This window comes from Manis javanica, chromosome 14, assembly GCF_040802235.1.
Source record: "Manis javanica isolate MJ-LG chromosome 14, MJ_LKY, whole genome shotgun sequence".
Lineage (NCBI taxonomy): Eukaryota > Metazoa > Chordata > Mammalia > Pholidota > Manidae > Manis > Manis javanica.
Genome location: NC_133169.1, coordinates 8,848,556 through 8,982,797, shown reverse-complemented (window position 1 = coordinate 8,982,797; position 134,242 = coordinate 8,848,556). Strand labels below are relative to the sequence as shown.

At 43.1% G+C, this 134,242-nt stretch overlaps 4 protein-coding genes and 1 pseudogene across 13 annotated transcripts; all 5 read right to left on the bottom strand.

The window, feature by feature from the left end:
- Nucleotides 1–36,808: 36,808 nt before the first annotated feature.
- Nucleotides 36,809–60,417, bottom strand: FCRL3 (Fc receptor like 3). 3 transcript variants are annotated; one of them, XM_073221491.1, is made up of 14 exons: nt 59,819–60,417; nt 58,436–58,456; nt 57,158–57,400; nt 56,432–56,689; nt 55,892–56,044; nt 54,798–55,085; nt 54,201–54,479; nt 47,018–47,296; nt 46,537–46,656; nt 42,388–42,415; nt 41,421–41,533; nt 41,157–41,225; nt 39,645–39,679; nt 36,809–39,565 (listed from the first exon to the last, which is right to left on the bottom strand). In XM_073221491.1, the coding sequence occupies exons 1-14, from the start codon at nt 59,847–59,849 to the stop codon at nt 39,446–39,448; spliced, it is 2,037 nt and encodes a 678-aa protein (XP_073077592.1). In that variant the 5' UTR covers nt 59,850–60,417; the 3' UTR covers nt 36,809–39,445. The 3 variants fall into 3 exon arrangements, with proteins under 3 accessions (XP_073077592.1, XP_036872645.2, XP_036872646.2); XM_037016750.2 differs by having other exon boundaries at nt 55,892–56,176; nt 59,819–60,416; XM_037016751.2 differs by lacking the exon at nt 56,432–56,689 and having other exon boundaries at nt 55,892–56,176.
- A 7,148-nt stretch (nt 60,418–67,565) lies between these two features.
- LOC140846269 (non-selective voltage-gated ion channel VDAC1-like) lies at nt 67,566–70,321 on the bottom strand (annotated as a pseudogene).
- Nucleotides 70,322–74,750: 4,429 nt separating this feature from the next.
- Nucleotides 74,751–89,565, bottom strand: FCRL2 (Fc receptor like 2). 4 transcript variants are annotated; one of them, XM_037016752.2, is made up of 12 exons: nt 89,476–89,565; nt 88,155–88,175; nt 84,524–84,784; nt 83,981–84,265; nt 82,492–82,779; nt 81,775–82,053; nt 81,346–81,459; nt 78,103–78,130; nt 77,313–77,398; nt 77,011–77,076; nt 75,682–75,713; nt 74,751–75,585 (listed from the first exon to the last, which is right to left on the bottom strand). In XM_037016752.2, the coding sequence occupies exons 1-12, from the start codon at nt 89,504–89,506 to the stop codon at nt 75,478–75,480; spliced, it is 1,599 nt and encodes a 532-aa protein (XP_036872647.2). In that variant the 5' UTR covers nt 89,507–89,565; the 3' UTR covers nt 74,751–75,477. The 4 variants fall into 4 exon arrangements, with proteins under 4 accessions (XP_036872647.2, XP_036872650.2, XP_036872649.2 ...); XM_037016755.2 differs by having other exon boundaries at nt 82,492–82,652; nt 83,981–84,170; XM_037016754.2 differs by lacking the exon at nt 81,346–81,459.
- Nucleotides 89,566–94,949: 5,384 nt separating this feature from the next.
- Nucleotides 94,950–109,834, bottom strand: FCRL1 (Fc receptor like 1). 5 transcript variants are annotated; one of them, XR_012124987.1, is made up of 11 exons: nt 109,180–109,834; nt 105,687–105,707; nt 103,099–103,380; nt 101,819–102,136; nt 101,377–101,655; nt 100,946–101,059; nt 99,847–99,899; nt 98,727–98,809; nt 98,459–98,530; nt 97,889–97,920; nt 94,950–96,976 (listed from the first exon to the last, which is right to left on the bottom strand). XR_012124987.1 is itself a non-coding variant. In XM_037016756.2 (11 exons), exons 1-11 carry the CDS (start codon nt 109,208–109,210, stop codon nt 96,905–96,907), a joined length of 1,332 nt encoding a protein of 443 aa, XP_036872651.2. In that variant the 5' UTR covers nt 109,211–109,834; the 3' UTR covers nt 94,950–96,904. The 5 variants fall into 5 exon arrangements, 4 of the variants coding, with proteins under 4 accessions (XP_036872651.2, XP_036872652.1, XP_073077625.1 ...); XM_037016756.2 differs by having other exon boundaries at nt 99,847–99,874; XM_037016757.2 differs by having other exon boundaries at nt 99,847–99,874; nt 101,819–102,106.
- A 7,793-nt stretch (nt 109,835–117,627) lies between these two features.
- CD5L (CD5 molecule like) lies at nt 117,628–127,559 on the bottom strand. Its single transcript, XM_017650151.3, has 6 exons — nt 127,389–127,559; nt 125,112–125,138; nt 121,969–122,292; nt 120,664–120,981; nt 119,804–120,124; nt 117,628–118,616 (listed from the first exon to the last, which is right to left on the bottom strand). The coding sequence occupies exons 1-6, from the start codon at nt 127,414–127,416 to the stop codon at nt 118,609–118,611; spliced, it is 1,026 nt and encodes a 341-aa protein (XP_017505640.1). The 5' UTR covers nt 127,417–127,559; the 3' UTR covers nt 117,628–118,608.
- Between the last annotated feature and the right edge of the window lie 6,683 nt (nt 127,560–134,242).

Genomic DNA, 134,242 nt, shown 5'->3' with positions numbered 1-134,242 from the left:
TTATATTCCAGGCAATGTCCACGACCTTAGAAATGTAATATGAACAAAATACATCTCCTTTGAAGAAAAAATGTGTTACGGGGCACAGTAGACATAAACACAAGGCACTATGGGAACATAAAGAATGTCAAGGTGGCACTCAGGTCATTTGTCACCTATCCCTGTGACCTTTCTGCACCTTTCAGCCACTTTCATTTGTCTTCGGAGGAGTGAGATGTGATGAACTTGAATTCAGATCTTGGCTCTGCTCCTTATTAGTTGTGTGTCTTTGGCCAAATACTTAGTTTTTTTAGCCCTTGGTTTGAACACTGGTGAAAAGGAGAGAAAAATAGTATCTCTCTACAAAAAGCAAAATAATTTAAGGGGATGTTGATATTGATGTATGTATGAATGCAATGGTGACGTAGAACGTGTGGCCCCATGCCTGGCACAATGCAAACACTTAATAAGTCACTATTATTATTTTAGGACTATGAACTGGAAAGCACTTTATGACTGATACAATATTCAACCCCCTCAAGAGTATTTTACTTAAGAACTCAAAGATCATTGACTGAGTATGGATTGAAGGGACTAAATGTAAGAAGTCACCTCTATTTTCTTGTTTCTGGTATTCATTTTGTTGAATGAATGAATTTCAATCAGCAACAAAACCTTACATTTGTGACATCATGTAAAATGTGCAAACATAAAAATCGTTGTTTATAACCACCGTGTAAAAGTTCAAATAGTTTAAGTCAGGTGCTGTTTTTGTTATTGTGCTTAATTAACTGACCTAAATGCTTCTGTTGTTAGTGCCAAAACTGTGGTTTCATTTCAAAACATCAGCTGCAGAAGGCGCATACCATAATTTATTAGTTGACTAATTAGGGGCAACTTTTAGACTGCACATTAGTGAGGGACAGTAATACTTCTATTTAGCGGCAGTGTAAGAAGCTGAAAGCACTGACCTTTTCATCCCTAAAAAAGGGCATTTAAAACTCCATATTTTTAAAAAACCTTAAAATGTTTGAGTATACAGAGAGTTGCAGAGGCAGTACAGAGCCCCCACATATCCCTCACCAGCGCCTTTTATCCTGAATGCTTACATCTCCCCTTACAGAGGTATGTTTGTCGAAACCAAGAAACTAAGATTGGGGCATTGCATTCACGTCACGTGTATTCAGGCTTCAGCATTCATTTTTCCATTAATATCCTTTTTCTCTTCCAGTATCCCATCCAAAAATACCACGCTACATTTAGTTTTATCTTCTTAGTTTCCCCTGCACTGACAGTTGCTCCGTCTCCCCCACTTTTTTTTCCCACGACCTTAGCAGTTTTAAGGAGCCCAGATCAGGTATTTCTTAACGTCTTTCAGTCTGGATCTGTCTGATGTTGTTTGCATGAAAGCATGAGACTAGGATTATGCATTTTCAGAAAGACTTCCACAGAGATGGGGTGTACTTCTCACTGCATCCTATCAGGGGGTACATGACATCACCATGACTGACCGTAAGCGCTCTTCATTTCATCACGAGGTTTCCATTGCCAGGTCACTACGTGTGCCTTTCCATATTCCTTGATTTGGAGGCAGATCACTAAATCCAGCTCACACTTACCTGGTGAGCCCGGGAGAGGATTCAGTTTCACCTCTGTGAGGAAGGATTTTCTCTCCTCCCTTACTTATTTGTTTGTCTGTGGATTCATTGATTCGCTCAGTCATCTCTTCATATCACTTTGGACTCCTGTATATTTATTTTGTACTTTGGATAACGATCTCATGCTACTTTATTTATTTCATTGCTCAAAGTGCCCCTGCTTTGACCATTGGGGGCTCTTCCAGGTGCTCATCTCTTTACTTTAACAAGCATTTCTTGACTTTCTGGTACTACAAGACGTCCTAGACTCATCTTATATTTTCCAGCCCAGCTCTAGAATTAACCAAGAATTTTTTCCAAGGAGCCCTGCTTCCTTCCAATGGAGAATGTATTTGGAAACCATGATCTGGGTGCTGGGTATGTTCATATTAATGGGGGGAAAATTATGCACTTTTAAAATAAAGGAAATGAAGTCTGTGGTCTTGAGAGTGCTTTACATGAGTGGAAAAATACCAGACAGAGAAATGTGTTGTTCTTGTTTTAATAGCCCCTGCACCAAAAGCAGCAGCTATGATTTCTGTAGCCGTTGTCTGGAGCCGGATTTGCTCGTGATGGAGGAATAATTTCTTGGAAGAATCAACTTTAAAGAAAAGGCAGTGAGCCAGTTCAGGGAGACCTCATTGGAGGCTAATGCTATCTGGAAGCCCTATTTCACTCTCTCTACATATAGACTGGAATATTTATAACCTCTGCCAGCAAAAGACAATCTTCTTTGGTACCAGACACTTTTTTGAGATGGTGCTACCTCCTGGTTCTAAGGAGAGAGTCCTCCATGTTCATGAACATACAGATCTTTTTGCTCAATGACTGGACCAAGTGAGAACAGAACCACAGCTCTTACTGCGTCTGTTCCAGATTCACAGATCCACATTGACACGGCAGAGGTTATGGGGCAGACACTAGACTGAAGTCTAAATCTCGGCTATGAATTTGTTCCATCACTTACAAGCTATACAGGTTCAAGGCAAATCCACTTTGCTACTTGGAGATTTTCTTTTTTTATAGCAAAACCTTCAGTTTTCTCTACATTTTAATTTTGAAAAATTTAAAACCTTTTGGTGAACACCTGTATGCTCTTCACCTAGATTCATCTGATTATTCACATTTGGCTACATTTGCTTGTCTTTTCCCGAGGGATAGCCGAGAACTGACATTGTTTGCAGGAAGTATGAGAGCTTGTATGTGCAGGCTGGCTTGTCCACATGTATTGAGCTGTGGACGGGGAGAGAGGGTGGAAGCTCCAGGCTTGGGGCCAGTGACCAGCAGCTTACTGTCCCTACAGTGCCATGTTCCAGTATGGAATTTCAAGGGTCCAAGAATTTTGTATTTGAACCTAGACTACCAGATTGTAATAAAGGTATATTTGTCAGGGTAGCAGTACACGATGAAGGCCACCATTTGTACTTTTGTCTCAGGTCCTGCAAATGTTAGAGGGGCTGCACCTCATGCTTCCCGGGGAGGGAAAAGGAGATAATACTTTTCAGTTGATTTCATTTATATGTAGAAACTGTTTTCTCACTACTTTATTGCCATTGGTCAAAACAATTTGAAGAAGAATCAGCAAGATAACAACTTTTAAACCATAATGTTTAGTTAGGCTTTGTGATTTTCCAAATCAAGCAATTCATCAGGAGTCTGTATATTAAAGAATTCAAAATGTAGATCCCAAAGACAAATCACCCATCCACTGGTGAACAGCATTAAACTATGCATCTGGCTTCCAAATTTCATTTGTGATGACCTGCTTTTAACTGGAATTGCACATCACAAAATGCCTCTGCAGAGAGAAGGCTGCTATAGAAAGGCATTAAAAAAAATTATACTTAAAGGTGTTCTCTACTTTATAGGAGTAGGGTGAGTTTACATTTTACCGATTTACTCTGGTTAAATTGCATTTTGTAGATTGGTGCCCTTGGCATCTGCTTTAATCTGACTCAGCCTATTTCAAGGGCTGTGAATGAAAAGCCTTAGGGATCCAGGCAAGCAATGTAGAGTGGAACGAGTGAGAGAATTATCAACTGTCAGAATGCAATACAAGTTTACTTGTTTTTGGATGTGTGTTTAGCATAATACAAATGTGAGAAATTGAGATTCTATTTTAAATCCACATTCAAGAAAAACAAACTAGAATGAAGACATAGTTACTAACTTTACTTTCATTATGCTTTATTTTTAATTTGTAACTGGAAAACTAACATCTTTTCTTCTGCACCAAGAAGCTGGTACCAGAATTTATATTTCACATTGTACGTGCAACGTAAAATTCAGTTGGTGAACTTTAAATGGTCACAATATTTGGTTTTATTGTTTGGTAAGGGCAAACAGCTATTTGCAAATGTAAGCACTTCTGATCATGGGTAGAAACTTTATACAATGTAAACTTTTCATATTTAGGGGAACTGCTGCTGAGATATTTAGAATTCTGGCATTCCTACATGGCCTTATTTGTTTTTCAGTATTATATCACCTTACTGTGCAATTATTTCTATTTATAATTCTTGAGCTCCACTGTCATATGAGTTGGAAAAGGCCAATTTAACCATGGTAGTTTATTTTCAGATTTTTATTTTCCAAATTCACTTTTCAATTCATAATTGGTATATGTGGTTCAATCCATCTTTTTTGTTTCTAGAAACTGATTTCAGTGAAAAGGACCATAATTCTGGGTAATTAATAATGAACGCTTCTCTGAGAAATGCTTAGTGTTTAAATGAATTGCATTGTCCACTAAATAGGCCAAGTATTTGATTTAATTTTTGGTGGGGAATGAAAGCCAAGATTGTTCACTGGGTGACATGAACGAGTTATTTCCTCTCAGTTCTCTTTGGTACCATGTTACAAGTAAGTCACCTAAAATTCATGTATAGATGATTAACGTAATTACATCTAATTCACCAAGTAAAGGGCTAATTTCTTGAGCTTTGAATCTCAGGAACACAGCTAGTTCTTGGGTCTGATCACTGAGTTTGAGATGTGTTCCATTTCTAACTTTTTCACAAAGACTGATTTCTGGTGAATGATGCAATGATGGATTTAAGGTCCCTGTCATTGCAAAACATTGCCATCTTGAGTATAAACTAACAAGTTCAGTGTCAGCACCGACCACTGTAGGAGCATATCTATATCCTCTTTACTAAGTTTGTTTAGGCTATATTCAACTTTGGAAGACTTGTGGTCAGTTGTAAAACATGGCCACAAATTCTTCCTTTCCTTGAAGCCATGACTTTCTAATGTGGCTTTGTGGCTCCTCCCATAAAGAGGTGGGATCTTTCTCTGTACCTCCTAAGTAACGTCTGGCCTTGTGACTTGTTTTGGCTAATGGAAGTGACAGAAGCAATATGGTGCAAGTTCTGAGCATTTATCTCAAGAGGCTATGCATGCTCATGCCTTCACTGCATGGAAGACAGTAACTGCCAAGTGAATGGACAAACCGAGACCAGCTTGCTGAAGGATAGAAGACCATGGGTGAGGACCCAGTCACCCCGGCCATCGCAAAGGAGCCCACTACAAACCAGACAGCCCACACCCAACTTTCAGCTGACAGCACAAACATGCAAGGGAATCCAGCCAATATCAGACAAGCACCGTACAGGCTGGAAGAGCTGTTTCACCGAATCCAGCCGAAGTTGTTGAACTGCAGATTAATAAAAAAATGGTTGATGATTTCAGCCATTAAGTTTAAAAGCAGTTTGCTATACAACATTAATAGCTGATGTGACTGATCTCAATGCACTATGGACGTCGTGATCAAAGTGTTTAGTACCATCTTAATTTTTAGTGATATTGGAATGAGTATAGTTTTTCCAGGTGGTATTGCTTATATTTATCATCTTATAAACTGCCATAGAAAAATGTCATGAACTGGCTTAAATTTTCACATACTTAGCCTTTCAGTTCTAAGCCATTTTCGCAACTTTCTGGACATCAGCCAAGACTTGATTCTCTTTAGGAATCATAATTTGCCCTCAATAGACATTCTTTTATAGATTTACCCTCTATGGAAGTTTTTGAGCTTGAAAAATGTTTTGGTTTTTACTAAACCCATAACTACAGTTTATAGTGTCAGTATTTAATCTTTGAACACTAAAAAGAAGCCCTGTTTATAATTCAGTTCTTTATTTTTTAGTTCATTAAGTTCTTCAGCATATATCTTTCCCTAGCCTGTCATAATTCTTACTATAATTAATTTCATAATGGTAATTTCATTCATATTTAATGAACAAAGACACACTTTATTTGCATATATATTTAGGAGTACTTTTTTTCTTTCATAAAGAAATTCTCTCCTTTTTCTTGAAACCAAAACTTATTCTATCTTTTGTTTTTCCACTTTGGGTAGAGATTATAAGTAAAAAGTCCCTCTTTTCTTAAACCTATTGTAAACAAAACAGTTGGGCATCAGAGACCATAAATGGCAGCTGTCTCTTGGCTTCAGATTCAGGGACACAATAGGGAGTGGTAGAGACTGCGATCAATTGGAGAACTCATGCTGTCTTTGAAAGCAGCAGCTGATATTCAGCTCCAGAGGCTGAAGGCCTGTTATTATCTGATTTTCCCAAATTTTTAAGGGAAGCCCAAAACATGGGTTTTTATGTGAAATGTCCTGATTTCTAAATTGTAACTAACTTAAATAATAACTTTAAGTGCTGTGTGAGGTGACAACGTGCACCAAATGAACATGTGTGCAGTAGGATTCTTGTATTTTCCCTAGGGTCAGTGCGCAAGATTAAGCCAGGTGGCCTCAACACAGACTAGAGAAGTGAATGCATGAATAAATGATAGAACAGTCTTTTTCACAAAGGCACAAAACAGGGAGGGAAAAAACCCTTTCACTAAGCCGCCCTTGGCTCTGCTTCCAAGTAAGTCAGGGAGGAAAAGAGAAGACAAAAGTGGCGGGAGGCCAGTGAGAGCGGCTTTCTGAAGGAGAGTATCTCAAGAAAGAAGAAAAAACCCTCTCCTGTGGCCTCCTCACACTCAGCATGATAAACATTTCTCCTCTTTGACAAAGAAGCTCTTCCTTTACAAAAACCTATAAACCTAGTCTTTTTTTTTGGTTACCACTCTTGCATCCTCTCCAGATTATGGAATGGACTGTGACTGGGAAAAAAAACCATCAGATACATCAAAGAGATGAAGAACACTGACCCATCAATTTTCCACGACAGAGTTCTGTTGAGGGGGCAGAACAGGATCCAAAGACTCTTTCTTCTCTCCCTTTTCCATCCACCTAGTTACTTCTGAATATAGACCTGTCTCAAGCCCAGGCAGATATTTCTCATGTTCAGACACTTGGAGGATTTCCTAAGCTTGTTTCCTGGTCCAATTCTTGGCAACTGGGGGGAGTTCCTACCTTGAATGACTCCAGAATTAAAAAAATCATCCACAGCTCAGCATTTGTGTTGAATCAGAGCTGGATCGGTGTAATTGTTGGTTTGTGGGAGTTAATGATGCTACAATAAAGTAAGAGAGAAGCAAGAAGAAATTGATTGTTTGTATTGGGGAAAATCACACCAGCAAGTGTATTGTGTTTATAAGGACCACAATCTAACAACACCAACAAAAAACCCTCCCATTTCAGAGTACGGAGTTGAGAGTCAAGAAAATACTTTAACTGGTTCAGCAGATAAATCTTTAATTGCAACAGACAGAATCCAGAGCCTATGAGACTCAAGTTCCTTCAATGTCCAAGTTTTCCAGGCGGGGGTAAAGCTGAGTGTGTGGGGTTGTCATGCATGATTGCAGGGAGTGAGGTGTAGGGTGCTAGAGCAGTCCTTAGACAAATAGTTTGAATTATCTCCGGGGCTGGGACTCGCTGGAATTTGGCACTCCCATGCAGATGGCCAGGGATAGGGACTGGAATAGAAATGGTACTGCTGATGGAAAATCTTGATGCCCGGAAGCTGAGTCAGAGTTGTGGTAACTGAGGTGCACATGAGGTTAGGGTGAAGAAATTTATATTAAGTAGAAGTTCAAAGAATAATTCCCCATGGGTGTTCCCTGAAATTTAAGAAGGGAAGTTGGGGTATAGCCCAATTAGTCAGCTTCTTAGATGCCCAAGTTACTATCTTTAGCAAGTTCTTGTTATTTACTTCTTTATTTGATGTCTTGAGTACAACACACACTTCCTATCAATGCTTTGATTTCCAAGATGGTCTTGGTGGGGAGCAGTGCAGCCTCTCATTAACAAGAGCTGTCAAGGATGAGCATGGGACCCAGGCTCCGCCAGGCGGGTCTCTAACCCAGGGCTTGGCGACCTGAGCTGCTGTGGGGCCACTGCAGGGAAGTCTGGGTGTGAGTCACATTTCTGTAGCGTGAGGTTTTCCAGATACTTGGGCCTCCAGCTCTCATTCGTTCCCACTCATTTCCTAAAACTAGTCCTCTTGTTTTTGGAGTCCCTGTTCCCGTGAAGCATCCCCATTCTGAAGAGAGCCTGAGTTGGTATCTGTTGCTAGAACCAAGAATTCTGACTAAATTATTCTCTAAAGACTGAAGAAGAGACCAGGACTTTCTGCAAAATCCACTCCATTGATTAGGATAGGATTCTATGTATGCGCCTGTGTTTGGACACCCAGTGTGGGAATAGATGGTGGCAGAAACGTGGGTAAAACCCACTAAAGACCTTCACATTGTCTTTGGAATGTCTTAAAGGACAATACCTCCCATAATGCTGATGGTAACAGTGATCCAAATACTGATCCATGTATGATATGCCTTCTTTGAAACAGGCATTTCTTAAAGGGTCTCATTCAATCTTTCAACAGCTTCAGTAAATAGGAGCAGTTTCTCCCATTTACAGATGAGATAACTGAGGCGCAGAGAGGATAATGATCTCGCCAGGTCAGCCAGCCAGTAAATAACAGTGAGCACCCCATCCAGTCCAAATCTTGTTCTCTTTTTATTCTGCCATCTTACCTGTCTTCCAGAAACAGAGGGGGGAAGAGTCTATTCCCAAATACACCCTGTGAACCTCTTGCTTCTATTCTCAGGCCTCTACAGTTATCTTTCCTAACTATTGGGTCAACCAGATATTCTCAGACCCTCGTCTCATTTTCAGATCTTACCGGTTTGCAACTTACTAAAGGATGCGTGGCGGGATGGCTAGCTCCAAAGCCCAGAGGCTGGGTGGAGTCGAGCTGCTCTTATTCCAAATGTGTCCTCTTTTTTTTGTTGTCCCAGATCGTGTCTCGTGCCTTCTATTAGTCAGGGTTCTCCAGAGAAGCAGAGCCAATAGCATAGACATAGATACACAGAAAGAGATTTATGATGCGGGGTTTGGCTCACATGACAGGGGAGGCCGGGAAGTCCCACAACCTGCTGTCTGCAAGCTGGAGAACCAGAAAAGCCAGCGGTGTAGGTCTGGTCCAAACCTGAAGACCTGAGAACCGTGGGGAAGTCCGTGGTGTGAGCACCAGTGGGAGTGTGAAGGCCCGAGATCCAGGAACACTGATGTCCCAGGACAGGGATGGACGTCCCAGCTTGTGGTGGCCTCGGATCCTCTCTACTCCGTCTGCTGATTCCAATGCTAATCTCTCCCAGAGACGGCCTCACGGACACACCCAGGATCAATGCTTTTCCAGCCAGGTAGGGAGCCCTTAGCCCAGTCCTGCGGACACAAGATTCACCGTCACACGTCCCCACTTCACCTGAGGGGCTTGAGCAGGGTTTCCTTTCCTCTTTCATTCTTTTGTTCCAGTGGACTTTTGTCTATGACATTTTTATTATTTCAGCAGCAACGAAGAACTGTTTTTACCCACCATTCCCCTTCCTTAGGATTTATCCCCCTGCCCTTTTGTTTCAGCATTACATGTCTTGTCTGCTTTATATACTTCTGGAAACATTTCAAGGATTTAAATATTTCCTACAGCTCAGAGCAAAGAGGCGGATGGTAGTGTGTGGCAGGAAGTGCAAGTGGGGTGAGCAGGAGAGGAGAGAAAGTCTGTGGCTTTGGGGGGGCACCGGGGACTGTGTACAATTTTGCATAGAAGAAGGAGACAGGCAGGTCTCTGCTTTCATGAACAATTACAGTGAACGGTCCTGTAAAGGCAGATTCATATTTGCCTCAATTATTTCATCTATCTTGGTAAGAGAGCTTTATTTTATAACTGTAGGGACAAGAATGAGGGATCGAATGGATGTGAAATTAAGGCTGACAATAAATTTTAAAAATCTGGAAAGAATATTCATGTTCAAATTGCCTAAGAAAGTCGAGTCACTTTTTTTTCCTTATAAATTGATATCAAGTCAAAAGTTAATCTAGACACACTGTATTACGAATTAATTTGTTTTTTTTTTTTAGGGATGGGAACCAGGGGGTGCAGAGAGAGGAAGGGAACCCTTTAGCTAGAAACTTAATGGCTTGGAGGTAGTTTTTCATATAATTGAACTGTGTTAATGTGGTATAATGCCGTCTGATTCCATTCCTGCAGTGGAAGCAGAGGGATATAAAATTTTACCACTGATGCAGAGAGATCTCACGAGTTTGTTTTTCACAATTAGTTTTCTTATTCCAATTACAACTATTTGCACTACATTACTGTGTTTAATTTACTTATTTATCCTGGCCTTACGAGGCGGGTGATAAAAATATGTGGCAATCAAGATTTAAACGTATGTGGGAAGATTAAATGTGAAGAAATAGGGTAAGTAAAACAAAACCAGAAACAGGGCCAGAACACGACACACACACCAGAAGGTCCTGCGCTGTTGTTAATGTGGTTGAGAGTCCAGGTCTTGGTGCTCTGGAGGCCACGGCACAGGGGGAAAGATAACCAGCTGGCGCTGCCCAGGAATGTGCTTCCGGCAAAAGGAACCGTGTTCTGGCACGAGGAGTCGCCGGGCAGTAGAGTTACCGTTTCTGAAGGAACCTGGGCCTTGCTGTGTGTGTGAATCCACATCTCCTCACACTGCTTGCAGGTGGAAAGCCCGCTGTCACGACTGATCACGGCACAGTCTCCCCCAAGGGCTTGCTAACCGGCCAAGCCCACGGCTCCCACCCACTGTGGGCAGGCCCCGGCTCTGCACGGCTGGCCCTCGGGGGCCTTGGGCGCGGCTCCTGCTCACGGGGGTGGGGGGTGAGGGGGGTGGGGTGCCACGGTGGCCTAGCTTTCAGGGCCGAGGGCCCCTGGGGCTGTGCTGGCTTCACCTCAGACGAGAATAAGGATAATCCTGGGCGAGGGGGATGCAAAGACCTGGAAAGATGCTTCCACCAGGCAACCCCCTGGTCCCTGAAGGAAATGCAGGGCTGGGGTCACGGGCAGCCACGGGGACTGAACAGTCTCAGCATCTTCTCTAGCATCCTCACGAGGCACTTCCTAGCGACTGGCTTTCCTCGCTGTGTCCCTGGCAAATAATTCTCCTTTTCCTGGAATCAACGGCTGAAGCCTCCCGGGAGAGAAGCCCGCAGGCGTGTGTTCCAGTTCCTGAAAACCCTGACAATCTGAGTCAAGGTCAAGACGCGCCTGCAGGACGTTTTCTTCCTGACTCTGGCTCCCCGCGGGCTCCTTTAGGGCTCAGGCCTGCTCAGCTGAGGCTGCTGGGGGTGCCCTTCCTCCACCGCAGAACAGGCTGCGGAGGAATCCTGAGAAGGCAAATGATCACGAGGAGAAAGGAAGCTGGTGTTTGCTGAGGGGCCGCTGTGCCTTGTACGTACTAGTTACGCGCTTATTTAAGAAGAGGAAGTCCCTGGAAGACAGATGCTAGGAACTGGGGTCCGCTTTGTCTTCCAGAGGGGCTCCGGGTTTCTCTGCTGGGGAAGAAGTTAGAAAATCATGAGCAGGAAAAAGCAGCGAGCCTCTTACCGCCCAGTCCTAAACTTCACCCCCCAGGGTTTCAGTGTCTCCCAAGACAGAAAAGAGACCCAAGAGTCACAGGCTCTGAACGAGACAACACCCTTCCTGTCCCCCTGTGCAGACTGATGGTCACAGGTCACAGAAAAATGCTCACCTGGTTGGAAATTGTTATCAATAGCATTGCTCATTATAGGTTCCTTCAAAGATAGAGTTTATATAATTACCTTTCAATCATATTGGGCAAATGTCCCAGAAAAGATGCTTAACTTTCAGTAACACATGGTTTAATCAAGGAAAAATGAAACTAGGACTTTACAGAAGGCTTTGTACTCTCTGGTAGACGTTTCAAAATTACATTGTCAAATATAAAGGTACCTATGCTGTCGGCTAGTGTGATTCAAACTCCGGAGAGGAAGTCTTGGACACGAAGTTGAACATAATATCCACAAAGAATATGGGCTGTAATTTGGTGAATGCAGATCGTCTCTCATCACCACGGGGTTTCAGTATACGTTTAATGAGGCGCTTCCTTCTTTGTATCCCACAACATGTCCTAAAATATTGTCATACATCTATGGCATCTTTGTATAGATTCTTGAGCCAGACTTCTGGATTAGAAAGTAGGTTTTGTCACTTACTGGCTCTCCCTTGATGAACTTACTCATCCCCACTTGGCCTAGTTCTCTCATATGTAAATCATTTCTGATATTCAGTCAGTTAACATATGACAAGCCCTTGGAAAAGTGCCTGGCACATGTAAGTGCTATGTTAAGGATTAGCTATTCTTATTATAAGAAAGGACAGTATTTCATTATTATTTCCCCAAAGTGGAGTTGGGAGGACAGTGGGACATCTCAGAGACAGTGACAGGGATAGTGGGTGGCGATGGCAGAAGGGGTTGTTCCAGAACGAAAGAGCAGAAAAGGAAAAGGAAAGTGATGCAAAACTTGGCCTGTTTAAATTTCTATTTTTGAGTCATTTTCCAAGCTCTCTGTTTTGAGAGCTGAATAAATCAGAAGGAGAATTCCAACAGCCTTGGCACATGGCACATGCCCAATAAATGTTGAGTAAATGAGCCGGCACATACATGCGGACTAGACACAGCGGCCTCCCTAGCGGGGGCTGGCACCAGCCCCTGTTCCTGCAGAGCAGAGAACTAGTGCCAGCCAAGGGCAGCTGTCTCCAGGATGGATTTGGCATAAAGGAGTCCACTCATTTCAGGTGTCAGCGGTGATGGTCTGGAAGGGCCCTTGCTGAGAGATTTACAGCCAGGATCACCACGCCACATTTCGTGTGCCTGCCTGCACATGTTCACCTTGGCAGTCAGTTCCCGAGTCTGTCCCATTGTGTTTTTCACTCCTGGCACAGGGCTTGGCATACTGTTAGCACTTAATATATGTTAGTGGAATGAATTAAAACTGTGAAGTGCCTGTCTTCCCGAGGGCAGAGAGCAGGTGCTTTACACCTGGAAAATTCAGAGTTCGCTAATGACTGTGTAACCTAAGTGGGTCACTTAGCTTCTGCAGCACTTGGGGTACTCTTTATGAGTACAGTGTGTATTTAGAGCCAGAGCTCTGGGCCAGCTACTAGCTGGGTCACTTAAGGTCAGTTACTCAACCCTCCTGTGCCTCTGTTTCTATATCTATGAAATAATGCAGCAATAATAATGATAATACTGTTAATAATAATACTATTAATACCAATACTAAGAATGATATCTATCTAATTACTATAATTACATGCAAATATATTACTAATACTACTATTATTACTATACTATTAATAGTATTGGTATTAATGATAGTAGTAATAGTCACAGAACTAACAGTAATAATGGTATTAATATCCTTCATGAGAAGATTAAATTAATTAATACATTCTAGGCAATGTTAACAGTATTTGGCACATGGTAAGCACTGAATATTTTCTATTACTATTTTATTATTATTATTATTATTATTATTATTATTATTATTATTATTATTATTATTATTGTTGTCAGTTTTATTGGCCCAATAATACTAATCCAAATTAGCCCAAACCTTGCTGTGCATTTGAGTTACTCAGGGAACTTAAATAAATACATTTTCTTGGACCTTATTTCCAGAGATTCAGATTACGTCTGGGGTGAGATGGGATTTTTTTACATCTATGGTTTAAACGTATAACGCATGGTTTTATCTACTTTTTTTAAATGTATGGTTTCACCCGTTGTATTCTAACTGTGTTTCTGTTGTGCAACTGGGTTTACTGAATCCAGGGCCGGGCCGCTCAGCTCCGTGGAGTGCTATCTAGGTCACTGTATGACCGACATCCCTGGAGGTGCACCGTGTCTGGCCTGGTTTCTTCCCGTTTTAAGAGTCCATGATCTGTCCTGCATTCCCAACAGGGCCAGTTCGCTGCAATCGCATAGTTATAAATTTAGAACATACTTGCTCCTGTCAAATTAAAGGTGCCGCCTCGAGGCTATTAATGATTTGATTATCGCTGGCTTGCTTTGCACAGGTAATATATACTCCCACCCAGAGGGTTTAAGAGGTGACTAGTCAAATGAAGTGAGCATGCACCGCAGCGAGGACCCTCCTCAGGGACGGTAGCCTTCACCCTGCTGGAGCCCGTACTTCTTCCTCTGTCCTCCTGGGAGGAGCCTGTGAAGCCCTGAAAGCCCTTAGGGCCCTGGAGACCCAGAGCCTGCCTCACGTGTTCGGTGTGCCCTTCTGCCCCGTCTTGTCCCCTGGGTTAGTGTTTTCACGGAGGCCCTCTGCAGTCTTTTTGGACACAGGACAGTTTAATAGGCGCCTTTTGTGACGCCTTTAGGAAGGCTGAGATCCTTTTTCTTCCCCTGCATGTTATGGAGGATTGACCTAATGTTGGCACTTGCCCTGATGGTAGCCTGCTGCACATCGGGAGGTTACAAGTGCTGCCCACGGCATCTGTATGCCAGAGACCCCTAACCCATCCAGAGTGGACACTGCCCACACTGCCCTTCCTGTGTCAGCTGCGCCCTCCTCCCGTGGCAGAAGTGTCAGAAATCAAACTCTTGAGCAGAGCAGGTGTCAGGAGCAGAGGGGAAGACAGGACTAGAGTGACAAGCCTGGGGGAAAGGGGTACGCTTTCCTGCAGCCCTTGGGAAAAGGGTTGCTAAGGGCTTCCCCAGGCCACTCCTAACTCCAAGGCCACAAAAAAGAAACAGAGGGACTTACAGGTCTCTGCACTGCCAGGAACCGCAAGAGAGGCATGGGAACCTAGCGGCGGGCCGGGATTCCTTCCCCAGCTGCATGCTCACGCCCGGTCCTCCTTCCTGTGCCCGTCTGGGTCCCCCTGTCCCTCCCCAAACTGCTGGCGGGCACTTCTTCAGCTCATCATCAGGGCCTGTGGGCTCCTCAGCAGGTCTCCTGCTTGGCCCTGGCCCCGATGTGGGACAGCACCGACGTAGTAAGGACAGTGGGGGAGACCTCCGGGCCTTTCCCTCTCACTGCTCTGGTGCCCCGTAACTGCCCTCTGGTTTGACTTTCGTGTCCCGAAGGGGGGTTAGGGGAAGTGTGCCCTCATCAAGCCTGTATGTGGGGGACTGTCCCTTTGCAAGGGCACTTGCAGAGGCGACGTCCTTGTGCCTTCATTCATTCATCAAGCGTTTGTGAAGACCTATCGTGCCAGAGTGGGTCTAATATACCAGAGTTACCAAGAAGGATCACACACTTCTCCGACCCTCAAGAAACTTACAGTCTAATGGAGGAAATAATAAGTTAATAAGCCACTACACTCCACTGAGTGGGGTAAGAGCCCAGGAGGCTATCAAACTTCTTTCTCCCTTCTAGGGAATAAGAAAAGACCATTCATGTAGCTGGTGCCAATACAGGGCTAACTCACAGGCAAAAATGCTAAGCCAATTACCATTAAAGTTTGAAAGTCTTGTTTTCTTTGATCCTTTTTCAAATATCTTAAATATTATATTGTGAAAAATAGAAGTTGGTCCATGAACATGCTCATCTGTAGTTGGCCAGATTTCACTCTTCCCTTCCAGATATTTTTGTTGTATGTACGTGATCTTAACCAAATTTTAGTGTGTGTTAAGATACAGCTTAGGATTCTGTTCTCATTTCTTCAATATTATTGTGTCAGAACAACTACAATGAATATCATAATGTGTATGATCTTCTCCATGCTTATGCCTTTATTTCAGATTCCTGGAACTGGGATCACTGAGTCAAAACACATGCCATTTTTTGCTTACTGGCTTTCCAAATGTGCTTTACCATTTCTGATGCCAGGAAAATTGTGTGGCCAGGATAGTACCACTCAGTTTCCCCACACTGGGTAATTAACATTTAGCCTTTTTGGGTTGTTGCTACAGATTTAATAACTGTAAACTACCTCTGTTTCTTAATCTGCATTTCTTGAATGGATTTACTCATTCATGTAAGAAATATTAATTGGGTGCTAGCTTTGGGCCAGGCACACTGCTAGGTTTTGGAGATAAACAATGTTTTTTTTTTGTGAGGCTTGTGGCCAAGTGAACAGCTGCTAGAGTGTTTTTGTATTAGATAATTATGATCTTTATCCATTTACCCAATAACTCTTTCAATTTTTCTTGCCAATTCATATGAATTCTTTACACCGTATCTCAACTCTTTGCCTCATTTGCAGCAAATTTTTTTCTAATGTAACATCCATTTTTATTATAGTTGTATTATTATTATAATACAGAACTTTCAAATTTTTATTTTGTTAAATCTCTGATTTTTCTACCACTTCAATGTTAAGGAATACATAATCTCTATGAAAAGCCAATATACCTGTAATTTCATTTTCCATCATGTTTTTGAGAGTTAAAAAATATATGTACTTATCTTATGATTATCTGGTTTATTTTTAAATTTACACTGGAATGTGTACATATCTATTGTTTAATGATGTCTATGTATCACACGTTAAGCCAATATGTAATTAAATACATTTCTAGATTTCAGTTATTTTCCAGATCTGTATTTATATCTTACACCCATAATACCGTGTTTTTTTATATTGCTGTGGAATCTATTTTTTGATTTATGAATTAGATTTTCGATGCTACTGTTTAAAAAAAACCCTATTCTTTGATAGTCTCAACAATATATTTTTCAAGATACATTTTTGAGCATTTTATGAGTTCCAAGGAAAATTCTACATTTAATTTTATTGAAATTATGTAGCATCTACAAATCAGCTTGGGAGAACTGACATCTTTATAACATTACTACTCTAGTGGCCCAATCCAGACTAATGATATGTCTTCATTCACAGAAGTTTTCCTTGTGTAGTTTTAGAGGTTTCCTTTTATAGATTTAAAAAAAAAAAGTCTCTCCAGCCATCCTGCTCTTTTTTCACTTTTATTGCTATTTTGGATGGAATTTCTTCACCGTAATGTCAAAAAGGTGATTGATAATATTTAAAGATTTCTCTCTTTTGAATATTTATCTTGACACTTTCTAATTAATTCATAGTGAGGCATTTCTGGGTGTACCACATAGATCTCAAGAGCCGAGAATCTATAGTTCATAACAACAAAAACAAACAGACTGGTGCCACATAAGTGTGGTAGGGATGAAAAAGAATGACTGATTTTTTAATCTTGCCTTCCAATATGTATGCCTCACTTTTGCTACTAAGGTTAGTGTATTGGCAGATTTTTTAAACTATCACAAATGGTAATGATAACAAACACCGTGGTTCTAGCTCCAATCTGAATGGCAATTTTGTGCTGTTAAGTGTAATATTGGCTGTCAATCTAGAACAAATATTCTCTGTCATATTAAGCATTCTTCCGTTCTGAAAAGCAATACTGAATCTAGGAATAGATAATGATTTTTAATTTCTAGTCTAATACCTTTGGCACCTGTTCTCACCACCAGATTTCTCACATAGCATTTGTGATGCGTTTTATGACCTAATAATAGTGGATTTCCATATAGTTTTCAATCCCAACACAAATCCTCCTTGGTAGTGGTTATGTAAAGATGCAAATACTCAACACATGTAAATCACTAGTGAGCACTCAGTGAATATTAGCATTTCTATATCCATTGCTTTCATTTCTATGTGCAGCTAAAGTGGTTATTTAAGAACTAAGGGGCTTGTATTCCAGGAAGAGCTTGCCCGTGGGCTCTAAGCTTAGAGGGCCCGAGGGAAACTCTCATGGGCATCTGAGACTGCCGCCCTGGGGAAGGCTCTGTCCCATCCAGGTCCTCCTCTGAGGGGTCCACTCACCGTGGCCAGCAGCAAGGCCCAGCTCCAGGAGACCCAAAGAAGTTTCTCTTGGTAATTGACAGTACAACTCAGATCTGAGGGCAGAGGCTGTCCCCAGACGCACCCCTAAGCATGGCCAAAACGATTTTGAAAAGGGGAAGGCAAGGCCACTGCCATTTGCTAACTGCCACTTCCTCTGCTGCGGATCCTAAGAAAATGGAATCACTCTCTTGTTTACAGATCTGCTGAAACCCAGGTCAACATTGAGGCTCAACTAGACAAAGAACCCTCTAGGGACTCTAAGACTTGATATCCCGGTAGAATAATTCAAGTCTCCCTAGTGCCTGTATGTGGGGGGCTTCGTTCATTCATCCATTTAACAATTACCTATTGATTATTTACTGGTCTCATGTGCTGCGTCATGCAGTGAGCTGTATATCTCACTGGCTGTACCATGCTGAACAAAGCTGATGTGATCCCTGCTTTCCTGTACTTTCTAGACTAATGAGGGGAGAAAGACTTACAGAGAAGGAGATATCCTCTATAGTCAAGTTAGGATCCAAAACTGTACATGGTGTCATTCAGCAAAGTGCTTGTGTACCACTTACCTTTAGTCGATGTGGTTCCCCATAGTTTCTACTCTGTCCATACCCTGCAAACACTCACACGTTTTCAGGCCTATTGGAGTTCATCGTGAGCAGAAACCTTAACCTTTACATCAGGATTAAATGAGTTAATATGTGAATGCACTTAAAATAATACCTGGTACATATAAGAAATAAAAAGTAAATAAACTAAAAGGGGATGCCCGTCTGTCCCAAACTCGGTGTGCACCAGATGTTCCCATCCACTTCCAGAGTATATGCATGCCAGCGCCTCCACCCAGTGGGTCCTAGTGACTCTGACAACTGCCCGAGGATGCAGTTCCACAGGCCAGTGGATGGTCACTGCTCTGAAGCCCACAGATGACAAATGGTATCCTCGTGTGGTATGGAAGCTTCTGTAGAAAAAGCACCTCTGTGGTGGGTCCTCCATGTTAGCCAGCACTGCTCCACACTATCAAATGCCCTCCCAGCAGGAGAGTCTATGGTTGATTGGCCCCAAGGCTTCCTGGGACCCATCTGTGCCCTGGAAACAGTGTGAGTGAGACAGTCAGGAGTCCTCTGTTTGGGGCACTACCTCCCTTCTTGACCCAGAGCCTCTCTTTCTTTTCCTTCCCCTATTCTCATTCAGGTCCGGGTATCACCGTCTGCCTTCTGAATGCAAAGCAGGCGTTCCCTTCTCTGAAACAGAGAGTATCTCTATTAGGAATTAGACCACAGAAACCCATACAGGCCTAATTCTTTCTAGGATTAGGGAGGGGTCAGCAATTAGGAACACCAAGGCCTGTTTACCCTCTTGGGAGTGGAGGTCACTGTTCCCTTAACCTTTCCCACACTCCCGTCTCTCCCCCCATTTGCAGATACACAGCACGTAAAGATTGAGGACACTTTCTGTCGTATTCTTGCTACAAACCATAAAACAAACTGTCTGGGACATCACTGGAACATATTGCCACATATAAAATGATTCAGACACACAACAACTGTTTGCACAGGTATAAGCTGGCTTCTTGACTTTGAGAGCTGCATTTTATGAAGAGATAAGGATATAGCTATCCCGACCTCATATGTTATCTCTATTTCTTTCTGACTCTACTGATTGTGATGTACAGTGGTTAGGAAAGAAGAAGGGAGGTTTTTAGAAGTCTGAAAAGGCCTCCTTTATGTAATCTTGTTCAAATTTCAAATATAGTAACAATAGACATAATCATCATCGCCATCGGCATGGCCATAGCTAACACTTATCAAGCATTTACTAAATGCCATGTGTTGGGCCAAGGAACTCATTCTGTCCTCACAAAATCCCTACAAGTTGTATGATATTGTTATCCCTATTTCAGGAGATCTTCAAAGTTAGAGCCGGTTGTGGCAGTTGCGCCCCTTTATGATGAAAGAACAGGCACAATACTTGGTGGATCTCTTTGGATTTTGGAGGCAACATATTCCTTATTTAAGCATGTTGCTCTCACTCAGGTATGAGTAGCGCATAAGGGGTTGAGTGAGGCCCAGGGCAGGAGGGGGCTCTGCAAATCCAGGTTGCCATGGGAGCTACTCAACCACTTGAGACACGATACAGCAGGAGGGGAGAATCTAGGGGATTTTAGAGCAAAACCATATTCTCTTCTGGAGATAAATGTTCTTCTTTCGAGAAACAGCATCAGTTTGCTACTGGGTCTTAGCAGAAATTTAATGTTTAAACACAGGGAATCAACTGGCTACGACTCTGCAATCTGAGCTGCTTATCGTGAGCTAGGTCTTTTCTAACCATAAAGTTGTGCATGCAAGCAGCCATGCATCCTTAGGAGAAAATAATATATTTAATGAAGATTGGGCTCAAGCAGGTGTAAGTAAGCGGTTTGGGCAGGTAGCTGACTGCAAGGTACCAACTTTTTGCTGCATGCCCTCTTCTCCCTCAGGCCAGACCTACGGCCTCATGTAGAAGTCTTACAACTTGTTAGCTAGAGAAGAAAAACTGGGGCTTGTTGCACAGATGACTTTGCACAATGAGTAGGAATTCATTGGAAGTGGACTTCTAGAACATTAAAACCCCAGCTAGGATTGTTCCTAAAGGAAAGCCATGAAGGAAATCTTTCCAGGGGAAAGGACTTAAAGCGTTACATGTGGTCTTCGGCTCAGTTAGTATGACTTCAAACCAAACGAATTCTGATTCATTTGTTCTTAGAGTTGAGGTTCACTGACCTCCCCTCCATAGGCCAGAAAGTCCAGCTGTTAGTGAAGGAAATACAAAGACAGGGGATGAAAGACAGTTAGTTTCCAGAGTTGAAGTGTGTGGAGGGCTGGGTGAGAGACAGACTAAGGGTTCTCAGCACCAGCAAAGAGGACACAGCGCAACACCCAGCATCCTCCCTTTATGAGGCTGTGAAGAACTTACACACTAGTGGAGAAGACCTATGTTATGCAAATAAACAATTAAGTGAACAAGGTAATTCCAGGAAGTTCTCTGAAAGAACTAGAACAGAAATCAAGATGTGTGAGCAGAGAAAACAACCAATAACAAATAACATTTGAGTGTTTAGTAAATTCCAGACATAGTTCTAAGACCTTCGCATATGTTCATTTAGTCCTCATAAAATTTTTTATGAGGTACACATTATTTCTCTTATTTTAAGATGAGGAAACTGAGGCATAGAGAGGTTGAGTAGCTTGTCCCAGGGTGCAGATGACCATGGAGGGGTCAACGGCTGTAGGGGCAGGTTAATGCCATTCCCACACCATTCCACTTTCCAATTCCAGTTTGTTCCTGACCTTTCTGATCAGTATTCTAAAACCCATCCTACTTGAAAATAGTGAGTTTCCATTTCTATTTAAGGCCACGTAAGTTGGTTCATGTTCTCTAATATCAGAAGAATCCTGTCAATATTTTATAAATAAAAGAGCAGTTCTTATTTCCAGTAGGTTTAAACCTAGTGGAGAGCAAGTCTCTTCTCTCTTCCCTGTTAGGGTGGGGGCCGCTCCTTCCATCAGGTGCTGAGGGATGAAAGGAGCTTGTGTGAAGAAATACTTGAAGCACCTGATTGGTTAATCTGAAGCTGACACCAAACAGCAGGACTGGATATTGAAAACAGATGATGACCACAATACTACTACTTTGCTTCTGGGTGTACACATCTATCTGTCAGAGTCCCTGGGTGCATTTATTTGCTTTCAGGATCCACCTCACTGGAGTCTGCCAACCGCTGAACTCTGAGGATATTTGGAGCATGCTCTTCTGTCCATCCACCCATAAAAGCAGCCATTCTCTCTGAAGATCTCTTATCCCTCCCTCATTAGTGTTCCTCAGCAATGCGGGTTATGTAGTTCTAGGACAGGCCCTGCTCGCACGGAATGCCAGTCAGGTGACTGGAGTGCAGATGGGGGTTGTCGCAGAGCTCCCTTGCCCTCTAGGGATAGGAAATCACACTTTAGCAGTTGTTAGACAGAGAGCTTAGATGTACACGTATGAGGCTCCTGGACACTGACCGGGGAGCCAACCTTGCTTGGAGACCAGGGAGGAAGAACAGAAGAAGTTGCAAGGTTTTTTAAAATTTTGCCTGGAACTGCCAAAGAGAAGACACCAGAGACTCGCACAGAATTGTTCATTTTCCAATATTTTCAATTTGCAACTTTCTGAGAACTTTCTTAGCAACCCACTAACCACTACTTCTTCCTTTCGTGCCTACTTCCCCCTGTTCCTTTCTCACCCCTCATACCATATGTAAAGCAGCCCAGCCCTGTCCTAGCTCAGGGGCTGAAGAAATAGCAGTTGTTGAAGCAAAATCACGTTAATCATTCCCCAATGGGGAAGAGCGGAGAGACTGATTTTAAGAGTGGCTTTTGTACATAAGCCTGCTCAACTTCCCTCAGTCCAAGGAAGGGAGAGAGAAGAATCGACAAGGATGAGGAGAGAATAGATTGTGAATGTGAGAAAGTACAGTACTGTGAGAAAACTGAGAGGTCAAAGGGACCCCACGGAGAGGCTACTGCATTGTCCGTTATAATTTTTTATATAAATGTCTCTCTATTCATCAACAAGGCGTTGCTTTTGGCTTGCATATTAAGAGTTTCCTCCTGTAAGTATGTAGTGCAGACAAAAAGGATTCTTCAATCTAAATTCCATCATGAAGCTGCTCTCTAGACTGAGCAACCCAAGGATTACAGTTCTCCTAATCCTTGGTCCATGATTCTGCAGTGGTCCTTCCTTATTATGTCATTTGCTTTTAGCGATTCCCGTCTTTAATTCTTTTTCTCTGACCCAGTTTTCAGAGTTCTAACCATCAAGACACTCTGCTTTGGAGAACACAATTGGAGAAGTGGCTTGTTCTCCACATTACACATGGGTATTTCCTCTCTTCAGATCAAGTTTTGGTTTCATAGTTAAAGAAATTTAGAGAAGTCTCAGCAGATGTCTTTATGTCCCATATCCCCTGACTAGATGAGGGCACCTTAATAAATGAATGTATCTTCATAATCTATTGATAACTTTGGCATATTAATATACCATAAATGAAAATATAAGGTGACATATCATGAATATCTACATCACATAATGGATAAATGATTGGTATCCTTAGCTCATAAAGTATTCATATTACCCACTGGAAAAAGAGTATTCCAGTTTCTAGAAAGAGAGTAAAATTGTTATCCTCAACTATTGATTTTTTAAAAAAGAGCACTGCCCAAAACACATAAAAATTATATTCAACTTCACTAATAACCAAATAAATCAAAATTTAAACATGAAGATGTCTATTATTTTTGTAAAAACAAAAAAAAATTTAAACTACCCAGTGTTGGAATTCATGCATAATGTTTCTGTGACTATAAAATATAAAGTTTTTTTGGATTAAGAGCCATAAAGTTCTTTACACTCTTTTTCCTAATAAGAATTTGTCATGAGGAAATGAGAGGTGAAGACAAAAGTTTCATCACAAAGTTTTTATAAAAATAGAAAAAAAACTGAGGGTGAAGCCAAGATGGTGGCATGAGTAGAGCAGTGTAAATCTCCTCCCAAAAACCACATATATTTTTGAATATACAACAAAGACAACTCTTCCTAAAAGAGAGACCAGAAGACACAGGACAACATCCAGACCACATCCACACCTGCGAGAACCCAGCGCCTCGCGAAGGGGGTAAGATACAAGCCCAGCCCGGCGGGATCAGAGGGCCCCTCCCCCCAGCTCCCGGCAGGAGGAGAGGAGTCAGAGCGGGGAGGGGGAGGGAGCCCAGGACTGCTGAACACCCAGCCCCAGCCATCCGCACCAGAGCACAGACACAGTGCATGCATGGGGTCCTGGATACTAGGGAAACAGGGCAGCAAGACCAGTGAGCAGGTCCTGCATCCAGTGCCCCGGGGACAAAGAAAAGTGAGTGCTTTTTGGAAGTCTTAAAGGGACAGGGACCCCACCGCCAGATGGAAGCATCCTGGGACACTTAGTCTAAGAGCAGGGAATCTGGGGAACTCTGGGCACTCTAATCCCCTAGGCAGCAGGGAGCACGGAGGCCCTTCACAGAGATAAACAGCCTCCCAGCTGTTCCCCCTCCAATGTGGCTCCACCATATCAGAGCAGCACCCGGAGGCAGGCCACCCCCACGGCAACAGTGGAGATAAACTCCATAGCAGCCGGGTAAGAATCAGAATCCCTGTCTGCACGCAGCTGCCCAGCACAAGCCACTAGAGGTCGCTGTTCTCCCAGGAGAGGAAGGCCACAAACCAAGAAGAAGGGAAGTTCTTCCAGCTGACACTCGTGCCAGCTCTGCAAACTATCTCCATTGCCGTGAAAAGGCAAAATTTCAGGCAGATCAAGATAACAGAGACAACACCTGAGAAGGAGACAGACTTAACCAGTCTTCCTGAAAAAGAATTCAAAATAAAAATCATAAACATGCTGACGGAGATGCAGAGAAATATACAAAAGCTAAGGGATGAAGTCCGGAGGGAGAGTACAGACATCTGGAGGGAGATTACAGAAGTGAAACAAACTCTGGACGGATTTATATGCAGAATGGATAAGATGCAAGAGGCCATTGATGAAATAGAAACCAGAGAACAGGAATGCATAGAAGCTGACACACAGAGAGATAAAAGTATCTCCAGGAATGAAACAATATTAAGAGAACTGTGTGACCAATCCAAAAAGAACAATATCCGTATTATAGGGGTACCAGAAGAAGAAGAGAGAGAAAAAGGGATAGAAAGTGTCTTTGAAGAAATAATTGCTGAAAACTTCCCCAAACTGGTGGAGAAAATAATCAAACAGACCATGGAAATACACAGAACTCCCAACAGAAAGGACCTAAGGAGGACAACACCAAGACACATAATAATTAAAATGGCAAAGATCAAGGACAAGGAAAGAGTTTTAAAGGCAGCTAGAGAGAAAAACGTCACCTATAAAGGAAAACCCATCAGGCTATCATTAGGCTTCTCAACAGAAACCTTACAGGCCAGAAGAGAATGGCATGATATATTTAATGCAATGAAACAGAAGGGCCTTGAACCAAGGATACTGTATCCAGCACGATTATCATTTAAATATGATGGCAGGATTAAACAATTCCCAGATAAGCAAAAGTTGAGGGAATTTGCCTCCCACAAACCACAAACCAGTATTTTAGAGGTACTGTTCTAGACAGGAGCACTCCTAAGACTAAACAGATGTCACCAGAGAAAATAAAATCACAGCAAAGAAAGCAGACCAACCAAATACTAACTAAAGGCAAAAAATAAAATCAACTACCCACTAAAAGCAGTTAAAGGAAACAAGAAAGAGCACAGAATAAAACAACCAACATATAAAGAATGGAGGAGGAGGAATAAGAAGGGAGAGAAGAAAAGAATCTCCAGACAGTGCATATAACAGCTCAATAAGCGAGCTAAGTTAGGCAGTAAGATACTAAAGAAGCTGACCTTGAACCTTTGGTAACCATGAATCTAAAGCCTACAATGGCAATAAGTACATATCTTTCAATAGTCACCCTAAATGTAAATGGACTGAATGCACCAATCAAAAGACACAGAGTAATAGAATGGATAAAAAAGCAAGACCCATGTCTATGCTGCTTACAAGAAACTCACCTCAAACCCAAAGACATGCACAGACTAAAAGTCAAGGGATGGAAAAACATATTTCAGGCAAACAACAGAGAGAAGAAAACAGGGGTTGCAGTACTAGTATCAGACAAAATAGACTTCAAAACAAAGAAAGTAACAAGAGAGAAAGAAGGACACTACATAATGATAAAGGGCTCAGTCCAACAAGAGGATATAACCATTCTAAATATATATGCACCCAACACAGGAGCACCAGCATTTGTGAAACAAATACTAACAGAACTAAAGGGGGAAATAGAATACAATGCATTCATTTTAGGAGACTTCAACACACCACTCACCCCAGAGGATAGATCCATGGGGCAGAAAATAAGTAAGGACACAGAGGCACTGAACAACACACTAGAACAGATGGACCTAATAGACATCTATAGAACTCTGCATCCAAAAGCAACAGGATATACATTCTTCTCAAGTGCACATGGAACATTCTCCAGAATAGACCACATACTAGGCCACAAAAAGAGCCTCAGTAAATTCCAAAAGATTGAAATTCTACGAACCAACTTTTCAGACTACAAAGGTATAAAACAAGAAATAAATTCTACAAAGAAAACAAAAAGGCTCACAAACACATGGAGGCTTAATAACATGCTCCTAAATAATCAATGGATCAATGAACAAATTAAAATAGAGATCAAGGAATATATGGAAACAAATGACAAGAACAACACAAAGCTCCAACTTCTGTGGGACACAGCGAAAGCAGTCTTAAGAGGAATGTATATAGTGACCCAGGCACACTTAAAGAAGGAAGAACAATCCCAAATGAATAGTCTAACATCACAGTTATCGAAACTGGAAAAAGAAGAACAAATGAGGCCTAAAGTCAGCAGAAGGAGGGACATAGTAAAGATCAGAGAAGAAATAAACAGAATTGAGAAGAATAAAACAATAGAAAAAATCAATGAAACCAAGAGCTGGTACTTTGAGAAAATAAACAAAATAGTTAAGCCTCTAGCCAAACTTATAAAGAGAAAAAGAGAATCAACACACATCAACAGAATCAGAAATGAGAATGGAAAAATCACGACAGACTCCACAGAAATACAAAGAATTATTGAAGATTACTATGAAAACCTATATGCTAACAAGCTGGAAAAACTAGAAGAAATGGACAACTTCCTAGAAAAATACAACCTTCCAAGACTGACCAAAGAAGAAACACAAAAAAACAAACCAATTAGGAGCAAAGAAATTGAAACGGTAATAAAAAAACTACCCAAGAACAAAACCCCCGGGCCAGACGGATTTATCTCGGAATTTTATCAGACATACAAAGAAGACATAATACCCATTCTCCTTAAAGTTTTCCAAAAAATAGAAGAGGAGGCAATATGCCCAAATTCATTTTATGAAGCCAACATCACCCTAATACCAAAACCAGGCAAAGACCCCACCAAAAAAGAAAATTACAGACCAATATCCCTGATGAATGTAGATGCAAAAATACTCAATAGAATATTAGCAAACTGAATTCAAAAATATATCAAAAGGATCATACACCATGACCAAGTGGGATTCATCCCAGGGATGCAAGGATGGTAGAATATTCGAAAATCCATCAATATCATCCACCACATCAACAAAAAGAAGGACAAAAACCACATGATCATCTCCATAGATGCTGGAAAAGCATTTGACAAAATTCAACATCCATTCATGATAAAAACTCTCATCAAAATGGGTATAAAGGGCAAGTACCTCAACATAATAAAGGCCATATATGATAAACCCACAGCCAACATTATACTGAACAGTGAGAAGCTGAAAGCTTTTCCTCTGAGATCAGGAACTAGACAGGGATGCCCACTCTCCCCACTGTTATTTAACATAGTACTGGAGGTCCTAGCCACGGCAATCAGACAAAACAAAGAAATACAAGGAATCCAGATTGGTAAAGAAGAAGTTAAACTGTCACTATTTGCAGATGATATGATATTGTACATAAAAAACCCTGAAGACTCCACTCCAAAACTACTAGAACTGATATCGGAATACAGCAAAGTTGCAGGTTACAAAATTAACACACAGAAATCTGTGGCTTTCCAATACACTAACAATGAACCAATAGAAAGAGAAATCAGGAAAACAACTCCATTCACACTTGCATCAAAAGAATAAAATACCTAGATATAAACCTAACCAAAGAAGTGAAAGACCTATACCCTGAAAACTACATGACACTCTTAAGAAAAATTAAAGGGGACACTAACAAATGGAAACTCATCCCATGCTCGTGGCTAGGAAGAATTAATATGGTCAAAATGGCCATCCGGCCCCAAGCAATATACAGATTTGATGCAATTCCTATCAAATTACCAGCAACATTCTTTAATGAACTGGAATAAATAGTTCAAAAATTCATATGGAAACACCAAAGACCCTGAATAGCCAAAGCAATCCTGAGAAAGAAGAATAAAGTAGGGGGTATCTCACTCCCCAACTTCAAGCTCTACTACAAAGCCATAGTAATCAAGACAATTTGGTACTGGCACAAGAACAGAGCCACAGACCAGTGGAACAGGTTAGAGACTCCAGACATTAACTCAAACATATATGGTCAATTAATATTTGATAAAGGAGCCATGGACATACAATGGGGAAATGACAGTCTCTTCAACAAATGGTGTTGGCAAAACTGGACAGCTACATGTAAGAGAATGAAACTGGACCATTGTCTAACCCCATACACAAAAGTAAATTCAAAATGGATCAAAGACCTGAATGTAAGTCATGAAACCATAAAACTCTTAGAAAAAAACATAGGCAAAAATCTCTTAGACATAAACATGAGTGACCTCTTCTTGATCACATCTCCCCAGGCAAGGAACACAAAAGCAAAAATGAACAAGTGGGACTAAATTAAGCTGAAAAGCTTCTGTACAACAAAAGACACCATCAATAGAACAAAAAGCTACCCTACAGTATGGGAGAATATATTTATAAATGACAGATCCGATAAAGGCTTGACATCCAAAATATATAACGAGCTCACCCACCTCAACAAAAAAAACCCAAATAATCCAATTAAAAAATGGGCAGAGGAACTGAACAGACAGTTCTTCAAAAAAGAAATTCAGGTGGCCAACAGACACATGAAAATATGCTCCACATCGCTAATTATCAGAGAAATGCAAATTAAAACCACAATGCGATATCACCTCACACCAGTAAGGATGGCTACCATCCAAAAGACAAACAACAATAAATGTTGGCGAGGTTGTGGAGAAAGGGGAACCCTCCTACACTGCTGGTGGGAACGTAAATTAGTTCAACCACTGTGGAAAGCAGTATGGAGGTTCCTCAAAATGCTCAAAATAGACTTACCATTTGACCCAGGAATTCCACTCCTAGGAATTTACCCTAAGAATGTAGCACTCCAGTTTGAAAAAGACAGATGCACCCCTATGTTTATCACAGCACTATTTACAATAGCCAAGAATTGGAAGCAACCTAAGTGTCCATCAGTAGATGAATGGATAAAGAAGATGTTGTACATATACACAATGATATATTATTCAGCCATAGGAAGAAAACAAATCCTACCATTTGCAACAACATGGATGGAGCTAGAGGATATTATGCTCAGTGAAATAAGCCAAGCGGAGAAAGAGAAATACCAAATGATCTCACTCATCTGTGGAGTATAAGAACAAAGGAAAAAGTGAAGGAACAAAACAGCAGTGGAATCACAGAACCCAAGAATGGACTAACAGGTACCAAAGGGAAAGGGACTGGGGAGGACAGGTGGGTAGGGAGGGATAAGGGGGGTGAAGAAGAAATGGGGTATTATGATTAGCATGCATAATGGAGGGGTGGGAAAAAGGGGAGAGCTGTGCAACACAGAGAAGACAAGTAGTGATTCTACAGCATTTTGCTATGCTGATGGACAGTGACTGTAAAGGGGTTTATAGGGGGGACCTGGTATAGGGGAGAGCCTAGTAAACATAATATTCTTCATGTAATTGTAGATTAATGATAATAAAAAAAAAGAGAAAGAAAAGGGGGATTACTCCCTGATAGGATAAAACTAGCTGTAAATCAATGATTAAAACATGCTTCACATATTCTTAATTTTGATCTTTTAAAGGGTATCAGATGATCAGCTATGGAAGTACATTTTTCTGATAATATTCCTTTCTCTTAAAAAAATAAAAAGCAGTTCCTGTGTGGTGATCTCCAATAGGTTCTTCACAATGGTATAAAGGTCATATCAAAGTGTGGGCAAAGGGTTTGTTTGTATTTATACAGAGGATCAAAGCCTAATTTGGCTACCCAGAAAATGAATTTAAGATAGGATACGAAGAAGAACTTCCAACATCAACATCCTCTGGAAGAGTCATTCCAGAAGATGATCATCAAAAAAACTTCAACAAAGATCCTGGCGTTGTTGCAGTTGTAGCTGCATTCATCCCACCGGTTCCTGGACTTGCCATTGGAATGAAGAAGGAGATATCTAAGCTGGTCTGTGCATACAGTAAAAAAACAAATTTGACTGGATCTATACTGTCAGAACTCAGCCAAGAATTAGGAGAAGTGCAAGTTGCAGTGCTCCAAAATCATGCAACTATAGACTATCTACTGTTAAAAGAACATATGGGATGTAAACAGTTCCCAGGAATGTGTTGTTTTAATTTGTCTGATTTTTCTCAAACTATTCAAATTCAGTTAGACAATATCCATCATATCATTGATAAGTTTTCACAAATGCCTAGGGTACCTAACTGGTTTTCTTGGTTCCACTGGATATGGCTGGTAATTGTAGGTTTGCTTTTGTTATGTGGCTGTATTCCTATTATGTTAATGTGTGTACGCAATTTAATTAGTAGTTTAAAACCTATACATGCTTATGTTACTCTACAGGAAGATGTGTCAAAGAAATAATCAATCTTCCCATGTTTTCTTCCATCTGCTACTTCTATAGCTTTTCTTCTTCCTTCCTAATTACAACACTTTAGTAGAATTCGTGCCTCATATAGAAAATTACCGAGTATCATAATTATTCCAAGTGGTAAAGATACCTCAAGAAAAATGCTGGGCATAGAAGCCACAGGGCATAAATCTGCAAAGAAGTAAAAAGCTAACCTTTTCAAAGAATATTGCTTCTCTCTCACTTACCAACTTTATATTTCCCTGTATGGCCCCGGAAGATGACTGGTTAGCCAGAGACGGGTAAGATTCCTCAAGGGAGGAACAACCTAAGACAGGCACAGTCGCAGGGGGGCCATCAGGTGAGAAATTGGGGATCAACAGAGGTGAGCCTTAGAACCTCACACACACCCCCACCGTTTTGAGAGAAATCTTCTGCATCCGTGGATGTTTTGTTGCCCTTGTCTAGCTTGGATTAATACTTAGTCTATAGGCACAGACCTGATCATCTACATTTGCCCTCTTACAGCACTAAACTATGTTTTCGACCTTTATCTTGCATCTACCTACCACTTCAGCATTTTATTAAAATAATAATAATAATAATAAGGGAGAAATGCGGGATTCACATATAAATCAAGTATAAAAATCAAACAAATATTCATATTTGACCTGATTGTTTATAGTTCATAATGTGTGATCAAAACTGAAAGTTTCTGTGATGACGGCCCTTGTACTGTTCACCATGTAAGAACTTGTTCACCATGTAAGAACTTGTTCGTTATGCTTCAGAAGATTGGAGACTGTTGAGAATTGGGCTTGGGGTTGATTAATGATTGTGCATTGAGCCCCCTATACAGAATTTTATTGTTGTTAACAGCCATTTGATCAATAAATGTGAGAGATGCCCTCTCAAAAAAAAATAGAAAAAAAATTAAATATTCAAAAATGGGGGATTGGTATGTTACAGTACATATGGTGGAATACCACAATACTATTACACTAATGTTTTAGAAGACTATTTAAAAGGATGGGAAATGTCCAGATATATTAAATATGAACAAATACATAATACAGTTGGAGCCCAGGCATATAAAATGCATATACACACATATGTGCATATATCGTGAATGACGTGGATGCATCATCAACCAGGGAGCACAAATGTGTCAGTTTATAGTAAAGCTGGAGTTCATTTCTGGTATGATGCTATGAACTTTCTACAGGCAAGCCTTATGGCTGACGACAATTACATACACTGGTTAAAATACAGAAAACAACTACCTGAAAATTCTGAAGAGTAAAATGGCTGACAGGCTGTGGAGGGGGTTGAAATTTGGAGAGGTGATTGGCATAGGGGTGAGTTTTCTACTCTTTTGGAGATTTCACCTGCAGGAAGGTTGCCTGCTGAGGAAGCACTTTGTAGGTAACTAAAGGTTTGATAGAAAGCTTGCTGTCTTTCTGGCCAGAAGAACTAATAAAAGGTTAATTGCTAAAAGTCAAGGGGAGAGTTCTAGAGAGGAGAGAGCCAAAGAAGGAGATGCCTTGATTTTCTGTATGAATAATGTGCGTCTTCTGCCTACACCTGAATCATGTGTGCACAGGTCAGTCTTAAAGCAGTGCAACAAAAAATTCAAGAACTGAATTAAGATTTGAACCACCACCTATAGAAAGAAAGTTAGAGCTTTGTTAACTGAAATCTACCCAGCCACTGCATTAAGGAAGATAGAGTTTATTCAGCATTTTACTGAGGGCCATGACCCAGGATGACAGTTGATCAAAGAGTTCTGATCAGATTGTTTCATCCCTTTCTGCATGAACACAATTCATATGCAGTTTGTAGCAGGGAATATGTGCAGGGAAGAAGTTACAGTCATTAGTGCATCAAAGACACACTTGGTTTAAGTGTGTCAAAGATTCCTTCGGTTTAGTGTCTTAAAAAGTATAGACTTTGCACATTCTGGTGCTATCTATGTGTGAGGGTTGGCAAGGGTTAGAACTGATGATTTTTTCCTAAAGAATTCTATCAAGGATGTGACATCCTGACTGCAGTTCAGTTTAGTTTTTCCTAGTCATTCAAGACTTTTTTTCTGCCTGGTCCTGGGTGAGGGGCTGTGGCAATCTTTCTGACAGAGGTGAGAATGGCTACATGGCGTCTTCACAGCGCGGCACTGAGTTGTGCCGGCTGACTTAGGGCCTCTGCAGCTCACAAAACTCTGCTCGCTTTGTGGGGCCACTGTGGAGGGCCATAAAATTTCATTTATATCTCACAGCTTACACATGATTCTAATTGGTTAAATGCCTGCTACAATGAAACACTGACATTCTTCTGATGAATGTAACAGAGCACAAAATCTATACACAATAACAGTTCTAACGCCCAAGTTACAAGCCAAAATTACTCACATGCAAGGGACCAGGAAAATGTGATAAATTTTCTAGGAAAAAGACAATGAAGAGGTGGCCCCTTCAAATGCCTCTAGTGTTGGAATTATTAGAAAAGAATTTTAAAACAGCCACTATAACTATCCTCAAGGAAGTAAAGGGAAAAAATGAATGAAAACAGAGTAAATCTCAGCAAAGATATATACGTATTTTAAAAATAAAATTTTAAAAATGTACAAGATTTGAAAAAATTTACTGCATGGACTTTATAGCAGAATAGGTAGGGCAGAGGGAAGAATCAGTGAAATTGAAAATATATTAATAAAAAGGATTCAATCTAAATTATAGATGAAAAAGAAAAAATGAATAGAACCTTGGAAACATGTGGGACAATATCAAAAAATATAATATAATGAATTTGGGATCCTAGCAAGAAAGAAAAGAAATAATTGGAACTTGGAAAAAAGATATTTGAAGAAATTACAGGTGCAATATTCCCAAATTTGATGAAAAACATACCTTTACAGATTTGAGAAGCACAGTGAACCCCAAGCAGGATAAATTCAAAGAAAACTGTGCCTAAGAACATAATCAGACTGCTGGAAATCAAAGGTAGAGAAAATCTTGATAGTAGATAGAGAAAAATGTCACATTATTTATAGGAGAACAATTATTTGAATGAATTACAAACTTCTTTAAGAAACCAAGGACACAATAAGACAGTAGAGCACCTTTAAAATATTAAAAAAATTATAATTTTTCAAACCAGTGTTCTCTATCAGCAAAAATAGCCTTCAAAAGTGAATGCCAAATTAAAAAAAATACTGTAAGAAATTATAAAGCGCTTCAGCCTGAAGGAAGTGTTATCAGACTCTCGGATCCTCAGGAAAAATAAAGAACATTGAAATGGTAAATATCTAGGGAAAAATACAAGATTACATTTTTCTTCTTGTTTTAAATATGTATGACCACCTAAAACATACACTATAATAATTGCTTATGTGATTTTTTAATGTACATAGATATAATACTTATGACAAGTATAAGATAAAGGATTAGAGAAGCAGGGATATAAAGATACCCACACAGTTTCAAGATTTCTACATTTTCTGTGGAAAAGTAGAATATTAATTTCAAGTAGGTCAGGAAAGTTTAAGAATGCATATTGTAATCTCTGGATTAGACTCTAAAAATAATACAATGTCATATCGCTAAAAAGACAACAAATGCATTAAAATGGAATACTAAAAAATATTGAAATAATCCAAAAGAAGGAAAGGAGAAATAGGGGAACAAAAAACAGTGACAACAAATAGGAAGCAAAAAATAAAATAAATCCAATCATGCCAATAGTTGCCTTAAGTGTAATGGCCAAACATTAAAAGAAAGAGATTATCTGAATGAGTTAAAAAGTGAGACTTAACTATATGTTGTTTACAAGAAACACACTTGAAATAAAGACACAAATAGATTGAGAGTCAATGAATGGAGGAGATACATTACTCAAACAGTAAGCATAAGAAATCTGGGGTGGTTACATTAATGCTGGATAAAATAGACTTCAAGACAGGAGATGAAGAGGGAAATTTCATAATGACAAAAGGGACAGTTTCAGGAAGACATAAGTATTCATGTGGATGTATCTAGTATCGGAGCCTCAAAATACATGAAACAAAAATTGATGGTAGAAAGGGAGAAATAGATAATTCCGTATTCTAGGGAATTTTAAATTACTCTTTCAGACATTGAGAGAACACTAGACAAAAAATGCAATAAAGGCACTTGACTTAATTGATATTTAACTACATTCCAAAATTGCAGGATACATTTTATTTTCAAATGTGCTTGGTATAGTCACGAAAATATGTGACATCCCAGGTCATAAAAGAAGTCCCAACAAATCTGAAAGTTTTTAAATAATAGAATGTTTTCCAACTACAATGTAATTAAATTAGAAATCCATATCAATGAGATATTTGGGGAAATCCCAAATACCTGTAAATTAACATCACACTCTTAAATAATTAGTGAATTGAAGAAATCACTGTGACTATTAGGAACTGTGTATAACTGAAAAAAATACTAAAAAATATACATAGAAGAAGGTAGGAGGGTGAATAGAGAAAGAAAAATCACAGAAAGCAAAAAATAAACAATGAAAGGGAAGGCCTAAATCTAGCCATTTTAATAACAATAAAACTTGTAGGATGCTGCTAATCCAGTATTAGTATCAAAACTTTATAAATACTTATATTAGGAAAAGGAGAAAGGTCTAAACTGAATGACCCAAGAAGCAAGAAAAAGCAGAGAAGACAATGTATTCATTTTCTGTTGTGTAACAAATTACTACAAATAGCAGCTTAGAATGGGTAAACATTATCTGCAGTTTCAAAGGGTCAGGAGGCTGGCACATTTCAGCTGGGTCTTTTGCTCACGGCCTCACAAAGCTGAAATCAAGGAATCAGCTGATTACATTCTCCTAAGATCCTACACAATCTTTTTAAGAAAACTGAGGAAAATTACCAAAAAAAACTAGTAATAATTAGAAAATGACATGAACATACAATATAAATTATTAGGAATAAATTGAATGAACAATATGCAAAAAGGAAATTAAGGAAGACCTAAAGAAATAGAAAGTTATATAAAGTTTAGGGGTTGGAAGACTCAATGTTAAGATGGCAATTCTCTTCAAGTTCACCTGTAGATTCAATGCAATCTTAATCAAAATTCTGGCAGACTTTTTACATAAATTTACAAGCAATGTAAAAATTTATAGGGAAAGGCAATAAAAAACAAAAAAAACCCCAAAAAACAAAGTTGATGAGCTGACCCAAGACTTAATATATGCAGAGTCGGTAATCCAGAAAGTGTGGTTTGGGGCATAAGGATGGATGCATAAGATCCATGGAGCAGAATAATCCAGAAGTAGACCTACATTTTACACAGTCGATTATTGACAAGGATAGTTTTTGTTTTTTTTTATGTGAAACGGTGGTGAAGCAACTGGAAAGCTGTATGGGAAAAAAATTAACATCAATTCTCACCTGCCATATACAAAAATTAATTTGAAGTGCATCACGTATCTAAATATAAGAGTAGAAGCTATTAAATTTCTAAAAGAAAATGTAGACAAAATCTTTATGAAATTCAGTTAGGCAAATAGTTTTTAAACAGGGTGCACAAAACATGAACTATCAGATTAAAAAAATGATAATTTCCATCAAATTAAAGATGTTTGCTTTTTGAAAGTCACAGTTAAGAAAATGTAAAGGCAAATTACAAAACATGAGGAAATACGTTCTAAGCATATATTTGACAAGGAGATATAGATCTGAAACATATAAAGAACTCCAGTAATTTGATAATAAGGAGATAAACAACTCAAATTATAAAGAGGCAAATAGCGATGGTACAATTGAATATTCACAACAAAAAATAAACACTTTTCCTTGCACTATACACACACACACACACACACACACACACACACACAAATTCACTTTACATGGCTTATGGGACTAAATGTAAAAGTGAAAACTGTAAAACTCATAGGAAAAAAATAGGAGAGAATCTTTTGACCTTGGGGTATACTTTCTTACGCAGGAAACACAAAGCATACCCACAAAAAATGTTAAAAAATCGATTAACTGGACTTTATCAAAACAAAATCTTTTGTCCTTCAAAAGACACCATTAAGAAAATGAGGGGCAAGCTGCAGACATGGAGAAGATAATTCCAACACATAAATCAAAACCAGAGCATATTTTTTAAAACTCTCACAATCATTAATAGGAAGATGAACAACCCAACAAAGAAAAGGTAAAAGGTGTGAGCAGACACATCACGAAAGAAGGTCTTACGGAGAGCCAATAAGGACTTGAGAAGAGCATCAACATCGGGGTTCATCAGGGAAATCAAAACTGCAATGAGATGCTATCCTACACTACATACTCCTTAGAATAACTGAAATTAAAGACAGAAAATGCCAAGTGTTGGCAAGGATGTGGAGTAACTAGCCATCATACATTACTTACGGGAATGTACAGGGGTCCCGCCCTTCGTAGAGTATTGCAGCCTCTTATAACGTAAACATGAATCTACTATGTGACCTAGCAGTTACATTCCTAGGTGTTTACAAAGGAGCAATGGAAACATATGTACACACAAATACTTACACATGAGTCTTCATAGCAGCTTTATTTTCAATAATAACAAACAAGAATCCAAATGTTCATTAACAGGTAAATGGTTAATCAAAGGTGGTATATCCATACAATAGAATGCTACTCAGCAATGAAAAAAGGTGTTCTGTGGATTCATGAAACAATGTGAATGAATCTCAAAATATTTTTGCTTGGTGAAGAAAGAAGCTAGGCACAAAAGAGTATATACCGTATGATTCTATTTATATATAATTTTAGAAAATACACTCCACCGTGCAGTGACAGAAAGCATATCAGTGATTGCATGAAACAGGCGAAGGGAAAGAAGTATTGCTTAGGGGATGAGGAAACTTTGGTGGGTGATGGGAGATATTTGGGGTCTTGATTGTAGGGGTGGTTCCAGGGAAGTATGTATCTGTCAAAACTCATCGAATTGTACACTTTAAATATGTGCAATTTCTTGTGCATAAGGTATTCTTCAGTAAATGTGAAAATAACTAAAACGTAAAGAAAAAAATTGAAGTAACACCTTAAATCTTGATGCCTCAAATGTTACCTCTTCACCAGTTGGAAATATAATTTCCTCTTTGATCTTCTCCCAAATATCCCTTAGACTCTCCCTGACTGTTTACAGAGATTATTTGCCCTCATTTTGAGGACCTGGATAATGAGGACTTCTGAGAGGAAGGTCCCGCATACCGTACACGCAGAATTATTCTGTGCACTGGAGTCCCTCTGGTGTACCTACCTCCTGGCACTGCTGATTCTCTCAATCCTGGCAGCTGCTGTCCTCTCTGTTCCTGGCATGCACTCCTAGAGAGGGGCACTTGCTGTCCATGGGATGTCGCCTCCATTCTGTCTTCCTCCCTTACAGATATTCTGTCTTTTAAATCAGTAGAGAAACATCTGTGTTTTGTCACCACACTTTCAAATGGGTTTCCCACAGCTGGCACTTGGTGGCATGTCCCTCTCCCCCCATATATGACATTATTCTTCGTGGAGTTCAAAGCGCGGGACATTTGGAGCAAAATCTAAGCATAGACACAGACTATACCCGGATTCCTTGCTGTCTCTACAGGCCAGGCACACCTTTTGGATTGTATTTTGTACCTACTATACAGAAACAAGACATAAAAGTCCCACTTTCATAATAAAAATATGTATTTCCTCCTAAGAAGGAAAATGATTTTTTCCTCAGCAAATTAGCTTGCTAGTTGAATTCATTAGCCTAAGATTGAAAACCTCAAATCAGATCACACGTTGCCATATGTTGTCTAAGTGTCTGATGCCCAAGGGGAAAAGCATAAAATTTGAAATACACTTTACCGGTGTGCTTGAGTTCTTTTCAAGTTTTGCAAAGCATCACTGTGTTATTTTCTTAAAGTCATCAACAATGGCTGGTGTAAAATCAGTGATGTCCACACATTGTATCCGTTGACAGACACAAGTCATCAGTGAGCTCTCTGGCCTCTTTTCCTAAGGTCTGTTTGTCTCCAGCGTTGTATCAAGTTCAGTGTAACACCAGGTGACAGAGGCTGACAGTGTCAGTTACTCCTTTCCTGCCTCAGAAGAATTTATGAATAAATGCAAGTCTGTCATTTTTCCTGAAACTTAAGACATATTGGTATGCTTTAAAAATTATTTTTCCTCCATAGTTGTCGGTCAATTGAAGGAATGACTGGAGTTTTTGAGCAAGGGGAGGGGATGTCCTCCTTCGAGCTTTCTGATGGCCTTGCTCAGGTCCTGAGGGCTCCCGGGAGACACCAAGCTTTGCCACCTTTTCCTGGACACCTGCTGCCAGGGCAGAGGGCTGCCTTCCCGCTGTGTACTCATGTGGCATTTCCTCTGCGTGCACGAAGGGTGACGGAGTAGGTCACTGATGTCTCTTCCTCTTGTGAGGACACCCATCCTATTGGATGAGGATCTGTCCTTATAACCTCAGTTAACCTTAACTACCTCCTTAAAGGCAGTCACATTGGGGGGTTAGGATTGCAACATGAGAATTTTGAGAGACAACAGTCCGGCCCATTAAACTGACCGGATAATTAGGATGCACTCCTATTAAATAGACTGGGTTATTCCATGTTTTTTAAATTTCTTTGTATTGATGTCCAGTTCATGAAAACACAGTATACACAGAGACAGAATGAATCTATTTGGTTGTTTCCAGCTTGTATGTGTAACATATACGAGTAATGCCCTCATTAACCACACGGAAAAGGTAACAAAATGTTGAAAGCAAATCATTTATGCAGAGATAGTACATTAAAAGCTTTTGCGCACTCTCAGATCAAATGGTCGTGGTTGCACCCTTGCAATCCTCACCGGAGTGTTTCTCCCCACTCCTCTATGCCACAGATCCAGGGGCTGAAGGTCCGCCTGCCCTGCCTTCACATGTTTGTCTGCTCTGAAGAAATGCAGCATTTACTCAAATGCTGCCCACTCTGTTCCTAGAAAGTGCACAGACTCGGGCACAGAGGAGGTTGAAAAACCTTTCGTGCAGCCTCATGTCCCCTAGAGCCCAGCCTCCTGGGCAGCAGAGTCCTGGAGGAAAGAAGGGTGCCTGCTTGGACAGAACAGGAAGAACAGCACAGGCCACCCCCAGGGTCTCTGGGCCCCTCTGGGTACAGAGCTAGTGGCTGAAGGTCAGTTGTATTCACGGGACATTCTCATAGTTGTCTGTAGCCTCTTCACGCGCCCTGCTTCTCCTGCCGGCCGGCTCTGCAGGGTCATCAGGATGCGCCTTCTTCAGCTCCGAATAGATGACTACAGGTTCCTGGTGGAAAAGCACAGTCCGTACCTACGTACAGAGAAGGATGAGCAGAGACGAAAGCAAGCCAGAAAATGTGACCCACCTTATCCTCCTGAGGCAGCCTTGGTGACTTTGTTGCTGGATGGGAGGAAGAAAGAAAACTATTACACTGTGGGCGATGTGTCCCAACTTTGAACCTACTCACGATCCGTTTCCCACCAGTCTCTCCTGTGCTCTGACTCATCCCTTACTGCTTTCTCTGCTGAATATTTCTAAGACATGTTTGCAGACAAAGTATCCCATCCGCTTCCCATATACAAAAAAAAAGCCTCTCCCCTGCCCATCAAGTGTCCCAAATGACTCTCCTGAAACTCCTTCTTCCTCCACTGCTCACCACAACCCCAGCAAAGCGGCTGCAATACCCTCCTCCCCACCTCTAGGCCTCTGTGGCTATATTGATCTTTTGGGAGAAAGCAAAGAGGACTCCCTTCACTTTGCACAGGGAAATTGGGAGGGGCAGGAGAGGGCTGGCATGCTGAGATCACACAACACGTTCCCGGTAAGCCAAAGATTCGTGGTGGAGCATTAAGAAATTTCAGCATTTATATTTCTTCTCTCCTCTAATGGGTTCATTGGATCTCTTTCATTTATTTATTCAGCTATGAAGCATTCATAGAAAAATGACGTCTATTAGGCTTTGGTAAGCTACAATGAGGCAGAAATGACACACATTCAGTCCATATGATTAAGGAGCCTGTAATTTTGAAGGGGAGAAATGGACATAGAAACAAATGCAGCAAGTATTATGGATGCCAAGATAGAAATATACATTGAACTATACTGTGGCCACAAAGGGAATTTGTTCCTCCCAGGTTAGGCCCGAGGGCGGGCCGGTGGGAATCACTGTGAGCTTCACAGTGGTGCCTCAAGTGTGTCTTGACATGTGAGCAGGGGTCACCAGGTAAACTAAGGTTGGGGTAAAGACTTTTCAGGTCAAAAAGACTCATAAGCACTGAAGTATGAAACAGCCCAGTATGATCAGTGAAGTGCCAAGAGCTCAGTATGGTTAGAATAAGGACGTAAGCCAGAGCTGCCAGGAGGGGCCGAAGGGCAGAGGGAAACAAAGATCGTGTTTTAGAATCGAGTCATCCAGGTTAGTTAACCTAGACAATAATGTGATCGACTGTGCGTCTCAAAGGGATCATGCTGGAAACAGATTGTTGGAAGGCTGAAGGAGAACCAAGATTAGAAAGAAAGAGAACAGTTAAGAGAATTACAAGTATCTATACATTAGATTATATAGGCTTAATTTAGTAACTACTGTTCATTGATTTATTCAAAAAATATTTGAGGAACCTATAGTTTTCCAGCATTGCACTAGATTTTATTGATACATTCGTGAAAAACTATAGTGTCTGTCCTCAAAGAGTTTGTGGGGTAATGGTGTAGACAGGTAAGAGGGAAAGGATATGATTGTATGATTAGCAGTAGAAGAGGAACAGATAATTTCTTCCATGTTGGACTCATATTTGAGATGAATCTTTGATCAAAGACTCCTCGCTGGATCTGATAACACACTGCCATCTCAGGTCTACTTATCTGTAAGATGTCTCACCTGAATTTTCTTTTGTATGCTGGACACTCCAGATCTGGGAATAAACCAGGTTGCTGTCTTCAGGATTCACTGTGAGAAAATAGATCATAGCTGGCTGTAGCAAAAATCCCACATTCTAGACTTTTTTTTCCCAGCCACCCAGTTCTTTCCTTAACCCAGTGATGCCATTTTAACATTTAATGTGACTGGGCCATGGACTGTACCTCCATCTCTCCTCCCTCCTGGCTCAAACCTACAGCCCACTGGCCCCTAGGAAGTCCTCACCATTGCTGTACACTGGCTGCAGCTCCGTTAGGGCTAGTGGCTCACAGTGGGTGGGCTCTTGGGGGTCTGTGCTGGAAGGGCTGGACAAGGAGGGCTCCTGATACCCACTGGGACTGTAATTGTGATAGAGGCAGAAAGAGGCAAGAGAGAAAAATATTCGTGGATTATACAGAGTCTCAGGGAAATCAATGTCCAGGAAGAGCCTCGCATGGTTTATGTAAAAACATAATTAATGGCTCTTCACCCTAAGAGTCTGCAAGGCTTGTTTGAGAAAATGTCAGACGGGGTGTGATCCAAGGTGAATCCCAGAGAAGCACTGTAGAGAAGACGTCCTGCAGCAAGGCCAGAGCAGAAAGCTACACTACCCCAAGGTCCCTTTGATAAACGCCTGTATTTGCTTAATTTTTTTTTTACTATTTTCAAAATTGTAAATCCTTAAGCATTCATATGCAAAGAATTCTGAGTTCCCACAGGACTTGACCTTTGCTTTTTTTTTAAAAAAAGTCCCTTTCAACTTCCTACCTCATAACAATCACACACCTTCCCTGTAAGATACCATGAAGGTTCTTCATGAAGTATTCTCTTTTCCAATTTCATTTCCTTCTGTAGTTAATATGTGAATTAACTCAATAATCATTTCCTGAATGAATGGAGGAATGGAGGAATGAGCAATAAAGGAAATGAATGCATTGTGGCTCTATGAAGGATGTCAATAAGATATCAGTGGAGTACATTTAAAGGAGTAGATAAATTAGCATCGATAGCAAATAATTATAAGTAGGTATGAGTATTATTCACAAATATAATGGAAATGGAGTTCTTAATCATGTTCGGATTTCATAAGAATTTGAAAATGTTAATAGGAAGTTGAGTCAAACACCTTTCAATGTATATAATTCCATATTCCTATATTGTGTATATAAGTAAATCATGAAAATGTTGGCAGCCCAAGAAGCAGAGACCTCACCTAGGTGTTCCAGAAGCAGAAAGTCCTCCTGAAAAACAAAGGACCAGTGATGGTAAGTGGGCTGTGTAGATAACATGCTCTATGTCAGAATGCCCTTTCCCAGAAATCAGATTCATTCTAGATCTCAGCTATGGCAAATCTTAGAGAACATGCAGCTCCACTCCCCATGTCATGTTATAGATGAGGAAGGTGGGGTCTCAAAACATATTTGCCCAGAATCACACTTTTTCTGAATTGTTATTCAATCAGTAATAGCAACATGAACTCTAGGTAGTTGTGACCAAGTAACAACTTAATACTTAATGTTGGGCCAAGTGCTTATGAGACAGAGGCAAGGGAACTGAGACCTACAGAGGGGGTTAAAATTGATTGACAGTTCTCAAACAAGTATGGATCAATAGGACTAACAATAAGCTCAGACCTCTCTGTATCTGTGATCCTTGCAAATCCATTTCAAGAATATTGGGTACATATTGTTTTCTCCATACCCTTTCTTTCTTTCTGTTTCACATGGTTAATTCCAACTTACCTTTCCTCCTCCAGAGCTTTCTTTGATGCTAACAAGCTTGATTAAGTGACCTATATTCATGCACATAGAACCCTGCAATATTAAAATTACTATATTGTATTGTAATTATCTATTTCTATATTTGCCTCTAACTCTCTCCTTCATGAAAGGATGTGTTGCTTGAGGATAAAAACAGACCCACAGACCAGTGGAACAGACTAGAGAGCCCAGATATAAACCCAAGCATATATGGTCAATTAATATATGAAAAAGGAGCCATGAATATACAATGGGGAAATGACAGCCTCTTCAACAGCTGGTGTTGGGAAAACTGGACAGCTACATGCAAGAGAATGAAACTGAATTATTGTCTAACTACATACACAAAAATAAACTCAAATGATTAAAGACCTGAATGTAAGACACGAAAACATAAAACTCCTAGAAGAAAACATAGGCAATAATCTTTTGAACATAAGCATGAGCAACTTTTTCCTGGACCCATGTCCTCTGGCAAAGGAAACAAAATAAAAAATGAACAAGTGGGACCACATCAAACTAAAAGCTGTATAGCAAAGGACACCACCAGCAGAACAAAAAGGCAACCTATATTATGGGAGAGTATATTTGTAAATAATTCATGTGATAAAGTGTTAACACCCAAATTTTATAAAGAACTCATATGCCTTAACACCCAAATCACAAATAGCTCAATTAAGAAATGGGCAGAGGACCTGAACAGACATTTCTCCAAAGAAAAATGCAGATGGCCAACAGGCACATGAAAAGATGCTCCACATCGCTAATCATGAGGGAAATGCAAATCAAAGCCACAATGAGAGATCACCTCACACCAGTTAGAATGGCCACTATCTAAAAGATAAGAAATGACAAGTGTTGGTGAGGATGTGGAGAAATGGGAACCTTCCTACACCGTTGATGGGAATGTTAATTGATACAACCACTATGGAAAGCAGTATGCAGATTCCTCAAAAAACTAAAAACAGAAATACCATTCAAACCGGTAATTCTAGTTCTAGGAATTTACCCAAGGAAAACAAAATCCCTGATTAGGCAAGATATATGAACCCCTATCTTTATAGCTGCATTAATATAATAGCCAAGATACAGAAGCAACCTAAGTGTCAATCAACAGATGAATGGAAAAGGAGATGGTACATATACACAATGGAATATTATTCAGTCATAATATTGAAATCCTGCCATTTGCAACAACATGGCTGGATCTAGAGGGTATTATGCTCAGTGAAACAAGCCAGGTGGAGGAAGACAAATACCATAAAAACAAAGCAAAATAGAATGTACAAAATAGCAGTAGACTCAAAGACACTGAGAAGTGACTGGTGATTCCCATGGGGGAGGACTTAAACTAGATGTGTGTGAGCATGATTCTAGCCTTTATCTCTCTCCTCAGAGCAATTACAATCCACATCAATCAAGAACAATCACAATCAGTATGTGAGTGAACTCGCTAAGTCCCAGGAATTATCTGAGATTCAGTCAATCTCTTCATCTGTTAAAGAGAAAGCAGACCCAAAGGCTGTTTATAATACAAGCTGATATTCTCTGAAGATATATGGACCAAGCACTGTACAAAGCACTTTACATAGATTATCTCATACCTTAAAGATAGATACTGTTATTATGAACATTCTATAGCTGAAGAAACTAGGGTTTGGAAAACTTAATTAACTTGCCAGACATTAAGTATTTGGCATGTTCCATTACTGGAATTTTAATGCAGGCAATTCAATTATATAGTTAATAGGTTTATTGCTCCCTTTGATAACTTTCAGGATACACTCATGCATAAGGAGCAGAACTCTTTACTTTTAGAAAAAATTGGAAAGGCTGAGAGCCCCCCTGAGAAGACTGGTTAAAAATGAGAAAGAATACTTTGATATGAGGGAAGTATGGTAGGCAAAATTTTGAGATGAAAAAGGCAGAGACCCTCTGATTGATGGACGGTTAGAATTCTTCAGTTGAGTTTTTTATTTAAAACAATATTTCCCCTAGATCTGGAGGACAGACACTTCTGGGCTCCTTGTTCTGATGAATCACATAAAATGATGGTTGTTAATCTTTCTTTCCCTTCCCTGGTGTTATTTGTTGCTATATTGACTGAGCAATCTGTTTTTTTCATATTATCAGCTTCAACACTGAGTTTCTAATGTCTGTGCTTCTAGTATGTTGCTGATTAATACATGACATCCCAGAAAGATGATATGAATGAAGTAATGTAGAAAAGATATAGAAAAGTAATTTTGAAAGTAGGAGGTATGACTCTATAAGTCACTAAGGTGTAATGGAGAGAATACGGATTCAAGGACCAGGGAGATCTCAGTTAAATCTGACTCTTAATAGATTTATGAACTTGGAAAGATTACTTAACTTTCCCAAGTCTCCAGTTCTTTATGTCCAATCAGAAAATGATACCAGATGGAAATACGGATATACAAAAAGAAATGAAGAATACAGGAAGCGGTAACTAAGTGGGTATTGCCTTGACAGCAATTCAAAAAAGGCATCCCAAGAAAAAAAAAGCTACCAAATAATATCCCTCATGAACATAGATGCTAATATTCTTCACACAGTTTTTGCAAATCAGATCCAACAATCATGACCAAGTAAGGCTGACCCCATAAATGGAAGGCTGGTTCAATATTCAAAATTCAAAATCCACATCAATAGACTAGAAAAGAAAATCAGATGATCATCTCAATTATGTAGAAAAAAAATGTGACAAGCATTTTTTCCTATAAAAACTCTCAGCAAATTACAAATAGTAGAGGCTTCCTCAGCCTAATAAAGAGCATCTACAAAAAATCCACAGCTAATATTATACTTACTGGTGTAAGTATAATAAGTACTTTCCCTCTAAGATCAAGAATAAGACAACGTCTGCTCTCATTGTTATTCAATATTGTACAAGAAGTTCTAGCCAATGCATTAAGGCAAGAAAAAACAAAACAAAATAAAACAAAAGGACCCAGACTGGCCAGGAGGCAGAAAAACTATATTCATAGATGACATGATCACCTATGAGACAGTCTGATGAAATCAGACAGATATCAAAACTACTAAATGTGTTTAGCAAAGTTGCAGGATGTAAGATCAATATATGAAAATCAACTTTATTTCTATATACCAGCAACAACCAGAAATTGAAATTTTTATTTCATTCTCAGCATTCTCTATTAATTTTATACAAGTTTCACTATATTTAACTGATATTCAAATACATCTCGGAGTCTATGGTTTGCCCCCGTGACTATTATCTTTTTGTTTTACAAATAGAGGACTTTATTTTTTATTTTTTTTGTTTTCAGTAAGCTTTCTACTAGGGGTAGAGTAGTCAATACTTACATTTCTAATTTTTAATTAGAACCAAAACTTTGCTACCTGATTTAAATCTCCAATTAGATACACGGAGTCATAACTTCGTTAAGAAATTTATTCTATCTTAATGTCACTATTGCCTACAGAGTGGTAGTGAGTAGAAGTGAGGGCCTAGCACTTGGAAAGGAATAATTAACCTTTATGGGATGTACCACACAACTCTAAATTATTACAGCAGTGGCAAAAGTTGCATCATCGGCAGGTAAGATGTGGACACCCACCTGATTTCCTCTGGGTCCTGAAGTGACCCACCAGAACAACAGCAGCTGCAAGGCCAAGGATGCTTAGCAGCCACCCAGTGAACCTCACAGGGATAAGGACTCCTTTGTTCCTGGAAGGCCCTAAGTGGAGAGACATGTACTTGAGTTCCACTGGCAAATATTTTTGATCTAAACGAAAACTATATAGGTGGAGGTTAGAGATATATCAGGACAGGTTGTTGCCAGGCTCTGATTTCTTCATTTGAATTATCTCCAGTATAATTAGTAATTTTCAAAGTAATGGCACATGGAGAGTGATTGCCAGCATCTAAGATTAAAATATATTCCCTTTCCCTCTACCCCATGAACGCAATCTCTAGAAGCCCCAAACCTTGGGGTGCATGCTCAAAAACTCTTTGATATTGGTAAATTTGCACAATCTGTTGGATAAATATTTTATTGGCCGTAACTGTAACCACTGACCCAGATAACGCCAACCTACCTGTGAAGTTGAGTGTCACCACCTCACTGCGCTGGGCCCCCAGGCCGTTGTCAGCTGTGCAGGAGTAGTTCCCAGAATGCTCTTCCATCAGAGAAAGGTTGAAAGATGCTCCTCCTCCAGAGGGGGCTGAGCTGTTCCCCAGGGTGGCATCCTCATGAAAAAACCAGTAGAGGATCGGGGGAGAGCCTCTCTGGGCCTCACAGTGGAGCTCCAGTGTGCCACTCACCATATCCTGGGCCCCAACAGGGTTGAGGGTGAGGATAGGGCGAGACACTGGGACTACGGGAGGAAACAGAGCAGTTTTGATAAGTATGTATATAAGATAACTTCTAAAGGCAGTATCTGGCACAGTTTAGCAGTAGGAACATAGACCTGGGATTCAGGAAAACCTGACTTTGAATTCTGTATCTGTCCTTGGTTTTCAGCTTTGTGATCTTGATGTTTCAAAACTTTTTAGTCCCTCTGAGTCTCAGTTTATTCCTTTGTAAACTGGAGCTAATGATAATTATATCCCAAGCGATGGTAATAAGAATTGGGTACATAAAGTACTTGATCAATGTTAATTATTAATATTGATAGAAAAATTAACTAAAAGCAAGGTTCATTTCTCAATATTACTGACTCCTGGATCTTAGCTTTAAACCTAGATTTCCACACCTATCTCATGTAGGGCCTCATCACTCATTACCCTAAAACCTTGCTTTATTTTTCTACACAGCATTTAACACTATCTATCTATCTATCTATCTATCTATCTATCTATCTATCTATCTATCTGTCTATCATCTATTTATCTATCTTTCTTTGTCAAATATCTGATTCCCCCAATAGAGTGTAAATTTCTTAAGAACGAGGACTTATCATTTGCTCATTGCTGTATTTCTGGCTGCTGGAACTTTCCCTGACATGTAATAATAATTGACAAGTGAATGGATGACTGTGTTGATCCAGATTAGCACAAAAATACACAGATCCAGCCATAGTAACAATGATTTCCATTTAACTGTGGAAACAAGACAGCCAGGAAGAACAGAAAATCATTATGTTTTTACTAGCATATGGAATTATTGATGATTAATGTGGAATGTGAGCTGAAACCTGGATGAATCGATCTTGGTGTTTTAGATATAAGTTGGGTGTTTCATTAGTAAGAGAAGGTTGGTAAGGATCTTAAGCTCTGCTTTACATCAGAAATTGCCCAAAGCAGAGGGAGTTTGGGGATCATTTGTTGAATGAGAATGATCCAACTTGAACATGAGCCATCTGCTGGCAGCAGGACAGGTAGCACCGGCTGCCCCATCGGGGTAGAAGTGACAAGTCCCGCCAAGATGGCTTCAGTTTGACCCTTCTGTACATCCTTTGCAATATAAAGTGACCTGGGCCCGTTGCTAAGGGCCTCGGGGACAAGTCTTTACATATACTTCATGCATCCCAGTGTGCCTTTCACTCATGCCACGACCTCGTATTTCTTTCTTTTTGCAAATTTTTTGGAAATAAAATATACGTAACATAAAATTACCATCACAACCATTTTTAAGTGTACAGTCAGTGATATTAAATACATTCATAATGTTGTGCAACTGTCACCAGCATTCATCTCCATAGCTTTACATCTTGTAAAACTGAAACCCTGTACCCATTAAACAATAACTCCCTTATTTCCCAACTTCTCAGCCCCTTGCAACGACCATTCTTTCTGTCTCTGGTTTTGTCTATTCTAGGTACTTCAGATAAGTGGAATCTTACTTTATTTATCTTTTTGTGCCTCGCTCATTTCACTTAGCATAATGGCCTCTAGACTCATCCATGGGGTAGCATATATCAGAATTTTCAAAGTCTGAATATCCCATTGTATGTATACCACATTTTGCTTATACATTTACTACCAATGGACACTTGGGTTGCTTCCATGTTGTCGTATATGAATAATGCTGCTATGTACATGGGTGTACAAATATCTCTTCAGAACCTGCTGTCAACTTTTAGGGGTGTGTACCCAGAAGTGGAATTTCTGGGTCATATTGTAGTTCTATTTTTTAATTTTGGGGGGACTATCAAGACTGCTCCCCATAACGGCTAGACCATTTTACATTCCTACCAATAATAAACAGGGGTTCCAATTTCTCACTGACACTTGTTAAATTTTTTTTGTAATAGCCATCCTAGTGGGTGTGAGGTGGTATTTCATTGCAGCTTTGATTTACATTTTCTTAATAATCAGTGGTAGTGAGCATATTTTCATGTACTTTTGGCCACTTAATATATTCTTTGGAGAAATGTCTATTTAAATCCTTTACCTATTTTTTAATTGGATTGTTTGTTTCTATGTTGTTGAGTTTTAGGAGTTCTTGATAAATTCTGGGTATTAATCCCTTATCACATATATGATCTACAAATATTTTTTCCCATTCTGTAGGGTACCTTTATATCCTGTTGATATTGCCTTTTGATGCACACTGTTTTAATTTTCACCAATTCTAATTTATCTATTTTTTTTTCTATTTTGCCTGTACTTTTGATGTATATCAAAAAAAACCATGGCCAAATCCAATGTCATGAAGATTTTGCCCTCTATTTTCTTCTAAGAATTTTACAGTTTTAGGTCTTATATTTAAGTTTTTGACTTACATAGTGTTAAGTAAGGATCCAACTGCATTCTTTTGCTTGTGGAGATCCAGTTTTCCCAGCAACATTTGTTGAAAAGACTGTCTTTTCCCCACTGAATGGTCTCGATACACTGCTCAAAAAGTCACCTGACCGCATAGGTGATGGCGTATTTCTGGATGGTCTATTATATTCCATTGGTATGTGTGTCTGTTCTAGTCCCTAATGTCTGACTCCCCAAAGAAGAAAAATAAAGAAAATGATGGGAGAAAGAGGGTGCTGGCTCTTTTAATCCCTGGACATCACTTTAGCTAGAGGGGGAGAAACTTGAAATATTGGAAAGAAATGAGACAACAGTTAGGTACCTGCCTCTTTGTACTTCTGTGATCAGAAGCAGCAATTACGGAGATCTCCAATCTGAGCACAGATCTCCAATATCTGAAGGACAAGGTCCTTCTTGCCCACCCCAGCTCCCCAGCTCCCCACAAGCTGTGTGCACACTGCTCCAAGAACACCTGCACAGCTCCCAGCCATGTGGCTGAGGGTGGGAGTTGGGTAGGTGCTGCTGTGCGAAGAGCTGAAATGTACTGAACTTAACTGCAATTTGCCCAAGCCTTCCCCTTGGAGTTGCAAGCCTTCAGTAGACTCCAGATACCGAAATACTTGCATCAGACAGATTCTGCAATTATTGTCTACATTGAAAGACGGTTTCCTGATGCTTCCTCCCCTGCAGTCTTCCCAGAATCCTCCTTGCCTTCTTTTTCTCCAGGCTTCTGTATACTGGGAGCAGCGATTCTCAGATTCTCCCATTACATTTCTTCCTCCAGGGTTCGCCAAACATTTGGCTCCACATGGCTATTCCCACAAAATCAGAGAAGGTTAGGGCTAAGACCATGGTTAGGATGAAATTCAGTGGTTTCTCAGGTGGGATACAGGACAACCCAGAGCGGTGTGAGAAGAAAAAATAGGAGAATGTTTAAGAGGATTTAGTTTTTAACTTGAAAGTAAAAAAGAAATGCAACTTTACTAACAGTCACATTGGCACGCTTACTGAGGTCATATGTCACTCTCTGTGTTGAGATCTGTAAGGGATTTCCGGGAAGGCACAGGGGTCCCCACATAGCCGTGCCTTCCGTGGCTTGTCCCCTCTCAGCATATGGGAACATATTGCCTTTTATTTGGCTACTTCAGTATTGTTACTTAAATAAAATAACTTCACTTTCTTAAATAATATAATCCTTAAAATCCTTTCTAAGGATATTGAGTTAATTGAAGATTACTCATGTGTTTTTCTATGAAGAAAGATCACTACTTCACTTTTGGTGGGTTTTTTTTCATGTGACTATCAGTAGTATAGTAATTAGACACCAACAAAAAGACTTTTAAACAGTACTCACTCACAGTACTAATGCTTTCTAAATAAACTCAAGCTATCAAGATAATATTTTGCAAAATGGTTGTTTAAAAATACTTACATGTCTACATAGGTTTATTACCAGAAAATGCCAATATGTCAACTCTAAAAATTCGTATCTGCCCATTTAAAAATCCAGAGAAACGGAATGTAGCAGCCAGTCAATACTTGTTCTAGAGCTTGAACTCATTTGTAATACATTCAAATACACAATACTTCCTGCTTATTTTATAAGAACAACTTATCAACATCAGGAAACAGCTGAATTTCAATGAAAATCTTTGCATAGTTGGTGTATAGGATGGAAAAATGGGTATCATTGATGCTTTGCTTCCATCTGGATCTGGGTATCTTGGCAAGACACAAAATAATAACTAGTACAGGTGATGAAAGCCACTGTAACCAATTGATCCCCTACCACTTTATATCAAAACTGTTGAACATGCCCCCCAAATATTTATTAACTATTTATATGCACTACTTTACTAACTTAATATACACACTATAAAACCTCCATGATTTTTGTGCCTGCATGATTTACTTGGGTCAATTATTTTATGAAGAGAATGAGGACAAGACTAGGAAAGAAACTGGCTCAAGTTCATACAAATACTCTCTTGCTCAAAACGGAATCGCCGTTTCAGTGCACTATCCGGTCCTCCCAGGTCCTAATGCCTACATCATAACTCAGTTTGGCCCATAGAAAGATCATTATTAACCAAAATGTGGTAAGTATTTCAATAGTTTGGAATAGTCAGAGAAGAAAAAGCCATGGCAAAACCCAGATAATGTAAGGGTTTGAATCACTTGGAGGCATTACCGTATCTGTTTTTGTCCGGCTATCTTTTCCTGTGTCCTTGTGCCCCATACTGCTCTCCAAATGCCGGACACTTTGGAATGATCGTGGATGGGCATGTAACTAATTGCTAACATGGGCTGGAAGTGGGAAATACAAGATGCCTTGGTGCCCCTCGTGAAGAAAAATTTTGTCTGGTGCTACTGAGAACATCAGATTAAACTATATCCTAGCATGCAAAGAGTCAGAAGGTATTTAGACAAAAGTGAGAAGGCCAGAGAGGTGGTTAGAATCTGAGGGTCAGGAGAAAACTCTGCTGTTCTAATGGCTGGGGGTGTCCACACAGAGAAACATTTAATCTTTTAATCCAGAGAACTGAGTAGTGATTTAGATTGGATAGGAGTAGGGGCAGAGAACCTTGGCAAGGAATGGTCTTATCATTTGTTCTTGGACAAAGGAATTCAGAAATAAAGTTTTCTAAAAGCTTCTCCTTTGTCAGAAGTTGCTGAACCATCACTTACCTGGTACTATGGAAAGTCTTTCTGTGTCTATGGGAAGACTGAATGGAATATATGGCTGTTGATGACAATGACAGTAAAAATAAAGGAGTGTAGAATAAAGCAAGGGGGATTATGCTCCCCAACTTCAAGCTCTACTACAAAGCCACAGTAATCAAGGCAATTTGGTACTGGCACAAGAACAGACCCACAGACCACTGGAACACTAGAGAGCCCAGATATAAACCCAAGCATATATGATCAATTAACATACAATAAAGGGGCCATGGATATACAATGGGAAAATGACAGCCTCTTCAACAACTGGTGTTGGCAAAACTGGACAGCTACATGCAAGAAAATGAAACTGGAGTATTGTTTAACCCCATACACAAAAGTAAACTCAAAATGGATCAAAGACCTGAATGAAAATCATGAAACCATAAAACTCTTAGAAGAAAACATAGGCAAAAATCTCTTGAATATAAACATGAGCAGCTTTTCCTGAATGCATCTCCTCGGGTAAGGGAAACAAAATAAAAAATGAACAAATGGGACTACATCATGCTAAAGCTTCTGTATAGCAAAGGACACCATCAGCAGAACAGAAAGGCATCCTATAGTATGGGAGAATATATTCATAAATGACAGATCCAATAAGGGGGTAACATCCAAAATATATAAAGAACTCACATGCCTCAACACCCAAAAAGCAACTAACCCTATTAAAAAATGGGCAGAAGATCTGAAGAGACACTTCTCCAAAGAAGAAATTCAGATGGCCAACAGGCACATGAGAAGATGCCCCACATCGCTAGTTATCAGAGAAATGCAAATTAAAACCACAATGAGATATCACCTCACACCAGTAAGGATGGCCAACATAGAAAAGATTAGGAACAGCAAATGCTGGCAAGGATGCAGAGAATGGGGAACCCTCCTACACTGCTGGTGGGAATGTAAACTAGTTCAACCATTGTGGAAAGCAGTATGGAGGTTCCTCAAAAAACTAAAAATACAAATATCATTTGACCCAGGAATTCCACTCCTAGGAATTTATTCTAAGAATGCAGGATCCCAGTTTCAAAAAGACATATGTACCCCTATGTTTATCACAGCGCTTTTTACAATAACTAAGAAATGAAAGCAACCTAAGTGATGAATGGATAAAGAAGAGGTGGTACATATACACAATGGAATCTTATTCATCCATATGAAGAAAACAAATCCTACCATTTGAACAACATGGATGGAGCTAGAGGGTATTATGCTCAGTGAAATAAGCCAGGTGTAGAAAGACAAGTACCAAATGATTTCACTCATCTGTGGAGTATAAGAACAAAGAAAACCTGAAGGAACAAAAACAGCAGCAGAATCACAGAACCCAAGAATGGACTAACAGTTGCCAAAGGGAAAGGGACTAGGCAGGGTGGGTGGGAAGGGAGGGATAAGGGAAATAAGGGGCATTACGGTTAGCACACATAATGTAGGGGGGGCACAGGAAAGCAGTATAGCACAGAGAAGACAAGTAGTGACTCTACAGCATCTTACTATGTTGATGACAGTGACTGTAACGGGGTATGTGCGGGGGACTTGATAATGGGGGGAATCTAGTAACCACAATGTTGCTCATGTGATTGTATATTAATGATAACAAAATTTAAAATTTATTTAATGAAAAAAAATAAATAAAGGAGTGATCCAAGTTACTGATTGTAGAGTCACAAGAACTAAGTCATCCAGAACTCCCAGTTGGAGGCAGATACAGTGGGGAGCATGCTGGGATGTCACACCAGCAAACAGCCTAGAGGAGCTGTTTGTGAGAAAGCAGCCTGTTCTTAGCTGTTACTGCTCTGGGCATATCCTGCTTACCGGTAATCTTAAGAGTCACGCTGTCACTGCGCTGGGCCCCCAGGCTATTGTCGGCCTCGCAGGAGTAGTTTCCAGAATGTTCTGCAGTCAGAGAGAGGTTGAAGGATGCTCCTCCTCCGGATGGGGCTGAGCTGTTCCCCAGGGCGACATCCTCATGATAAAACCGGTACAGGATCGGGGGAGAGCCTCTCTGGGCCTCACAGTGGAGCTCCATCACGTCCCCCACCACAGCCTGGGCCCTGGGGACCCTGAGGATGAGGACGGGGAGGGACACTGGAACTGAGAGAGATGGTGGGATGTCAGAGAGCGTCTCTGCTGCTGTGACAGATCCATAATCCCGCTAAAGCAACCTAAATATAGACATATTCTTTGAACCATGTGAAGTAATCCTGGATAATATTGTTTTCATCACTATTCATTCCTCTCCACAAGAAATTAGTCATCTTCAATTTATTTTGCCTTCTATGCCCCTCCTTGGTTAACTTTAAATCTTTATACCTCTGTCCCTTCTCTTCCCTAAGAAGATCCTCACGGGTGGCAGAGAAATGCAACCCTGCCTTGCGAACCAAGGCTGAACAAGAGGAATCAGGAACTTACTTCCCAGTGCCACTCTGATCCTCTGACTGAGCATGGGGCCGCGGCTGTTGTCTGCTGCACAGTAGTATCTCCCGGCGTCGTGCTCCTTCACAGAGGAGATTTGCAGCTCTGCGGACAGGGAACGCTGGGTCTTTCTCCCCAGACTTCTTTCTATGCCCTCTCTGTGCCAGGAGAATGTGATAGTCCCTGTCCCTTTGGCAACTGAGCAGATAAGGACCAGATTTCCTCCTGCAACTATCCGCCCTTCACGGGGTTGAGTCTCTAGAGTCACATCAGACACAGGGACTCCTGGGAAGACACAAGATGATACATGAAGGCTTAGGTGGCGGGACTTCAGGGCCAAGGAGGAGCCTGACGCTGCCAACAGCAGCAGGTGCGACTGGCAGGGAAGGCAAGGAATCGGCTGTGAATTTTATTACAGAGGGAGCAGCCCCTCTCCTTCTATAACACAGCAATTTTCCACACAGCCCCCAGAACACAGCAATTCCCACCTTTGGAGAATATAGGCTTATGAATTTCTTTTAAACCTAATGTTGACCAGAGTCGCAGTTTATGAACATTTATGTCTAAAGAATCTCTGATGTGTCAATGGACCACAGAATAAGACAGCCACTGGGAATGTGTTGTATCTCAAAGAGACTTGACTCAGAATCCAAATCCTTTAAGATTCCTCCAGTCTCATCTCTGTGTCCCTACATTCTTTTTTGACTATTTCAGTTAGTGTTTATTTTCCTATTATTTTGGAAAATGTTAGGCCAACAAATGGAAGCACCGTAGGGACCTCCAAAGACTGCCCGTGGTTATCTGTGCTTCTAGTTACTTGCTGACTCATGAAAAAACATGTCTTGTATGTCTCTGTCGCCCCCACAGGGTCGGGCACCCGGTAACCGATCAATATGTGCTATTATCTGACTTGGACGGAGGAGCTTGGTGCTCTAGGGAGGGGAGGCCACTGCTGACCCTAGAGAGGGAAGCCAGGAGAGCTGGAAGCTCCCGTCTGTTATGTCCACTGCCCCACAGGGCAGGAGGTGGCCTTGTGCTGTCCCCCTCTCCCCAGCTCTGAGTTTGAAAATGAAGCCCCCACAGACACTCACTCTGAACTTGTATCTGGGATCTCCGGCTTCTTTTTATGATGTTGTGAGTCATGGTCTCCGCCTGACACCAGTAAGACCATGAATCTTCAGCCCACAAGGCAGGAATCCGGAGCTCTGGGGCGTTGCTCCAGCCTGATCCCAGGACCTGCTTTTCTTTGAAGAAACGAAATTGAAGCTGCGTGTCTGACTTCTGTGGAGAGAGCGAGGTCTCACATTTCAGGGTCACCGGGTTCCCCTCTATGGAGTGGGAAGGGCTGGCTCTCAGAACAGGAGGTGAAAACAGCTCTAGAGAGAAGAACAAACAAGCACAGTTGCCGGGGCAGTGAGGCTCAGAGCTCCTGGAGAGATGCCGCCATGCCCTCAGCACCAGCCATCCGGAGGTAGGGACCCAGACCCGTGCAGCTGGAACCACCGCCCATCTCGCCCCATGGCTGAGTCATCAGAAGCTTTCATGAGGTCCCCCGCGAGGAGCACCCTCCCTCAATCCCCACACACTGTTTCCTCGACGAGCCCTATTACCCACAGGAATAGAGCCGTTACCTTGAACTTGAATCATTAGAGGTTTTGAAATCTCCTGTGTCATGAAAAAAAAAGCTTCCTTAGAAGCTGTACAGTGATATTTGCCATTGTCCCTAGAGACTGAGTTCAGCATGAACTCTGAGCTGTAACTATCACTAAGTCTTTTTTTATTTTTGTAGTATATCTTTTCACTGGCTTTCTCTTCTTTTTGTGCCCGGCATCTCAGAACTACATCATCTCCTTCAAAGACAGGGTATGAAGCCTGGAGGATCAGCCAGTCTGCAAAGAGTACAGGACACTGTCAGCTTATCCTCTGATGCCTCTTTTTCAAACTCTCATTTCTCCCTGTGAGGAGAGAACTACAGACTTACAGACACCTGCCAATGCCCTTCACCAGCATTTCCACACGGTCCCAGTACCCAGTTCTCCCTTGTCCTAGGATAGTGAACTACTTCCCAGAAAATGTCCTTAAGAAATCCCTATGCATATCACTAAAAGAGGAATTTTATACTTTCCCTTTCTTCTGACCTGGGTTCCCTTTTGCCTGGTGATTTCTGGGTTACCGACACTTCTCTAGATGGAGAAGACAGACAATGCAGCAATCAGCTTTTGCCCACTGGGATCAACACACTGAATATCCTCATGCCTGTTCATAAGTCTGCCTGGGCTCCCTGCACTGACCTAACCCTCAGGCAGGCTGCCCAGTGGCTTACTTTCAGAGATCCACCCCCCTCTTTCTTTCCTCACCAGATAAAAATTCCACAAGCACAGCGTCACTGAGGGAAGATCCTCGGGTCTTGCAATTGTAGTATCCAGGTGTGTTTATCTGGATCTCTTCAGATTCTCTTTCCAATCGCTTTCTGTCCCAATACCAGGTTATGCCTCCCTGGACTGAAGAATGGACGTCCTTGCATGTGAGAGTCACTATATCTTCTTTAAAGAATCTGGACCATGGAGGTTGGAGGAGAATAAAAGCTTTTGGAGCTATTCCTAAATAGGACATAGAAAGATGAAGGCAGGTGAAGGAAAATGCGAGGTGGGTAGAAAACCGGAAGGTCCAGTCTGCCCCTGGACATCTTCCTGGGCTAATTCTGACCAGGACCAGGGTTGGAAATGGAACAGCTACAACCCAGGGAAATGCCTGGGACGGAATCTGCTCTTCCTCATCCTTCCCTAGCCTAGAGGTGGGCAGGCAGGTGCCGTCGGGGTTAGGTCTCAGGTTCCTAGTGTGCGTTTGGCAAAGCTCAGATGAGATTTATAGTTGGGCAAACACAGAGGATCTCTGAGGGTGGGATTATTCTGAACAGTTCTTATCTCATACATTCCTGGCAAGGTCAAGGTGAGCTTGGGAGGCATATACCTCAGAAGCAGATTCTAGACTGAAAAAACTCTTCCTATTTGGTTGTCAATGCTTATTGAACACATTTTTTTTTCACTTTCATTACTTTTCAACCTTGCTTCATTTGAAGTTCTCTGGGGAAGACAACTTTCTTCTAACCTCCCTCTAAGTGGAACACAATTAAGAGATACAAAGACTTTGAATGAAGGGGTGTGGGCTGCTTGAGAAGTCATACTGATGAATACAATTACAACTGACCGAGGTGCCCGGGAATGGGAACACGACTGTCACATGAGCTCCTTTTGGAGATGTGTAAAGATTTGGCTGTAGCATCTTCCTCTGTGAGTGCCAACTATTTCTGTGTTCTCTGATAGTGGCACTAGCTTGGACTTGCATGGAGGTGGGTCTTAGGGACTGGAGGAGATTGCGTATTTCTTTCACCATCAGCGTCCTGACGCTGTCCTTCCCTCTGCGCTGAGGCATCCCAGTAATGGGGCAAGAATCGAAGACTGGAGGAATCGGAGGAGGATCTGTTCACCCACCAGAGCAACAGTTGTGACTTCAAAATAGCAACACCACTACTTGGGGTGGCACATTCCTGCAGCCCTCAGTTTGAGGACAGGCTGTGCTGGATGAGAGGATCAATGCCCAGGTACCAGGAGGAACAGGGAGATGGGAAAACTGACCTGATTGTTCTCTTCCAGGAGCTGTGAGGGAACCAAGATTTAAAGATTAGCACAGGGCACTGTTTTTCCAACACTTTCATCTAGATACTCTCTGAGAAATTTTCTAACAACCCATTTTTTAGTTTCTCCTCCCCATTTCTTTGCCCTCAGTCTATGCCACTCATAGCCCCCAAACAAAACAAAAGAGCTTACAATTTTTTTTTTTGAGAGGGCATCTCTCATATTTATTGATCAAATGGTGTTAACAACAATAAAACTCTGTATGGGGGGGTCAATGCTCAATGCACAATCATTAATCCATCTCAAGCCTAATTCACGTCAATCTCCAATCTTCTGAAGCATAACGAACAAGTTCTTAGATGGTGAACGAATTCTTACATAGTGAATAAGTTCTTACATGGTGAACAGTACAAGGGCAGTCATCACAGAAACTTTCAGTTTTGATCACGCATTATGACCTATAAACAATCAGGTCAAATATGAATATTCGTTTGATTTTTATACTTGATTTATATGTGGATCCCACATTTCTCCCTTTATTATTATTATTATTTTTACTTTTAATAAAATGCTGAAGTGGTAAGTAGATGCAAGATAAAGGTAGAAAACATAGTTTAGTGTTGTAAGAGAGCAATTGTAGATGATCAGGTGTGTGCCTGTAGACTATGTGCTAATCCAAGCTAGACACGGGCAATAAAACATCCACGGATGTAGAAGCTTTCTCTCAAAACAGGGGGGGGGGGGTGAGGTTCTAAGCCTCACCACTGTTGTTCCCCAATTTCTCACCTGATGGCCCCCCTGCGACTGTGCCTGTCTTAGGTTGTTCCTCCCTTGAGGAATCTTACCCGTCTCTGGCTAACCAGTCATCTTCCGGGGCCATACAGGGAAATGTAAAGTTGGTAAGTGAGAGAGAAGCCATATTGTTTGAAAAGGTTAGCTTTTTACTTCTTTGCAGATTTATGCCCTGTGGCTTCCGTGCCCAGCACTTGTCTCGAGGTATCCTTACCACCTGGAGGAATCGTGATGCTCGGTAAATTCGATATGAGGCATGAATTCCATTTAAGGGTTGTAATTAGGAAGGAATACAATTTATTTTTATAAACAGAAATGACCTGTATCCACAAGCCTGGCTCATCTCTTTCCTAATGCTACTTAACAGCTTCACACTTCATTGCCTCCCTCTCTTCTCTGGCCTGAAATGGGTGACAGACCAAAGGTAACAGACCAGCTCTGATGGGACCCAGAGCCTTTGGTTTTCTTGGGAGCCCAGCCCTACTTACTTTCCGTCTCTTACTCTGTCTCTGAGCCCCAAGTGGAAGTGGATACAGAAGCCCCCGATTCTTCCCCTGGCTGACCTCAAGGAACCGAGACCCATCTACTCACCCAGGAGCAGAAACAGCAGCCACAGAAGCATGGGGGCCTCATCTGCCTTAGGCAGGGCAAGTCTGTCTCCCTAGAAGCCAGGCTTATCTCCCATCCACGAAGGAGGACAGGAGAGTGGCACTCAAATGAGATCTGCAAGACTTAGGAAAGGGGAAGTAAAAAAACGTTATCATGGCTTCTGAAGACATGAATGCGGTTACCTTGCTTAACGCTGTTTGCATGTTCAGCTTGGTTGCTGTGCCTTTTCAGATGTTGGTGGTCATCCCCTGGGAGTTCAAGGCTCCCAGGAGAACTGTCTCCCAGGCTGTGCCTGGCTTTTCTGAAAAGGCCACGCTGTGGATTTTCCAGTACTCAAATCATGTTTCTCTTCATTTTTCAAATGGGAAATCCCTCGGTTTCACGTGAGGCTTCTCGTACAGATGTGCCTAGTAAGTGTGGTGTCCTGCCGTGTTTCACGGTGTGAGTCACACACAAAGGGCCAAAGCCAGTAGGAAAGACTTTTTCCCCTTTGCATAAGTGGGCATGAAGCTGCTGAAGAAGAAAATAATAGAAATTTGCAGACTAACAAAGGGGCTGCCCCTTGGTCCTACCAGACATGTGCAAATGCATAAGCATGAACTATTGTGTGCCAGTCTCGGCCTCTCAATAACCAGCACTGTGACTGCAACACCGCCGCGTTCATTACTATAAAGGCAAGAGACCCTCAGCAATAAACGCCTGGAAACTTTGGGAAAAGTAAAAGGTTCGCTACTCACAGGTCCTGGAAAACACACAGCCCACGTGGGGCCACACTGTGAGGTGGTGGGCCAGGGGCTTGGCTTTCACTGGAGTCAGTGGTGGGGACCTAAGCTTTCATGGGCTCATTTTTTTATTATTGAATTTGAAACAAGAGCAAGAATTTAAAGCACAGGAAGAAGAAGAAGAAGAAAAAAAAAATCCCAGCTCAAATGGTCAGTTATGGAAATCAACCAAGATCTCTAAGCCGAAGGTGCTGGGGAGGGAGGCGCATGATGGGTCTTCATGGAGCGGCTGCAGTGTTTGTTCTAGAAAGTCGTCTTTTGAAGTGGATGCCTCTGCAGCCATGAAAGCTACTTAGTCAGGCACTGGCACTACAAAAAGAATCCAACGGCAGGGTTTATAAACTACAGAACCCCTGGTTTTAAAGCCAGACCTCTTCTCCCAGAGGGCTTCTAGGCCTTGGAGTTGAAGAGATCTCACCTGATTGTGTCCCGTTTCACACCCTGGAGGGCTTTTTTTTTTTTTTTCAGCATTTATCATCATTTGTCTATTTCCCTCCCCAGATCTGGAAGATTTTTATCTATTATTTCTTTGAATTACCTTTCTGGTTCTCTCTCTCTCTCTCCTGGGACTCTTGTGAATTTTTTAGGTCTATTACTGCATTCTTCAACTCCGTGATTTCTGTTTGGTTCTTTTTCATGGTTTCTATGTTTGTTGTACTTCTTACCTGTGGTGCATTGCTCTCTGGACCCCAGTGAGCATGTTTATGAGAATTATTGTTGATTCTATGTCAGATAACTCATGGAACTCCGTTACATTAGGACTGGTTCCTGGAAATGTATCTTGCTACATCTCTGCCTGGTTCTTCATTTTCCTTGGCTCTCTGTGTCAGCGTATGATCATTAGACAGAGCGGCCACCTTTCCAAGTCTTCACAGACTAGCCCCATACAGAAGATGCCCCCTGCCAATCAGCCCATCCAGAGACTCTGGGGTCCCTACAATTCTTCCCCTCCTCAAGGAGAAAGAGTTAGCTGTGATTTTTGTCCATGCACTTAGTGCATTAGTGCTTAGCTGGGGTGGGGAGTAGCTATGGTGCCCATCAGCCCACAAAGCACCTCTGTTTTCCTTAGGCAGCTAGTGTGCGCAGACTCACCAGAGCTTTGAGACTGCTGAAACAGACGCTAGTTCTTTGAGCAGCCTCAGAGAAGATGGGGTGCTAGATCCATGGATCAACTCTTTCCCTCCCCAGAGGAGGCTGAAAACTAGGATTTTTTTTTTGGTCTTCTAACTCTGTACTGAGCAAGGGGAGGAGCAATGGCATCTGCCAGCTCAATCCACTGACCCACCACACTTCCCTGGGTGGCTAAAGGATACTGGACCTGCCGGAGCTCCAAAATGGGAAAAGAAGAAGCCAGTGCTCTGGGAAGCTGCCTCGGAGTCCTTGGGGCTCTAGATGCAGGAACCAAGCCCTCCCTTCTGCTGGGTGATGCTGGCTGCTAGGAAGTCATTTCCCGATCTTGTGGTGCTGCACCAGAAGCAGGGTCTCTAGTGAAAGCTTGTCCCAAATCTCCCTTCGGGCTTTGGTGGGTCTCATTGCACTTTCTCATGGGATGTAGGAGCCTTTCATTAGCTTCCGATTTCTCGTGAAAGGAATTTTTCTGTGAGTTGTTGCTGAATTGGTGTGTTTGTGGGAAGAAGGAGGGTCTAGGGCTACCTACTCCACCATCTCGCTGATATCCCAAAATTCCCCTGCATTTTCAATGCTCAGCAGAGCGCCATCCTATACTAATTCACCAGTAACTACTTGCTGAATGAGTGAGAGATCAGTAAACAACAGCATAGAATGATAATAGAAGATCAGATGTGTTTAAGGTATTTCCTTAGTCACTTCTGGTTAATGATTTCTGCAGTAGAGATGAGATGTTTCTTATAGCTATTTACCTAAATTAAATTAAATTGTTGGTTAAAATGGTACTCAATCCATTGTGTAGTATGGGGTTATGACAAACTAATAATTATAGAGCATGGTTGCCACTTCTGAGAGGTCTTCTTTGACCTTGCAAATCTGGGCTAAGCATCCCTCTGTGTGCTTCAACAATGCTTTAATAGAAACCAAGGTTCATCCCGTGCAGCCTGATTTCCTGGTCCTTTGGTCATATTTCTCAGTAGTGTATCTTCAGGGAAGGAAATGGCTCCTGCTCACTTTTGATTTCTCTGTTTCCAGCACAGCTGTCAACAAAAGGAAAGATCAAGATCAATTGAGAGGTAGTGCATGTTAAGTCAGATTAATTCTACAACATGAAAAAATACACTTGATTTCATGGTCAAAAGTAAAGATGTTCATGGTTCCTGCTAACATTTGTTTCCTGTGGTTGGAAAGAGATAGTCAGAAAAGCAGTCTTTTGAATACTACCGCCTCTCTGGTACCCAAAAGATTGTTTTTTTTAATCTTCCCCTCTGTAAAGCAGGAAATAAATAATTTTTACTGTAACTATGCCCTGTGCAATATCTGGGATATACTTGCACCAAAAGAGGAGTCATTGTTTATTTGAAATTCAAATGTAATTATGTAAGTCCTGAATTTTTATTTGCTAAATTCATCACATCTAACTGAACAGCATCACATTTAATTTGCATGAATAAATGACGAAGGGATTGTGTTGGGGGACATTTATTTTTCTTCCAGGTGTATGCAACTCCTCTGCTACCTAACACACCCCACCCCAGAAGACATGAAATGATGTAAGGAATTGGTACATTTGGGGGAATAATAAGTGAGGCATGCTGAACCCCATCTCATACTTTTCATCTTGGATGTAAGTCAGCTAGTGGAGAGACCTATATACAGACATAGACATTCCTCTGTACTGGCGGGATTCTAGAATTTTAAGAGCAAATTCTCAGGGAAACAAATAAGGGCTATGGGCTTAAATATAACAAAAATTAAAACAAGGGAACAAACATTTGGGAGCCATGTATTGCCTTGGGCTTTAATGAGAGAGCAGAGCATTTTGTTGATTGAAGAGGCTCATACTGGGCGACATTTTAACTTTACTGAGCTTAAGCAAGATGCTTGCAGCCGTAAGGCTGATGGTTTATCCACAAACAGTAGGTACGTGGATGACCATGAGGGCTGCCCAGCAACAGAGCTTTGGGAGCCACAAGGGTGGCTCAACAAAGGCCCAGGGTAACTTGAACGGCTTTTCTAGAAAGGCAGTCATAACTGAAGCAGATAGTCTTTTTTAGTGAAAGTAGAAACATGAAAATCAAAATAACTTCAGCCGTTTAGTGAAAGTAGAAACATGAAAACAAAAATAACTTAAGTAACCATGCTCTATAAATCAAATTATCTTCTGTCAGTTAAGAGTCTGCAGAAATTACTCTAACCCTTTGCCCTTGAATTCTTATTCTGCTCAATCTCAGCTAAGTGGGGGTTCTCAAATTCTGGGTAGAGCTGAGATTGCTTTTGTTAGGCACTAGTGACTTGAATATTTGTTAGCTGTAAGGTTCCTCGTGTGCAACAAAACACCAATAAGTATCTAACTTCAAATTGCTAGTGTCAGCCCTAGAAAGGCTCTCTTATCAGTTACCTTAAATGCCACTTGGCTTTAGGGCCCAAGGAGCAAACAACAGGGGTCACTCTTGAATTCGTGGTATTCCCTAGCCTCAAGAATGGAAAATATTTGAAGAATTACTGGGTAAGTTTCAAGACTGTATGGTTATTGTAAATGGGCATGCAGATATTGCCTGTGTCCTGTGGGACTGTGCCTGATAACATTTATGCAATTTGAAAGGGGAAGATCAGGTCCTTGGGGTACACACTGGGAAAGGATTGCTTTGCACTGGGCCCTTTGAGGAACAATCTTCAGAAACATAGAAGTTTCATTTCCAGAATCTGTTGAGATGTGTTTTCCAACTGAAATAAATGCAGGAGCAATGAGAGGATGGCTCCCAGGTCTCAGGTTTCGTAAGCCACTCAGTTCTACCAAGTTGTCAGAAGCACTTCACTCAAAGGGGAAGTGAGAACTAGGAAGCTCTGAATGAATTTAATGGGGAAGAAAGTCACAAAATATGTTGTGCCCACCCACCCCCAAAATAGTAAATGCTTAGTGTCAACATTAACCTTGCGCTGGGTGGTTTGTCACAATTAAGTTTAAGTCCAGAGAGTCTGGTTTAACTGGCATCAACTGGCACCAACAGCCTGGCATCCGACTGAAGCTAAACAAAGAATTTCTTTATCTACTCTCCTTCCTTATGTGAGTGGATCTCTGTTATCTGTTTGAAGACATTAGATACGGGTTCAAGGAGCATAAGCCTCCTTGGTATAATGTTCTAGGGTTGAGGATTAGCTTTTTAAAATCCAGGGGGTATGAGACTTGTGCTGTTAATTTTTTATGCCCTATTAATTCTTTGAACTCATTAAAATTGTGGCTTATGAGAGTCTTTGCATTGAACCAATACAACCTCCAAGGTTCTGAAACAAATTATTCAATTCTACTGTGAGATGGCCCAGACAGTAATTACTCAAACAATCTCAGCTCCACGCAGAATTTGAGAACCTCCTGTTAGCTGAGATTGAGCAAAATAAGAAATCAGGGGCAAGGGATTACTTTCATTTCTTTAGACTCTTAACTCATCAAAGACGATTTAAGAGTTTATTTTGATTTTAATGTGCCTAGAATCTTTCTTACAAGGGTATTTAATCTCTGAGCTTCAGTTTCTTCCTAGAGAGATTAAAAAGTGAAGGAGCTTACAGTAAAGTTTATGGCATCTCCATGTCATTGCAATGTTACTTTTGGAGAATCTTACATTATTGTTAAATCTCATTGCAGAATATCTGAGCAGCTTATTGGACTTAATTTAGGATGGAAAATGTAATCAGAAGCAGATTTTCAATCTGGGACTCCAAGTAATGTTGGTGTTATTTAATTAACATTTTTGTTTGCTGAGTCTTCTGGGAAAATTGTACATCGCTGCCCACCAGTGGTACCCTGAGGACACCCAGGAGAGCAGAACTGGTCCTGGAGAAGCAGGTTCATGACCCTGGGCAACAGCTTCTGGGAACTCCAATAGCTACTATCATCAATACAAAGAGAAATGAGAAAGATTCCTAAATTTCTGCAAAAAAATACACAAGTTCTTACAGCCACAAGCAATAAATGTAATAAAATTATGCTTGCCTCATAAAATGACTTGCAAAGCATATTACCTTTTTCAAATATTTGCAACTGTTTGTGTAAATTTGGCATTATTTCTTTCAAATTATTTGATAGAAGTACCAGTCAGGCTATCTGGGCCTGGAGTTTTCTTTATGGGGAGTTTTAAAACATTGGTTCAATGTCTGTAATAGTTATAGGATTATTTAGATCTTCTATTTCTTCTGATGTCCTTTTCAGTTTATTTTTCAATTTTTCTTCCTGGAAAAAAAATTGTCAATTCTTCTAAGAATTTGTCCATTTTATCTCATTTTCATTTTTTAATAAAATCATATATTATTCTCTTATGTTACTTCTTAGGAACTTCAGACTGTATAATCGTGATCTGCTTTTCATACCAGATGTTGGTTATCTGTGCCTTTTCCCCTTTTCTGTCTTAATCAGCCTTATCAAAGGTCTGATTTGTCTCTTGTTATCTCTCCTGATTGTTATTCATGGTGTCTTATTTCCTGTGTGCCTATCTCTGCATGCATATTGCACTTGACAACTTGTTGATAGAAATAACTGGAAACCTAACTTCATTTTATTTTATTTTCCAAGCATATTTAGATTGCTAGAATCCATTTTTGGAAAAATCAGTATTCCGGAGTCACTAACAATGCAGCACTGCCTAAACCAAAGTCTAAGCACTGGTTTTGTAGGTCACCCAGATGACTTGAAGCCAGGCATCCATCTGCAGGAGAGCAGGTTACTTTGAGTTCCCTCTTTTCATCTGCAGTGGAGCTGTTTGAGGTTCTAACCCTAAAGGAAGAATGGTTTACTGGTTCCTAGACTTTTGCAGATCCTAGACTTTGATTTTTTTTTGTTGACAGCCTTGGAAGGCTGCTTCAATCTTAGCTGAGGTCCTTACCAGCATTTTTACACTGGCTTCCCCCCTCCACCAATTGCATATTGTCACAGGGCATGAACATCCCCAGATGCTCTTTGCTTTCTATCCTTCCTAGATCTCTGCCTAGTAATTCCTCTTCATTTCGTTAACATGTTTTTGTTTTCAGCTTACATAACTTTGCTTTTTCAGTTGTCTTTTACAGGATGATTGGTGAACATCGCCTAGCCTTCCACTGTGGGAAGAGAAGTCCTCAACTTGTTCTTCACACTATAAGCAAAGCGATCTTCCCTTAGTGTAATAATAGCTTGCTCTTCATGTAGAGAAGAGCAGACTATTTTAATGGATAACTCAGGACTTTTGGCTTTCCTTTTGGCTCCTTTATAGAAGCTCCAATTTGATCAAGTTTCCCAACCCCAAATATTTCCACCTGTGCATGGGAAATACTGTCTTTCTCCACAAAGCCATCTTTAGTTTCACTCCACCTCAGTCGGGCATCTAGCTCTGGATACTGCCAGCTCTTCCCACGTAGCTCTGATTTTGGTGCTCCAGAGTACCTCCAGCTGCCTGAAGCTGCTACTATCTTTTCCTATACCAGTTACTTAAAGCCTCAGCTCAGACTTCTAATCCCCCATGAATGACTTAAACCTTCCATGTAATACAATGCCAATGTATAGTAGATTGGGGGTAACAGAATGAACATAAGCACAGATAACTTCAAGCTGGATACCAGATGCGGTCCTTCCCAATCTCTTTCAAAGGGTCATTTTCTCATCAAGGCCTGCTTCCTGTTAGTTTTGCCCCCTCCTGGATTTTCAGATTCCGTATCATAGACCATTGCTGTTAAGGAGCCGGGACTAGAGGCTTTTCACCCAGCCCTCGACTCTGCTACTTGGGGAAGATCGCAGAACCAGATCTTATCAATCCCGTGGACTTGGGAGTGAACCTCATTGACACCTGCAAGACTCAGTGGTTCAGAAGACAAGGGTTCACAGGTGTGTCCAGGACTACCTACCGGGTTAGGAGGCATTTTTTATGCGGAAAGACTAAGCTGCTGCAGAGTCTGGTGGCTATGATCCCTCTCCAAGTCCCTCCTTCTTGCCCCAACCCAGAGCCCCTCCTACACAGTAAGGTCTCCCCAGTTCTGTACACTGGCTCTAGCTCCCCCAGCCTCAGCAAGTGGACTCTAGGGGATCAGGTCTGGAAGCACCACTGTGAGACACAGGAATGCATGTAAATCTCAGGGACAGCGTGTGATACTAAGAAAGAATCTGAGGGGGGAGATGCATCTCTCCTCAGTATCAAGAACGAGCCAGGAAGCACAGAATCTGTATGATTCACAGAGTGACATTTTGACCTTATAGACAGACTAGCTGTGTAGGGTCTTCAGGAGAAACCCGAGATGCGGAGGGCCCCAGATGAGGTAGACCAGCATGATGCTGCAGGCAGAGCCAGAGAGTATTAATGAATGCTAGCCACTCAGATCGTCTCAACAGGGAAAAGCAGCCGCTTTAAATACCTGCACACCTAGATGATCTGAAGCCTGCCATTTTCTAATCTTGCCTTCCCATGTGCTAGCCCTAAAATAGTTGTTGCCCCCTGGGGAGGCAAAATGAAACGACGCACGTGTCGCACTATTTTTCACTGAAGGCTTTCAGTGTGAAATAGACCCATGGGGAGAGAAAGGGGTGATTTGATGCTAACCCAAGTTTTAAATTTTCATTAATGTCTGGGACTTGACATCCTAATTAATACATGGAGAATTAACTATGCAACTAACTTACTACCTAAGAGTGAGAAGGAAAACCATGGGACTCACCTGAATTTTCTCCTAGGAGAAGGAGAATTTTATCACCACAGAACTCATTTTAATGGTAGAATGAGAGACAAAAATCGTTTTATTTTGAATTAGCAATTCAAAAGTGTTATTTGAATCAAATTATGTTGAATGGAAATAAAATTTCAATTGAAATTATTTGAATATAATTCAAATATATTGAATTGGAATTGAATTTTATGAAACTGAAATTATTTGTGCTTGTTTTGTGTTGTAAAAATATTGTGGCATGCATTTTTTAAATCCAGTCTAATATTTCCTGCTTTTTGAGGAAGTTTAACTCATTTAAAATTATTGTTAAGTACTGTGTGAGTGGAGCCTAATTTCTGTTGTTTTATTTTTTCATTTCTGTTTACCCTTATTTTCTTTTTATGCCTTTTTTGCCCCATTGATTGCCAGTTTTCATTTCATAGATTGAATTTTCTTTTCTTAGGTTTTGTTTTAATATTTTACTACAGTTTTATTTAAATAATGTTAATTACAGAATTTGAAGGGGAGGATCTAATTCCACACAGCATTGAAGACTCAAAAATATACTCATTAAACTGCTAAAAAAACAGATCAAGTGATAAGACTATACCCGAAGTCCAATTTAGATCTGAGTGCTGTCACCATGTGATTTTTAGCTATAGAGACTATTTCCAGCTTAAGCTAGAGTCTTGGAAGCTTCTGGAATAAGGCAAAAGACCACATGAGAGGGAATTAAGTCCTGAATTATTGGCTTAATTGCACCTTCCCTTTCCACCTCAAAAAGGCACAAAAGAAACAGCTGCCACACTTTGTGGACTATTTTTGGTGTAAAAGAGGTGATGGACTAGGGTGAAAACAGATCATGAAAATCTGTCTTAAAAAATCCCCTTTCAGATGAATTTGTACACATCATAAAGTAATGAGCAGCTCCTCAATTAGGTAGGAAATCAAAGTTTAATTCTTCTGGAAGTCACGATTTCATTCATTTACTCAGTATGAATTTACATAGTACCTACACGTTGTCAGATTCCACTTCGAGCCATTTGTAAATTTTAAAAAAGAAGCCTGATATTTCTATGGCCAGTGGAAAGGATCTTTTATTTTTGGAATTGGGTTTCCTCTGAAAGAATAACACCTTTGAGGTCAATCATCTTTAACCAGGAAGTCTAACATGATACTTAGCAATACTGATATTCCAGACATATATTAAAAGTGACACAAAATCCTGAAGATTGTTATACTGAAAAATAGTTTAAAATTAAATGATTGAAATGTGCTTGCAATTCCCATCCTAGACCAAACTGTGACAACCAGCATCGGCATTCTTGCCATTGAACAGATCTGGTAAGTCGGCTTGATCCTTGGCTTTAGGCTCTGCAAGTATTCTAAACCCATCAGGCTGGAGTTTTTCACTTTAGTGGAGAGGCGTTAGGGTTGATCTGATACTTGGCTGCTATTCCTAAACTGCTGTATTCTTTCCTGCTGTCCAGGGGAGATTGACAGTACACTCCAAGTTCACTTTCACTTTCTGGTAAATGGAGCATCAAAATTCACATCACAGTCCAGGTTGATGGGCCCCCCACCACCTGACCCCGTGCTGGGTGTAAAGGACAAATCAAGTAGTCTTCCGTCCCCACGCAAGCTGGTCTTCCACAATGAGCTTGGTGCCTCGTGGGCCGTCGCGCTCCATCCCTCCCTGAGCATCGGACCGTATTCGGTCCATCTCTGGGTTTGCTTCCCAGACTGCTTTTCACTTGAGTGGCCTCAGGGTTGGTTGAGGCTGAGCTTATAAATTTCAGTCTATTCTAAGATTTTGTTTTCAAATCAAACCTTATGAAGCCAAATCCATAGCTTCTAGGGGAGATAGATCGCTGGCAGATTTGCCCAGTTGAGCATTCACGGAAGACACAGCCATGTTCTGCTCAGCAGAGGCTACGGTCCAGTTAGAGGCTGAATTTTTTTGTGATGCTCTGAAAGTTATACATTCTGTTTTTGTTTTCTGGTAGTAATTCCTGTCTTACTGAGGTGACTAACAACATCATGTATATTTCTTTGACACAACTCCCTCCCTCTCATTGCCAATCATGTTACCACACTCTTGAGTTTAAGTAATAGAAGTTTCTCAATTTTGTTTTTTCTTTCTATTGTTTTGTCATTGTTTATTTAAACAAAAAACTGTTACTATTCAATTACTCAAACTTACCTTCCATATTTCTGACATATTCTGCATATATTTTTCTCCTTTCTGGAGGTCTTTCTCAGTTTTTAGAGATGTGTGTGTGTGTGTGTGTGTGTGTGTGTAGTAAAATACTGAGTCCTATTATACCAGAGATACCCTTATTCATGCTTACAGTTAAATGAAAGCCTAAGTGTATCTAAAATGATTTATTTTATCTAGTTAAATGTAAAATTATAGGTTCCACTTTGAAAATATTACTTTCCACCAATTTCTTGCATTTCCTGTTAGTGTTCAGAATTTTGCAGTCGATCTAATTTCTGTGATTTATAGATAATACCTTTATCTTCTTGAGTATTTTAGAATTTTCCCTTGTTCTATGATACTCTTAAACTTTACTTTCATGTTTAGGTTGTCCCTATCTATTCAGCTTAGCAAAATTTGACACTTGCAATGTGAAATCTTTCATTTCTCTGATTAGGTAAAAATCTTAGTTATTATTTTTTCCACAAGTTTTCTCCTCTTATTAGTCTTATCTGTAGTACATAGATTATATAGATACTGACACTTCCACTACCATCATCCATATTTCTTAACTTGCCTTTTATAGTTTCCATTTCTTTCCCCCTTGATGAGTTTTTTAGGGAAGATTTTCCTGATCTTCCAGATTACTATCTTTTTCTCTAGAATTATTTTATGTGCTAATTAATCCACCTGTCAGTTATTTATTTTGCCATACAATTTCATAGTTTTATCTCTGCTTGGCTATTCTTGTACACAACTTGGTATGTCTAGGGAGTGTTGAGCAGTGGTCGCCCTTAGAAAACCTCCAGAGCTCTAACTGGACACAGTCCCCAATTTGCCACCTGCTAAAGGATTCTCTGTACTTCTATTATGGCCACAGGTCTTTCCCAAGGGACTTCTTTGCCTCTTTCAGGGATAATTACTTAGTTCTTGGGCTGTGGATGGCAGTGGAGAGACAGGAATTCTCACCCGGAAGTACACCAATTACCTAGTGTCACCTGCCGCCCATCATGGCTGGGTTCCAGTGCTGCCCTGATATCCACTCCACCGACCCAGACTGGTAGAATAATTGCCCCACAGGGTTGGGGAAAGATCAGGACGATATGGGAGAGAGAAAAAACTTCACCTGGGAGGCACTCCTTCATCTCCAAATGCCTCTTCCTCTCCAAGCAGCTTCTGCTTCCCTGCAGTTCTATCTCCTTATGTATTTATGATAGTTTTTTATAAGGTTTTGATAGGCACCAATCTCACTCTTGTTGATGTAGTTTTTCAAAAGATACAGTTTAAGAGGAAGGCCCTGACACCATCTTGTCCACAAACGTAAAGTTTTAATGAAAAAACAAAAAACACATGCTAGTGAAACAAAACAGGTCTGTGAGCCAGAGACAGGTCATAGATCACCAGCTTTGAGCATCTGGTATAAAGGCTAAGGAACTGGAAAGCTTTAGAAGACCAGATAGCATCTGTCCACTCAGCAAAACATGTCTATTTTCAGAGCAGACACATGTGGGACGGAAGAGCCGGGCCTGTGGAAACCACCATTCATTTGCATATCCACCAGTCCTCAGCGTCAGGTGTCTGAGAAAGAATCTGTATGCCTCCTGAGCTGGTCAGAAAGACAGCGTTTCTCAAAATCAGTGAGAACAGAACAACAGGGACACTTGCCACATGGTTCCCTGACTAAAGCTGTCCATGAGAGCATGAGAAGTGAGCAACCTTTACGCTCTGTAATTCTCTGAGTTTTTCAGTTCCATTCCGTTCTTGTCTTCCCCTCTTCCTATCATAACGTCTTCCCCCATATACCACGTCTCCCCAAAGGCTCTACTTCCCCAACAGCACTCTTCATTTTACACCCACAAAGGAAACTTTAAACACATGCACTGCCCGTTACCAGGTGCTGTTCCCTTTCCAAGATGCTCATCTCCAGGCCAGTGTTCATTCTTTTCACAACTACTTCCCTTCTCTGGGGTTCCAATAGGGCTTAGGACACAGAGCCGGAGAGAAAGAGAATCCATTCTTTCGTTCTGTACAGAATCATTATGTACAGAACAGCTACTAAATACAGAGAAAGGAGTCAAGTTTCTTAGCTAACTTCTTACCCTCCCTTGTCCACAAGTAAGCAGATACCTTATCAAAGAGCCTCACTGCCTATCATGAATTTCAACCTGTTATCTAAATAGTTTTGCTTTTTATTCAGCATGGCAGGAAGGTGTAGATTACTGGCAGTATTGAAAAAAAGTCTCAGTTCCATCATCTATACAGTTTCCTATATGATCAGAACAGAAATTCATGACCAAAAAAGACTATTGTTTTTCCTACTAGAAATTGAAACGTATCACTTTCACACATTCTTGGAAATGGAGGTCTTCTCATTTTGTCTCTTCCTCAATAGCTCTGGAGACTGAATGTAAGTGGAGTCACAGCTTTACTGCGAGGCATTGGTCAGAGGTGGTCTCTGAGAAAGCCCCCAGGATCTCAGCGTACCCAGGTCTCCATCCTCCTGCCGCTTCAGTTCTCCCTCCAAATTGTCCTTCTCCCTGAACATCAGCAGCTACAGCCGCATCAGCACGAGGTCCTCCTCCTTCCGTGTTTTAAGAGGAGATGCTTTCAGCAACGGACCTGAAGGAGTCTTTCAAAAAGTAACAGGAGGCAGAAACCAGAAGCTACTCTTCAGAATGTTTTGAACGAATAGAAAGGAAGGAAGGGAGAGACTCCTGCTGAGTTTGATCTCTATTTCCTCACGTAGAATGCTGAGGAAGTGGAGACGGCTCTTTTCTTCGAGGTTGTTTCACTTCTATATTGTGGCAGTAACAGGTAAGAGGCTGATAGACCCTTCACGCAACCACTTGGGTGTTTCAGGAAAAATTCTGCCACGCTTTTCTCTGACTCTGAGTAGAGTGACAGACTTTCATATCTCTAAACTAGTAGTACCATCCAAAACGTTGCCTTGGAGGCAAGGATGTTGATTGCTGCACTGGTTGTCATAGTAACTGTCAATACTAGAAAGGCCCCCATATAAGTCATATGCAAAACAAATTACTTATATCCAAGCATACCGAGCAACACTACGAATATCTTAGAACAACCTTTAATGGCATGAAAATATTAAAACATTTTTTTGAACAGGTTATAGTTTTTATTCCTTTAAAATCTCATATATATGTGTATGTGAGCATATACATAGAAAACATATATTTTGATTGTCTATATTTCTAATTTTTCTACAATGAAGGTACCTTATATATTAAAATCCATGGGTTCTGCGGCCCTTCTCGGTTTGAAGGATCCAGGGGGTAGTAGCCCTCTCAGATTTTGGAATAGCCAGGCCATACATATATGTGATCGGTGTGTGGAGGAGAAGTACATGGTAGCTTTTGGCAGGTAGTGTCCACCTAAGGTCAGAGTCGTCGCTGGCAACTTAACCATTCAGCCAGACCTTGGCAGTGTGGGAGGATTCCTGAAAGTCTATGATTTCACCCAGATTCCAGCAAACCAGAAATACGTAGGTAAGTAATTCTTAGTATGGTGATTTGGAATTGCCAGTGGAAGGCTGAGGGGAGATAGATCAAGTAACCTGTGTCCCTATACACAATTTTCATATGTTCCCCTAGAGGTTCTTGTACCAGTTACTATAAATAATGGAACTATTCCTTTAGGGTTGGTTAGGTGTTGGTGGTAGCGAAGAGAAGTTCATCACTGCTAAGGCGGTCCGAGGGTTAATTGCAGGATTGAGATTGCCCTCACACTGTACTCAACCCATGGGATATGTCAGCTGTCAGTCTCTGATGCTCAGAGCTCAGAAGTTAGGTGGCCTTGCTAAGAATGTGTAATTATTTCAACATAAAACTTTAAATAATAACAGGAACCATTCTTAATTATTTTTCTGATGAACTTCAAAATTATCCTCTGTAGTTTATAAAATATTTTAAACGATTTCTGTGTAGATGAATTACCAAACCCAAGCCCACAGTCACCTGCGAATCTCCCATCAGGGAAAGATCTTCAGCAGAGGAGGGAACTACACAGACGGTTAGTCAAAGGTGTGTGCTGGTGAGAATCCCACAGTTGCGTTTAATAGTCACTTGGTTGGAGACCCTTATTACTCAGCTTTTTGAACTTCTTTAGTATTGAGTTTGAGGCTAAGTGATAACTAGGCATATTTTGTTTAATGAAGACGTAAATGGTGCTATTCATATGCCAGACATTGTTCTAGGCAATTTAAAAATATTTGTTTCATCTTCATAATAACCCATGGGTTATCTCCATTTAGAGATGAAGAAACTGAGGCACAGGGAAGTTAAATAGTTTGCTCAAGACCACACAATTAGTGGGGGATGAAATTGGGCTGTCACCCAGCTGAGGCGGTTGCAGAGGCTGTGGTCTTATTCCCCATGTGATGGTGGTGACAGGTGTAAAACATTCAGCATCTCAAAAAGGCACAAGGACCCTTGTTAATTCTATGCCAGAGTGAATCAACGTAAAACTGTCGATTCAAGAATGGACAAATTCCACCATCGCAACCCTCACAGAAGCAAGAGGGGATTCCACTTAAAGCTTGAGCTCTCTGTGGAGACAAAAGACAACGGAGTCCTAGTTTGGGAAGGAAAGAAAAGCCCAGAAATGGATACTCTTCACATCACCTCAGAGTAGGTCTTCAGTTCTTCTTTCTCAACTCCGAACACTGATAGCTTAAGAAAAGACAGCAGAAATAATTTCCTTACACAGTGTCTGGGATGTTGTGGAAGTTCAATAAGTATTTAGTGAATAGAAGATATTGGGAACATGATGAGGACAAAAATGATGGCACAGGTGGCTTGTGTGCAGCACATTCTGTCTGTGGCTTCTGAGGTTCCGAGACTTGGGCATTTTCATTAGGTTTGATATGCAGCCTTAGTGCTGTTCCTCCCCTGTTGCTGACCTTTCTTTCTGATCGCTCCAAGTGTTGTCTTCTTCACGTCACAGTAGACAACTTGGGAGTCCTAGAAGAGACCCACAGAAGGAAGGACCTAAATGGTCAGGGGAAGGAGCATGGTAGAGGGGGTCAAGGTGGAGAACTTCCCAGAGGTCTAGCTCACCTGAATCTCCAGGAACGTCCTCCTGGTGTTCGCTGGGGAGAAAAACAAATAAATAAATAACTGGGTTCCTATTAAGACCTAGTCCAAGACTTTATGCACCAGGACACAGAACTGCTGTGCTTAACTGTGTGAATTTCCATCTTCTGTTCTGTACAACCCATCCCTTAATGTTGCTCACTCTGAAGTCCTTCAATGGCTCCATACATCCTCTAAGCCTTCCACCAACATTTATAAAACGAAACCCTTCCTCTCTGATGCCCCTTCCTTGGATTATTATCCTTAAGATCTTGTACCTTTTGGCTTTTCTGACCATTGCAAAAACTCATCTGGGCTCATTTTGCTGTCATTCCTCTCTGCTCGTTAGATAACCAACCGCAGGTGTTCACTGTTCAGAAGGAAGTTGGAGGCACAGACAAGAGGGGAGACCCTGAGCCTCACAGCAGCTTGAGAGTGTGGCTGCCAGACCTGCTGAGTGATGTCTGCTTCTTTTTCCTTTCTTTCCAAGCAGGCACAGTGAGATCGAATCTCCCTTTCCTTAACTGATCAACGCCTCAATGGCCAGGAAGATACACATCCAGTGGACATGAGTATACTGTTTCCATTGCATTGGGCTCATCACAGACAGAGAAGGAGGATGGCAGATAATTTATGCTCTATGGGAAGCTGAGTGGTACAACTATAAGCAAAGCTGGCAGAGGCCCCAGCTTCAGAGGCTCAGAGAAGAGTATCTGGATGCCCATCTTCCAGGAAATCAGCCATGGTGCCAACAGCTGCTCACTCCATCAGAAGCAGCCAGGAGCACAGACCAAAGGGCAGGCTTTAAGGTTATTGCTTCAAGGGCCCTGGGGAGCAACTTGAAGGACATAGCTGTGTATTGCTAAAGAACTGTCACCTCAGTACTTGCAAAGTTACACGGCGAAGTGAAAATTCTCTTGATTTGCTCAGTGACTCTTTCCATCCTATCCCAGGATGGCAGGGCCTTTAGAAGACGCAATGCAATGACCCTCTTCACCTGAGACAATTCCTCCTGGACTTTAGACACTATGATGTTAGATATTCACACTCTTATCTGACTTCATTCCTTTGCTTTATATCCCAGATTCTCCCTGGTTGTCTATTCTCAGCTGAACAAAGACTCAGTGGACCATCTGTCTTTTTGTTTTTTAATTCATCTTCTTCACAAGAACCTGCCTGCAGAGATCTCTTGCTTCCTGGTGAGCCTACAAATTTCACATCAAGGGCAAGTGATGGATTGAAGCCTCTATTGCACACACTGTTCCAGTTTCCTGGGAAGATGCATCTGATAAGAACCGCTTTGCAGTTTCTCACCTGAGCCCTCTGCAAGCTGGATGCTCCAGACCTGGGAATAAACTACATCCGCCTCTACAGGGTCCACTGCAGGAAAAAGACAAGAGTTCACAGATGTCCATGGACAGGGTTTCAGATTTCATACGTGTCTTCCCAGTTCTAGGCTCCATGACTGTCCTCCTGACCCCGACATGATTGCTAAAGAGCCATTTATTTACTGGGAGTGACCAGGCCACAGGAGGATGGGACAGCTCATGGCCTTTTCTCCTGCTCTCTCTCCCCTCCCTGCCTCAGCCACAGAGCTCCTTCAACAAGAGACTCACCATTGGCATACACAGGCTGCAGCTCCTCGGTGGCTGGGAGTGGGCTGGAGTGGGGGGACTCTTGTGGGTTTGGTCCGGAAGCATCTCTGTGAGAAAGTGAACAGGGAGTGAGAACAGAGAGGAGACAGGCTAGGGAGACGGCAGGTAGAAGCCAGGCAGCCGTGGCACCCTGTTAGACTATCTGGTGGACAGCCAGGACCTGTCACATAATCACGATGTGATTTTCTTAATAGGATAGGCACTCTGATTTGGCACAAATTTTCCTGTTCCTCATTTTTATTTTTTTCAAAAGTTATAAATAAGACAATGATGTTGCTTTGATATTTATTTATTTTTCTCTTATAAACTCTCATAGAATGTCATCTGCCTCTTTCTCATTACTTTTCTCTTTCTTTCATATGGTTTGCCTATATCTTACATTCCCTATAAGACAATATATCCCTTGTGGAAATAAATTCCATTCACTAAATTCCAATTACCTCAAAATATCTAACAAAAGCTCACTCATGCCTTGTAAGCATTCAATAAGCAATCTTACTGAATATATGAATTAGTAAAATAATTGTAAAAATCTCACCCTATGCAAGATAATGCCTAGAGTCAATGGACCACCCTAAGACAGGACCCTGACAGCACAAATGCAATGAAGTAGGGACATGAGTAAGTATTGTAGGAAGATACTATGTAATCAATTCCTTGACCCCTACATACAGAGTAGTAATAAGCATTTTAAACTGTGAATGAGGGAGACCTTTAGAGTGGCAATTTTGAAAAGGAAGATTATTCTTACCTGAGTGCATCAGTGACAGAACTTCCTCCTGAAAAGCAGATAAAAAGAAATTCGTTTCAAGGGAGGGAACTTTATCTCTTAGAACTTTTACATGATGTAACCATATGTAGACATCTGGTCAGACAGAAGGTACAGCACGGAAATCCAATTAGATTCTGTCAAAATGACCACTGATTTATTCCAACATCAGAATAACCATTTTTTCCCCCACTGATTTGAAACGCCAATTCAAATGACAAATCCCACACACGTTGGTCACTGTTTCTGGACTTTTTATTTTGTTCTATTGTCCCCATTCATGCATCCATAAAATTCTGTTTTAAGTATTGCAAAATATTTTAACTGTGTGTGGCTGGAATTTTACTTGACTACTTTTCTTGTTTAGACCTCCCATGACTCTTGTTACTTTTTAAATGTTTTGATATTTGCAGCACCCACTATATAGCAGCAGTCTTGGGGTTAGGCTTGATACTGGCATCCCTAAGACCCAGTAGGATCTCTTGTGCACCACTTGACTTTACAGAGAGATGCAGAACGAGAAAAGCAGTGTATCAGCATGGACATACCTGGGCGATTTGGAAATAAACTAAGACATTGTTTTTATTAGGCAAAAGCCAACGCATTATCCAAATATTACTATGCTCTGCAGGGCTCAACAGTTAATGAGTTGGAATTTGGATAATTTATATAGGGGCCCATAGACCCTCATGGAAGTGAACAGATCAAGACCCTGATTCTATCCTGTTTGATCACCTTTGATGGGTTGAGGTGGTCCCAACTGAGTTATTTATTTGAAGGAAAAAAATAGGTGCCTTCAATGAAGTTCTCCATGAACTAGGCTGTTAATGTCAGATATCTAAAGGTCAGAGGCATGACCAACTTGCTCCTGAGACTGAAACCCTCTTCTGACTCAGTCACCCTAGCTCTATAAGCAAATTCAGGGAAAAACAGTTCAATGTGGGTGTATAAGGTACACTGAAAAGCAGTGGGAAGTTTTAAGACTAGAAGTGCGACCAATGATGACATGGGAAATAGATGCAGTAACAGCCCATTTTGTTCCTATCTTCCTGCATGCATCAATTTGTAATGTTTCCTTGTCATTCCTTAATAAAAGGGCAGACACCATTTCTCTACCGCCTCCCATTTGGGCATAACCACATGACTTTGGCCAATAGGACAACAGCAGAGGTGACTAAATAGGAGGCCTGAAAGGTGTTTTCACATGGGCGTTTGCCCTTTCTTGGGTGCTCTGTGCTCTCTCTATGGAGAACAAAAAAACAACCCCTTTCGTAGTGTGGAAGAGTCGAAAGTAGCTTAGGTGTATCACGGGGCAGATCTGAGGTGACATTATCTTCTGTTGTAGATGAGAAAACAGAGCAGAGCCCAACAGAGGTTCCTTAAAAGTCATCTCATCCCCCAAAGAGCAAGACAGTGATGAGAGGCAGAAGGTTCTGGAAAGGCATGAGGGCCTAAAAAAGTTGGCAATAGAGAAATAGGAAGGGATCCAGTTGGTATAATATCACAATTTGTTAGTCTCAGATGGCCTATTTTAAATACAACTTCCACAGAACTTGAAAAACTGCATTAAGTTTTTACACTACGGAAAAAGATTGAAATTCCAAAATTTCTTTCACTTGGTGGCAGTTGATACGTCTAAGAGAGCAGTTTGCAAGAGATTCAAAGTTTACATTGTAATTCCATTTTGCCCCACGCTTGTCCTGTGTCTTACAGATTAATAAATAACACCTTATTGAAATGAGCTGAACTTTGAAAAGGAAAATAGTTCTAGTCAGGAGGGGCATGAGTCAGGTTTGAGGTTTTCTGGTCAGGGTGACACAGACAGATTCCAGTCTTAGCTCTGCTGGTTGAATGAACAGAGCAAGCTACTTAATTCCCCAGGATTGTTATGCATAGACAGTGATACCTCACTAAAAAGTCATTTTTTCTAATTACAGATAATATATGCAAGCTTGCCATACATAAGAGATCCAATGATGGTCACTGGTAACAATTTTTGGCTAGTAGAATACTAGCAGGGATCAATATGGGATATCACTTAGAAGAATTCTTTAAATTCTTGGTCTGGAAAAGAATATGTTACAAAGAGATATAATTATGCTGCAAATACTGAAAACGCAGCAGCTTTATGAAAGTGTTGGTTATGCAAGGTGGATGTTTTTATGCTTCTATTAATGATGGAAGAAGAAACTGAACTTACCTGTCTTCTAAGGATGACAAGAAAGGCTGGGAAATACATTTTAAAGTCTATTCAAGGGTATTGGAAAGGTAATAAGATAGTGAAGAATGTCTGAGACAGGATTAGAAGGGAAAGACTCAGGGAGCCAGATCTGGCCCCTGGAATCATTCACTCCCTGGGCATTTGCCAAGACCAGAGAGCGCAGCCAAGAGGCTTGTGCTTTATACGGTCTGATGGGGTTGGGAGACGGACTGGGATTTGCAGTGGTGAGTGTGGGAATTTCATGAACATGGCTGCAGATTCTTTGGCAGTTCCTCCGTTTAGAGGGGGAGTCTATGCTCCCTCCCCTTGCACCTGGGCAAGTTTGGTAGGCACTAGGACCTATCAAAATGGTGGTGGAAGTGATATTTACGGTGAATTATGCAATTAATTGATAAAAGGTTGCATATTCACTATCACACTTGCTTTTTGGAGCCTAAGCCAGCATGTAAAAAGTTGACTCCCCCAAGGTCACTCTGCTGGGAGGAAGTCCAGGCCACACCGAGAGATCACATGTACGTGCTCTGCTTGACTGTCCTGGTTGACATTCCAACCCACAGCCGCCATCGACCTCCAGACACGTGGGTGCAGAGGGCCCCCTATGTTCCATAGAACAGACCCAAGAATTCAGAGTAGTCATTGCTCTCAGCCTGAGCATGGAAACTCATAAGAGATGGAGAAACAAGAGAAAATGTTGTACTAAACTGTTTTAGTTCTTTTAAGTTTAGCTCAGTATTATATTTTGCTGTACTACATATACACTTTATTGAAAATGATTGAATGATTTTTAATGATTGATATTTATTATTAATAATAATGGGGAAAGGATCTTGTAAAACTAGTAATAAGGCAACACGGCCTACTGCATGGAACTTAAGAAAATTGTGACGCATTAAAGTAATTGATCAGATTTTAGAAGGTTTTCTTTTCTTTTTGGCAAATGCTGTATAAGTAATTGAAAAGGTCACAGCAGTAAAGGGCAATTAAAACAAAGAGTAGATACCAACCTGATATCTTGTGGGAACAGTGATAAAATAGAGCAACAGCAACGAAACCAAGGACACCAAACAGTCCCCCAAGAAGGCTGACTGTGACAAGGTTTCTTCTATAGCCACCAGTCCCTGAGGAAAGAAACCAGCGCTTCAGCCTCAGACGGTAAGGCATAGATCCTGGAATCCTCATCAGTACTATGCAGGAATGATAAATGTAAATTCATGTAACCTCAGCTAAGTATGAGTGTTGAAGCATAACTTTTCAGGCTAGTGTGGTGAGAAGAGCAGCAGCCAGGCCCTGAGATGACTTCCTCTAACTCCCCCCACACAGCAGACGTCACCTAGGCCTCCACCTACCTTCTGAAACCCCATTACGGTACCAACAAAAAATGATGGAACAGCCACTGATCACAGGACTCCTGTAGCCAGGGACCAGCAACCCACCTGAGACACTGAGAGGCACCGCCGCACTGCGCTGGGGCCCCAGGCCGTTGTCAGCCTCACAGGAGAAGTTTCCAGAATGCTCTTCCATCAGAGAGAGGTTGAAAGATGCTCCTCCGCCAAAGGGGGCTGAGCTGTTCCCCAGGGTGACATTCTCGTGATAAAAGCGGTACAGGATAGGGGAAGAGCCTCTCTGGGCCTCACAGCGGAGCTCCAGCACGTCGCCCACCGCAGCCTGGGCCCCAGGAGCCCTGAGGGTGAGGACGGGGCGGGACGCTGGGACTGAGGGAGACATGGGAGCGGTCAGAGAGGCTGTTTGAAGCTGCAGGAGACTCACAGCTCCCATGCTAGGATCTCAGCCCAGGGCCTGGCCCCCCGCCCATTGTGTATTCTTGCCATTCTTACACACACCCCTGCCCGAAACAATCAGAGGTCATTTTTTCCACAATGCCTTTAGAAATTTGGGGGAACATTAATTCTGGGCTACTATCCAGAGACATGGTCATTTATTGGTCTCATCTAATTTTTTTCTAATGCCCATCCAGCCCCCTTTATACTTTCTTTCACGAGAAGAAAGGTGTCAGGTTTAACTTGCCAGGGTAACCCAGTTGCTGGTGTCCTCCCAGCACGATCCCCGGGCTCTCTGGGAATGTCCTTGTGATTCCTGGGCGCCGTGACCTTGGTTTGGGATTCTGCCTGGGAGGAGGGAACGCAACTCACTTCTCACAGGGACAGTCACCATCTTGCTCCAGATGGCGCCATGGCCGTTGTCAGCTCTGCAGTAGTACTGGCCGGCATCGCGCTCCCTCACGGCTGCGATCTCCAGCTCTGCCTGCAGGGAGGGCTGGGTCTTCCTTCCCAGGCTGGTTCCTGCGGCCTCTCTGTGCCAGGAAAATGTGATGTTTCCTGAGCCCTCCGCCACTGAGCAGAGTAACACCAGAGTCCTGCCTTCGATCACCTGTCCCCCAGGAGCCTGGGTCTCCAGGGTGGCATTAGAGACCGGGATACCTAGGTGGATAGAAGATGGCATGTGAGAACCCTGACTGTGGAGGACGGGGGCCAGAGGGCAGACTGATCTCACCTCTAATGGAAGGAGCGGAAATGTGGGGCTGGCCCATGTGATCCATCATGAGCACAATGGAAGGGACTCCGTGGCCATTATCCGTGAAGAATGTGGATACAGACACTTGAATGTCCCACCCCTGATTCCTGGTCGTGATCATTAAAGAACTTTGACAGGTCATCCACTCCATGAGACAAGAAACTTTTTTCTCTTGGATGGGTCACTGTGTAGGTGCTTTTGCACCGAATGAAGAGAGTCCCTGGGAACTATAGTCCTATCTTGGAAAAAGCTCTGTTCCTAATAACAATACCCGGACAATTCCTCCATTTTTCCCAATGTCAAAGATCAGCACAAATTGCAACCCCTCCTCTGACCACCACTGTTCAGTTTGATTTCCAGTTTCTCTGATGCTTCGTTTAACCCCCTGCACCGCAGCACCATGTTGCTTTCTAATAAGCCAACCTGGGGTGCAGTCCAGTATTGTGGAGCCATTTGGAGAGGTATTGGAGAACAGGCATGCCTTTTAAAGTCCCCAACCCACTGCTAAATGCCAAGGCATGCAGTGATCAATGAAGACTGATTGATTAATATTACTTTAATAAAAAGAAAGATTATAAGCACTCTTTTAAAAGGAAAAAACATAGAGTCATTTACCCCCACACAGCAAATTAATTTCAGTGTCGAACTATCCCAAGAATGTGACCTTCTAACAGTCAATCTGAAATTTCCTGATCAGCCCTAGGAAGGAATCTGCATGATCAAAACCCTGCCATTCTTTCCCTCTGCAAAAGATGTCCTGGCCTGAAACAATCCTTTTCTTTTGCTGATAACTTCCTTACCCCATCCCCCTGCCTATAAAAATCTCTTAGTTTGTGTGACTCCCCTACTCCTCTGAGCATCTCTGTACTTCCTAGATGGACCAGTGCCTCATAAATTCACTTCAGATTTGTTCTGTTGCCTAGTGTTTTTTAGCAGGAGCTTAGTCCATTTGTTATTCTTATGAAATGCTAAAAGGAATTCTGGGAGTTTTTCTACCCCAGATCCTCCTTTGCACAGGGATGGGCGTTGTACCAAGAAGCATGACGTCCAGTCCGAGCTGCAGCCACAGTCCTGTTTACCTCCACGCTCAGCCCCGCTAATACTTACTCTGCACATGAATTGGAGATTGAAGGCTCCATTTTCTGACGCTCTGGGTCACTGTTTCTGCCTTGCACCAGTAGGACCCTGAGTCTTCCCTCCACATGGCAGGGATCTGGAGCTCTGGGGAGCTGCTCCCGCCTGACCCTTGGGCTCGGCCATCTCTGAAGAAGCGAAACCGGAGCTGGACATAAGATCTCTGTGGAGAGAGCTGGGTCTTACAGGTCAGGGTCACTGGAGTTCCCTCAGTGGGCCAGGAGGGGCTGACTGTCAGCACCGGTTGTAGAAATAGTTCTAGGAAGAAGGATCACAACAGTTGCCAGAGCAATGAGATTTATGGCTCCTTAGGAAAAGCACCTGGCGAGAAGCAGCCCCAGCAAAGAGGACACTCGAAACCAGACACGCCATCCATCATGTCTTCTTTGTACAGTCAAACCACAAGAACTCTGGTTCATATTCAGTGTGTGGGCAGACTTCCCCTCCCAGGTACCCACCCTGCTTTGCTACCACCGTCTCTTGTCCAGCCCAGCTTCCCCAGCAGTGGAGTTTTACCTTGGACTTCAATATTTACTATTGCTGAAATGTCTGTCTTCTGGAAGTATTTTCTTCCGGTAGCAGTGCAGTGATAGTTGCCACTGTCACTCAAAACTGCACTTGGGATAGGGAAACTTGAGGCCTTATTTGAAAATTGTAACACTTTTCCATCCTTGTAATAAGTCATAGTCTTTACTTTCCAGTCCCCTTTCCTCTGGCATGTCAGAACTACACTGTCTCCTTCAAAGACAGAGGCGGGGGTCAGAAGGGTCAGCCAGTCTGCAAGAGATTGAGAGAGGGGAACTGGATTAGCCATTTCTGCAAAGAGCGCAGATGTCTGACCTGCTTTCTTGCTCCCGGGCAGGGAGAGGGTTTCAGGTGTGGCCTCTTCACCTTTAGACAAGATGGAGGATGCAGCCCTTGCTTTCATTACTCAAGGCAGCATCCTATTTGGCCTGGCGGGATTTCTTAGTCAGCTTTGATTTCTATAACAAAATACCGTAAACTGGGTGGCCTATCAACAACAGAAATTTATTTCTCAACACTCTGGACTGGAAGTCCACAGTCAGGCTGCCAGCAGGGTCAGTTCCGGTGAGGACCCTCTTTTCAGGGTGCCAGCTGCTGACTTGTTGTTGTATACCCACGTGATGCTAATCCCATTCATGAGGACTTCAACCTCATGACCTAATTACCTCCCAAAGGCCCCCAACTCCAAATACCTTCATGTTGGGATTAAGGTTTCAGCATATGAATTGAGGGGGGTGGATTCAAACATTCAGTCCATTGCAGGGAATGTCAAGGTAGGCATAACTTTTACATGGATAAGGGAGTCTACGCTAGAGCCCCTTCTCCTTAGTTCTCTGTACTGGTGACACTGCTGAAGGGCCCATTGTCTCCAGTGGTCACTTTGCTTTCCCAGCCCCTGTACTTTCCTCCAGCCTTCAAAGGCACGAGACTGTGTTATAAATTCATGTTCCATCCCTTCTTGCCTTGCCAGATGAAATTACCAAGTGGCCAGCATAGCTGGTAAATAAATTTGTTATTGGAATAAAATCTAGCATCTTTCATTCTCAGAACTTCCTGCTTGAATGCTGTCAAGAAAATTTTCCTATCCACTCAATGCGTAATGAGATTGAGATGCATTTTCATGCAAGGTTCAGCTCTTTAGATGACTCCTTACAGTGAGAAAAAAGTCATTGCCAAAGACGAATGTCCCCCTCCAGGGCAGCTCTTCTTACACTGGTCATGGATTCTCTAATTTCCACCTTGTCACTTCACGTATTTATGAAGTGGCAGACTGTGTTCTGTGTTTGCAATGTCTGCATGACATTTTAGGATTATAGTTGAGGATTTTGACCTCAAGGTGAGGAACTAATTTATGGCCCCAGTAAAAATCTCCTTACCACTGTTCAGTTACTGGTACCACAACTGCCAGACGTTGGCTGTGTAGTGTAAGTAAGCGGAGATCAGCATATAAGGGATGCGATGACTCATAAAATACCACTGCAGAAACTAAGCCAAAACACCATCGGAAGCCTAACTTTGGAATTACAATTTTTGGAAAAAAAGTAAATGGTTTGCTGGTGGCTATTCCAGGTAGGGAACCAGATTTACCTGTTGGAAATTTGGCAGTAATCTGGGTTGATTTTTGTTTTGTTTTGTTCTGTTTTTATGAAAGTAGAAGTACAGAAAAGGTAGGTTGCCGAAACAATTAGCTTAGTTCAAGGTATTTGCTCTTCCTCACAGATGGGGGATCTGTGATCCCATGAGACTTATGCTCAAGCAGATTTTAAACTACCAGAAAACAGAGAAATTCCCAGGGAGAATGCTGCGGGGATAGGAGGGAAACATTCTGCACCGCGGGGAGAGATGCTGTTGAAAAGGCGCGTGGTGGGCAGCCTCAGGTTCAGACCTGCAGGGGCCTAAGTAGGCCTTTGAGTCAGTCATCAAGGGTTATTTATGGGACAAAACAAACACAAGTGCTGAGTCTTGTTCCTGAACAAGCTCTAGGCCAGAACTCCTGTGGGTGTCCCTGGGTTCTGCTCCATCCATAGCTCACTGCTGGTGCAGGTAGGTAGCCTGACATGAGCAGGGAAGGGCGTTGGGGACTTGGGCCATTGTTTACATTTGGCTGGTTGGTTACATTCTATACATTCCTTGTAAGCTGTGCTGTGCTGTAGGATGAGGGGCATGAGAATGTAGATAACAGACCAGCCCAAACCAGCTGGTTCCGACATGGAGGAGAAGCAGACCCAAACTTCAGCAGAGATCCGCATTATACACTCTTCAATATAGTAAAAATCACACGTATAGACTGTCATTAAAGACTACTAATTATTTCACTAAAAAAATAGTAAAAATCACATCCTTCCACCATTAACATAGTAAAAACCATTCTTCTCCATCCCATAAGAGTTCCAATAAGAACCAAGTGTAGCCCCAAAATCCCTCGCCCAACATGAGGGTGGAACAAGTCTGACCTCTGAGAAGACCCCACCTGCTCTCTTAGAAACCTATCCCCACTTAGTGAGTATTCATCTCCCTTTTCATAAAAAACTCCCTGCTGTTTCCTTGAGGCAGCCACCTCTGGGTGAGCCTGCACCCAACTCTCAGGTGTGTGTTTTCTCTTCTTTAAATTCTCTCAATAAACTCCTACAGCTCAACTGTGTTTGTGTCCATCCCTCAGTTCTTTCTTGCAACAAGACCAAGAACCTGCCTCCGGGGCCGACAGCAGTGAAGGTGAGGAAGGGATCGCTTTCTCCTTAGAGTTCAGGTCAGGTCCTTAGAGCCCCAAAGCCCCTTCCGGGTGGCAGTTGTCATGAGTAGGCAGAGGGACCATTATCCATTTCTTTAGGTTTAGCTTTGGCTCACGTGTACATTGAATAGAATATTGTTTTCATTCACTTCCTTTGTTGAGCACAGCTTTAAATCAGGAGTAGATGAAATTAGGTTTAGTCACCCAACTTCAGAGAAGTACCACATGTATGAGACAAATCAGAATTAAATAATGGTCTAGAATAAGTGTTGGTAAACCAAGGCTTGTGAGCTGGCCAGCCACTGTTGGGGTAACCAATGTGTTACTGGAACAAAGCCATTCCCATTCCTGCTACAGCGATAATTTAGCAGCTGAATTACAATTCAGACCTGAAAAACCTAAGCTATTTACCCTCCAGTCTTTAATGGAAGTTTGCCGACTTCTGGTCTGGAGCTAGAGAAGCAATGACACATGGTCATTCTGACCACCCAGAGGTTCTTAGCCATTTTCCTCAGAGAATAACTGTTTTCAGAGCTGTGCAGACATTCAACAGGACAATGAGGAGGAATTAGGGGCTTTGGGCCAGGAAAACAGTTCTCCCCAAAGGGACCTTCTGAGCAGTCTGCACCTCACCTTTCAGGTATTGCTTTTCTCTCTACACTTAGGGTTTTAACAAGAAGGCAAACCTGGACTCCCTAGAAAGGCTGGGCAGGGCCTGATCACCCCGCCAGGCAGGCGGTGCCCAGAGCAGGGACTGCGACCCTGGAGCAGGTTGGCCTAGGAGAGCAATAACACTCAGACATGCAGACACTTCCTACACCCTTCTCTGCATGACCATGTGGTCCCTGGAGGCCTGGTACCCTCGAGACAGAGGACAGAGACAAGAGTACTCACCTGACTGTTCACTCACAGGAGCTGGGAGGGGATCAAAAACCAGAGGTTAGCACAGAGCGCAGTTGAGAAATGCATTTCATTCTGCTCAGTGGCTCAAAATGGTTTCATCTTTCCCTTCTTTCTATTCCCCTACTCCATGACCAACCACCGTTCAATCTCCCTCAAACATACAATGAATCCTCCTTTACTTTACAATCACGAGGTAAGCTGCAAAGCCATCCCTGGACCAAAGGCACTGCCTGGAGCAAGTCCCATGGATACTGGATATTTAGAGATGGAGCTTGCCCCCTGCCGCAACCTGTCCTCATGCCTGTGCTGTTCAGGAGGTTGGCATACTGCGATGTGATAACACCGTCTCAAGTCACAAAGGGTTCATCGGGAAACATTCCCAGTGAGAGTCTGGAGTGTAAACCCTGGCAATTGTTTTTCTTTTTGTAATGCAAGCACCTGATTTAATTTTTGATTTCTGCTCTTATGTTCTCAATTCAGCATAGAGTGAACCCATGAAACCCGAGGCTCCCACTCTCCACTCCAGTGAAAACAGAACCCCAAGTTTGTGCTCTCTCCTTCTCTGTCTACCCACGACCTTGCTGTGTGGCCCCAGGTGTGCTGTTTAATTTCCTGGCCTTATAAGTAATACGCCTTTGTTTTTTCAAAGTTTCCTGGTGGTTGTTGCCGAAGGGCATCTTGCAATCATAATATGAACTATAAAGGCTGGTCTAGCTGAGACACTGGTTATTAATCTGAGACTAGCACAAAGCAGAGTTATGAGAATTGAACCCACGCTGAATTGATCCCTCTTCTCTGGTCATATTTTATTGAGAGTCCTTTTACTCCACTAATATTCATTTAGTGCTATTGAATGTAGAGCAAAGAATCTTGTTTCCCAGTAGCATCCCTCCTGTCCTTCATGGCCCACAGTTGACCAAGGGAACATGACCAAAGGGCCTCAGTTTCGTCTTCTGAACCCAAATCTTACATATAACTGTCAGAATAGTTTTCATGGAGAAGTATGAAGCATTGAAATTATGAAAACTTTACTTCTGAGAATATGTTACTCTCTAAGGTCTAATAGATCAAAACAGAAATTCACGACTAGCCAACGGTAAAGTAGCATGCCTTGAACATTAAGGATTAGGACACATTGCAACTTGATCTTTCTGAGGCCCACCGCTTGGGAGCAGCCTTTGAAATCTAATCTGGAAACAGAGACCTGAGCATTCCTACTGGTCCCTGTGCTCTGACAAATCCTTGGGCCTTTCTCGACCTAGAGATCTCATCTCACTATCACCTCAGGTCTAACTCAAATCATTGAACTCACCTAAGATGATCAGCAATGACCACAACAGCATGAGGATCTGGTTCAGCTATTGAAGAAGTGATGTTCCCTCAGCCACCAGCTGGGGTTTATGTACGGGGAATGGAAACGGTTTCTCAAATAAGTTTCATATAATTAGCAAAAAAAGGAAGTAGAGGAGGTCTGCAATGTGTAACCAGTATCTTCTTTCCTGTAGATACTAAAAGAATGAAAGGTGATACTCTCGATGCCAGAGAAATTCAGTATCTTGACACTGGTGACACTTGTTAAAAAAAAACAACAACAAAATTTGGAGAGCTAATTGGCTTTATTAAATGACTCATGAATTGGGCAGCATCCCATCTAGCAAGCAGAGGGGAGCCCCATTAAGCTTCACAGAAGGAAAGGTTTTTAAAGGCAGAAAAGGAGCAGGGACTAAAAGGAAATTATCAGCAAAAAATATGCTTTGTTTTAATCTAGGTGGCCCTCTGAAGGAGAAAGAGGGGGTTTATCATTATATTGTCTCCCAGTGTTGACCAGCAAATTACCATTTGGTCGATTCAAGATTGCATTTCCCCAGGGAAGTTGAAACTGCTAAGTTAGGTATTAAGTCTCGGTTTACTGACACGGGGTCGTAACGTAAGCGCTCCCATTTTGAGCCCGTGGTTTTCCCACTGTCCAGTTCCGCTGTCTGGCTCTTGAACTCTGTGCTGGCTTGCTGTGAGGTCCTGCTTCTCAGTGTTCTGTGAGATTGTTGCGGTGGCTCAGGATTCTGAGGTGAAGTTTTACTTGGTCAGTTTCTAACTTCCTAACATGGGATTTTACTAAGATTCAAAACACTTCCTCTACATCCCTGAACACGTTGTCCCCTTCCCCATTTCGAATCCACAGGCTGCTCCGAATACAGCCCCAGCCCGTGTGCCTCATGCTAAAGCCCTAGTACCCCTCCTATTCTGATTAGACTAGTCCCCATACAAGTTGCTCATAAACTGCTCGGGATCAGGCTGTCTAGGCAGATAAAAGTTGCCCTTGTGGACTTTGTATATAGCATGAAACATTAAGTCACAAAATCATAGGTGTTTGTAAGCTGGGGACTGAGTGATAGCGAAGAATCATACATTCGGTTCTGTCCGTTCAGGTGAATGCCGCTCCTTATAACTCATCAAAGCACCCTTTCCGACTTTGGGAAATGCTCAACGTGTAGGTGATGTCACACACCATACTACCAAAGCCTTGCTTATAATAATGAAAAAAGGAAAAGCTAAAAACATCCAACAGAGGCAGATTAAAAGATAAATTACATGTCAAACAGTGTACTACCAAGCAGCCGTTCAAAGGATTGTGGTGAAGTATATTTAATAGCAAGAAAAGATGTTCATGATATACTTTAAGGTGAAAGTGGCTGTTGACTGCGGTTTATCTGTTGTACGCCAGCCCCTCCCCATTAAAAAAATGCGGGGGTAATAGACACCAAAGTGTTAGTGTCCTTATATCTGAATAACATAATTAAAAGTCATTTTTATTTTCCTCATTGTGCTTTTCAGCATTCCTAGAATTCCCTAAAATAAACATATGCTATTTATATACTTCTTAAAGATTCATTAAGAAAAGAAGACCTGGGTTTTATGGTCTCTCTCACACTGACGTGTATCAAGCAAAGCTCCCTTAACTTTCTGCTCAGGCAAATGCTTTATTTGTGTTTGGAAGAGAGTGAGTTTTTCTCTGCCTGAGACCAGAGCTGGTCTCTGAGCTTCCTGTCAAGTCCTTGCCTGCTCGAAGGTGTTCTAGGTGGCCTGTAATTCCTCCTCAGCCTGACCAGTCAGGAGGCATAGGATTCTGATGGACGGATGGAAGTGAATTCAGGAAGAGCGCAGGAGGAGCTCGCAGAAAGATAGTAGAGGAGACGGCGCTAGGAACCCGGATTCTCGTAGACATCTGGGGAGGTTTTTCAAAACAGTCACAGCCTTCCATTGATTCCAATACATTTATGGAAATATGACCTCTGCCATTGAAAATAGTCCCTGAGGCATTACCAGATGGTATAGAGCAGCTTTCGTGGTTTGTGTGAAAGTGAGTTGCAAGCAGAAAAGAGAAATGAGTTGTTAGAGACAAATGCTGTCATAGTGAGGCAGGTGGGCCACCGCGGGGGCAAGTCCTCTAGGATGAGAGACATGCTCCTCTGGGTGCTGCTCTGTATTTGGCAAGTGGTAGACATTTACACGTGGAGAGACATGGTCTGGAAGTGTACCTAAGCTTGAATGTAAACTCGGGACCACAGCCAGCGATTGGGAGGCTTAGTGATTCATTGGAGGAAAAGGTGACCTCATGTTTGAGTTTAGAGAGATGGAAATGAAATTGTGTGTGTGTGTGTGTGTGTGTGTGTGTGTGGTTCTGGCCAAAGTGAGAGAAAAAAGTACTCCTTGAGCAAGATATTTGGTCACCAGCAAGATGGAGTCACAGGTGCCAGAAGGAAGCAAAGTTACACGCACATATAAGAGCCTCTTGGATCAACCAAGTAGACCTTTAACTTGGAAACCGGGCAGCATATTGAAGGATATCCTGTCTCTATAAACTCTGTTCAGTGTTTTGAATGGAACCCAAGCGACAGAGCCAAGATGGGGAATGTCAGGATTGACACAGAGACAAGACAGACCTCATGTCATCCAATTTATAGCAAAACATAAATGACATCTCCCACTTGAGAAGTTGACTACTAAGAGAGTTGGAGTAAAAAATGAGGCTGGTTAACCTCAGAGATCTCTGGATAACAAGGCTGAACTTGGGGTTCCAAGGCCACTATGACAGAATTAAATGTCATAATGCATATAAATCACTTATCACAGAAATTGTTGCATACGTGGCAGTAGAAGTCACAGTCATGGTAACATCACGTAGTAATAATTTTCACTGTTACTCTAATTATCTTGAACAACATGATATGGCTTTGTTGAATGGGGCTTGACCTAGAAATTTTATGTCCAGGGTAATAAATACTATTCTGATGAAGGTGCTAATCTTTATCACAGACCTTCTAGAGCAGAACTGGCTGGTGGAAATCTAGATGCTGTCTAAGGGTGCTCTCCAGATGTCATTTAGGCAGATCCAGACTTTTCTGCCCAGAAGATTCTCTCCAGTGGAATTCGGTCATTTCTAGCATTCCAGACAGGGAATTCAGACTGAGTAAGAATGACTGGGAAGCTGTTGTTCATTACCTCCCTGGCAGATATGAAGATGGAGATGCTCCAGAGATCCATTTTCTAAAAGAATTTTCCACAAATTTGCTTTAGGCAATCAGAGAAGGACAAAAGTTTTAGTTTCAGATAGTGATTGTTTTAGGAGACAGGAGTTTTACAGAGCTCAAATTTTTCTTTTTTCATAAGGAGTACCAGTTTCTTCAGTATCAGTAGAAGTTATTATAAATCCCTTTAAAGAAGGCACTGCTATGCCTGTGGTAGGGAATAGAGGTGACCCCCGTAGTGGAGTCTGAGGGGAGACAGAGGCACGGGAAGACTTAGTGAGGGTCTCGGGGGACTTGTGAGCAGCATCTGCAACAGGGAGCACGTCCCGCTCTGTGCCAGTGGCCTGGGCCCCCTGAGAACAACAGATGTGGACGGGCCTTCAGGGATCAAAGACACTTCAATCCAAAGTTTCTACTTCCTGTTTGAACTTGATATTTGTGGATTTTCCAGAGGGTGAATGGGTTGTAACTTTCCAGCAGGAAGGCCAATGAGCCAGGGGAACTTGGACCGTGGATCACTGACTTCACCAGCCCTTGGAGTCACCCACACCAGCCTCCTGCAGGTATCTTCCTGGCAAAGGGACATCGGTTGCTGGTGGCAGAGGAAAAACCAAGAACTGGGATCCAAGTTATACATCCGGCTTTCAGTCTTGATTTCCCCTCATGGATTTTGCTCACTCTTTTTTGCTCACCCTGCTGCAACAGCTCTTTCTTAGGTCATGAAGGTATGATCCCCAGTCAGGAGGCACATTCATACATTCACTCAGTTCACTCAGTAATGGATTAATATTACATAACTTTTAAATGCGTAATTAAACAGGCAAAAAAAAAAAAAAAAGAAGGGAAATTCCTCCATTAAAGACTTAAAAAGAAAAAAAGGGAGTGAACTTCATTTGTGTTAACATGTGCACTGCCATTGTTCTCCCAGAAAGGAAATGCTATACCAGATAACTGTTACGAGCTTAGCATTTCAAGTCCATGTTGAACTAGGACACAAAACCTGCGGCGTTCGAAAGGCAGAAATTTGAACCTAAAACACCTGCATAAAAGCTGGACCATCAGAGGCCTTTCCTTCTAATAAATGAATGGCTTGTTGGGAGGAAAAAAATCACCTATAAACACAGAGACATGACAAGTGAGCTAGTCTTTGTATGAACTCTGTGAGAAATAGCTTCCCTCTGAACTAACAAAACCTCGGGACAGTGCCACTCCCCTGGGTGTGTTCTGGGAAGCCCCAAATGAAGAATTATCATAGTTCCTGGGCCAGTGGCACTCCCAGGGCTTGAATGAAGTCAATACAAAATGGCTTTTGAGGGACACAGAGCCCAGACCACGTGGAATTCCTGCACGTGGACGCTGCACAAGAAGCATCCGAATAAAATCACAACACTCACCCAGTTATGGTGAACAAGAGCCCGAAGATGTGATGAATACAAGCTTAAATACCTAAAACTTCCAGTGGAAAAACTAAGAATTCTAATAACCTAATAATAATCTATTATCATTATAATAATTCTAAATAGCTAAGAACTCTAATAAATTAAATGCTTCAAAGCTATTTAAAGGTTGTTAAAATAATAAAATGAAGGATGAAGCCCATAGCAGTAAGATCATTTAAATACCAAAAAGGCAAATTTGAAAGGGGTTAACAGTAATTAATTAATTTTTGAGTACTCACTGTGGGTCATGTACACTTCGATGGGTTTGAAGCAGATGATTTTAGATGATTACCAAAACAACATTCTATGTTAGATGTAATTACTATCCCGATTTTTAAGCATGTAGAGACATAGGTTAATTAATTTGACCAAAACTGCAGATACACTAAATTGTAGTGTCATCATGTAAATCCAGGCAAAAGGTTAAGCTTCTGGTCACTTGCTCCAGTTGCATCCTTTGAGCCCTCCCTGAGGTCCAAACACAAGGCAGTAGGAGGTAAGATGTAAAATATAAAAATCTACATTTGTCCTAAAAGGAGTGAAAAATTTCCATGGATTAGAAACAAGCTCAAAGCAGAAAATGCAAATGAAGGGAATGAGAGCCAGGACTTCAGGAGGAAGATATTCAAAGGCCTAGCAAATAGCAAGTGCCTAGTTTCTGAGTTGGGACTGTATTCAGTCTGTTTGAGGAACCTGAGGCCGACGAGGCTGCAGCTCATTATGCAACAGGAAGAATGGTGGGAAGATCTATCGTACTAAACAAAAGTTCCAATCAGACACGTGGTATTTGGATGAGATACGGTAGCATGGAACTAAAAGGAAAAAAACCCAACTATTTAATAAATAATCATGCATAATTTACATCTGTTTGAAAAAAATCAATCCTTAGCTCACATACTTTTTAAAAATTCCAAAAAATAAAGGCCTAATGTAAACCCCAAAACAGAAAGTCAGATTGTTACCCCACACTGAACATATATATGGTATACTGTGCAAATATATATCAAAATTAGCACACAGCACTTAAAGAAATATGAGTTTTTTTATAACATAGTAATATAGAAAACATATGAAGGAATGTCCCCCAAAACATATGAGGGAATATTCTGGAGTGATGGAAATACTTCATATCATGATAGAAATTGGAATTACTTCAATGTCTGCATTTGTCAGACTGATGGAGCCAAGAACATAAAATCCATGCATTTTGCTGTACATAAATTAACCTGAATAAACAGTTCCAATTAGAGCTATAAGAAAAAGACCAACACAGAGAAAATGGGCAAAAAATAAACACAGGAAACTTTTAGAAGAACTATAAATTAACAATGAATTTTTGGAAAAATGCTTGATTGCATTAGTAATTTGAAACAATTTCCTTGAAACAATGATACTTTTCTCCCACAAACTGATGCTCTCACACACAGTTGCTGCATGTGTAAATTGCTCAGCAATTTACAAGTGTTTAACAAGACTACTGAATATGCATAGCTTAAAATGTAGCCATCTCTGATTTACAAACATCCTTCAGATGAAATGCTACTGCAAGGACATTTATTTTAGCACCTTTTTTATAATATAAAATTTTGGAAACCACCTTAATGTCTATCAGTGATTGAAAGGATTAAAATATGATAATATTTAATGGCTCTGAAATGTACACTTAAAATGGCTGAAATGGCAAATGGAGGTATTATATTTTACCAAGATAAAAAAAGAAAAAATGCATTTTGAAAACAGAATCCTACACAGCCTTTTAAAATGGTACAACAGACTTACCTACAAATCTGAAAATATTTCATGATATTTTGTTAAATAGGTGTAGTTCTAAATATACAATATTTACATGCATGTATAAGCATTTGTACAGAAATAGATAAATATCTGCAGAGCTACGATTTTAATGGTGCTAAGTTTTTCACAATGGGTACCACTTGTGGAATTAGATTATAGGGAAGACTTCAGCATTTTATATTACATACTTCAAAAATGTTTCAATTGATAAGAGTTAGCATTTAATTGCTTTGGAATTAAAATTCAGGTTCCAAACCATATTATCACATTTTCAAAAAGTACGTGAATAAAAGAAGAAAAATTATTATATTCATAAACCTTCTAGAGGCCACAACAAATACAGAACTTTGGATGTGGTAAAACCGACAAAGTTATATTTCATTATAAATATAGGGGATCTAGGCTGGCCTGTGCATACAAGGTATGTCACCCAAACTAAATGTAACTACAGTTAAGTTTTATGTAACTTTGTTTTGATTCTAACTTGAGGACAATGACCCCAGTGCACGATGATTAGTGTAAGTGGCTGGGTGGGAGTTCTGTACTGTCTGAGCCGGGAAAGCATTTGGACAAAATGATGGGACACAGCTCTCTGTATGCAGCAGTCCCACAAAATCACTAACCTTGGGTTTGTGCCTGCTAAGCAAGCTTCACTGTTCTACCCTACACGTTCTTCTATCCCATCCTGTCTCCTCTTGTAAAAAGAAGTTAGAACACAATCTGACTTGTGCCTGAAGGAACCAGTAGGAATCGGTTCCGGTGACGAAGCCCTTCCCACTCCTGGGTTCATGGTATTTCTCGCGACTGGTTTCTTCAGGGCCCCAGCCAACTTCACCTCACAGCAGATGACGAAGAGTGTCATGGAGGACAGCACCCGGGGGAGGCGTCCTGGCAGCTGACTCCCTCGGGGTCTCTAAAGGACCTGCTGGTTCTGATGCCCTGGGTCATGCCTGGTTGTCAGAGAGCAGAAGCTCCTATGACTTTACATAGCGTCTTCATAGTCCGCCTCTGCAACATTTTCCTGCTTCAGCCTAAAGTAGATGTCTGAGGCGTCCTAGAGACACAAGCACATGGAGAGAACCAAAGCCGGGAGGTTGTGGAACGTGCCTCCCACCGGTTCTCTTCCCCGATCAGCCTGATGCATCCCGTCATGGTGCACCACGCATCGCAAACCTGGGAGCCTCCTAGAAGACCGCGTCTTAGGCCAGAGTTTTCAAAGGGCCTGCATTCCACTGGTGGCCTACAGAGGGTCTCCTGGGGAGCTTCCAGCTGATCCCAATGTGCGGGGCCTTCTCCCATTCTTACAGGCCACTGTTACACAGTTCCATGGGCTGTCATTTTTTTAAGGATGTCAACATTTTGTATTCATAAGCTAAGTTTAGAGTGTGTTATTGGAGTTTACCGAGGACATGAATTCCGTCCTGAGACTGTGGCTGCCACATAGCACTAGACAAAATCACAGAGCTCTACTGTCCTCACACACATGCAGAATTGGAATTCAATATTCTGAAAGTGTTTTTGCAGCATCAGTGATGTCTTGAATTATTCAAGGTATACAAAGTACTGCATTTTAATGATACAAATCACTGTTAGTTGAGCTTCATTCAATATTAATTTAGTTTTCTAACGGTTTCAGTTAACCTCACAGCGCAAAATGATGTATATATGTTTCAACAGTATTTTAGGTTAAAGACTTTCAAGGTAATGGGAATTTTAGACTGGGTGTGCACCATAGCTTACCTAGAAAGCATCCATATGACCATCCCTACAGGAATTGTGTGTGTAAGCCTCCAAAATGTCCTTGTATAGTGAGTGACTTTATTGTAATAACTGATTTTTTTAGCCCTACTGTGTGGGGAGATAAGAGAGGAGGTCAACTGTGGGATCCTTTGTTTTTCTTAAATGGCCATAATTTTAAAAGTTTGAGTATCGTCTCCAGAAGGAAAGAGCAGGGATTCTAACTCACCCTGTCATCAATCCGTGTCCTCGGGGGCTTGCCTGTGGAATAAAAGGCATGTGCTAAAGATTCCATTTCTATTTAAAGTCCTTCACTAAGTTAGTGTTGATAAAGGCTTGTTCTCTCCTATTTCCCCGGATTGATTTCCATTAATATTTTTAGCCCTGATATTTCCTATCACAAATATGATTCCACCATTACACAGAGGGATGCTGGCAGCCTGGGGCTGGGAGGATCGGTAGGTCCCTCTTGGCATCTCAGCGCCCTGCATTTCTGAGCCCACCTTGTTCGGGATGGGACAACGGCCGCACCCAGCTGCTTTGCTGGGGGCTCCAGGGCTCCTCAGAGAGGGCAGACAGGAAGTACCGGGGCTGCCCCGCCTGGCTGCGGAGCGCGACCTTCAGGAGGCTGAGTCAGCCCCAGCACCGGGCTCTCCCTCGAGGCAGCTTCCAGACCAAGGGCCAGTCTTGGAATTGACACAGCAGGGCCACCATGAGGGCCCACGGCAGATGCTGCCACGCTGCCTCACACAGCCACCGTAACCCGAAAGGCACACGCGCTCCCCGCCTCCAGCCTCACCTGCTGCTGTTGGCCGCTCCTGCTGCATGCAGTACACCAAAGAGTAAACCTCATCGCCACTCACAACATTCACTGAAAGGAAAGGAGGCATCATGGCCCAGTCCCTTCCTCCTGCCAGGTAGCTCACTCCAGACCTGCACCTATCCGAGTCCAGAGGACAGGTGAGTCCCCTATGAGGTGGTGCGGGCACTGCAGCTCAGGCTTGGCTAGTGGGCATCACCCCGAGCTCCCTCTACCTACTTTGGCCCTGTCACTGGGGAAGCCTTACCATTTCCATATACAGGCTGCTGATGCTCTGGGGCCGCTGAGTTGAGGTAGGTGGATTCCTGGGGTGTAGGGCTGGGAGGGTGCCTGCAAACACAGAAATACATGCAACCTATCTGGGACAGTACCCCTGGTGTCCCAGATATCACCACCGGGATTGTAAGTGAGACACGGAAGAAGAGAACTCTTAGAAAGGGTCCTGAGCAGAATGCTAACTTACGGGAATTTCAGGAGTCAGCTCAGCTGTGTGCTACAAGCCACCACCTATACCTGGGCTGTGCAGTGACCTGCGGAGTGTTGCTGTAGCACACAACCCCTGAGTGTGACGTTCCTGCCCTGGGCTCACTGTGGTGTTGCCCACACCCGAAATAGTGTCATTCACACCACAGGGGCTCAGTAAATATTAAATGAAGGAATACTGATTCAGCCCCAATAGGAAACAGGTTTCTTAGGCAGTCAAGCAGTCTGAGGAAGGGAAAGACAAAAATGGTCTTGTGTTTACACATACCATCGAAAGGGTGCTACGCTGATGTGGAAAAATAATGTATCTGGATGACAACACGCTATAAAAACATAGCAACTAAACATTGATACTCACAGATGGAAGTATTTCCAAAATATTTTCTTCCTCTAAACTTCTAAAGAGCTTCGCCAGCAATCTTTTAGTATGTTTATTACTCTTTGGCCTGCGTTATGTAATTACACATCCTAACTGCTCTAAGATGCCTCCACACTCTCAAGATCTTTCTATATTTCCATGCCTTTCACCTCTCAACAGGATGACTTACAGACCCTCAGTCATATTATAGACTTAATAATCCCAATATTGGTTAATTGATGGAATGAACACATGAAATGGGTCAAAGCCGTGTAATTTTCTTATTCTGCTGGTTCAGTGAAGGAGATAAGCTAGGAAGAATGATGAAAGGATTTAAATTAATGAGTTAGTAATAAAAGAAGAGAAATAGCAAACAAGTGTTCATATTTATCAGTGGGAGAACTCTGGAGAGACAGTTTGCATATAATAAAATATGAGGATAGCTCATGAGAAAGAACAATTCAAATTTGTTTTTGAATACATTTTTCTACATTATCAGTGCACATGGAGAAATCAGAAACCTCACCTCATTGGGTCCCTGGCTGCACGTCTTCCTGCAAGTCAAGCAAAAGAGCATTTCTGTCAATGGAGGAAACCTTTCTCGGTGATCTCACAGAGCATGGAATGTTCCTCAAGCCGGGGTGCCCATCACAAGATGCCACTGTGCCCCCAGGGCATCCTGGCAACCATTTAGGCAGATACTTTATTTTGCAGATGAAGAGTCTCAGGTCCAGAATAGTTAAGCAAGCTTCCCCCAAACAGTCTATAGCAGAGCTAGGACTTGTACCCAAGCCTCTGAATCTATTATATTTTTTGCTTTACACTTATTATATTTTCACACCTATTATATTTCTTGCTTTTGGTTTTACAACCACACCTCCTAATCTTATCAGGACAAGAGTCCTCAAAAGCAGGTGCTGTCACAGTCACATCATAGAGGGAGTGAGGTGCCCAACGGTGCGGGTAAAGCTTGGGATTTAAATGAGAATCTCACACAGGCTTCTCTTGTCCATCTCCAGCCTGCTCAATGGAGAGCAGAAGTCCAAGATTAAACATACAAATAGATATGCAATCACCAACTGTGGTAAAGCATGACACTAAATAACTAGGTACTCTGATGAAGAATAACAGAACTGTATGCTCAGTGGCCAGGGAACCTCTTAGAGACAATGACATGTAGGCTAAAGAAGTGAGACAGATCCAGCAATGAGTAGAACTGATTGGTATATGGTTGAGGTGATGAGAAAGCATGTGATAATCCTTGAAGGTGAATAAGAATTAGCTGGGAGATGATCCGTATAGCTGGAACTGCTAACTGTATTTCTCTTCCAGGGGCTGATTAGTTCTTTTAAATAGAGTTATATTTTCGTATAGACATTAAATCACAGAAGCACAAGAATATCAGTGAAACATCAACTGATAACAGGTGAAGGATGGGGGAACTTTGTAAAAATGTTTCACTACTTTAATGGGTACCATTCCCATGCTGGGGGCTGTGAGCGGTTCTGTAGGCAGGGTGGCTGATGGGATATATTCATCCTTTGCAGTATACATGTCGCAAATCTAGCCTACTTCCATGAAAACAAAGGTCCAGAAACAAAATGCCAATCTCTATAAATACTAACCTATTTTTCTCTTGAGCCAACAGCAGAATAATAGGGCCCCTGTGGTGGGACCAAGGATCCCGAGCAGCCCCTCCATGACTGAAGTAAGAAGTACTCTTCTGTCCTCCGCAGGCACTGAGGGGAGAGACCTGTGCATGAGCTGCCCAGGCGCCGGGCTTGGGTCTGGAGAGCAGACGTCTTGAGCCTGGGCTGAGGCCGAGATCTGCTTTCCCAGGAGCAGTGGGACTTATGTATCCAGGGACTTGAAGTCAACACATTAAATTAAAGAGGCACCCAGCCTTCATGTCCTCCATGTCCCTCAGATACATCTCCCAGGACAGGAAAACCCCAGCTTTGGTAGCACAACACCAGAAATATTGTGGGGTTTGCAAAACTCTCCCAGGATGCCAGGAAATACATTGACCAAGACAGTCCCATAGCCTGAGCTGTACCTGTGATGTTGAGTGCCACCATCTCACTGCGCTGGGCCTCCGGGCCATTGTTGGCCTCACAGGAGTAGTTTCCAGAATGTTCTGCCGTCAGAGAGAGGTTGAAGGACGCTCCTCCTCCAAATGGGGCTGAGCTGCTCCCCAGGGTGACATTCTTATGATAAAACCAGTACAGGATCGGGGGAGAGCCTCTCTGGGCCTCACAGCGGAGCTCCACCACGTCCCCCACCACAGCCTGGGCCCCGGGAGCCTTGAGGGTGAGGACGGGGCGGGACACTGGAACTGAGAGAGATGGTGGGATGTCGGAGAGGGTCTCTGACATGGTGACAGACGCACAATCCCCCCCACAGAGGCCCAGCCCCCTCTGAACTTCCTCAGGGCGCCCTGGGGGAACAGATGCCCAGTTTGCCATCTGCTGGCTCAGCTGCAGGGTGGTGGAACTTACTTCTGACAGTGACGCTCACCAGCCCGCTGAGACTGGGGCCATAGCCATTGTCGGCCGCACAGTAATATTTCTCAGCATCCCTCTCCGTCACCATAGGGATCTCAAACTTCGCTGCCAGTGAACGCTGGGTCTTTTTTTCCAGGGCTAAACCCAGGGCCCCTTTGTACCACAAGAAGGTGATGTTTCCCGTGCCCCGAGCAGCCAAGCAGATGAGAACCAGCTTCTCTCCCTCCATGACATGTCCCCCAGGAGGCTGTGTCTCCAAGCTCACATCCCAGATGGGGATTCCTGCCCGAACACAAGTGACACAGGAGGGCCCTGAGTAGGAAGGGTTTGAGGGGGTAAAGAGTAGGCATGACAGTCCTGAAAGCCAAGGCCTTGGCTCAAGTAAGTCATTTACGCAGCTCATGGTGAGGGAGGTGGAGGGGGTTTCCTCTGGTTTGGGATTGACGTTGGTTGAGGTGATGGCGGGTCATGATGGTTGGTGGTGGTACGGTGGGAAGGAGATGCCGCAGTACCAAGGAGGGTGCAGCATCCCCTCTCTCCTCAGGCAGTGGGACTCCCAGAACCCTGCTCTCTCAAACTCTCATTTTTCCAGGCATGTTATTATAGGGGTTACAAGTCCTGGCTGCAAGTCAAACTGCCTGGGTTTGAATGTGGGTCCCAACTCTGTGTGTGTGTGCCTTATCAAGTTCCTTCACTTTTCTGAGATGCCACCTTCCCATCTGTAGAGGGCAGGGACAGTGACCTCCTGCAGTTCAGCTAAACAACCTACGGAGGCACCGGAGCAGGGCTTGCTGTCCAGGGGCTCTGTTGCTGTGGTCGGGCTTCACCAGAGTTGAGATTTGAGCAAGTGTGGGAAAGCCCAGCCTCCTGGAGGTAGCAGACGTTTGCTTCATGGCACAATGGATGCATCTTTGTCTGAGAAGGGAGAGGAGTTCTCCCTTCTCTGTAGTTCTAGTCATCGTGACCCTACCCACCACCACCACACATTCCACCCTGTGTTTAGGGTGCTGGTTGAGCATCGGCTCCTTCTAGTTCGGACCCGTGCACCATGCAGCGATTTCTGCCCGTCCCTTCCCACCCAGTCTCCAGCACAGTGAGGACACGCAGTAAAGATTTCCTGAATGCTTTTCTCTCGGCTCTGTTGGGCTTGGCAAAAGGATGAGGGACTCTGATGAGGACAGAAGCCCAGAATGCACGTCCAGACCACCAGCCTCGCGCTCTGCCCTCCTGCCCACCCCCCAACCCCCACCACACAGAGGGTCCCCTGCACTCACTCTGCACAGAAATAGGGACTCTCCGGCTCCGACTCCAGCTCCGTGTGTCTTTCAGGGTTACTATCTTTTCTTCACACCAATAGGACCCCGAGTCTTCCCTCCACATGGTGGCGATCTGGAGCTCCGGGGAGCTGCTCCAGCCCAGCCCCAGAGCCTGGCTGTCTCTGAAGAAGCAGAATTCAAGCTGGACATCTGGCTTCTGCGGACGTTGCTGTGTCTTGCAGGTCAGGGTCATTGAGTTCCCCTCTATGGGCTGAGAGGGTCTGGCTGTCAGAAGCAGCTCTGGAGAAGAGGATTAAACACATATTCCAGGGCAATGGGGTTCAGAGATCCTAGGAAGAAGCTACTTTGTGTTCTTGGCATTTGAATCAAGCCTCAAATAACCAGCCCCTGGGCACACAGACCACCCCTCAGCGCCCCCATCCCAGGGACCCACAGGCTTTCCATTGCCAACTGCCCACCACCAGCACCTCCTGCCTCGTGCAGCACCTCCTGCTTCCATAGCAACCTTTACCTTTACCTTGCTTCTTACTCTCTGAAGATTCTGTCCATGAAATAAAATACCTTTTATGGAGAGAGTGCCGGAGTACTGACAATTGTCACCGGTTGGCACTGGAGATGGTGAAGCTTGAAGTTTTAGGGACAGTGAATGTATTTCATTCCTCCTTGTTATTAGCCATATGCGTTATTTTCTTCTGTAGCCTTTCCCATGGTATCTCAGACTCATGCCTTTTCTTTCAAAGACAGAATATGAGATCTGGAGGATCAGTCAGTCTGGGAAAGACTTCGAGGAACTCAATTCCTTCTTTACTGCTTCTCTCCTGCCCCTATTACTGACCTTCCTAAGGGAAGGAGCAGGCATGCACTTGCCTGCAAACGCTTTGCACCTACCCAGCCACACGGCCCAGCTCCCCTACACTTCTCAGAAGCCATTAAGGAGCAGATTCAATGCATACGTTAAGCCTCAGAGATGTCCCCCTTTTTGGCCACAGGGGCTCTTTTATGGATGAATTAGAGATGGGTAGAGGTGTGTTCTGCTTTCACTCTTATCTTCTTATCTCCTCCAGCCACCACAGCCAGTGAAACATCAAAGTCCCTGAGGGCCCTGGCTCTTTAAGTGTTTGTTTATCTAGCCCTCAGGGCCTCTGCTTTGGGGGGAAATTTTAAGAATTTCCCTAAGGAAAACCCTTCTCTTCTCACCAGATGAAAATGCCAAGTGTTCTAAATCACTGAGAGGCGGCTCCTGGTCCAACACCTGTAATCTCCAAACCTTCTTATTGGAATGCTTTACCCTGGAACTTTAAAAAAATCTGTTTCAACCATGGTACCAGAATGTTTGGTCCATGCTGGGGCATGGAAGTCCCTGTACATTGAATCACGTTCTGTCCTTGGACAGCTGTCATTCACAGAGGACTGAGGGGCAGCACAGCTTGCTTTTGGGCTGAGCAGAGAAAGGACTAAAAAAGGCATCTGTCCACCTGCACCCCATGCTTCTGAATGGGGTGGGGCAAGGGTGCAGTAGGGCGCCTGACAAGGCAGTTTGCAAGGGTCTGGAGGTCAGTCTTGCAGCTCAGAGCTTGTTTCAGGTAATTCTCATGCACAGAGACAACCTGGTAAATGACTGGTGGCAGAGGCTTTGTTTCTCCATCCTGGAGGTGGTTTTGGATTTCTGCAAAGGCTAGGATTGGGCACGTGTGCTTATGGGGGCAAAGCAGGACTGGGTACAAAGCATCACAGTATTAACATGAGGCAGGAGTTAGACCTGAACAAGCATCAGGAAAGGAACCCAGAAGGCTAGAGTGGTACTGAATATCTTGTCATGGAGATTCATGATCCTCTGTTCCCTAGTTAGACATGCAGCCTGGGTTCTTGAGGTGGCAGGACAGCGTCTTAGTAGTGGTTAGTATTTAATGTACAAGAAAGCAGTTCTCAGATATAGTAGATTTAAATGCACTTTAGGGAAAGATTCCGCCTGGGGGAAATGTTTCTCCTTTTGTCACCTGGTAAAGGTAAGACTTTGAATCAGGATCCAAGTGATGAAGTTTGCATAAGCCGGAGTCTGAGAGAGAATCTGCCGGGGGTACCGGTTGTGACCTCAGAGCAGGCAGGAGCATAGAAAGGAGGAGGAGTGCCACCTCGTTTTGCACATGGCCTGAGGAGGGACTGGACCGGTGCTCTCCGAGGACCTGCGACCTCAGCATCTCCATCGCTCCTGGTGGAGCACCTAGTGGGGAAAAACCTGGGGGCTTGGAGCCCCTGAGGCTGGGAAGGCAGAGATGCTTCTTGGATCAACCTGTGGCGCCCTGCTACTTCCTTGTGCAAACGGCATCTCCCTCCCTGAGCTGGGACTTCTCAGAACAAGATTGTGATCTTGAGAAGGTCAGAGCAAGACTTGCCCCAGCTGAGCAGGTGGGGTTTGGGTGCAGAAACCTGTGTGAACACAGGCAGCCCCAGCCCCAGGGAGCCGCTGTCACATGTGAACCGCAGCAGCTTCAGCAGAGGTGAGACGGCCATGCACAGGCCTCCTGCTCCGGCCCAAGTGACAAGACACTCACGGAGCATGAAGGAGAAAGGGAAGAACAACTCACCGGTTTGTCCGCAGAGTGGAGCTGGAAGAGAATTCAGCAGCAATCAGCTCAGAGCAGCCGATCCCAAACACAGGCAAAGCCTAACGCTCCTGGAGAGCTTCCCTGCAGCCCACCACCTGCCCTCCCCAGCCTCTCCCGTATTCTTTGCTTTATGCTTTCTCCCGCTTCCCCTCCCTCCATCTCTTCTTCCCTCCCTCTTTATTTTCCTCCCCTCCTTCCTTTTATCATCTCATTCCCCTTTTCACATCCCACATTGCCCACAAAGCAACAAGGAATCATTTTTATGATCATAAAATAACTTTCAACAACTTCTCCCACCCATGACGAGGTGGTGGTGTCCCTGTTCTGTAAGTACCCAGCAGCTCCCTCTTCAAGCCCCTCATTCTCATCCCTTCCTTTCGAAAGTCTTGATAGTCCAGCTCTAGACTGGCTGACGGGAAAGGAGAATGTGGAACGGGGCTCATGATCAAGCCATGATTCTCCTTAATTTACCAACTTCAGATCAGAGGAGGCTTAGGTCCAGAGAAGGGATTTAGACTTCTCCAAAGATTCTTTCAGATTCCAAGGATTTGACCATAATAGTAGGACATAATGATCAAGAGCAGGAAATTCCAGGGAAAACACTGGCTCACCAGCCAGACGCCATAGATTTGAATCCTGGCTTTTTCTCTTACAACATATGTTGCCCTGGGAAAGTGCTTCATTCTTCTGTGCTTTAGTTTCCTTTTTTTTTAGGTTAATCTGTCTAATAGACAGCTGAATGACAGTTGAATACATGAAAGGTATTCAACAGAGAGATGAAAGCTGGTGAAACAAGCTTGAACTTAAGCAGTTTAAGTTTAAAATGATACATGAAGTGACTACATCGTATAACTTGGAGGAGTGAGTATGGATGGAGAAGAGAGCAAACATTTTGAGGTCAATAAAGCTTCAGGTATTGAGTTAGAAAGAAAACCAGCAGAATAAGTTATTCCAGAAGCCAAGTGAAAAAGTATGTCCAGACAAGGGAGGGATCAATTGTACCAAATACCCCTGAGAAGTTGAATAAGATGAGAAATGAAAATTGCATCCTGGGTGGGGCAACATGGAGGTGATGGGGAGAGTAGAAAGAGCAATTTCAGTGGAGTGATGGGGATGAATGATTGACTGAAGTGAGGTCAAGAAAGGATGAATAATCAGGGAAATGCAACTTAAAACCACAATGTGGTATCACCTCACACCAGTTAGGATGGCCAATATCCAAAAGACAATAAAGAACAAATGCTGGTGAGGATGAGGGGAAAGAGGAATCCTCTTATATTGTTGGTGGGAATGTAAATTACTTCAACCATTGTGGAAAGCAATATGGAGGTCCCTAGGAAAACTAAAAATAGAAATACCATTTGACCCAGCAATTCCACACCTAGGAATTTACCCAAAGAACACAAGATCCCTGATTCAAAAAGACATATGCAGCCCTATGTTTATCACAGCACTACTTACAACAGCCAAAATATGGAGGCAATCTAAGTGCCCATCAATACATGAATGAATAAAGAAGATGTGGTACATATACACAAGGAATATTACTCTGCCATAAAAAGAAAACAAAACCTACCATTTGCAACAACATGGATGGAGCTGGAGGATATTATGTTTAGTGAAATAAGCCAGGAGGAAAAAGACAAGTACCAAGTGATTTCCCTCATTTATAGAGTATAAGAACAAAGCAAAACTGAAGGAACAAAACAGCAGCAGACTCACAGACTCCAAGAAGGGACTAGCAGTTACCAAAGGAAAGGGGGTGGGGAGAGTGGGTGGGGAGGGAGGGAGAAGGGGATTAAGGGGCACTATAATTAGCACCCACAATATAGGTAGGTCATGGGGAGGGCAGTACAGCACAAAGAAGACAAGTAGTGACTCTGCAGCATCTTACTATGCTGATGGACAGTGACTGCAATGGAGTAGGGGGTGGGGGGACTTGATAATATGGGTGAATGTTGAAAGCACAATTTTGTTCATGTGAAACCTTCATAAGATTGTGTACCAATGATACCTTAACCTTAAAAAAAAAGAAAGGGCTAAGAATTATAAGAATCTAGAACAGTTTAGTAGTTGCCAGGAGTTAGGAATGGGGGAGGCTTGAGGGCATGAGGGAATTTTTGAAGTGAGGGAATGTTCTGTATTTTGATTGTTCTATTGATCACATGACTGTCAATCTTTGTCAAAAAATCATAGATGGTGTGTCGAAAAAGTGATTCTTATTGTCATCTATGTTAAAAATGAATTTGAAAAAAAAAGAAAGGATGGGAAGGGATGAAAAGATAGCAACTCGCTGAAAACTTTATAGAGGAGACAGAGAGATGGCACAGCAATGGAGGACACTATCGGGTCCCATTTCCATTATTTTAAAAGTTACTGTAGCATGTTTGTATATTTATGGGAAAAATCAGAATGACGAAGCACTTGGATGATGGAGCAAAGCTTTTGAAAACGCGAGAGAGTCTGAGACCCAGTGTACAGGTGGAGAGTCCTGTCTTCGAAAGGGTGAGGGCTGGTATATCCCTGGGAGGGGGAGAAAGGCAGAGGACGTGAACGCCCAGGTGGGCAGAAGGATGAGGATATTTTCTTCTGTTTGCTTGTATTTCCTCAGGGAAATAAGAAGCAAGATAAAAAATTGAGAGTAAGAAAGGGGAAGTTTGAGGAGAAAGGAGAAAGCACGGAATCGTGGTCATCAGGAATGGGGTTAAAGGGATTGCCTGGCGCCTGAGGTTTGCGGTCCTGCATCCAAAGGGAGATGAGTCGACAGGCTTGTGCCTTTTGCTAAAGTCACATTCATCCGCGTAGGCATAGCATGCAGCGCGCAGCCAAGTGTGAGGACCGGGAGACTGCTAGGGAGAGAGGAAGGTGTGTCTGCTGGAGGGTTTGATGGGCTGCAGAGTCTGAGCTGAGTCCGTGAGGAGGGACCACACGGAGCAGTAACTGACCGAGGAGGAAGAAGTACCCCTGGGGGGTGAGGACCCGCTGGGGGCAGAGTGCCAGCAAAAGTAAACTGGAAATGCAAGGGGGGTGTTGCGGATGCTGGAAGCAAAGATTTTGAAAGTGGGGCAGTTGTTGCTGATAAATTACAGGGCTTGATGGTAAGAATGGGGGCATCAGGGTGAAGGAGGGGCGAAGGGAAATAATGTTGGTAGTAAGAAGGGCAGGGAACTAAGAGGCCACATTGTATGAACGGTCTTACTGAAACACCAACCACAAAGACAGAACTCGTACTGGAAAGAAAGACACACAGCGAAGACTTCCTATGAGATAAAAACCGAAATGATAGTTTCCCTCAAGAATCTGGCTTTCCAGTCTTTACTGCTTTCGGCCTGACGCTGAGCCCTCGGTTGAAGGGAGAGTTCTCAGCTGAGCATCACCAGGCAGGGATGCGGTCCCAAGAAGGCCAGCAGCTCGCCAGGATGCGGGACCCTGTCGGGGGATCCCACCCCTGGCTCTGAGCTGTCCTACTCACCACACATCAACAGCAAGAGCCTCAGCAGCATGGGGAGCAAGTCGGGGGCTGCAGCCGGAGGTGGTCTCTCACCGAAAAAAGAATTCACCTCGGAGTCAAGAGGTAGCGGCTTGCAGAGATTTGGGGAAGTCAGGATCGGAAGTCACCTGCAGCCCAAGCTTACAGAAATAGAAGAAGGAACCCAGCCTTCCAATGGCTGGTCTCTATTTCCTCTCCTGCAAAGGCTGAGAAAATTGAAGATGAGCCTTTTGACAATTTAGTTCAGTTTCCCCAACTTGAAGATAAAGCACATTCCTGCATCGGGGCCTTCTTCAACAGCTCCCGGATCTCAGAAGAAGTTTCCCAAAGGCAGTTTCTGACTTCGATGGGAGCCTCATCAGGCTACAGTCCTGCTGAAATTCACTTGGCGTGTTTTCGTCTTTGACAGGGTTGTCTCCTTGACTGTGTCTAATCAGCACAGCCTTTCATTCATTTCTCAGCAGCCTCTATTGTAGTCACAAGCTGCATAAATGTCATGAAGTCAGGGACTGATGGGCTGTCACCCAGGTCAAGTAGAGCATCTGACAGTTGTTGCATATGAGGATTTGTACAGGGCAAGCTATCCGAAAGATACTAGCTTCCATATGTAAACTGTCACACTGTGCCAATAAGTGAGCACAAAACAGCTGAAAAACAAAATCACAGGAAATTACTTTCAGGGGGATGTTTGTAAAGGAAGTATAGGAAATAGACATATGCAAAGTAGCTTCTGGGCCTTTGGGGACTGCTGGTCACTAGCACTGAACCTGGCACTTGTGGTGCAATTCCTCCACTCACCCCAACATCAGGATATTTATTCTCTCTCCCAGTGCTTCCTTTAGCACATTGGAGCTGCCAGTTCTTGGCACCTGAAGTCCGTAGACAATTCAGATTATCCATTAGAGGAGAATAAACCACCATAATTTCAGCATGTCTTGAATCTTTGAGTCTCTAGGATTAAGAAGAGACGGACATGTCCCAGCTTTGTTCATTGACTTGGAAAGACCTGTGTGGGATGAGTTTGCCTAGTTTAAAGCATAAGGACTAAAGCATAAAATTCCACAAGAAATGTGGAGCCCTCTAAACTCGGGGTCTAAGGCTATGTTTTTGCAAACACCAAGCTGCTTCAGAACTCTTTGTCTGTGCTTCCCATTTCCTTCATATTAAAACATTTCCCCCCTCCTTCTCCATGGGCTTAAAAGCTGTACATTATTTGTTAAGCTCTCTCACACTTTTATTTTTATAACAGAATTGATACATGCATACTAAGAAATGTAACATGCATAAAAATTATGAGATACTGTAATGAAGTGAAAAACCATAAACCTACCCACACAGATTCTAATGGGGATAAGATTTGACTCAGGAGGTGGTGAGTGAAGGGTTGCACAATTAGGAAGGAGAGGGATGTGAAAAGCATTTTATCACTGGGGCTCCAAAATCAAGATTTTTCACAAGAGCATGGATCTGGAGCTTCTGTTGGGAAATGAACACCTTTTGCTCCATGCAGCAATCAGGGAACAGACCAGATCTAAACTCAGTAGCAAGAGTTTGGAGAGAGAGGTACTACAGCATGAGGCAGAGAGGGGATCTACAGGGCTCACCAACCATATCTAACGATATGCAGCTTGCCTTCTGTAGGGAAAGCTGAGATGGTTAATTCTATGTGTCAGCTTGGCTGGACACAGTGCCTGGATATGCAGTCCAAAGAAGGACTCTTCATTCCCATGCATTGTGGATGAAGAAAATGTGGCCCAAAGAGGAGAAGAAACTTATTTCAAGTTACTGTAATTACTGCCTCCATCTATGGGCTCACTTCCTACAAAAAAAATTATACATGCTTTCTCATTATCAGGTGACTTGCTCAAAAATCTTTTGGGAGGAGTGGATGTTCCTGATTCACTGGCTTTTGGCTTGGCTGTGTGACATAGTTTGGCCAAGGGGATGTAAGCATGCAGGGTATTTGCTGCATCCAATCAGACATTTATTTGCAGTTGCATGATTTGGCCTGGCTGCTCCTTCAACCCACTTCCCAGAAGGAGAAGACAGAGAAAACTTGAACCCAGCCAAGCCCAGTGGAAGCATGGTGAGCCCAGCAAAAACCTCAGCTGATGTGCCGCTCTAAGCCTTGGAAAGAAAGAAAAGTTTACATTGTAAGCCAGGAGGCATTGATGTAGTTCGTTACTACAGCAAAAGCTGACAGAATACACAAGAGATTCATGGCTGGGTACTAACAGGATTATTACATTGATTTCATCTTCAATTAATATTATTCATTATTTGCTGGATCTCTGCTACGGACTGTTGGGGGTGTACATCCTCTACTCTTTCTGTTTTCATCAAAGGGAGACGTTTTCTTTCCATACCTCAGTAAGAAAATGATCAAGGAGATGTGACTTACTCGACTGAGAAATTTAGGAGGAGCAACAGAGATGCGTGGCGTGGTGCCAGCTGTGTTCTCCCTTCAGGCAGCCAGGCCTCAGCACACTCCAACCAGCCATCATCCCTACAAGAGCGGTCTGTCCCTGCTGCACAGGGCCAGTCGTCCAGACTGCCTGTGGCCAGGATGGTAAGTCTGCCTAGTATAGCGGCGAGTTATATGTGCCACTGAGGCCACACAGCTAAGTCACTCCCTCCAAAATAATTTTTATTGGTAAGAGAGCTGAAGTTTGATCAACTCGGCATGACTTCTGTCACTCTCAGCCTGTAAATGGCAATACATACCTTGCACTACACTCCATGCTAAGCATACAGAGATGAAAAACACATGTTTTTTACATGCTAAGAATTCATGGTGCAGTAGGGAAGAAATATATAAACAACAAAACACAAGGAAGTGTGATAAGCGTGATGACTAAATAGTCACAGGCATAGGGAAGAGGATCTAATCGAACTTATATCAGGAAAGGGCAGGGCGTGGGAATTAGCAAGGGTTTCCAGAGGAGAAGATGTCAGAGCTGAGTTTGGGCTTAGTTGTTCTCTTTTCCATTCTTTTTTCTTTTTTTGCTCCCTGACTAGGTCATTTCAAATGACCTGTCTTTGAGTTCCCCAATTCTTCCTGCCACCTGATCAAGTTTATAGGTGAAGATCTCTATTGAATTCTTCAGGTTAGTCATTGTATTCTTCAGCTGTAGAACTTCCGGGTCTATTTTTTTTTCAATGGTTTCTATTTCTTTGATGAATTGTTTTTTTCATGCATTGTTTTTCTAATTTCATTTGGCTGTGTGTTTTTGTAGTTCACTGATCTTTTTTAGGAGGATTGTTCTGAATTCTTTGTCAGACAGCTCACAGATATCCATTTCTTTGGGGTCAGTTATTGGACTCTGAAGGTTAGTGGCCTGTTTGAGTTACTGGTCTTTCCTTCCAGACTTTTCTGGCTCATGTTGGCAGGGAAAGACACTCACCACTCAGCTCAGGTACTAGATGGGTCAGCTGCCAGCATCTGCTAGGAGGTGAGATTTGGTAGTGGGTCTCTTATTGGAAAAGCCACTGCCTGTGCTCTGAAGTCAGGGAGGTGCCATTAGATGGGCTCTCTGGTTCGGGAGAGCTGCTGGCTATGCTCTGCAGTCAGATGGAGCTGCTAGTCGGCCTCTACAATCACCTCTGGTTGAGCAAGGTTGGAGGCTGTGTTCCCTGGCAGGGTGATGCACTGCTGGGTGAGGTCTCTGACAAGGCTTAGTCAGGCAGGGCCTCCATGGGGTGAGGCTAGAGACTGTTCTGATGATAGCAAGGGTTACTGTCAGATTCCTGGTCTGGTGGGGCCACAGGCTATGCTTTGTGATTCAATGGGGTTACTGGCTCGACTCTGAGGCTGCTCCAGGTCTCTATTCAGGCCCCCTGGTTATGCAGGGCCAGAACCTATGCTCAGCAGTTGGGCAGGGCAATGAGCTGGGCTCCCTGCTTGAGTGCGGCTGTAAGACAGCCTCTGTGGTGGGTTCTCCAGCCAGGCCTCACCTGGTTGGGTGAGACTAGAGGTTATGATAGGTGGGGCTGCAAAGTTTTTTACCTGCCAGGGCCCTAAAACAGCCTCCATGGCTGCTATGGCCCCTCGTTGAGAATACAAATGAGTCGACCTGCCACCTGAGCTGTATGGCTGGGCGGGGCTCTTGACTCAGCTCTGCAGAGAGCAGAGACACTAGCTGGGGTCTCTGCTGGAGCACCACTGCAAGCGGGAATACCATCCCCCCAAATCTGAGCACTGGCCCCTCTTCTCAGTACTCTATCTAATCCCCAGCAGTCAAGCCCTTAATTCTGCTAGAAATCCCCATGAGGCAAGACCTGAGTGGGTCTCCTAGGCAGCACCCCACAATGCTGGGGGAGCTGGGTGTCCACCCTGGAGTCTCTTTTCCTACTGGAGAAGGCCCGGGGGGCCTCTTGGCCCCACCCTGTGCTGGCGTGGGGCAGGGCAGTGTGGTCAGAGTGAGACCTCCTCGTACTTTGTGGGGAAGCCGAGCTTCTCAGTCTCTGCGTCCCAGCGGGGCTTCTTCAGCCTCACCCCCAGGTTCGGGGGTTTTTACAATGGTGTCTGTCTATGGAGGGTTGCTAGTTGGTGGTGCTGGGAAGGGGACTGAAGTCCGGAATGATCTATGTTGCCATCTTGATTACATCACCTCAAGTCATCTGTTTTAATAAGGAGGACGTGAAGATTATCTGAATAAACAGGCTGATCGTTCACCCATCAAACCTCTCAAGGATAATATATTGTCCTAGTACTTTGGTTATAGGTCCCAGGCCTCCTCTTTTCAGATCTATAAACCTGATTTCACAAATGCAGTGAGAACTGATTCACTGCTAGTAAATGGGCTTATCGAACCAATCTTACACAAGCTGCGTAAATGCTTAGTAATTTCAAGTGAGAAAATTGGTTAGGGTTACTTCAGTTAGCAGTATAAAAGCCAATGAGATAATTCAATCAAAACTTAAAATATATATATTATATATAATTTTTAAATATTTTTCTGTGGCGACCATATATACATATATATTAATATATATTAATATTATACATATATGTAGTATTGATATATATATATTACAAACATTCAGCACTTTGCACAGGGTCCAAGACCAAGAATGCATTTGGACTCCAGGAAAAGACAAGAACCAGAAATTGAAAATGCAGTCAAGTTTCTCCCTCTTTTTGTTCATCTGTGTTCCTCTGAGCAGCTGTTTCATTCATTTTATGCATCTCTGTGGAAGGACTTCCTTTCATTGCCTGATCCATGTGCTACGTGGAAAACATCCACCCACAGCTGCCGGTTAACTTGGTACAAGTCCAGCTCCCTGGAGAAACTAACCTACTTTCAATCGCACTGCCCATCTCCTAGGAAAGGCTGGTGGAAGCAACTTGGGACAGGTACCCACTCTTGGTACCAATCATCTGTGGCCAGGAGGGCAGGATTGTGCTGTAGAAAAAATTCTTCTTAGCGTTTATCCAAAAGAAATGAAAACTTAGATCCACACAAAAATCTGCACGTGGGTGTTTATAGCAACTTTTATCCTGATTGTCAAAACTTGAAAGCAACCGAGATGTCCTTCAGGAGGTGAGAGGATAAATAAACTGTGATACACGCAGGCAAGGGAACAGCTTTCAGGGCTAAAAAGAAGTGAGCTTAACTACATATATTGGGGTGATCTATACCTAATAATGTAATTTGTACCCCTGAAACCAATGTAATATTGTGTATCAACTATACTTCAATAAAAAAAGAAAAGAAAAACCTATTGCAATAGGTTGCATGGAGAAACAAAAGAATCCAATGGTATATTAATATGCCAAAGATTAATGAGATTTGCAAAGATACAAAACGATGTCATTCTTCTCATCAAATTTCTTTTGTTCTGGAAAATATAGTTTTCATAAAAACGTATTGTTTATGTTGGCAAACATGGGTTCATTATTGTATGATATATAAATAAACATGGCATATACACTTGAAAAAAGAAAGAAAAAGAAATGAGTTATCAAGCATGAAAAACCATGGAGGAAACTTAAATACATATTACGAAGTGAAAGAAGCCGTCTGAGAAGGCTGCATACTGTACGATTCCAATTATATGAATTCCTGGAAAAGGCATAACTCTGGAGACAGGAAAAGGATCGGTGGTTGCAGGAGTGAGAGGGGAGGGAGGGATGGATAGGCAGAGCATAGAAAATTTTGGGGGCAGTGAAACGACTCTGTGACATACTACAGTGGCATATATGTGTTTATGAGTTTGCCCACTAGAACAACACCGAGAGTGGACCCTAATGCAAACAATGCAATCGGGGTATATTGAAATGTCAGTGCAGGTTGCTTGATTATAACAAATGCACCACTCTGGTGGGGAATGTTGGTAATGGGGGAGGCTGTATATGCATGGAGGCAGGAGGTATATGGGAAATCTCTGTACCTTGTTCTCTGTTTTGCTGTGGAACCTAAAACTGCTCTTTTAAAAACAGCCCTCAACTACACACACACACACAAAATGCCTGCCAGGACATCTCCATGGACTTGCTGATAGTTGTTTTTTTTTTTTTAAAGGCGCAGAAGACTGTGAAAAATAAATACGAAAAATAAAATATAATTAATTTATACTAAAAATAAAATTAAGTGTGGGCCAGGTGTCACATTTCCGGATTAGCCTGGAATCTGAGATGGTTAGAGGCTTTTGAGGCTGCCAAATGATTATTACACAGTTTTTGGTGAGCTTCAAAGCAACAGAATTGAATTTTTTAAACTATTTTTGTCTGTGTTAAAGTAACCTAACTGCTATAAATAAAACACCCAGACATCTTGCTGGTTTAATACAAGTAACATTTATTTCTTATTCATGACATAGTCAATAGAGATTGGGCAGCAGGCTCCAGCCCCACCAGTCATGCGGATATCCCTCCCAAGTTCCGCCTCTGCCCTCCCCTGTGTCGCTGGGGTGTCCGCCAACTAGCAGCAGGGAGGGACAGAAAGCACGGGGAAGGCAAGCTGTTGTCCACAGGGCCTCGTCTAGATAGGCACTTGAGGGCCCTGGCTCCTGAGAAGCCGGGGACCTCAAGGCAGGAAGACCAAAAGGGGACTGACTGCAGCAGATTGTAGCTGCCGCAACAGGGTGATTTCCTCAGAGGAAACTGTGCAGATGGTGGTGGCCAGGCTCAGCTTTGCAGGCCCAGGGCCCTGCTGCCCCAAGGACACTGAAGGCGGCGAACTGCCCGTGAGCCATTAGCCTTGCACTCAGGGGCCACAGGGCTCTGAAACAGGGCACAGGTCAGGAGAGGCTTCTGCTCTCATAGCAGCAGGATCTTGGGGACATGAGGTATCTGCCTGCTTCCAACCTTAAACTAACAAACACACACGTTCCCCCTGAAGGCACGGCTGCAGAGTGCAGACCCGCCTTGACAGGGCAGGGTGCGGCTGGCAGGCTCCGGATCATCAGGCAGAGAGTTCAAAAGAGGTCTCAGGAGAGTCTCTCGCGGGGCAAGGATTATACCTACTTGCATGCCCCAAGCTACCCGTGGGGCAATAGTCCTACCAAAGTCAGAGCTTGAGCTTGCTGGACTGCCTTACTAGGGCTGGGCTGGGAGGTCCATCTTCTAAAAACAGACACTGCCAGGAGCTACTGGCATGCCCAGAAAGAAGAAGTAAAAATGTACATTGTTAGCAGTGGCAGGCACCATCATGCTAGTCTCTTCAGGCTCTGATATATTACTTTATCCATGTGCTTCTTGGACGTCCAAGTTAAACAGTCATATTCTTGAGTCAGGAAACCTCTTCTCTGGACAGTGCTAACAGTCCAGTGTTCTTTATCTTTCAGCTTCTCAATTTCCTGTCCTTCCATGACACATTTTTACTGGACCTGCTAACACTCCCTATAAGGCTGCTGTCAGGTCTTGCTTTCTGTGTGGGATTTGCCCCACCTTCCCCAAGATTCCTAATTTTTTTTTTCTCAGGGGTCTTCTTGGGTTGGAATTTTACAGAAGAAATTTGAATGTAGAAATTAAGGGGCAATCACATTTCTTTTTGTGAAATTCCAACCCTGTTCTTCTGTAGTTAGGATAAAACATCTTTTCAATGAGTCAGTCGAGGCAGTTCAGCAGGTCTCTGGATCCCAGGTACCGAGGGGCAGGGGTAGCAGGTCATACTCTGCAGGGAAAACCAGGAGGACCAGTGAGAACCAATCAGAGAAGGGCGAAAGCCTCCTGAAGTAGACGGCAAATCCCAAAATGTCTGTTAAGGCATTTTCTTCTCTTCTGTAGGTTTCTCCACCTATTTTTCCACACTGGGAAAGAGGCAGGGCGAGAGCATCCCACCCAGAGAGAGCCATAGTGCACGTATGGTTGCATCTGCTGGCCGGTTCTCTTTAACCTCATCCTTCAATGGCCTAGCTGAAGGCTGTTGCTGGGCGGCTGACATACCTGCTTCCCCGTGGGTAGAAAGAGCACATCACACAGAGAGGCAACTGTGAGATCTGCTTTATTAAGTAGCATAGATGCAGTCATATTACAAGTATGCAACATGCCCTCGGAGTCTAAAGCTGTTCATTTCTAGAACTGTCTTGATTCTCCCCTTAGGATCATTCTGTCTTCTTGCCTCGGACTTGTAGACCCCCAAAGTCTGAGACAATAAAATGGAAACAGTGTGATCGGACACAAGGCACGACTCTGGGCCTCCCCAGACTCTTTCTGCCTCTCCTTTCCCTTCTCCCAGTGGCAGTCTCATTGCCAGGGTATTTTTTCTTGGATAAAGTAAATGCATTTGTGAGATTCTTCTTGTTAAATGGCAACCACATTGGCAAGTTGTATATGGGGGGGTCAACAAAAGTATTGTATTATGGGCATTCAGGGAGTGCAACACCTTTTTCCAAGTGTCAGGAAAAGGTTGAGGATTACAGGGTACTGCTGTGTTCCTGCAAGAGTGGACTTTTCTCACAAAGGATAGGAGAGTAGTGAAATGTTACAAATCGTTACCATCACTCAAACCTTGAGCAAAAGAGTTCAAAAGACTCTAAACTCTCCCCCAAGTTCCATCTAATTGTCCACCTGCGTTTCCTTTCAATGTTCCTTTCATGTCCCTCACAGGCATAGGTCTTGGCTTGGTAATGGGTGTGTGGTAATGGTCAAAGGAGCAGGCCTGGGAGAAGGGGGGGTCCCAGGCTGGTTGAGAAGAGGCAGGAGAGGCCAGAACCCATGGCAAGGGGTCAGCAGTGGGGAGAGGGTGGCTGGGAGCTCGTCACCACAGCAAGAGGGAATTGAACAAAGATGGGGTGCTTGCTTTGAGAACCAGATGTAAGCGCAGTGTTCACACTCCGCCGAGGGGCTGAAGGCATGGTGGCTAAGTCCTGCAGGCTGGGTGTTCCTGCCAGGCCCAGCAGGGTCCATGAGAAAGTAAAGGACCTTCGGGGCCTGCAGGGGTCAGGCCAAGCATCAAGAAGGCCAGGCTATTTTTCTGTAAAGAGAAGAATGTACAGTCAGGATGGAGACATGCCAAGAAAGGATTATTCCATTCAAGCTCAAAAAGCCTAAGAAAGAAGATTGGGTCCCAGAAGAGGAAAGAGGGGTGCTGGCAGCGATTAATCCCATACATGCCCACTCACTGACATGAACCATCTCACAGCGACTTATTCAACCAGCTCCACGGAAATCACAAGCAGTTTCCACACGTATGAACACATCTTATCCTCACACCATGACAACTCTCCAAGGTAAACGGGACAAGTGTTGTCTTATTTACAGGTTAGAACATGGAGATGCTGAAAAGTCAAGTGACTATCAAAAGCAGAGAGCCTCCCAAGGTCAGCAGCAATGCTCAAACCCCAGGCCTTTGTCACTAAATCCTGCTTTTCCCGGGTATGAGCTGCTCCTCATATCGCTGGTCAACTGTCGGCTCTTACCTAGTTCCACAGCTGGTGGGGGGGTGGCCAAGTAGCCCTGCACAGCCAGCTTCCCACCCTGACTGCAGAGCGGGGCTTCAGACCTGTGGCCCCTCCTGAGCTAGTGACATGGGCCCTGCACAGCCAGCTTCCCACTGGGCTCCACTGGGACGGGGCTGCTTCCCTCACCCGCCTGAAGAGGTCGACCCTTTGGGGCGGGTCCCTGGCTCTCTGTAAAGACCCCCTCACACGCATTCCCTAAGAGCCCCCTACCCCAGCCCTGCTCCCACAGATGAACGTACAATCAGGGGAGTGACAACAGGTAGAATGAGATGGGGCCATCTTTCATAGTTTAAACTTAGGGTTTGAGGGTTGGGATCATCTAAAGGAACTAACCCTGAGTTAAGAATCAAGACTGGTCATTTTAGCTCTGCTCCATCATTTGAAAACAACTTCTGTGACTCCAGAAAGTTGCTTACTTTCTCTGACTCTCACTTTCTTCCTGTTTAATATAAGGGTGTTGGTCCAAGAAGTCTCAAAAGCCCTCTTGTCCTCACATCCAATAACTGTAAGGTACGGGGGCTTGGGGTTATTATTGTATTCCCCACCAGAGTGTATCAGTGATACATTCCCTGGAAGTAAGCATATGCTGCGGGCAGTTACACGGCACCTTAGAACCATTCTTATTCCCAGGTTCACCTCCAACACCCTCTTCCTTCACCTCCCCCTGCCAGTCTTCGTGAGCTGCATTGACAGGACTTACCTGAGCAGATGACACCCACGTCTTCCTTGTGGTTGCAGTTGTGGTACCCCCAGAACCTGTGCTGGCACTGCTCCAGGGACCACTCGTCCCCTGAGCAACGGACATCATCCAACCAGATGCGGCCAACCCCGGGGCCAAATCTTCTCTGGACTTTGACAGAGGGAGAGAAAGACTCCCCACACTTCAGCTGCTTGCACACCACCTGGTCCTCCTCTTCTCCCCAGCCGTCGTCGCAGACAGAGCCCCACATGCCCTTGTGCAGCACCTCCAGTCGCCCAGAGCAGCGGGTCTCTCCTCCTACCAGCCTCAAGTCAAAGGGCTCTGCAGGGCACGGGGGCACGTCAGTGGACAGAGGAAAGCACGGGATGAAGAAAGGTAAGAAGATCTCTTATAACCTCACTCAAATCCCTTCAGCACTTTTAAACTCTTCACCCGTGTTTCTGTGATCGCAGCCCCTTCTCTAGGTCCCAACCCATGTGGCCCAGGCCTTTTTCCCTAACAAGGATCTTTTCCCTTCCCCATCCATTTTATTAACATTTAACATTTACAAATGACTAGTTATTTTTAAAATTGAAGAATTCAACATGCAGGAAATAGTGGACCCTGTCCCTTTTAAACAGAATTCCATATAATAATAGTTAATATTAATATAGTGCTTATATGGTTTAAATCATTGTCATATCCAAAGGCAGGTATTAACTATCTCCATTTTTAAAACCAGAGAATCAATGATCAGCACAATTAAGTAACTTTGTCATGGTCATTAGATGCATGGGTAGTTCTCTGTAAACCTTGGTCAGATTGGATTCTATTTCATCAAATTCGTGAATGAACCTAGGCTGTGGACTCACGGGCATTACCTTCACATTCGACCCACGTGTCCTCGTCGTGCGTGCAGTTGTTGCTCCCCCACACCCCAGAAGGGCAATCCTGAAGGCTTACTTCTCGTCCAGAGCAGGACGCCTGGCTCAGCCAGATGGGCCCGTCGCCCTGGGTAGCCGTGCTGCAGCATCCCTTGGCCAGCACGGCCCTCCCACAGCCCAGCTGCCGGCACACCACCTTGGAGGCCGAGAGGTTCCAGCCGACTTTGCATACGGTGCCCCACTGCCCTTGATGCTTCACCTCCACTCGCCCCTTGCAGCGCCCATGACCACCAACCAGCCGCACGCTCTCTGGAACTGTGGGGAAAACAAAGAGAAGGTGTCATTCCCTGAAAGAATGCAGCCATCCCAGAAAGGGGGGTGGGGGCAGTGTAACATCTCTCAGAATTATCATTTCTGTAGCATTTTTAATTTTTCAAATTATTTTCACATTCAAATTCTCATTTGTTCCTCAAAAAAGGCAGGTAGAGGCATTGCATAGATGTTAAAAAATACAGTACAACAAAATCATACATTATGTGTTCGAGACCAGAAATTTCTTGGTTCATTTCTGGCATTATCACCCAAGTATCCTGGGTTAGTACTCCCAACCTTCAGTCTTTTTCTGAGAAATACAAATAAGACCTCAGCGTCAGGGCACAAAGACTGAGTGATTGTTCGCCTGGTAATAAACTGTGGAGTGACAAAGAGGAGACATGGACTAGCCCCTCATCCGAATCACAGTCCAGTGGGGGAGGAAGTACACACAGAGAGGGGAGAATTATTAATACATAGAAAGAAGCATATATAGGGAGTAAAGGGTACAACAGCTATGCAATGGTTATATACAGAGCTGCGTTGTGTTGTGGTTTCCTAGGAGTATGACCTGTCCACTTGACTAGATGGTGGATTTCTTAAGAACTGAAAAACATTATACATTATACTTTGAGCCCATTTCTTCCCCCTAACTCCACCCAAGCTCCAGATACAGGATACACTGTTCAGCAAGTGCTTAGTAGTTAATAGATCTATGCATGTTTTGTGTGTGTGTGTGAAGGAAAGAAACAAGTTCTCATATAGATCAGAACTAAGAGAAAAGCATTAACTCAGCCCAGGAGGAGCAACAATTCTGGGTGAGGATAGTGTTTGTCTCCAGGGCCCACGATTGAGGAAATGTGAGGTGTGGAGGACAAGGAGCCAATCAGACATTGTACGAAAGTCCATGGTGGGGAACAAAGATGAATGGGAGAGGTCATGAGGGATGTGCACAGCTGGCAGATAGTCCCCGAGCCCAGCCATACTTACGCTCGCACACCACGCCGGCATCCTCATTGTGAGAGCAATCAAAAACATCTTCATTTTGCTCACATTGCAACAGCGCATCTTCTGTGCCGTCACAATCAACCAGTTGGAGGAGGACTTTTTGCCCTTTGTCTGTGGACGGCTTATATAATTTACCACTGGGTGTCTCCTTAGCTGCCCCGCAGCCCAGCTCCCGGCACACCACGGCCGCGTCTTTCAAGTCCCAGCCGTCGTCACACACGGTTCCCCACTGACCCTTTCGTTGCACTTCCACCCGCCCTTCGCAGCGGTGGGGGCCGCCCACCAATCGCACGGTGGATGAAGACTCTGCAGAGAAATGGGGTACAGGCTGGAGATGGGGAGGGACCCTGAGCACACCCAGGCATGTCCTCAGTCATCTTGGGAGTCTCCTACCATTCACAGAAGGCTTGGAAAGTTGGGGGTGAGAAAGGAGGGGTCAAGACAGAAGGGGAAGGAGTGGAACCTCAGGACCCCATCTCTGAGCTCTGATTCTGCTGCCCTCTTTACTGTGACCTACCAAGAAACTCTACTTTAAGACACCCAGATATGACTGCTGCCTTTTAACGATTAAGAGAAAGAGGTTGGCTGAACAGCCAGCAGAGGTTTTGGCATCTCTGGTGGTCAGAATTGAAAGGCTCTGGGGAGATCATCAAGGCTACCCCACTATTTTGCAGATGAGGAAACCGATCCTCATGAAAGTGAAGGTCCTATGGTGACACTGTCAGATGGTGGAGACCCCAGGTCAGAACAGGAGTGAGGAGATGATACCTGTGTTCTGTCTTCTTCGCGCCTCTACCCCCATGGCCGCCAGATCGAGGCAGGGTGCCTGGATATAATTTAGGCTGAACAACCTGACTCTTTCATTCTACCAGTATCAATCACCCACCCCTACCCATCCTGCTGCTTCCTACGACGTTTCCCCACGTCCAAGAACCCAGCTCAGAAGAAATACAGAGAACGCTGTGCAAGGGAAGCGTCAGAGCCAGAGCGTCAGAGCCCCAATGCTTAGTCTAGAGGATTCTAGTCGTTGGGGGTAGGAGTGCTTCTCCACAGAGCCTCCAGATAACTTCCAAGGAATCTAGGACTTATTTCTGCTTCTTGACTACAACTCTGGGAGCGGAAAAGACTAACAGAAATTCTCTCCCTTCCACCAAGACATAGATGTAGAGTAGAGATGGCTGTGGAGGGAGACCTGGGAAGATCCCTACAGGCACCAAACTTTTGTTGAGCACCTACTACAGTCCAGGTATTGTTTTATGGACTCAGAGAACAGTGATGAACAAGATAGTATTGCCACCTACAAGGAGATTATATTTAATATTTTGAGACAGCCCCACAGCCGCAGTCTCCTGCAGCCCCAGTGATGTACAGACACAGAAGAGCAAAATTTGCCAAGCCTCCATGGAGTGGGACAGTTGACTGAGAGAGGTCTGGTGCACCTGGGGGGCCACATGTGGAATGGTGGTGTGTGGCCACCTACTGGGATATAAACACTATAATGTAGGACAACATGGGTCACATGGAGTGACTCAGATGCCTGCATGAGTGGAATGTGACTTCTAAGGGCCAGATTCTCAACTGCCTACCTTGTCTCAACTGTGCACAAACTCCCTAGAACTTGGAATTAACCTCAGAAGAAGTAGTTGAGCGAGAAAACTCTGACCTGGCTGATTTTAAACTGTACTGGGAAATTTATGTTTAGTTTATTCATTTGCTTTTGTTTCCATCTTTTTTCCATAATTTTTTTGGAGGGAAGCAATATGAGGAATGGAGGCTAGAGATAGAAATTAAAATATAACTATCAAAAACTAAGACAAGTTTCCATTTTTGCACTCCTAAGTTTGACTCATGTATGTCTGAGTACAAATATAATTCAAGAGTCTTCTAGAAATAACTTTTGGGTCACTGTAACTAAGATCAGAGTTTGGGCATTATTGTGTACTCCAGGAAATACTTGCTTTCAGGATCAGGCACAGGTTATTTTATTTGACTTTGACTTAGAAAATTCTGGCTTTAAATGGGTTTTCATTTTCTATGGAGTGGAGGATTAGAACACCTCCTAGGAAAGAAGAAACATGTAAAGAAAAAAAAAGTAACAGAATAACTATTAAAGAAATTCAGCTGGAAGAGAGAGAAGGGTGAGGAAAGATTGGAAAGCCAGAGCAGAGAGGGGAGGAGTCTTTCAGGGCAGCTGTATCCCAGGCGATGTCTTTAGCTTACTTTATCAGCCGAGGACCCAGGGGTGGGGACCCAGGGCTGGAGGAGTAAGCTCCTGGGTTGTGGGAAAAGATGCTGTCAAAAAAAAAAAAGCAGTTGTCTCCCTACACCTTCAGTGAGGATGAAGGCCAGAGAAAGAAAAGGCCCAGCAATCTGAGTGTTGAACTGGGAACACAGAAGCAGCACTCCTTTGGGAATCAGATTGCATCCAGAAGGTGTAGGATCCTCCATAGAAGGGTGGGCAGCTGCTCCCTCCCTGGTAAAGCCTCTACCACCAGCAGAAAGAGTGGATGGAAGGGATCATGAAAAAGAAACTGATTGTCCCCAACCAACCCCCTTGAGTCTAGTCCATCAGATCCTTCTGCACCCACAGACTCCTCCTCTCTGCGCAGCCCAGTCTCTCCTCAGCTGAGCAGTTTGTGCATTGCCCAAAGATTCCTCGCAGACATGGCCAGTGGTGACATCCATCCAGGGCTCTGCTGGCCAAGCCATGTGCTGCGCAGCAGCAGATGCATTTCTAGTTCAAAGGTGCCATTCGGGTTGGCATAGGGACTTGCAAGTGGTAGAGCTCAGCAAGGCGAAAGGAAGTTCGTCTTCCAGACATGCCCACAAGGGGCTGAGGTGCCTTGTGAGCCTAACGCCATCTGCTACTTGGAAGTGGCCAAAAGTCTTGGGCCACAGAAGCCAAGCAAGGAGGAATCCCCTTGCAGGATAAACCACCCAAATTCCTTTTAGGTTCCGGAGGGGGAAACCCATCCACATAAAACTGAGCAGGTGGGTTGGGAAACCAGAAAGGAAATCTACTGGAGACGTTTTGAACCACAGCATCTCCCCCTGGCCTGGGAAGCTTCAAAGTTTCCACTCTTCGGAGCATGAAGACCTCCCTCTCAAGATGAAAAAATTCTTACCCAGGAGGCCAGGTCCGGTGCAAATGGCTGGGGAAAAGAGAAGGACGTAAGTGAGGTCATGCAATTTCCAAAGCTTTATTCATAAAACGTTAGTCTCAAGAAAGCCTTTGCCAAACTTCCTGGGACAATTAGATGGTGCATAGAGACCCTCCAGAGTCAGTCCTACTGGGCCCTTTCTCTCCTGCAATGACCAGCCTCATGTAACATGTGGACACTGGCTAGGAACCCCGAAGACCAATGCTACCACCGCTAACTGAACCATCATGTGCCCTTCATGTTTGACGTCACCTTGCCCCAAGCAGATAGATTTGGTGTTCTATTCTAGTCATTTGGTGGTGATTAGTGATTCCTGCCTGAGGTAGGCATGTGGTGATGCAGCCTCCAGACTCAATAGGGAAGCGTGCTGGAGGCCACTGGGAAGAGGGACTGGTGGGGGAAGGTAGGGATGCCTGGCGGACAGCACAGAGAGTAGGGAAAATGGCAGGATTTGTCTCCATCCACTGGCACTACACCTAGACCAGGGTCAGCAACCTTTCTCTGTAAATGGCCAGATTGTAAATATTTTAGGCTTTGTTGACCATATATCTCCACTACAACCGTTCAACTCTGCCACTGTAGTCTGAGAGCAGTCATACATCTGTAAACAGTGAGGATGGCCATGTTCCAACTGACCTTTATTCATGGACACTGAAATGAATGTTTCATGCAATTTCTTCATATTATGAAATATTACTCATCTTCTGATTTTTTTTTCTCCCACTTAAAAATGTAAAAACCATTCTTAGCTTGTGGGCTGTGGTTTGCTGACCCCTGATCAACAGGTCAGAGAGCAGCTGTACGTTTAGTTCCAAACCTCCAGATTTAGGCACCAGCGCATTTTCAAAACATCAGTCTCTCCGTAATGATCTGTGTGTGGCTGGACTCCTCTATCAGTCAGACTCCCTCCTGCTGCTGTAGCGAGTCCCGTGGCCTGTCCTGCTGGTCAAGCCATGTGCTGCACGGAAGCACATGCATTTCTAGCTCATCAGTGGTCCCTGAGGCCCAGGCATTGTGAAATGAAAGAACGCGTCATCCCCACAGCAACTCCATTTTATAGGATATTTCTGAAAGAGCTGATGTTTTTAGACCTCCATCCTAGAGCTTTTTAGGGACATCCAAGTACTTCAGCGGCTTGTCTTGGAATATTTTTTTCTTTTGTTTTCCCAATAATTTAATAACTTAATAACTCTTAACCTTCGGGATGTGGCCACTCTTGGACTCCATGAGACCTTCGCTGCAACTGTCTAAAACTCAAGGTTATACTATACATCACACCCTACAAGTCTAGCAAAGAACACAGAGCAGGTGTACATGGAAAGGAAGCATCTGTAGCAGAGTAGGTAACTATGGGTGGCACAGACCAGGAAGGCTTCATGAAGGAGATGGCGCTGCAGGTAAGCCAGATGATTTGATAGCACATTCATGATGGGTGGGGCCAGCTATCAGGTGATACAGGGGATGTATCCACGTGTGAGAATACGGCCAGCTCCTACATGGAACACAGAAGCACCCAATGGAGAGACCCATGTGGGCGTCAGTGATGCACTGGACCCCAAGACAATAAAAATGGGTGTGATTGATTAGGGAAGGGACCTACAAGCATTATTGGGTACCCTAAGTTAGTTATCTTGTGAAAAGGCTCCAATAAACCTCTGAGGAACATAATAGTGTCTTCATTTCATAGATGAAAACATTTCAGAGAGATTTGGAACAAAAAATTCAGACAGCTAAGATATCAAAGAGCAAGGATTGAAGCTCAGGTCTCTTTGACTCCAAGTTCCCCTTTTACTCTAAATTCATCTAGGCAAGAAGAAATTGGGGGGAAACTAGAGAAACACTATATGAAACACTTTGGAGAGGAACCTGGGCAATGTGACCAAGGGAAAGTATTGTGTTACAGTTCTTTTCTACTGCTACACGGGGTCCATTTGTCTGTTTATAAATAGTACACTTAGGGAAATTTATGTGAAAAGGAAAATGGCATAAACTATTATAAATTTGTTAGTGCAAATATAGGGAAGTAGGAAAAAAATCTGGTAATCAAAGTGAATTATAAATTGGGTATGAAGTAAGTGGATTTTTGGTTTTAGAACAGTTTTGCCACATATAAAGAAGAGGAGAGAGCAAGGAAAAGCCTCTCCCTGAAAGATAGCTGCCTGTGCTCTCTGGGAAGGAATTCTTCTGGTCAAAGTTCCAGAGTTCTCTGTAGCCTGGACCAGTGGGGGCAGAGATACTCACCCAGGATCAAGGAGATGAGCAGAGCCATGACCCAGGCAGCTGAAGCGGATGAGCTGAGACTGAAGGCTGGAGGGAGGCCCCGGAGCAACGATATTCAGCTCCTTCTGCAAGTGTGCCAAGCAGAGGGAGAGAGGCAGGTCTCGTCTGCAGCAGAAGTGTTGTCAGATGACCAGAAGCCAATGTGCTCGGAGGGCAGAACTGATAGAGCTGGACTTGCTGAATTCAGCATGTCTGCAGAGGAAGGGAGGTGGCCACTGGCAGAAAGATGCTTAAGACAAAAGAAACCAACAAACCAAAGCTGTTACAACTTGGTTGTGCTGGAACCCACCTCTGTTCGGTCGCTTCCTATGTAAACAGCAAACAGCTTCCATGAGAAAGGTGGGGGCCGAGAATGGGGCCAGGTGATGCTTGACCTGTATGAGTGGTTCATGGGGCCAGTAGGCCAATTTTGATTCTGTCACTCCAGATGGAAATGTCTAGAGACAACAGAACCGGGACACCGTGGGGTAAACCCAGAGCTGCCCTTGGGGACACCATAATCCAGGGTTAAGGTGTCAGTCTGCATCTAGGGCTAGCTTTATTTCCTTCAAACGAGCTTTTCCAGGGGTGAGCAGAGGTCCCAGGGCATGGGTCTGCTCTTCTGTGCTTGTCCGGGTGACATCCACTTTGGGAGCTAAGTGGAAACAGGTGCTTGTGGTAATGAAACCAAATCAGTCTTCCATCTAACACATGATGGGCAGGCACCGAGCCGCCGGACGCTAGGGTGCTATGGAATACACTACCACCCCAGCACTCACTCACTCACGCTAACCTCACAACCTGCTGTTTCAAGAAGGCTACATTTTCCCTCTAAAGTGAAACATCTTGGTTTATTTGTATTATATCAGGTCACTCCACAGGAAGCTTGGTGTGTTACAAGTATTCATTTTTAATCCTGTGTTACTTATTATTATATTTTGTAAAAAGCCTTTAGCGGCCATGAGGGCCAGGGGACTGTGATGCGGGTGGGTGTACACTGTTGAATAAAGCGTAGCTTTAGGGCCCAGTTATTGTTATAATACAAGAGAACAGCTGTGAGAGAGGAAAGCAGGAGGGACCTTGGGAGCACAATGAAGGGAATGCCCACCTCTGTGTGGGGATAATCAGGGACTTCACAGGGATGATGACATTTGAGCACCAGGTAAGGATGGGTAGAATGTAGACTAGGAATGGGAACAGGCTTTGCTATGCATATGCAGGCAAATGAAAAGGCGTTTCGCATTCAAGCGACTCCAGGTAGTTGGGAATGACTGAATCGCCGTCTGCTTGGCCGTCAGGTGTCGGGGAATATTGATGTAAAGGTACAAACACTAGATATGAAGGTGTCAAAGGATCCAGATGATGAAGGACCTATTATAAATGGGTTTGTAAATGCTAATTATTCATATCCTTCCCTGTCCAAATTCTGAAATGATGCAGTAATAAAATTCAGAAAAAGGCTCACACATCAGCCTTACCGTTGATGAATCTCGATTATGTTGAGAAAGAGCCTGTGCACTTAACCTTCTTACCTTCAGACCTCAGGAGCCAGACCTGCCCTACTGAGTGTACACGTGGAGGACGAGGGACTTCATGTGGCCGGTGGGCAGACAAATTCCCCGGAGAGATCAGGCCTCACGATTCAGATATGTTTCTTCCTTTCTCAGATGGAGAACCAAGTGAAAGAAAAGGGGAGAAAAAATAAAGACAAAGCTTTCTCCCCAATATAGTACTTTGTTAGCAGAGTCCCGAGCATGAAGCCAAGGAAAGGAAGCTTTTACAGGCAGATAGGGCGTTCTCCCCAGGGTGCAAGGAGTCCCCGCAGGGTGCCCTGCATTTGAGAGCAGGTGTTATCTCTGGGGAGTGGAGCGTGGAGGAGGACTGCGGTCTGGAGCCAGGGGGACGAGGGAAGGGGTCACTGCACCAGTGCAGAGACAGCAGAGGGGGTCCTGGACTGGCAGGAGGGAGCTGAGGGGCGGGAATGGATGTGACGGAGAATTAAATGTAGGATCTAAAAGCAGACTTTGTTCCTTGGATGTGAACATAAGGGGTAACGAGTGGCTTAAGATAATTCCCAGATTTCTAGAAAGGACAAATGTGACAGAGGTGAAAATAAAGATCTGTGTCAAGAACAGTAGGTAGAAGGTAGAAGACTATACAGCTCATAGTCACCATTTATTTTTTGTGGGTGAAATGGGAGATAAGGTGCTTACTAAGATCCAGAGAGCCTGGGTTGGGCAGGGAGCTTCTGAAAAGTGGTAAATGATCACTGTGAGGACAGGGGACCCTGGAGAAAGACAAGTAATGTGACTATTTTTCAGCATTGGATTGAAAACCAGCCCTGGTAAGTGGCACCAGTGTGGGCAGCTGTGAGGTCCCGTCAAGCTGCAGAAGGTCGGGTGACTGAGCCAGCGTAGGAACACGAAGGGAGAGCATGGTGGGAGGCTGATGTCCCCAGGGGTTCAAGCTGAGAGCACATGTCAAGTGGCTTGGCAGACTTAGAGAAGATGAGGAAGCGAGCTGATGAAAAGTGAAAACAGAAATGAGCTGCAGGAAAGGGGATCTCGCTGAGGAAGGGCTGGGGGAAAAGGAAGTGTTAGAAAGTTCAAGGGGGAGAAAGTCGGTCATAAATTTGGAGAGGAGCATGTAAAGTTTCAGGGGAGAAGCAGTGCTGGGAAATGACAAGTCCCAAGTCAGGGACTGGAAGACAGTGAAGGTGGAAGTTTCAGAAGCTGAGGGGTTCAGGAAATTGAGAAGGGGAGGGGTGGGGTGCAGGGTGTGGGGAAGCCACACGCAGCAGGCAATTGCCTGGAGGTCATCAATGCCTAACCCGCATAGCAGACACTCTGAGGAAGGGTGAGCTACATGTCCTGCTGGGTTAGCATCAAGGTGAAACCCTCTAAACACTAATTGAGTATGTCAGTTATAAGCGGTCTCTCTGGGAGTAGGAAACCACTTGAGTTGTTTCCCTTCTATTCCCAGATGTAAAAAACGATGGTTGACTCTGTGCGTGAATGAAAGTATTGACAGCCAAAGGCAGGCAAAGCCACTGTGTCTAGATTCAGCAGAAATACGATCTCTTGTCCATGATGCCTACGCTGTAGCATATGGGCTGAGGGGTACAGGGCACAGGGTTTTCAAGAGGAGAAACTGGCAGGGAGCATTCTGTCAGTCGGGCTCTGCATATTTGAAGGAAGATACGGAGAGCTCTAGAATACCAAGTCCAGCAGGGCCCACTGCCATAATAACGGGAACGATTATTTTCCAGGAAGATGCATTTCAGTCGCCCTGGCTGGTGAGTCCAAGGTTCTTCGTGGGCACTTATCTTCAGTACCATCCGCTTTGGAACTGGGTGGGGCTGAGCCCGCAGGTCAGGGGTCACTGGGATGGGCTTCCTGGGTGGGAGTAGGCCAGGACTGACACTGAGATACTTGCCAGGAGGACCAGATCCTCTTGGGCTGACGGTCTATAAATAATTGATCTAGAAAACAGGGTCCGGGTGGGCTGGCCTGCTCTTCCCTGTGGACATCTGCAAACACCCATAAACAGCAGCACTGGGTTCTCTCTGTCGCTCTCATTTGTTTATCCGCCTCCCCCTCCCCAAGGGTCTGGGATTTTAAAGGACCTCAAAATGAGGCCTAGATCATCACACTTGGAGCTGAGGGAGCATAAGCACAGCCTTGAGACATTTAGAATAAAATTGTTTGGTTATTCTGAGGAGATAATGAGACCTATATATGGATATTACAGGGAAAAAATGTCTCGACTCATCATGAGAAAAACCTAAAGAATAGGTTGTGCGCAGAGACCATGAACTCCCTATAACTACAGGTGTGGACACACGGCCTGCTAACAGATACTCTGTTATTTTTGGTTCATTGTTATTATTAATGATTTTCTTTTTTTTCTGTCACCAAGTCTCAAAACTGCACAGACATTCTAAATATGGTCATGAAGAAGATCCCAAATACTTGTCTAAAAACCAGCAGCCACCCTGTCATTTCGGGGGCCCTTACTGCTGAGGGGCAGGCAGGACACCCTCGGGGCTCAATGAGGCTGCAACGGCCTCTCATTCTTCAGGCACCTGGAAGGAGAAATCCAAGAGAAGGGAGGCCGGGTGGTGGCAGCCTAGGAAATGGAGTCCCCAGGAGGAAACCCTGCAAGCCTGGGGCCCATGTCCCGCTGGCAGTAAAACTGTCCCTGAGTGTCCTTGTGTCCCTGGTGAGCTCTGCCCTGGAACTTCAACCTGCACTTTTCTGGTTGTTGCTGGAACTGTTACAAAGAAGCATTGTGGTGCAAAGGCCAAGAGCATGTGCTTCGGAGGCAGGCAGACCTGGCGATTCCAATTTGGCCACTTGAATAGCCACGTGACCTTGAGCAACGTACTCGGACCCTTGGAAGTAGTTTCATTGAGCTATAGGATTTATAAAATGATCAGTTTTCATTTCTGCCTTTAATGAAACAAATAATGTGACTAATTTATTCTTGCTTAATCTGTTGTCATGTTCCTCTTTTAGATGGGAAATCAAAAGTGACAGCACAGCAAGTAGATTACAGGGTCACCCCACAGATCAGCAGCAAGCAGGTTGGGAGCAGCTCATGTCCCAGTGCTTTAATTAGCTCTTTGGTGGTCCAACGTTGATTTCCTGGACATCCCTGAAGCGAAGCCCAGTCCTTAAGAGAGACACATTCCCATGTTTCAAAGCCCCTATTCCGGTAACGCAGGACTAAATGATTCAGTGCCCGGGAGAAGAGCGGCAAAGGAGCTGGGCTCTGACTGGGCAGTGCCCTAGTGGTTACGGGACATCCCTGTGCCATCTTGCCTCTCCAGAGGACATCATTCTAATGGCAAAATAAGAGTTCTGTAGTGAGTCACACGTGCAGTGCACTCACGCATGCTTCCCACTATGCCACGGGGCTAGTGTATGGTTGAATTCTAATTCCTGCTCACCTAGGAAATGAAGATTTTCCCTAATCTCTGTGACCAAGGGAACTGTTTCTATTCTATCCAGTCAAATTTCTCTTCTTCAGGTCTGCAGCTCCCCTTCAGAGGGTCTACCCCATTCCTGTCCCATGGGAGCGGGGGGCGGGGCTGTCAGTTTTTCTCACTCCCTCACTCCTCTGTTATTTCGGGGAGCACGGCACTGTTCTTGAAAAGGGGCTGGACATGGAATAAAGAGGTGACAGTGACATGACAGGAGAACACATAGAAGGTGAAGAAGGAAGAAAAGGTATGTTCTCCGTCACCCCATCTCTCAGTGCTCCAAAGCTGCTAATAAAATTTTAATTTAATTAAAATTTTAATTAATTAAAATTAATTGTCTTATTAATTTAATTTAAAATATTCACTTATTATCTCTTGTGTACCTAGCATTGCTCAAGGCTCTAAAAAGAGCAGGACAGGAGTCAGTGATGGGTTAAAGACAGTCTTTTCTATTGAACAAAGTGCCATGTTAAATAGCATTGTGTTTTGAAGGCTACTGTGCAAGCATAAAACTTTTAGAATGACATCTTAACTTAAGATGTTCCTGTTGTATTCCTGTAATTATGAGTTTCCATCCTTTATATTTAATTAACATTAACATTTCGTCTAATTAATAATTATTTATAGTAGTATCAATAATTAAATAATATACATTATAATTAATATAAATATGTAATATATAGATATACAAATAATATAAATTATAATTAATACTTGATTGAATATATTTAGTCACATTACTATTTTAATGTCAACCACCGACACTTGAAAATACTGAAAGTCATGAAAAATAAATAAGTTGGGTAAAAACATTTCCCTATGTAAATGGAGATTTGGGAGAAAAGTCAGGTGGAAAGGGATAGAGACTGAAACTTCGGAGAAAGTCAACTATTTTGGGTTTCCAGGATAAATAGACCATATACTTTTATTTCATGAGAGTGGAGAAAATAAAGCAGAGGGCAAAAGAAACTACACTGGGAATGAAAAGGTTCTTAGAGGGTTACATGCTGAGCAGCCTTGGGCATCACTGGTTTTTGGCCCATGACTGTCCTTCAGCGCAGGTCAGCACTGGCCCTTAGTTGTCCGGCTCCATCTTCTTCACACTCTTTAGAAACGGATATCACCGTGCCCGGGACAGAGACTTAAGGCTGCCTATGCAGACCCATGTTTAATGCCAGTCCTGGGATACAACTGCACTGTCACCATTTTTTTTTTTTGAGAGGGCATCTCTCATCTTTATTGATCAAATGGTTGTTAACAACAATAAAATTCAGTATAGGGGGGTCAATGCTCAATGTACAATCATTAATCCATCTCAAGCCTAACTCTCGTCAGTCTCCAATCTTCTGAAGCATAACGAACAAGTTCCTACATGGTGAACGAATTTTTACATAGTGAATAAATTCTTACATGGTGAACAGTACAAGGGCATTCATCACAGAAACTTTCGGTTTTGATCATGCAATATGACCTATAAACAATCAGGTCAAATATGAATATTCATTTGATTTTTATGCTTGATTTATATGTTGATCCCACATTTCTCCCTTTATTATTATTATTATTATTATTATTTTTAATAAAATGCTGAAGTGGTAGGTAGATGCAAAATAAAGGTAGAAAACATAGTTTAGTGTTGTAGGAGAGCAATTGTAGATGATCAGGTGTGTGCCTGTAGACTATGTGTTAATCCAAGCTAGACACGGGCAATAAAACATCCACGGATGCAGAAGATTTCTCTCAAAGCAGGGGGGATGAGGTTCTGAGCCTCACCTCTGTTGATCCCCAATTTCTCACCTGATGGCCCCCCTGCATGCACTGTCACCATTTTTGCCTAGACTGTGGTACCTGG

Coding starts and splice junctions, on each gene's coding strand:
- FCRL3 (XM_037016750.2), bottom strand. CDS start 59,849: ATGCTTCTGTGGCTGCTGTTTCTGCTCCTGG. Junction 56,177..56,431: donor TCTAATGATTCAAGTTCAAG/GTAACGGCTCTA, acceptor TCTTCTCTCTAG/AGCTGTTTTCACCTCCTGTT. Junction 39,566..39,644: donor GGCTGCCTCAGGAGGATAAG/GTGGGTCACATT, acceptor CTTTTCCACCAG/GAACCTGTAGTCATCTATTC.
- FCRL2 (XM_037016752.2), bottom strand. CDS start 89,506: ATGCTGTTGTGGTCATTGCTGATCATCTTAG. Junction 88,176..89,475: donor GTCATTGCTGATCATCTTAG/GTGAGTTCAATG, acceptor ATCCCCTCCCAG/CTCCTGTGAGTGAACAGTCA. Junction 77,399..78,102: donor TCTGTCACTGATGCACTCAG/GTAAGAATAATC, acceptor ACTTTCTCACAG/AGATGCTTCCGGACCAAACC.
- FCRL1 (XM_037016756.2), bottom strand. CDS start 109,210: ATGCTGCTGAGGCTCTTGCTGTTGATGTGTG. Junction 105,708..109,179: donor GCTCTTGCTGTTGATGTGTG/GTGAGTAGGACA, acceptor ATTCTCTTCCAG/CTCCACTCTGCGGACAAACC. Junction 98,531..98,726: donor GCAGCCTGTATATGGAAATG/GTAAGGCTTCCC, acceptor CTTTCCTTTCAG/TGAATGTTGTGAGTGGCGAT.
- CD5L (XM_017650151.3), bottom strand. CDS start 127,416: ATGGCTCTGCTCATCTCCTTGATCCTGG. Junction 122,293..125,111: donor CACCGGACCTGGCCTCCTGG/GTAAGAATTTTT, acceptor ATTTCTCTGCAG/AGTCTTCATCCACCGTGCGA. Junction 120,125..120,663: donor CACGTGGGTCGAATGTGAAG/GTAATGCCCGTG, acceptor CGTGCCCTGCAG/AGCCCTTTGACTTGAGGCTG.